This window comes from Rhododendron vialii, chromosome 5a (assembly GCF_030253575.1).
Source record: "Rhododendron vialii isolate Sample 1 chromosome 5a, ASM3025357v1".
NCBI classification, from domain to species: Eukaryota; Viridiplantae; Streptophyta; class Magnoliopsida; order Ericales; family Ericaceae; genus Rhododendron; species Rhododendron vialii.
This window is the reverse complement of record NC_080561.1, coordinates 30,502,436-30,646,184: the sequence shown is the minus strand read 5'-3', so window position 1 is coordinate 30,646,184 and position 143,749 is coordinate 30,502,436. Positions and strand designations below refer to the sequence as shown.

The following is a 143,749-nucleotide window of genomic DNA, read 5'->3' as shown; positions in this document are numbered from 1 at the left end:
TTTTCTAAATGATACTAACAATCCATTTTTGTATAACTAATGCTGTCAGACCATAGTAATAATGATATCTGATCATTTTTTTTTTCCTGGATGTTATACTTAGTGTACTCTTTAAAGTGAACGGTTCAGATCACGATTAAAATATTTCAATTGAGCACGCTGAGCCGCCCTGCACCAGTAGTGCATTGTCCTTTGCATATCTTTATTTGAAGGAGTGGGGAAAGGGAAACAAAACAATAACCTGCATCTTGCTACAGTAAAAAACCGAGCGTTGAGCATGTACATCAACCATAGCAAAATTACCACCCAAAAAGGTATAGTACTTTTTATGTTTTCCCGATTCCTTTTCTCCTCCAACTTGCACTAGACTCTCTATCACCCTCACTCTATCCATCAAATATTCATAAAATATGGTTAGGAGGTGCTTTTTTTTTTTTTTTTTTGATCTGCTGGTTAGGAGGTGTTTAAGAGCTTACTTTTTGACTTTTCATTTTCAGTTTTTTGGCATTTTAGATTATGTTCAGAATGTATTTTGAATCTGATAGGAGTGTTTGGATAATATGTGCAGAATGCATTTTGCAACCAGAGTAGTGTTTGGAAGATATTAGATGAAAATGAATTATGGGTTATTTTTTACCATCTTGCCCCTGCCCATGTCATAAAGCTGTTGAGTAGGATGAGGAGTAAGGCTATTTTAGTAATTGATCGGAGAATGCAAATATCCAATAATGCAAAAAGTAACTCTTGGCCTCTTTCTTACTTCAATTTTAGAATTGCAAAATCAGTGAATGAGTTTTGTGGAATGAGTTTTTAGAATGAACTAACCAAATAGCTAAAATACAATAATGTGAACGTGAAAATGCAATAATGAAGTAACCAAACTGAGATAGAGAAATCAAACCCAGATGAGGGAGGAGAGAGAAAAAAAAGTCTCCCTCTGTCCCTAAATAAGTGTCAAGCACTAAGCCTTACAAAAGATGCATATTTTTCGTTAAAAAATCTAATTTTTTTTTCACAATCTAATAGAACTCATTGTTATATATTCATTTGTGAAAAATATTATTTTTTTTAACGAAACAAATGTATTTTTTTAAATGCCTAGGTTTACGCATCGAACACTTATTTATGGACGATGGAGTAATACTTTACTGGATACCTTGTAAATACTCCCTCTCTCCCGGTTTGTTTGTCCATTTTTTGACTTTTTGAGGGTGTTTAACTTCTCAAAGAATTGTCTATAATTTTCAATTCGTAATATTTTTAATATCCAATATAGGTCTTGTTTGCTAGATCTCAATTAGTTTTATTATACAAAATCTTAAAAATCATAATTTCTTTTATAAAATGTAAGATATAATTATATTTTTGAAAGATACGAATTTTAATAATTGGATAAACAAATTGGGACAGATGGAGTAATAGCTCGGGAAAAGTGGAGAGGTTTTTTCGTTGAGGTAGAATACCTTCTTGTTTGCCTAAGCTGCTGTGCCCTGTTTTAGAAATGTTAATTAGGTAAAATGGCTACAAATGCCTATTTGGCTATTCTTGTGTACATGCTTATACCTTGGTCCATTTTGCTCTGAATTTCGGCTTGTTTTGGCTAAAGAAGTTAGTAATTTTTTTTTTGTCTTTATTTTATTTTTTGCACGTGCTTGTTTTGCTTCAAAATTTTATCTTTTTGACATTTTTTTATTTTTAAAAAAAAATTATGAGTTTCGATCAAAAATATTTTATTTTTTCGATTCTTCTTGATGAGACAAATCAATAAATCACAAAAGTTTAACGCAAAATTAATAAATACGAAAAAAATTTAAATAAAAACAAAAAAATTAGTCATTTTGACTTATTGAGCCAAGACTGACGATGGATACTTTAATAAAATAGACGACGACAGCAACACTATTCTGTAACACTATTAAAAAATAATTCCCTCTTTATGTCTATTTATTGTAGAAGGTCCACCAAATTCGTTGCGGTGGCGCGTTTTCATCACTACTTTAACGTATGGAAGGGTCCAGGACATCACCGTAATTAAAATTCCGCGTCAATGTCAAAGACATCAATCAATTGGAGGAAGATTTGTATTTTTTTTTTTCATCCACAGGAAGATTTGTAATTTATTCTCATTTTTTGCACTTCGTAAGAGAATATAGGAGCGACTCATCTACTTTTTAGATATTTGGGTCTTCAAATTGCCTTTGATTCTCCAAATATGGAGACTTTACTTTCATTTTGGAGACAAAATCTCTAACAAGTTCGATTGATCCCTCCTAAATCTTCTCATAAAGTGTAAAAAATGAGAATAAATTACAAAATTTTCCTCCAATATTTCATATTCATTCTCCATTTTGGACTTTTAGAGTTGGGTTAGAAATGCTCTAATAAAAAATTGATAACCAAAAATTATCACATCAGCTTTTGATTATTCATTTAAGATATTGTTAAGGTTAACAATGTATATATCTACAATGGCAAAATCAAAGTTGGATAACCAAAATTTGTTAAATCATCTTTTTAAACTACAAAAAACTAAAAACTGTGAACAGTAGAAAATAGTTTTTTCTAAAAATAGTTTTGAAACTTATAAAAACTATTTACTAGAAATATATCTGAAACTTTTTTTTTGGAAAAAAACTATTTTTAAAAAATTGTTTTCTAAAAAAAATATGCAGGGTCTATCAAATTTTGTTATTGCCAAAAGGTTATTAGTTTTGATTATCTAAAGTTCAAAATTTGATTATTTCTAAGAAGGTTGTTAAGTTTGATTATAGCATTCTGAGCCATATTTTCGTACCAACATTGTTAACGTTAAAAACCTTTTACTTTTGATTATAGCATCGTGAATACCCTATGGTGTTTCTGGTAGGTAATAACTTAAGGATCACTTTGTTGTTGTTGAAAAAATGATAAGTTATTTCTACTAACCAATAAATTATTGAAAAATATCAAGTTATTTTCACTAATCAATAAGTTAGTTGAGAGAGAGAGTTGTTGAAAAATATCAATTTGTTTCCACTAGCTAATAAGTTGTAAATGTGATGCAAAACTTATTGCTTAGTGTGCATAACAAGCTAAAATGCCACAACTTATTAGCCAAAATTGTTGGTGGAAATATGGCCTATGTTTCATTAGGCTCAGTGTGACGGTATCCGAGACCATTTTTTATGGTACATGTTGTGACGGGGTTCATATAACTTGTGCGGATCTCAAGCCAATGTTTTGTGGAAAAGGAGCTTGTTCTATAAACTCACCATACTGTACGAGAAATAATGTGGAACTCTACGTGACAGCGTCAAGAAACCGGGGATGGGGTATTGGAGGTCCCTTTGGCCTAACTTCTTTGTGATTTGGGGACACCTTTTTTTTATTGTTTTCTCTTGAATTTTAGTATTAGAGATTTGAGTAAATTTTTTACACCACATAGTTTGGCTCGACGAGAAAAATTCAAAAAATATTAAAACGTAATTAGAAAATTTCATATAAGATGACAAAAAATCATAAGAATCAGTATATAAAAAAATGATTCTCTTAATTTTTTCCTCCGCCGCATATGATTTTTCTCAACTTTAGTCTGTATTTGTATACGTCTTTTATTTCTTTCGTTGAAATGAATAAGGAATGTAAATTTAATCTAAATTCAATAAAAAAAAAAAAAACCGTGTCAAAAAATCGCAAAAGAAGGGAGGCTGAATAATCCCTCCCTTAGAGCATCTCCAATCGATACAAAATAGAGGATGGATGTAACACATTGAGGGGAGATTTTGTAATTTATTCCACTTTTTCTTCACTTTTTCTACTTTTTGGGAGAATCTTTGAGGGACCCACCGTCCTTTTTAGAGTTTGGTCCTCCAAAAGTAAATTTGGTCCTCTAAAAATGGAGGACCAAAAGTAAATTTGGAGTACAAATTTCCTCCAAACTCTAAAAAGGACGGTGGGTCCCTCAAAAATTCTCCCAAAAAAGTACAAAAAGTGAAGAAAAAGTGGAATAAATTACAAAATCTTCCCTCAATGTGTTACATCCATCCTCTATTTTGTATGGATTGGAGATGCTCTTGCATGTTCAAAAATAACCCCTCCTTTCCTTCTCACCTTCCTCCGACCCCTCAAAAGTAGAAAGAGAATGAGAAGACCATATAGACACAAGAGTCTAGAGTGAGAAACAAACAAAGTGGTCACACGTATACATACATACATACATATAGAGACAAAACATATAAACAGAGACGAACAACACAGAGAAGAGAGAGAGGGAGAGAGAGAGAGAGACGCGGAGGGCACGATGAAGCACATTTTCAAGAAGCTTCACATAGGCAGCAACCACGACCCCACCCGATCCAACGACCCCTCTCCTCCCCTTCCTTCTGTTTCCCCCACCTGCGCCGCCGCTGCCGTCCAGTCTCCGGTCAGCCCTCCGCCCTCGACTTCTCCCCCCTCTTCCGCGGAAACCGCCGCGACGACGCCGGTATCGGCGGCGGTCAACAGGCAGCAGGACTACTACTCGTCGGAGGAGGAGTACCAGGTGCAGCTAGCCCTAGCCCTCAGCGTATCGGGCCCCGACTCGGACGGTAATAGTAATCGGGATAAGGATCAGATCCGAGTCGCCACGTGGCAGGGGCGGGACGCCGCCGCGGACTTGTTGTCGCGCCAGTACTGGGTCAGTTGGTTTAATTTGATTGGAATCTCAATTTTGACTGTAGTCTATTATAGTTATGTACTTTGTTTAGTGGTTTCGCTTCGTTAGTTTGATCGGGCGAAAGTTGTTATTGTTGTTAGATTAACGCCTTGGAATAGGGGTCAAACTTCCGACCTTCTTTCTGCTGGCACCTAAGTGCATGCCGCCCTGATGCCGTTATTTGTTTAATTTGATTGGAATCTGATTATTGATGTGAGATTTATTTCGTGGTTTCACTTCGTTTTTTTTATCGGGTGAAAGTCACTATTGTTAGAATAGTTAGATTAGTGCCTTGGAATTGGGGTTGGAACTACTGACCTTCTGCTGGTACCTAAGTGCATGCCGCCCCCGATGCCGTTCGTTGTGTAATTTGATTGAAATCTGATTATTGGCTGTGCTCTATTATAGTGCATCAACTTTTTTTAGTGGTTTCATTTCATTTTTTTATCGGTGAAAGTCAGTATGGGTAGAATTGTTAGATTAGCTAGTTGGAAACAGAGTCGACATCTGTCTCCTTTCTCCGGGCACCTAAGTGCATGCCGCCCCCAATGCCGTTAGTTGTTTGATTTGATTGGAATCTGATTAATGACTGTTCTCTATTATAGTGTGTGAACTTTATTTAGTGGTTTCAATAGGTTTTTGGTGGCTTATTCGGATTTAGATCGGGCAATTAACATATTTAAGTAGTCTATTATACCGGAGTATATGAGTTTATTTAAGGGAAAATGACGGCCCAGGACGTGTTTGGATAATTAATAACTACCAAGGACATTTTCAGCATTAACAAATGTTCTTAGCTTGTCCTTGGCGGGTATTAATTATCTAAACATGTCCTTGGCCGTCATTTTCCCTTTATTTAATGGTTTCACTTTGTTTTTTTATTTGCGAAAGTTAGTATTGTTAGAACAGTTAGATTAGCACATTGGAAGGGGGCCACCCTCGATGCCGTTAGTTGTGTAATTTGATTGGAAATCTGATTATTGACTGTCCTCTATTATAGTATGAGCTTTATTTAGTGGTTTCACTTCGTTTTTGGTGGTTAATTCGGATTTAGATCGGGCAATTAACATATTTTAGTAGTCTATTGTACTGGAGTATGTGAACTTATTTAGTGGCTTCACTTCGTTCTTATTTAGTGAAAGTTAGTATTGTTAGAATAGTTAGATTAGCGCCTTGGAACTTTGGAAAAGGAGTCCTCCTTTCTCCTGTCATCTAAGTGCATGTCACCCTTGATGCCATTAGTTGTTTAATTTGATTGGAATCTGATTATTGACTGTGCCCTATTATAGTATATAAACTTTATTTAGTGGTTAATTCGGATTTAGATGGGGCAATTAACGCATGTAAGTAGTGCAGATTAAATAGAGAAGTCTTGACTTTTCTTTGGTAAGTGGAGAAATTCGGTAACCTTAGGGATTAAGAAAGATCAGTCATGTCAAGAAATTGATCAAGGCAGGGAGTGCCAACCCCCAAGTCCCAAGTATATAGACTACTGATTAACTAACTCTTTATCGTATACAATGGTCTCTAGAAACCATCGAAATTTTGGCCAATCCCTCTCCCTCCAAAGTATTCACATCAAAGAAAGAGGAACCACTTGAGTTTACTTCTAATTGAGCAAAGTCGGCAGATACGCAAAAATGCAAAGTTTGGCGATTGAGATTAGCTGTTATGAACTTGAGTTAGTACTGTTCATTTACTCAGAAGTTGTTAATGGAGATCATAGATTATGAAAACAGCTTATTTAGTAACTGAACTTGGCTTCTCTATAAGCTTTCTCATGTCACCCATGTACTGACATTCCCTGAATAGTGGAATTCTTTGAGAAAAAGTCCTTATTGTGCTGCAATGAAACGTTCACTGTGCCTTACATGTGCTAAATCCAACTTCTCAGCCTTACATCAAACCCAGTTTCTACCTATTACAACAGGACGAGCTCCCTCTTGTAATCATTTTTAGTATTCAGCTTACAGTGGAATACCAAGCTCGTGGCCTAGAGTTTTCAGTATGTCAATTCCCATCCATAAGAAATAAGGATTTGTCTTCATCAAGAAATGCATATTGTGTTTCAACTCTATATTGTTCCAGTTTTTCCTAGAGCTTCATGTGCTTTCTGAGGTGTGTTGGTGGCAATGTTTCTGCTGCTACCGTAGAAGTTGGCATAGCAACTTCCCCTCAAAAGCAAGCAAATGCACATAACACTGCACCCGCAAGAAACAGAGTGCAGAGAAATTTAGGCTTGCTGATCGTTCTGATTTTAGCCTGAGTGATGTAAAATTTTAGTAGTTACTAGTGTAGGGATTTAAAGTAGAGATGTCGAACGTCCGGGAGAATGGAAAAATTACTTCTATTTTAGACATTGATTTCTAAATGGATTCAAGAAAAATGGTTTCGGAGTATGGGGGCCCAAGTGTCTTTGATGCTTTTCAGTGTTCATTGTAAGGGCAAGAATATAGTTTGCTGAATTTTCTGTGGCACTTATTTTTTCTTTTCCTTGTGGTGTTTGTCTCATCAGGATTACAGTGTCCTTGACTATGGGGAGAAAGTAGTTGATGGTTTCTATGATGTATATGGGCTCTCCACAGATCCAGCAATCCAAGGAAAAATGCCATCTCTCACAGACCTTGAAACAGACCCTGGTAGTTCAGGATTGGAAGTTATTGTAGTTAACCGAACAATAGACCCTTCCCTGGAGGAGTTGTTGCAGATAGCACACTGCATTGCATTAGACTGCTCAGCTGGTGAGGTTAGTATTCTGGTACAGAGGCTTGCTGAGCTTGTCACAGAACACATGGGTGGGCCGGTAAAGGATGCTAGTATCATGGTAGCAAGGTGGACAGAAAGAAGCACAGAGTTGAGAACATCTCTTCACACTACCGTTTTGCCTATTGGGTCCTTAAAGATTGGGTTGTCACGTCACCGCGCTTTACTTTTTAAGGTAAGCCGTATGATTGTCGCTTCACTGCTATTTCTTGGCGCTTGAGCTTATAAAGTGTATTGATCAATATACTGATTTTCAGAATTTAAACACAATGGGTACGTGCCATTTGGGAGCTTATGACATGAGTAATGTCTGCAAGCACATACATCCTTTATTCTTGGTGGTTTGGTGCAAACTTTAGTAGGATAAATATTTGCCTCTTGTTTCTACTTTTTTAATTAAATGATTTTTTTTCAATTCATAATGAGTCATCCTTGTTCTCGTATAGCAGTTGCCTCAACGGGAAGGAAGCTACTAGAGTTTCTCTCTCTCTCTCTCTCTCTCTCTATATATATATATATATATATATATATATATATATATATAGACACACACGCACACACACACTTCTGTTAGGGTTTTTCTAGAGGGGGTGGGGCTGCTGCCCCTTGCTCCACCTCCTCCTTAGCCAGCCACCCCCCTTCACCACACAGCCGGTCAAACCCATCCCTACCAGATCCCTCTCCTCTTGCCTCTACCTTTATCCCTTCACCTCCTCCTCTACCACCACCCCGTCTCCGATACCTACCCCCCCTCTCTCCGCCTCCCTTCTGCCACCGCCACCATCTCCTTCCCGCTGTCACTGCCTCCTCTCTGCTTCCCCCTGGTTCGGGTTTGTGCTAGATCTGGCCATATGATGAAGTTGGGTGGTTCGGCTCCCTCCAGTGAATAAGTTTCCAAATAAGGTGGTGGCGTTTTCCAGTGATTGCTCCAAGACCGGAGGGTTCTCTGCCGGTTGGTTTCCCCAATATGGTGTCTATACCGGTATGGTTTTCCCAGATTTGGTGAATGTGGTTGGTGGGCGAATAAGAGTATTAGTTTCTGTTTTGTTTGGTTTTTGTTTGTTTTTTGGTTTTTCACCGGCAGGTGCTGGTTTCATGTCCGTATTGCCGTCCAAATTTCATATGTGCTTTCTTGGGTTTGACCGTTTGAGCTGGGGGTCCGTTTGGGATTCTCTACGATTTGGACCTAGATTGGTTCTCATCTGGCATTCGTCGGTGTTGCTTCGGTAGGGGGTGCCTGTGTCGACGTCTTGGTAGTTTTGGTTCGTTCTTCTATCTTTTGATGAAATCTGTAATGCCTTCGGGCTTTGATATGAAATGAATTGATTCAAAAATCCTTGTTCTCGTATTGTAAGCAGTTTTCTCAGAGCTGTACACATGAGGGTTGGCTATTTGTAGCATTACATGATATGCATATGGGACTCTTGAAAGCAGTGTTTTTTCTCCTTAATTTTCTGTGATGCAGGTATTAGCTGACAATGTTGGATTACCTTGTAGACTGGTTAAAGGTAGTCATTACACAGGTGTTGAGGATGATGCTATCAACATCATAAAGTTGGCAAATGAAAGGTAAGGAGCTCGTTTCTTTGTGTTGGTTATATGTACATGCGGTGAGTTGTCTCCAATGAAGCACAGGTGCGGGTGCGGGTATACATTTAACAGCCTTCCATGGGTTATCTAAGAAAATAGAAAAGCCAAATATGTTAATGTCATCTCAAAGCAGCTAAATAGAAATTTACCTCAGCATTTAGGTTTTGGTTTGATAATTTTTTCTGCTACATTTTACACCACTGGTGGCATATTTTGTGTTTTAGTCATTATGCTTGTGAGTTAAAAGTTCTATGTTGGAGTTCAGTACAGAAGTTCTAAGGTAAAGCTATACTACATCTTATCGATTATGAAGTATGAGAAAGTGTCTCCAAATAAATAATGGCCATTAAGACTTGTTCTCTAAACCAAACCGAACCGAACCGAGCCTTAAGTCCCAATCAATTGGAGTTGGCTACATGAATCCTTTTTCTCCATTGAGCTCTGTCAAGGGCCACTTGTTCACTCAAACCCATTAGATTTAAGACTTGTTCTCTACAGAATCATAACTTGTTACCTTTGATTTTTTTTTTGAAACCTATAATATGGTTCATATGGTAAAAGGCCTGAGAGGCAGCAACACTACCATGGCCTTCTCCAGCCACCCGAAAATCGACACCCACCTAGTCGGATGCCTCTTCTAGATCTTTCCTGACCTTGCTTTTGTGCTAGCTGTGATCACCTTGAGCCCCTTGTATAGAAGTGAGGAAATTAGCTTTAGGCTTCGATGCTCTTAGAAATGGCTCAATTTAAGAAAGTCACCAGGTATTGGAAAACCTATGAACCACAAAGGCTAAGTGTCAGGCGAATGTTGGACACTTATGCTTGTCGTACCTAATACTATCTGGATACATGTCCAACACTCGATCAAAAGTGTCCTATTTTTTCTCAGCTTATATCCCATTTTGGACACTCTTGGGGCACTCTAAAACATGGTTTAAAAGATGCTCTGGATGCCCTAGCACACTCTCTAGATTCGCCTTGGGTGGCAGACAGAATATTGGGCTCTTGTCAAAGCCTAGGAAAGTCTTTTTTCTGTTACTGTTATAGTTCATTGTTTATTTATGGCAAAGTCACGTGTAAATGATGAAACATTTTTTGTTAGAAGACATTTGTGAATCTTGTAATGATAAATGTCAAGTGGTTTCAACAGAGCTCAATGGAGATCACGGATGCATGTAGCCCACCCCATTTGGCTTGGACTTAAGGCTAGGCTGGGCTTGGTTTGGTTTGTGTGGTGATAAATATGATTGAAGGCATATACTCCTACATTATTATAACTCTTATTAGAGCCCTATTTTCAATATTTTTTAATGATAAATGCAAATATACTTTTTTCAACGTGTCCCCAAGTGTCGGGTTGTCCAATTTAAATTTGTGAGTTTCGGCGTCCCCCTTGTGTCGCATGTCCGTGTTAGTGCTCATGGACCAAAAACCAAATGCATTTTGCATCCTTGTAACTTGGTGTAGCTCTGTCATTTTCACTGGATTAATTGAAGTACACATATATTTTTTTTGATAACTCGGTATCCAGCCCAATGGATTGATTATCCAGGGACCAATCACACAGTCCACTAGCGGGGCCTCATTTGAACTGAAACACAAATTGTTTCTCTGTTTTTTTGGTAGATAGCAATATAGCATAACTTAAGCTGTACGTATATGCTCAGAATTTACTTCGTGCACTTATATAATATGACATTATGACCATTCTTATCTCTTCATCTGTTTCGGCTGTTAGGTATATCTGTATGGAATCCCTCTCCATCAGCATTTCTGAATCTGATGTATTGTTTTGCTTTCAGTGAATGTTTGGTTGATCTCATGGGTGCCCCTGGGACACTTATACCAGCCGACGTACTGAGTATTAAGGATACATCATTCGGTTCGTATCCTCCAAACTTCAGCAAAATTCCAAGTCTTCAGACAACTAACGACTCTGGATTAGTTTACCCAATACTGGGTGAATTTGAAGGCAGCAGTCAAAGCTCTGGGGTTGAAAACAGTTTCCCATTGGGTAAAAGGTCAAGTTCAGAAATGACTGAAACTTTCCCTTCACTCCCAAGTGCCCAAAGCTCTGGGGTTGGTTCTTCTGGAACTAATAGAGCGAATCCTGCTAAACAGTTAGCAATTGGGCCTTCTCAGCGTAAAGGAGGTCGGGGGCCCAATGCAGCTGGTGATGTTTCGAGGATGAATGTTAACATAGTTCCTTATCCCCAGAGTAGCACAGAGGAGTCCAAAAATCTTTTTGCTGATCTCAATCCATTCCAGATTAAAGGATCTGGCAAGGCTACTGTACAGAACAATGTTGATTGGAATAGAAATGAGGAGTTTCGAAGGCCAAAGAATGACCTTTCCTCTGGTCGACCGCCTGTTCCATTGCTGTGGAAGAATCGACAGCCTTGCAATGAGGAACTCTTTCCAAGAAACAATTGTGATGCTAACGATTATAATATGCCATCAGCAGCTTCCACCAGCTCTTCTGCATCAGAGAAAGTCTACCCTGATGATCTCAAATTACAGAACAATCCATACCCTAATGGCGACACAAATTCTTCAATTAGTGGCAATTCAATGTTTCCACCAATTGAGAGTCAATTTAATAGGTCGTCTTTTGAGGACAATTTGGGTACTAATCGTAAGCAGGTATATCACACTGAACATGGAAAAAATGCCATTGGAGTTCAGGATCGTAGGAAGGGCCCACTCGGTTCCAATCTAAAGTTAAAGGACCCTGAAAGCCCAAGCTCATCAGTCAATTCTAGTGCTGTTCAAGCTGATCCATTTATGGATGATGTTGGGGAATGTGAAATTCCATGGGAAGATCTGGTAATGGGTGAAAGAATCGGACTAGGTAAATATCACTCGCAACTATTAATTTATGGATCTTGCATATGGTGTGTTTGAAAGTTGGTGGTTCCTCATACTCTAGTGTCTCTTCCAATGATTTGTGTTTGTTTAGTACTTGTAGAACTGATATAATGCTTTAATGCGAGGATGACCATCTTATTATACCAAATTATTTTCCGTCAGATGTGACATCCCAATTGGCAGCGACGCAAATGGGCTTGTAAAGAAAATGTCCTCTGCCGAGCAGAAAAAATAAAAAGGCCTTTCTTTTCTCATGACACCCAACTACTCTCTCTTTTTCTCCACGATCCACCGGCACCACAATTGAGCACCACCACTGAAAAATGACATTGAATGAGTGCATGAGCCTTTGATTGGGAAGGCAGGGAGAAAGGGGGAGGTGGGTGGTGATGCTAGGTGGCGGGATGGGAAGAGGTGGCAGTGATGGAGAGGGTTGGTGGTGGATTGTGGTGCTCGGTATTGATGGTGGAGGAGGGTGGGGGAGAGAATAGAGAGGAGTTGGGTGTTGAGAGAGGGGAAATATAAAAGAGATGCCATTGTTTTGGTGTGGCTCACTTGTTGACATGTCAATCCCGATTGGGATGCCCCATCAGAGGGTAGAATAATTTGGTGGAATAAAGAGGTCATCCTACCCTTATTGATGAAACTGTAAAGAATCATAATTATGTAGCCCTATGCCTTTAATGATTGACCCCGTAATAGCATACCCAAATGATTAGAAAGTCTATAGAAGCCATAGTGGAATATGGATTGTGTATGCTAGGAACTTGCGTATACTGTGCAAGTAAGAGTCACCCAAACTTTCCTTTGGGTCCCAGTTCCAATAAATCTGCATGCTTCATTATTCCAACTGCTGCTGAAGGAAAAGCTCTGGTTAAAAACTATGTCCGTGGTTGGAGACCTCTTTTTTCGAGAATAAAAATATATTGTTCCACTGACAGGCTCTTGTTTGCTTGCGGGTGTGTGGATTAACTAATGCAATAAATGAAAGTTGGTTCTCAATCTGGTTGCGCTGCATTTTATGACTCTTTTATTTTCAGTCTCCTAAGATGACCTATTTAATCAGCGTAAGATTGTTATCATAGGGAGGTTAGCATTCATGTATACTGCTTCAGTCTTTTATATGATGGTGAATCCTTACATCTTATGCTCCCCATGTAGGTTCGTATGGAGAGGTCTACCGTGCTGATTGGAATGGCACAGTGAGTATTGTTACCACTGCTACTGCTACTACTTATCAATCGTTATATTTTTGCTGTTAGTATTATTTGACTATTGTTGTTATATTCAGCTTAACCATATGCTGTTCTGTTAAGAGAACCGGAAGTGTTTGCTTGATTATTTTGCACTTTGTTTTGTCTTCATTTTTAAGTCTCAAAATTAAAGTAGTTCCTCAGGGTAGAAGAACTCAAATATATTTTTTGGAGTCTAAATACGAAGAGCACATGTTATACTCATTTGTGTTGAATTATCGTCATTGATCTCGACTAATCCTGAGTTACCAGAATTTCAACTGCCTAGAAAAAGCAAAGTAGCCTCCTGTTTTCAAATTACCCCCATTAGATAACAAGAGAGGTAATTTGGCCCATGGTTCTGATTGTCCATTGTTTGGAAAAGTAAAATGTCTACACTTTATCCTGCTGTATGTATGCAACTGAGTATGCAACTGAATGGTATAAATACTTGATCTGTTATGGCACATTCATCCTAGTTCTCCCATTCTGGTACGAATTCATTAGTTTTGAATTATCTTATGGGTATTTCAATTTGATCAATCAATGTTGGGGCCAGTTCTTATTTCTACTTGAGTGTTTTGTTAAGTAACATCAAAATATTTGTGATAGATCTTATTCTGAGTAGCAGTGACGTAGTTCTTTGATGGGAATTATGTGTTTCTAGAGGTCGTTCTTGCAGGCTGTTAAGGAATAGAATTTAGTATCAGTCTATTCAGTCTAGTTGTGGTGGACTGTGACTATTGATTATTTATGAATTTATTATAATTGGCAGAGAGCATTATATAATGCTTGTTCGATCTCCAGCATTCTAGTCCATGATTTTCTTGTGAAATCTTGCATCATTCCATAACGGTCATGACTGCCCCTTTTGGGAGTAATTGTAGTTTGACAATGCTACAGTTTTGGGGGCAATGTTGACAGCTGTAGAACCTTGTACAATAGTGATTCTTTTTATGGATCATGTTTACTCAGAACTTTACAATTTTTGATTATGTAGCCATTTGCTGACATAGGTTTACCACTAGTTTTTGTCATAATTGCTGCATCACAACATTTCTGTCTTTTGCAAGGGGTACGAACACCCCAAATATAAATGAGATGTAAATGATCCAGTGCCATTCGCTAAATGTCCCCTGTTCTCTATAATGAAAAGCATGCGTAACAAGTGACACATGTCACGTGAATACTACTTTTCCCTGAAAATCAGGACACTGACACTTTGGGGCACATCAAATTTCATATATACATGTACCAACTTATTTTTACAGTTTATGATTTAAAAATGTACGCATAGAGATTAGATTATCAGGATATTGGATGACAAAGCCAAGAAATGAATATTCAAGAACTAAGCTTCCATGAATTTTTGTTGATCATTCCACAGCCGACCATTTTACGGATGAAATCTGAAGATTGCCCATTAGACTGACACTAGCGCCATTCGATGGCATCAAATGGACATCTATTTGAAAAATTCTGATTTTCCCCCCAAGTGGTAGAAATTTGAAAAAGAGTATGTAGAAAAACATTAAGCATAGGATAAGAACAGTTAATTCTGATTTTTGTTGATTTTTGTAGCAATATCAACTCTCTCTCCCTCTCTCTCTCGGGGCGGTTCCGGGGATCCTTAAACAAACCTCTTAAAAAACCCCCCAAGTTCCTGATCGAGTTTTGATGATTCGAGCCGCTCAATGTAATCAGAACGTGATTTTAAGGGTACCAGCGAGAAATCAGCAAAAAAAATGAACGGAAAGGACTTCATCCGAACAGTTTTTTATTGAACTTTATTGAACGGTTCAATAAAAAACTGCTCAAATCAAGCCCTTCCCGGTTATTTGTTTTGGCAATTCCTCGTGGGCACCTTTTAAATCACATTCTGAACACATTGAACGGCTCGGATCATCAAAATTTGATCGGGAACTATGAGATTAAAATTTGGGGGGTTTTTTTAAGGGTCCCTGGAACCGCCCCGATCTATATATATATAGTCCGTCTCCCGTAGGATCACCTCATTTTAATAAAATGCGGACTTCCCATTTCCCGACCGAATTTCGATGATCCAAGTCGCTCTATGTGTTCAGAACGTGATTTTAAAGGTACTCGTGAGTAGGGCTGCAAACGATCCGAGCCGCTCGCGAGCGGCTCGGAGCTCGGCTCGATAACGGCTCGGCTCGGCTCGGTTCAAGACAAAAACGAGCCGAGCTCGAGCTCGAGTCCTGGGCTCGTTTCATAAACGAGCCGAGCTCGAGCTAGTCGAAACTCGGCTCGAATTGGCTCGCGAGCTCGATTATATAATAGATTTATATATATTTTTATATATATATATATATTTTTACATATTTATATTTATTTATATATATATTTATATATATTTGTTTCATAAACGAGCCGAACGAGCCGAGCTCGAGCTCCGTAAATACCTATCGAGCCGAGCTCGAGCTCGAGTTCTGCAGCTCGTCACGAGCTCGAGCCGAGCTCGAGCCAACTAAATTTTTGCCGAGCCGAGCTCGAACACTCTAAAACTCGGCTCGGCTCGGCTCGTTTGCAGCCCTACTCGTGAGAAATCAGCAAAAAAAAAAGAAGACTGGGAAGGGCTTCATCTGAGCAGTTTTTGTTTATTTTTTATCGAACGGTTCAAATAAAAACTGCTCGGATGAAGCTCTTCTGGCGAGTACCCTTAAAATCACGTTCTGAACACATTCAGCGGCTCGGATCATCGAAATTCGATCGGAAAATGGAGAAATGAGGAGGTCCGCAATTTAACTAAAATGAGAACCCCCGCATGGGAGACTGACTGATATGTGTATGTGTGTGTGTATATATATCCATATATACATCACCATATTTATTTGGCAAAGGCTTTGTCCCATAAGTTAATTCTTTTGCTAGCTGTATAATGCTTGCCACAAAAGCAAAATTCAGTAGTTTCTAATTCTCAGGAAACTGGATGTTATTGACACAGGAGGTGGCTGTGAAGAAGTTCCTAGACCAGGATTTCTCAGGTGCTGCTTTGGCTGAATTTAGAAGAGAAGTAAGTAATTGCCAGTGCTTTGAATATCAGTTATCAATTAACTGCTTAGAAAGCCACAACATGTTAGTGTCTATCACTTGGAGAGTTAGGGAACTGTGGAGAATGAAAATTTCCCTGTTCTGCTTCATATTGTGTATTTGTGTGCAAGTTAAACAGACTGAGTGAATGTTTCTTTGCACTGAGGCTTTTCTTTTTTTAACCCGGGGCCAAATGATTGACCAAGCACCATTGTTTCTGCATGTCAGGTGCGCATAATGCGTAGATTGCGTCATCCAAATGTTGTTCTTTTCATGGGTGCTGTCACTCGACCTCCAAACCTCTCTATCGTTACAGAGTTTCTCCCCAGGTATAATGGTTGGCTTACATACAGATATGTATTGTCTTGGTGAAGTCTCTTTGAAATGAAGCATTATTAGTTCTGTCATTTAAGGGAATTTCATATTCTTCACTTCTAGCTATGGAGGGCGTTGTTGCTATGTAGAGCAAATCTTTGGTTATTTCGTCTTTGTGTTGTCTACAGTGGACTGCTTGTCCTCCTTTTTCTTTCCTTTTATTGTAACTTATAAAAACTCAGTCCAGTTCTTCTCCAATATTTATGCGGACTTTTGTACATGTATTTGGTGCTTGCCCTTTCTTTTGTTCTTTTTTGCTGGTAGTTGTCCTTTCTTATGAGTACTATTTGGTGTCATGACCTCATGATATCAAGATAATTCATGATGATAATCTTCACAATGTAGCTTCCAAAATGGCATGTTAGATCGTAGAGATATCTTGACTCAAGTCTACCTTTCTTCATGAAGATCAAGTGATTATGCATTTGCTCTAAATGATTTCTTGAATGGATCTTTAAATTGTGAGATTGAGGATTCTGTCGTGATCAGCCTATATGGTGTTAAAGGTTATGACTAATCATCATCCAGTGAGTGAGCGACTGATGAGACTATGAATACACTGTACACTCTGCAACCCTGTATCACTGTGTTCCGATCACTGGGGTTGCCCACCAATCACTATTGCACTTTTTCCCTTAGTTGCAGGGAGCTTCCAAAGTGCTCCCGAGATGGGAGCTCAAATTGGCGCTCCCAAGTAAGGAGCACACTTCCGTCTCGCACACATCGAGACGGGAGCGCGGTCCTATATAGGGACTTAGTAGTAGGGAGCTCCTAAAGTGGTGCCGCTCCCACCTTGGGAGCTCACTTCTGCGCTCTCAACTAAGGAGCTTGATAGGGGTCCGCTCCCATCGAGATGGGAGCTCGCTCCATACGAAGATGGGAGCTTTTGTATGATCTTCGTATAGAAAAATGGAGATTTATCACTTGCCTTTATTAATTGGTCTCTGAAAAGAAAACCATATATTGCAACACTAACCCATTTCTTACGCTTATGATCGACTTGGCCCATATTTTTACTTCCTAAACTGATTGTACTTTTAAAGTGAATACTCTATGCTACATTGTTTTCATATTTTACGTATACACTCCTTCCGCACTCCCAACCTTGGGAGCTTCTATATTCTTCCACACTAATCTCAAGGAAGAAGAAAAAGAGAAGATGTAAGAGAGATTTAGGACTCTAGTCTCGTATTTGACTTTTTTATGTGTTTAGTCCATAAATTTGATATAAAACCTCTATTGGGCTGTCTTTTTTCACTCATGCTTATACATAATAAATACTTATATACACTTTTGACGCTTTTGGCGCTCCCAACGTAGGATCTTCTATTTTCTCCCGCTCCCACTCTGTGCAACTAAGCTTTTTCCTACTTTTCTTCTTTATGTTTCAACTAGTGTGAGATGATTCACGTATCATTTTATTTTTGGATATTCAGAGGAAGCTTATACCGGATTATTCATCGTCCTAATTGTCAGATTGATGAGAAGCGTAGAATTAGAATGGCTCTCGATGTGGTATGACGCAATTAACTGAACAATTTTCTTGAAATATTGATATTCTTTGAGTTGGTAAGTAATTGTGATAGCCCTATTCTACAGGCAAAGGGTATGAATTGCTTGCATACGAGCATACCAACAATTGTTCACCGGGATTTGAAGTCTCCAAATCTGTTGGTTGACAATAATTGGAATGTCAAGGTACTGTTCTTCCAAGTTTTGGCATTTGCTTGCCTGGTTAGAGTATTCACTGCCTTAAACTCAACCTAGAAGTTGGCTTGTTAATACTTGGAAACAATCTTGTTTAAGCTGGTTTATGGGATGGCTTAAGTGTTGATGGAGTAGATTTTTTGGTTTCCTGCTGAGACATGCGGTGGATGTCAAGATAAAAATGTTACTCCCTCTGTCCCAATTTGTTGTGCCTATATTGACTTTTCCTAAATTTAAGAGAACATCATAATTACATCGACTTGTGGTCAATTTTACCATTTTACTCCTTTTGACAGAAAAGTAAAATTTAAAAAAAAAAAAAAAACCCAAATAATGGTATTGGAGTCAAATCCAAAATTAGTAGTCTAGTCTTGTCATGTCAAGTTTAACATTTGAATTTGGGAGGGAGAAAATGGGGGGTAAAATTGTAATATGGATATCCAAAAATGGAAAGTTTTGAAACAAGCACATCATTTTGGGACATCCTCACATCCCAAAAAGGAACAAGGGCATAACAAAGTGGGACGGAGGGAGTATAAGATAAACAAAAAATTATGACATGTACAAGTGGGTGGTTGTGTGGCTCATATTTCTAAGGATGGCGTATTGTTACTTTTTAACTTTGCAGGTAGGTGATTTTGGGTTGTCACGCTTGAAGCATAATACGTTTTTGTCCTCCAAATCAACAGCTGGAACAGTAAGAATCTCGAATCTGCATTTAACCATCATTTCTAAGATGCAAAGCCCACAAGTCTGCTTCATATAGTTGCATGCCTTTTTTCCCTCTGTTTCTGATGAAGTGCTCTGTGCCTCTATGTTTCCTTAGCCCGAGTGGATGGCCCCAGAAGTTCTCCGAAACGAGCCTTCAAATGAGAAGTGAGTTAAAAATTCTTCATTATAATGATGAAAATTAACACCAACTTTCTGTTTTGCATTCATATTTTTTCACTGTCTTTCATTGTGCTTTGGGTGTTCTGATGCCAATTGCTTTGTCATATGCTCATAGCATAATTACGTTTTGCTTGACTGCTCAGCCTTCCATGTTTACGGCCAAGTTTTTTTTTTTCCTTTGTTGCTTTATAAAATAATTCTGATGCTGTCTCCTGTACTTTAAGTTAGTTTTGGAAACTTAGTTTCTCTCATGATTGTTCTGCAGGTGCGATGTATATAGCTTTGGTATCATTCTATGGGAGCTTGCAACGTTGAGATTGCCTTGGAGTGGGATGAACCCAATGCAAGTTGTTGGTGCTGTAGGTTTCCAAAATCGCCGGCTTGACATCCCCAAGGAAGTTGATCCCTTGGTCGCTAGGATTATTTGGGAGTGCTGGCAAACGTAAGTATCAATATTATGGGCATTTATTTATTTTGGCTTATCTACTTCTTCGGTCCCTATAGATATGTTCAGGTTTCAGTTTAGTCCTCGAAATTAATTTGTTTTAATTGCATCCTTGATGTTTCAATTCTGTTGCACTCTAGTATTGCCATCAACTCCTTGACGGGTTTCAAGTATGTGGCAGACAGATGACGTGGAGCCTATGTGGATAGCCACCCTCATTATTCTCTCATCATTCTCTCACATGACCCTCTAGCTCACTCCTCCATAATTATCTAATATTTTGATCCATATAAAAGATAATCAGTTTCATTTTCGTCCTTTCAAATCTACCTGTCAAATTTATCCTCTAACTCATAATTAGCTCACTACCTCCACACCTGGCCCTCATCCTCTTCTCCACCTCCTCCAAATGGTAAACCCACCACACCCACTACCCTTCCTTTTTATTCTTCAACTTTCTCTTTCTCTTCAACTCTCTCTTTCTCCCCCATAGATCACAGCCCACCCAAAGCTAAAACCTCCAACATAAGATCTATCTTCATCAACATGTTTGACATTTCGAGCTTGGGCGACTCGTTTTTGGGTTCGATGCCGAAATTGTACTCAAAGGAAGGGCTTTCTTCAATATCTGCTTGGTCATCTACTGTGTTGGATGATTCACCTTCTTCCACACTATCAGGTCACCAGAAAAATACACCCGAACCACGTGTGAAGCGTTGTCCCGCAAAATACACTGAAAATCAAAGACACAAATGCCCTGACATGGAAAACTATCTCAAATGTAAATTGCTGAACAACAAAAGAAGTCCAAAATGCAAATGCACGACAAAGCAAATGAATTGGAACATCACAGAACATGTATGAGTATTGAATTAAAAATTAGGATTATGTTTTTAGCTTAATATGTACCTTTTTGTTTCCCTAGCCTGATAATGCTTCAACTGATTCATGAAGATTCAAAACCCTTGAGACCAAAAATAAAAATCAACCTTCAACTGTCAAGCTTGGAGTTCCATTATAAGTGTGGGTATTTCCTTCTAGAGTAAATTAGGGAGCTTGTTCCTAGCGCAATATATATTCGGATTATAAAGAGAGATGTCTGATTCATGTTGAAGACATCACCTAATTCCACTAATTAGTTGATGGCAAAAATGATATTCATATATCATTCTTTAACGAGGATCAAATTTGTATCATTAGAAATACAAGGATGTAATTTGCTGAAACTGGGGAACTAACACAACTTTGTGTGAGGATGAGTGTGAATAATGAGGGCGTGTTGGCACCATGCAGATTCCGCATAATCTCCGTCTTCCACGTACTTAATTACCATCAAGGAGTTGACAGCAAGGATAACATTGGATTGGAATTGATGAATCAAGGATGCAATTGAAACATCAGAGGACGAAATTGAAACCTGAACATATTTACAGGATCAAAATATTAGATAAGCTTCTAATCTTTTTCTTTCTTTTTGTTTCGTTTTTGGCTTAGTATTACTTTGGCCCTTAAACTTGAATTGACATTTGACACCAATTTTGTCCTACAATTGGATTCCGTCATGTCTACTCGGTGACTGTTGTCCAATTCTGATGGGAAATACCATGTCCCACTGAAAATCTTCCGACTTTGGCCCTTCAAGTAATATATAGGTTTTCTCTTCGGCCCTCAAATATATTGCTCACTATGGCCCTTTGGGTTGGTGCCATGTGGCATATCTGTCAGTAATGACGTGAAGGACTTTATCACTTTGGCCACATTTACCAAAAATTTTCCATTAGTTGAAGGACCAAATCAAAAACTTTCCAGTTTAAGGACCAGATTGAATACTATACTTGTTGTGATGTGCAATGTACAACATAATCTTTTGGTATGAGCCTATGATGATATCTTTTATTCCAATGATGTCCAGAGATCCGAACTTGCGGCCTTCATTTGCACAGCTCGCGGTGGCTCTAAAGCCATTGCAGCGTCTTGCCATACCTTCACAGTTTGAACAACAAAGTTCACCCCTTCCGCAAGAGATCTCGGTGAATACTACTCCTTGAGATGTGTAACAGTTCCAAAGTGTGAATAAGGTGACAATTTGTTTGCCTTAGGTGAGTTCAGTATGTGAACTCTTTGCGCGGGGTAAAGAAAGCTTTCGGAGTTATATTATTGGCAAATTAAATGAAGCCAGTGGTATTGCTATTGCTGCCCGAAGACTGTGCAGCCTGTTTTGTATAGTGCAGTTACATAGTTTTGATACTGAAGATGACAATTTCATATGGATTTGTAAATACCTTTCTTGAAATAGATTGTTAAAGCTGGTAGAAAAGAAATAGTACATAACATCAAGGTATCCATCTTTGCAGAAATCTTTGTAATTTTGCAGAAATGAATTCACGCAGCTAAATGGGGTAAGTGATCTAAATGGGGGACCTTGCGTAGATAAGGGGGAGAGGCCTATTTTTTGTTTTTTTTTTCCCCTATGTTTTTCTTTTTTGGAAATGAAAGAGGTATTAAAATTTCAATGCGCTCATCGTTTTATCTTGCTTTCATTTTTGTGCACAGACAGTTACTAGAAATTTGAAATGTTTCTCTTTCGTTTTATCTTCTTAGACTGGCCCATCTTGACGGCCTCTTCAAAGTTCCAATGCCTCTCTCTCTTCTGGCAATCTCTCTCTTCCGGTGATCCTTCACCTCGCCTGGAATCACATGCATCAGTGAGGAAATCCAAAGCTCCATGGCATGCCCATCCCATGAAGTGGTCTGAGAGTGATCTTTTTTGAGAATTTTTCATGGTCTTCCTCTTAAGAATAAACTGGCAGATCTAACAAGCTAAGAACCATATTGTAGTTTAACACTCGCATGCGCATACACATACACACTAACAAAAGCAATATGTAGCATCAGCCTTGTCCTTCCAAGCCTTAAACGTGCCAACTACAAACACAGATGTGATAACAAACCTACAAGACTCCCAACTCATACAAACGGACTTGTACGCCTTATAAGACTCGAGTACAACCTATACCACTGCTACCACAACATATCATGGGACAATACCTTCCTTGATGAAGGTGACGGAATACCATACATGCACTTTCATTTTACGCCTCCCTCCCTCCCCCCACCCACCCCCCCCCCCAAAAAAAAAAAAAAAAAAAAAAAAAGAGGAAATAAAAAGAAGAAGAGGTATTTTATATGCATCATAAATCTGCAGGAGGAATAGCATCGGTAGATAGAAAGCTGTAGACAAACAAATCCTTGAGATTGCCCTTAACATAGGTGTACTTCCTCAGATGACCCTCCTTGAGAAACCCAACTTTTTCCAACACCCTCTGGGAGCCCTTATTCTCTACGTCAGCAAAAGCTTGCAACCTTACTATATCAGGAAACTCCTCAAACACCTGAGGGAGTGCCATCTTCACCGCCTTGGTGGTGATCCCCTGCCCCCAGTAGTCCACAGACAGGCCGTACCCAATCATCGCCGAGCACCGATCGTCGCCCGATCCGGGGAAGACCGATATGTATCCGATCGAACGGTCATCGATGCATATCGACCGTCGCCAAGGGTGGGGGATGCATACCTCCTTAATGAAGGTCAAAGCTTCTTCTTTGGAGGTGATTGTTTTCCATCGGGTCGATCGAGTCACCCGATCGTCACCTGCCCATAATACGAAATCCTCAACGTCCGTTGTTTTAAATGGGCGGAGAGTGATGGTGGATGACGGTGAATTCATCGTTGGTTTTGGAGGAATTGGTGGTGGGTATTGTAACCAAGGTGACTGATTGATTGTGTTGTTCAAATTAAATAGCACAAAAGTCGTTTAATTCCGTAGACTTAACCATTGTTTATTATCCACTTGGTAATTGTTTAAGGAAAAGTTCAAGCGACTATGAGCAATGATACGCACCTTTAAAACACAAGTACTTTATCCGTTTCTAAATAAGTGTCCGGCGCGTAAATTGAAGCCTTACAAAAGATGTATATTTTTCGTTAAAAAATTTAATTTTTTTCACAATCTAATAGAATTCATTGCTATCTATTCATTTGTGAAAAAAAATTAATTTTTTTAACAAAATAAATGCATCTTTTTAAAGGCCGAGGTTTGCGCGTCGGACAATTATTTAGGGACGAAGGGAGTAAGATTTAGGGACACAACTGTGTTCGGAGGCGTTTGATTCACATGGTTCATTCCAGACACAGTTGTGTCCGGAGTTGTGTTTTAAAGATGTGTGCGTAGACTTTTCGCCTAATTACAATGTCGAATCCTTTCTTTTCAATATTTCAATTTTGCCCCAAATTTATTTCATCAGCCTTTTTATAACAACACGACTACCGCACCATGTTTTTCACTGCAGCAACAAACTACCGCACCATGTTTTTCAGCATGTTTCTTCTCAATGACGAGTTTTTTCATTCTAGTAACAGATCGTGGACCATTGCTCAAAAAAAAAATTCCAGGAGTTTTTGCTTGCATATTACGAATTCATATGCCTCATCATAAGATTCAAAGTCTATACCAAACGCAGGATTTGTATATACCGGGAGCCCAAACCGCGTATATTTTATGCTGAGATAACAAAAAGTATATTACATTAATATATTTTGGTACTTTTTTTGATCGGCAATACATTTTGGTACTTGCTTGGTCTGAAAAAGAGAAGAAATTGTGTATATACACATAGCCGCCATTTAATTTATTGGCTTAGAATTAAGAGGGAGGAAAGGAAGGGTGGGAAATCCACACATATATGGATATTTTAAGATTTTTTTTCCACCCAAGAGACTTGCAGGGGCCAACCGCATATAATTTTTCAACTTAACCTGAAAAACTAGTACAATTAATGAGAATACGTGAAGTTGTGCACTTTAACACGATATAAATGGGGAGTCTATCTATGAGGCCAACCCTTCGATGAATAGTAACTACTTGAAATTTTGATTCTTGGAACATTTGTAAGCGGGCTAAGATTTTGAAGTCTATCATGTACTTCTATTTCTATGTCACGTCACTTGCTCCGATTTTGTTACGGACTTCCAGGTTCATCGCTTACCAACCTCTGTATCTGTTTTTGTCCCTGGAGCCGTGAGCGGCATATGATTATTGATGATTAGGATGTCAATCTTGTTGGGATGTTAATTTTTCATTGTGATGTTGTATGCTCCAGCCCTTTTATCGTTATATGTCATTCGGCTGTAACTCTATCTTGCTCGGTTTTTATTAATAATATGATCGTTTTTCGTTGTTCAAAAAAATAAATGGTGCCTCTAAATCCACGACAACTTACTTTAATGCCACGACTTCTTCACCCGGGGTGACTTTTTTACGCTCTACTCGGATGTTCTTCCCTTCAGTTCTCCACACTTTACGCACTCCACTCTCTCCATGGAACCCTCTCTCTCTCCCCCCAATTGATCCACCTGCTTGGTGACACAAACTACTTTTTTCTCCTGTTCTAATCCATTCCAATGCTTTCTCATCTATACCCATTTTGTGGAGACTATCAGTAAAAGCAAGGACCGGATCTATTCTTAGGGGCCAATTCGACCGATTCAACCGATTCATTCGACAAAGACAGAATTGTCACTAATATTCATCCCAACAAAGATCAATGTTATAATCCCTAAAAATCCCTGACCTAATCACTCGATCTCCTGAATGTCCCTCACACGAAAATGGGAATCTTGCAAAGGAAAAAGAAAAAGTCGGCAGGAAGGTGTAGTGGTGGTGATGTTGGATTTGTTGAACTCTTATTATTGGAAGAGGCCTGTTATTTTCAGGAAAAAAAACAAGAGAGGATATCCATGGGTACATATATGTATATGTATGTGTGCGTGTGGATGGATGGATGGATGTAATGGCATGTCCTTTTTTAAGTGGGACGATGATGACATATTGCAGAGAGAGAGATGCAATCAGATAGGAGGAAATGGGTCTCCTCTGTACTCGGTTGTACCAGATTTTGCGGAGCATGAGGGTACTATAGTCAGATTGCATAACCTGTCGTGGCAGAAGAAAAATGCTTCGTGGCTTTATCATTTTCCAAAAATTAAACTTTAAATTTTGAACTATTTAATCCGAATTTTCTTCCCGGACCGATAGTGTCCCTTATTCGTCTGCAATTGTACTTTGTTTTCATCTATATATGATATGTTTCAGTTCCTCAAAAAAATAAAAAATATTGGAAGCGGCAGAAAACTCAAAGTTGGACCGGTTGAGACTACAATCAAAGTTGGACCGGTTGAGACTACAATCGCCATATATTTAATGGGACTATTTGTTCAACAAGACTAATAGTGAAGGAATTTGTAATTTGACGAGACTATTAGTGAAGGAATAGACAATTTCAAAAGACATCTTATGCCATTTGTCACTCTCTCGATTTTCAACATAATTAAATAAAGCTTTCAAAAATAAAATGCTCACATTGGTTAGCATAATATCCCAAAAGAGTCCATAGTTACAATTCCAACTTCGAAGATTTCAAAAGATTACATCAGTGGCTCTCCGGCCCAAATAAACTTAAGTACAATGTACGAATAAGTCGAGAGATTACATACGTTTCAGTCAAAAAGAAATTGTGGAATTTAGTTACAAACACATCTTTAGTCAAAAGGAAGTCACTACAAAGATGACTAAGTAACTACTTGGTGTTGGCTTCCAAAAAGAGATCTCTCACATCCAAACATTCAATGCATGCAAGCTATCGCCTGGAGTTTGTACCTAAAAATGATGAAGGATTGAGCTACACTAGCCCAGTAGAAAAATCTTCTGCCAACTCTATATGCAAACGTAAATACTAGCGTAGAGGAATGAAAGGCTTAGTGAATACAGTTCAATCTAAGGTAACGCAACCAACTCCCAACTCATTTAAGATAGCGCGGAAAATACATTCAACGTAGTCATGCAATTCCCAAGATCTCATGTAAACATAGAATTTAAGAAACAACAAGTGACACCAACATCCATTACGTTTCAATCTGTCGCATGCCACAATCAACTATATTTCCACCTTTTGTATTACAGTACATCCCACTCCTTGTGTTACTGTATTTTCACCTCTTGTATCACAGTGAATTCTACTCACGTGAGTCTCCGAATTTCCACCTGTTGCATTACGGGGCTCCTCTACCCCATTTCTCATACTGACACGCATACAAGTATACAACCAATTCAACATTCAAGGTAGATACATTCCTTGGTTCACAATATCATAGTATCATTATAAACATGTTGCAATTATCCGCGCACACACAATCAAGTGCATAAGAGCCATTTCGGTATAATTTCTAGTAAGTTAACCATGAAATCTTACAATAATATGAGCCTAAAGAAACAAGGTGGTTCGATTAATCATGGGGACAAGAACAACCATGCTAGGAGGTGATTCGGAGGTATTAAGAAGGTGTTAGAAGTGATCGGGGTTCAAAACAATCAAGGTAGCATCGACACGGCCCAAAATTGTCCAGAGAGCAAAGAGGTATCGATACCCCAAAGGGTGAAGATCAAAGCTCGATTGGCACATCAAATCAACACATTAACACATAGAGAAGGAGAAAGAATCACTACCTTGAAGTCAACGATCGAAATTCACGCGATTCGAGCAAGCCCTAACTCCAAGAACTTCGAAATCAATCGAAAGCTTTTCTCCGAGCTCAACCCAACGAGATACAAGTCCAAGGTCGAGCATAAAAGGTGAAATGAAGATGGATCTATGTGGGTTTTGAGTTATGTAGCAAGGACACGGATACTGACACGTGACACGATAATTCTAAAAAAATGGAGATATGGACACGATGAGGTGTGTATATATCAGTACATATAAATATATTTTTATTTTTATAATTTTGGTATAAAAAATTCTGTTTTTCCTTGTATGGAGTACGTATGTCTATATATATATTTCTGTTTTTTCTTGTAAGACTCGTAGCTTTGCATATGCAGACATACATATAGACTACGTACATATTTGATCATACATACGTATATATCTATACGACAGAGAGTGACACGCAAGAAACATACGTGTGAGAGAGAGAGAGAGACAGAGGGAGAGGGAGACGAGAGAGCTCTGTTGTCGACTGACCAAGTGCTTCAAACGAGAGTAATCGACTGATCTATCTATGTCGATCTAGTAGTAGTTTAGGTTATAATCGTTATGAGAATAAATTTTACACGGACCCTCCGTGTACACGGGAGGGTCCGCCCAACCAATTAAAAGTAAACAACTCAACTCACTGAGTTGAGTAGTGAGTTGAGTTGTTTACTTTTAATTGATTGGGCGGACCCTCCCGTGTACACGGAGGAAGGTCCGTGTGAAATTTATTCTCTTAATGCTACTCGTAAATACGGAGTAAAGTTGCAGGCATTTTGACAATCGGAGGTAAGAGAGAGAGAGAGAGAGAGAGAGAGAGAAGATGGCTGCTGAAGTCGAGATCCCGAAAGTGAATCTGGGAGCCCAGGGACTTCAGGTAACATACAAGTTTTTATTTTCTTTTATAAAACTCTGGTTCCGCGCATTTCGACTAATCAATTCCACCGTCGAATTGGATCCATTTAAAGTCGAACGATGAACAAAATTTTGTATGGATTGACTCTAAAGGAATTGATAGACGTTTCGAATATAAGATTCCAAAGTATTAGGCCAACCCATTTGGGGTAGGTAAAAGTTTTATCTTAAATCCAGTAGAATTTTGCGCCGTTTGGCACGGAGAAATTTTAAGCCCCAAACGTTGACGGCGGACGCACGTCCCACATCGACTAAGTACGCGAAAGAAATGATGTGTTTAATAACGGAAAACAGAGAAAGAGAGCACGACCTTACATGAATAAGGTCTGTTTTGTAGGCTCGTACATCTGTATTCTTGATTACTAAGTCTGGTGGATGAATCACGGCTCTCAGAGCAGTAGAGGATCGTTCTCCACCACCGTTCTGGTGGCAGGAGATGGTCATGCGGGTTTCTAACAGACCCTATCTTTTGGGCGGGCGCCGCTATTCGCAGCCATTTATTTTCTCTTATAGCCAGTTAAAAATTTTCAATTATACTCGACAGTTAGTTACCGAAATTGAGATATATTTTCAGCATCCAATTACCGAAATATAATATTTTTTTCAACATCTATTTACCGAAAATGTATGTTCAGCAGTTGTTTACCGAAAGTTGAACATATTTTCGACATGTAGTTACCAAAATATAATCTTGTTTTCAACAGCTATTTACCGAAATGTTGTTTATGATTTTCAACAACCATTTACCGAAATGTAGTGGGCTATGGGAGAAAATAAAGGACTGCGAATAGCAGCGCTCTATCTTTTTGCCCTCCTGTTCCGGCACGATAGGGCATTTTATGACTTTAGTGGAGTTTTTCGGGGCAATTTACAAATTTGCTGGGGTGTTTGGGCAAGTTTGTAACTTTTGTGGGCTTAAATTCGACATATAATTTGTACCTTAAAAAGATAGTTACAAATTTAACAAAAGTGAGTGAGGTCAATTGACCCTGCTTGTTACCTCCCTCCGGCCATGAAATTCAGAATTTAAAGTTGGGTGCAGTTTATGGGCGATTTTTAGAAAATGGTTTACCGACTGTGCAATGTGTTTTTGTATTCTCAGGTCTCAAAATTGGGTTATGGCTGTATGGGGCTCACCGGAAGCTACAATTCTCCAGTCCCTGAAGAAGATGGCATTGCCATCCTTAAGCATGCCTTCAGCAAAGGAATCACTTTCTTTGATACATCAGATATTTACGGGGCTGACCACGCAAATGAAAAACTAGTGGGGAAGGTAGTTGCATTTATATGATAGTTGATACCTATGCATTTGGCCTGGTTGCGAAATCTTGCTTATAGCTTTTTTGGACACTTAATGCACTCTATTCGGTGAGCAAAATAAAGAATTGAACTCAGTATGGTTAAGGGAATATGGTAGACTATGTTGAAATCGTGCTTTTGAAGTATTCTCCCGAAAGGCTGAAATGCTAAGCATGTGTTGTTCTGTGCATTTGTGCATTGAGACGATGAACCGTTGCCGTTACACTAATCTCTGATCTTTTTGAAGGGTTTATACTATGCTCATTTCTGGAACTCAGCCAAACTGAGAACTGGACAGTGATAGTACAAATTCATAGCAATAACACTTTTAGCATCACATCCTCATTTTTTTGATCAAAGAGAAATTATTGATTGATGCAATGTAGTAAAAGGATTAGAAATTCAATCAAGTCTATAGAATGTGATTAGACTTAATTTTCTATTTGCTATCAGTTTAGGGAAGCAAATTGTACTCACAATTTTTGACATAGAACAGCAGCTACCAGTTAGGGCGGGGTAGCCGACTGTCCCTTAACTGCCATAACACTTCTTTCTGCATTTTCTGGACAACTATCTTTTTGTTATAGCGATTTTTAATTTGCTTTTTGCCAGTTGGGTATATGACATTCATCTCATTTCGAGATCCTTAATCTTGCAGGCATTGAAGCAGTTACCACGAGAAAAGATCCAGTTAGCGACAAAATTTGGAGTCGTGAAAATTGACCAGACCGGGATGGTTGTGAAGGGTACAGCTGAATATGTGCGTTCCTGTTGTGAGGCTAGCTTGAAGCGCCTTGACGTGGACTACATCGATCTCTACTATGTACACCGGATTGATAAATCAGTACCGATTGAGGAAACAGTAAGCATCTTGTTTATTATTCCATGTATTATTGCACCCCCAAGTGGTTTGGAAGTTTGTAAGTTTAAAATATGCTACCTTCAGTTTTGAATTAAAAGACACGACTCTATGTAATAAGGTGTTTAGAGTCCCATATATACAAGGCCTCTCTAGTACGTTTCTATACATTATGGGCCATCCGAGATTCAGACTTGGCACCCATCCCTCGTGCAACGTGAGACACTCTTGAGATCTGTGGGTTGTATCTTGGAGTCATATTCAACCATTAGAACCCACACGAAGGGAGAAAACCTTGATTTTAGGACAGGGAATGACATGCCTCTCATCGATCTCTCATGCAATTTTTGTAACTCTTAACTATCTCATATCTTCAGTTATCTGCGTTCATATTTAACGATTTGTGACACTCATAATAGTTTAGTGCTTTGTGATAATTGTGCCATAAATCCCAACAATAAGTGCCATAGGCCTCTTTCTCTTCTCAACAAGACGCCAGACCGTGTCAACCTTTCTAGTTCTTCGTTCTTTCTTCTAAGAAATAAAGACGTTTCCCTTCAGCTAAGCAGTCCTTGAATTTATTACTGAGGTTGAATTTCCTTCTTAACGGACAGATGGGGGAACTTAAGAAATTAGTGGAGGAGGGTAAAATAAGATACATTGGATTATCAGAAGCGAGCCCAAATACAATAAGGAGGGCGCACGCTGTTCATCCTATCACTGCAGTACAAATGGAGTACTCCCTTTTGACACGCGACATTGAGGAGGAAATAATCCCAGTTTGCAGGTATTTCAAATTGTGCCTAAATTTCTGGAGAAAGTTCATCTGAATTTGAAGGCATTATCTTCAACAAATTGGAGATATGAGTTTTAATTTTGTTCTCCCTGACTCCATCGTATTTTGCAATTTCTTCTTCCTTGGAACTTGCATTTAATGTTTTAGCCGTTTACTTATGCAGTTACGCTGGGATACTGCATCCCATGTTTTTGTTTACTTCAATTGACTTCGTTTTTTTTAATCTTTTGAAACATGCTTCCTTGCTTATCAGGGAACTTGGAATTGGGATAGTTCTGTATTCCCCCACTGGTCGTGGTTTTTTTGGTGGCAAGGCTATTGTAGAGTCTCTCCCTGCAAATAGCTCCTTGGTATGGAACTACGTCCATCAACTCTTATTTTTTGGTTCAGCTTCGTTAGGGGTTGATGAAAAGCTTCATCGGGACCTAAATTCATTCGGAAATTACCTTTGTTTGGTTAGTCCAATGAATTAGATGAATGAATAACTAACGTGTTTTCTTTCTATCAGCAATCACATCCTAGGTTTACTGGGCAGAATTTAGAGAACAATAAGATCTTCTATACTCGTATAGAAGAGTTGGCTAAAAAGCATGGCTGCAGCCCTGTTCAACTCGCTCTTGCATGGGTTCTTCAAGGGGACGATATGGTTCCTATTCCTGGTGGGTGCCAAATTTCGAGTTGTTGGCTTTAAAGTATATATGAAAAGCTGTCAAAACTGCTTGAAGCGAAAATGAAACCTAGAACATACCTCAGAAGTCAGAGCTTTACCTTGCATCAGAGCTCTTGACCTTTTTGGAGTCCCTACAGTAGACAATAAATCGGTGCTATCATGCATGATACCATTCTTCTTCTGTTCTTCCAAGCTCCTACAGCCAACTAGCATGCCCCTTAATATCTGGCGTTGGAAATTTTGGCTTTGAATTTGAATGTTTTTTTTTATCAAATAGCCTACTGGCTACCAGCCCAATATGAACTTGAATGAAGTACTTGTAAACATGAAAAAATACTTAATCCCAAGTTACTAGCAGTAGTCTACGTAGTTAATAATATCAAGACTAATACCTCTTTCCATCAATGTGGGATATCATAGTATTCCTATTTCTCTGCGTGACGAAGCTGAATCTGAGCTTTTATCTTTTATCAAGCTCTTGAACTTTTCGGAGGCACTACAGAAGTCAATGAATACTGTACTACTCCCTCTGTTCCAAAATGAGTGACCTTTTTGGGAAAGTGTGTCATTTTTAATTGCTTATATATTTCAAAGTGAATATCAAAAAATATGCAATATTGATCTTGTTTGATAGATTATAATTAGTTCTATTAAACAAAGTTTTCAAAATCACATAAAACTTCGTAAATCGAAAGATATAAGCATTTGAAAATGACACGGAGTCCCAAAAAGGTCAGTCATTTTGGAACGGAGGGAGTATCATTTTTTATGGTGTTAGTTCAAGATATAGTATGAAAATAACAAAGAAAACAAAATGCAGCATAGCTTCTTTTTTTTGCAGGGGCCTGAAAATGTAACTCTTCAAGTGTTCTCTACACCTTCACATCTTTTTTTTTTTCCTTCACTGGTTTCGTTTTTGACCTCTCCTTGTACATATGTAGGAACAACAAAGATTAAAAACCTTGACGAGAATATTGGTGCTCTGGGAGTGAAGCTGAATAAAGATGATGCACAACAGATTTCCGATGCAGTGCCGATTCTTGAGGTGGCAGGGCCGAGAATAAAAGAAAGTTCCCTCCATGTCTCGTATCATTTTGCAGACACTCCGTTGCCAAAGGATGTGAAGTGATCTCTGCTTTGCGTGTTAGCTGCCTGATCAACTTAGTGTGTTTCCTTTTCTCAGAAGTACTAAAATAAAATATCTGTAAACTCCAAATAAGATTTCTGATGCGATTCATGCGAATGCGTCAACTCAGACTCCCGTGTTTAAAAATGCGATGAACAACTCTGTGAAGGTGCTACTTACCTGTAGCTGCTCAGGTTAAGAGACAGAGTAAGAGGAGACATGAAGTTTTTAGTACTGTAAAACTAGTTTGTTTCCATTACCTATTCAGTTCCTACAGGGATTAATTGCTTTGTAGAAAGCCCTTCTGGACGCATTGATGCGAACTCTACAACAAAATGTGGCTCCCAAACTTAATGTGTGATGGAAAAATGACCTAGAGCACTGCGTGACAGTGCTCGATAAGAATTGAATAAGCACTCCACCGTTGATAGCTTTCACTGGTGCCAAAGTCATACATGCACTTGCATTGCTTAATAGTAGGTGCAAATTCTATAAGCAGATTTATTTTCAGATATTTCAAGTTTTCGATTTACCAATAGAATTAGTTTTTATAGTTGGAATCTGTTATCAAGAACTCTAGAACCCTGGGTTTTTTTTTCCCAAGCCTAAAAACCCAGAATTGAGCTCTGCTCCCCCTTCGCTTGACAAAATCTGCACCTTTGTATTTGTGTCGTACTGGTTCTTCGCTCAAAGAACTGCTGCTGCCTTGGGTTTAGCAGTGAAAGAAAGAGCCCGACGTTCATTTCTTCATTTTTCTTCATAGCTGAATCAGGGTAGTTTCGGAGTTCGAGATGTCTAAGCTTGAAGGTTCCCCTTCTCTAATCTCAAAACAAAGCTGCCCGGACCTTGCGTCTTCCTTTGCTGGTGTGATGCCAAACATTACTAGTAGTTGTTGCATATCCGTTTTAACTTAACCGCGGACTAAATGCAATTATCTTCATCAACATCATAACAAAAAATAAACTGGTCATTCAAATCCGTTGGACAAATAACAGAAAATAAAATTCTATGGAAACAAATCGACGAACTTGACCGAAAACAAATGAAATCAGTGAAATTCAGCAACCGAATGGATCATCATCTTTTTCCGTTCATTAGCATAGTTGGGTCCAAGTCCAATACTGCTTCGTCCTTGCACAGCTTAGCAATCTGATCCACTGGCAGTGTCACTGTCACGGTCCGACCTAGACCTCCTTTCGGTGAGGGCATGACTGTAATTAACCCTTCCCCTTCCACATTGCCAACATGATACGACACGTGGACCGCCTTCTCGTCCTTCCTAAACATCGCGACTCGCACGTAGTAGTACTCCCCTTGGGACCGCCTGGAATGATCATGTGTTCCAGGCTAACGCATGTTAGTTCAGGGCCATACATCACAAACGGTTGCTCGTATCGCTCCAGCTCCTCTACTTTCTCCCGTTCGAAACAATCCATAACCGAGCACAGCTCTTCTTCTTCGACGCTCGCCACATGGTTATGCACTATCCCCACCACGCATTCCAACCCCCAACTCTGTAATGCTTCTGTATCCAACGACAGTCGTGAGATATGTAATGCATTGCCAAAATACCCGATAGGCAGAGGCAGATGGATGAGCTTCCTAGAGTCTCTGCAAATAGTGAGATAATGACTATGGTTTTGTTCAACAGGGGGATTCAATCTCACCACCCGCGTCCAAAACAACGCTAAGAGCGCATTGACCGCGTAGTTCCGTGTCAAAAATATATTTATAAAAACTTGAAGTTAACTACTACTCCGTAGAATAGTGGTCAAGACCGAATGTCGATCCCCAGGGACAAATTGGCTAAGTTACTATAATTTCGATCAACTTCTAGATTAATTTGGAAAAGTAAAGATTGATTGATTGATTTTGAAGAGCTAATTGAACTAAAGAGCAATTTAATTAAAAGGTTTAGAAACAATGGAGGAAAATATCTAAGGTTTCGAATCCACCCCGACCGCGTAACAACAATATGCATAGACTAGATTTATTTATTCGAATCAAAAGAGATTATCGCAAGGGCTTGCAAACATATTCGATAATTGTCAGGGAAATAATCGGGTTGTTAAAAGGCAAAGACTATTCCATAGCATGGAACGTCTCTCAGTAGCATGGTCTAGCCACCTAACGATACGATCCGTCTTACGAGCATGATAAGTAGGATAGACGTGAGGAGCTCAGCAGTACGAGAACTATAGACCTAGGGAGTATAAGCTAACCTCTCTAGGAACCTACCTGGATCAAAGTCAGGATTTGTCAGCCCCGTCCTTCAGATGAAGCTGGCAAAAGGTCCAAGGACCAGCTCCGGCCCCTAGCTATAACGAGGAGGATAATATCCATAATATTATCCACAGAATATATTTATTCCAATAAAGATACCATGCCGAGAAACCTAAATCCTAAGGGATAAAGGAATACTGATGGTAAGATAAGCATAAAATGCCAATGATATACATGATCAAAGACGGGTAAAGATTCCTAGCTAAGGAAGGACGCCCATGGATTCCTATCTAAGGCAGGACTCCACATTCCTCAAAGAGGTAATCTGAAATCTACGAGATACAGTCCTACAAGGACTCAACCTCCTATCAAAATGCCTATAAATATGACAACAGAATTCCAATAAAAGGTATGCAACCCATAATCGAGAATCTAAATTCTCTCGCCATATAGCAAATACTCTACTGATTTAGGCATCGGAGGGTGGTTGGCACGCCACCACACTGGTGACTCGAGCTCTTGCTTTGTTTTGCAGGTTCAGGTCGAAGCTAACGACAAAGCTGATTTATTAGCTAGCGCCGTGTGTGGGAAACGACTTTTTCCTTATGGTGAACAGTTTTGTATGGTAGAGACCTGGATAAGTAGAACAACAATGGCTTCAGACCCCCCACAAATGGGTGTCGACGACGCCACGAAGGCCGCCGCTGCAGCCAAGGCTGCCAAGGCCGCTGAGATGGCCAAGGCAGCAAAGGCTACAAGGGCTGTTGCCACCGCTGAAAAGGCCGCTAAGGCGGCAGAAGCGGCCAAGGCTGCCACAACAAACAAAACTGGAGGTGATCAGATGACCCCAGAAGCGTTTGCTTAGATGCAGGAGCAGATAAAAACATTAACCCAAGGGTTACAAACAGTGATGCAGGAAAACGCAAATTTGCGAAAGCAAATCTCCGAGCCAAGCATCCTAAACTTACGTCACAGTCGACATGAAAAAGATGATGATAGGGAAGAAGGCGAATCCAGGGAGAAGGAAAGCCAAAATTGAAGAAAGCATGGCAAACCACCCCAGAAAAGCCGCCCCACAAACAAGAGGCATTGCTCAAGATGCAAGACTAGATTGAAGGGCTAATGAAACATATCAAAGCACAAACTCTAGCTATGGTAGAAGAGTTGGTACAGAATACGAATTCACATTTTATGCCCGAATTCATGGGGTGGTCTCTTCCAAGGAAGTTTAAGATGCCCCAGTTAGAGACGTTCAATGGCTCCACAGACCAATTGGATCATTTGGAAACGTATAAATCTTTGATGCATCTGCAAGCAGCACCGGACGAGGTAATGCGCCGGGCATTCCCTGTTACCCTCAAGGGAAGTGCCTGAGCTTGGTTTAATCAGCTCCCACCGGGAAGCATATGTAGTTTTAAAGAGCTTAGCACAAGCTTTGTAAGCTACTTCATTGCTGGCCAATGATATGGCAAACCAGCGACACATCTCTTGACGGTGAAACAAGGAAGATATGAGTCATTAAGAGAGTACACCACCAGGTTTAACAAAGAGGTGGTTCAGATAGATGAAGCCGACGGTAGTGTGAGCATAACCGCGTATATAGCTTGACTGTACTCAGGACAGTTTATATACCTCTTATCTCAAGAACTGTCCAAAACTCTGGCAGAGCTTATGCTCAGAGCTCATAAACACATGAATGCAGAGGAAGCTATCTATGTAAGACGTTCACGTAATGGCTTTGATCCCCAAGCAGGGTCGCCACAGGTTGACGAATTTTCCCCATCTGACAAGAAAATAAGAGAATCCACCCGCAAAACGGGAGGCGAACCAAAGAAAAAGAAGGTGGACTCAAGATCTTCCCCAAAATGGGGAGGAACTAGAGGCCCTCCCCAAGGCAGGTATAAGAAGTTCACCCTGCTCATAGCTACGACAAAATAAATCCTTAGCAACCTACAAGATGACTCGGACCTCAAGTGGCCCGGGAAGTTGAGAACTGATCCTAATAGGAGAGCCAAGGACAAATACTGCAGATTCCACAAGGACCATGGTCATAACATGGATGATTGTATTGACCTAAAGCAGCAGATCGAGGATCTGATCCAAAGAGGGAGACTTCAACGTTTTGTAACGAAGAAGTATCAAAAACAATCCAGGAGGGAAGATACAAGCGAGGAAGGTAGAGATGGCACGACGCCCTGGTCAGGTCCCATTGGAGAGATCAAGGTCATCCATGGAGGATTTGCTGGGGGTGGAGAGTCTACCAATGCTAGGAAAGCTCACCTGAGGAAGTTGAGAGCAGAAGAACATTTGGAAGTCAACATAGTTGGTCGTCCAATCAAATTTCAGAAAAAGGAGGAAATACCCATTATTTTCTCTAAAGAAGACATCATGGGAGTTCAGATCCGTCATGATGACCCCCTGGTTATAACCATTGTTGTGGCAAACAATAGTTGGATTCCTGGAAAAAGCTACCTAACTCAAACAGTGTTGTGCTAATCTCTTTGTCCACAAAACCCCGCATTCCAATAGGAAGAATTCATTGTATGAGAACATGGTAGTCGTGACTTTTCAAACCCGTTAATCTGCCATTTCACATATTTACTGACCTTGATATATTTGCAGCATAGCCATCCGGATACTTGACTGATTTCAAGAATTCAAAGAACTCCTCTTTTTGTTGAGGTGTTAATGAAAAACTAGCGCGAGGCTTGATATATGAACCATCGGGACATTGTGTCAACCACAACTCTTTTTGTATGCCCCTATCTTCCAAGTTGTTTTGAGCCTTGTCTGTATCCTTATTCTTCACTTCAATGCCCAACATAGTTCCACAAAGTGCCTCGCCAAAATTTTTCTCCACATGCATGACATCAATGTTATGTAGAAGCTTTCGATTCTTACAACATGGCATATCATACAAGATGCTAACCTTTGTCCAATTTGGTTCATAACGAGGCCTTTTTCTGTTGTTCGGATCTTTTCCGAATGAGATCTTTGGTACATTTTTCAATTGCTCTTCTATCCTATGCACTGGCAACTCCAAAGATCTCTTTCATTCTTCACACTTACCATTGTAGGCTACCTTCTTTCGCCATTCAGGGTGGTTGTCAGGCAAATAGGCTCGATGGCTAAGGTACGCAGTCTTACTTCTCAAAGATTCATAAAAGGGTTCATCATTGCAAGGATACCAAGCATAGTGACTCTTTGTTCTCCACCCAGATATGTCACCAAATGCAGGCCAATCATGTACTGTCCACCACATAGTTGCACGCATCTGGAAACTCTCACCACTTGAGGCATCATACGTTAATGCCCCATTATTCCATAACTCCTTAAACTCATCTTTCAAAGGTTGCATATAAACATCGATGTCAATTCCAGGTTGCTTATCTCTAGGAATTAATAATGATAACATGAGAAATGGCTCTTTCATAATCAACCAAGGTGGTAAGTTGTAGGGAATGAGAATGACAGGCCATATGCTATAGGAATTATCCATGTTCTCGAATGGGTTGAACCCATCAATGGCTATCCCTAACCTCACGTTGTGAGGCTCCAATGCGAACTCAGGATGTTGTGTGTCAAACTCCTTCCACTCATCACCATCAGCTGGATGCACCCATTCGTCATCATCCACACGCTTGTCCTTATGCCACCTCATGTCCTTAGCTATCTTCTTATTCATGTATAGTTTTTTCAACCTTGGAGTCACGAGGAGGTAACGCAAAATCTTACGAGGGATTTTTTTCCCCCTTCTACCATTGATTTTGTACCTAGATACCGTACACTTTGGACATTTATCCAAGTTTGCATTCTCTTTCCAAAAAAGCACACAATCATTTATACATGCATCAATGAGCTCGTATGACAAACCTAAGTCACGGAGTATCTTTTTAGCTTCACGGGTGGACTTGGGAACTAAGTTCCCCTCTGGTAAAAGTCTTCACAAAAAATGCAACCACAAGTCAATTGCTTTATTGCTCATGTGGTTTGTTACCTTCAAATTAAACAACTCAATAACAAAACTCAACAAAGTAAAACTTGAGCAATTTGGGTACACCTCCTTCCTGGAATCATTTAAAAGTTTTTCAAAGCTTTGCACTTCCTCGTTCGGGTTTGTATTGGTTGAGTCCCCTCTTATTTGGTCTTTTACCAGTGCATCAATACCACCAAATTCTCTATACTCATTGCTATTCATTTCGTAATGATGCTGAGCCTCATCTAACATACGAGGTTCCCCATGCTTATGCCAAATAGTGTAACTTTGCATAATCCCATATTGGAGCAAGTGTATTTGCACATGTCTAGTCAACTGCTGACAATAGTTTACACACTTCATGCACGAGCACATAATATAGCCTTCTTGGTCCACAACTTTCATAGCAAAATGAAGAAATGACATTACACCGTCACGATGCGGTTGACTCATTCTCCCATCTGGAGTCTTACCTAATGACATCCAACCCTTGTCCATGCCTGATGACAAACATAATCAATTCATGATAGCTTAATAAAAAAAATAACTTAGCCTCTATCAATTCAAATCGGTATCAAAGAGAAATATGCAACTCCAAAATTTTACATCAAACATATTTATTCATATTGGGCAACATAATATTTTATCAATCTCTCCTCCCTTCTAAATCAAACCAAATTACTTATTAGCCTAGCACTACTAAAAAAATCCATGCTAAATGATGGCGACCATATTGTATTGTCTAAATTTCTTTTTCCTAACTCATTGCATCATTTCATGTTCCAAAAGTAATATGACCCTCAATACCAAATCTTAAACTTAATAAGCAATAACAAATTATGTTTTGTACATATGGCAATGAAGCACAATACCAAGCCCACATCGAAAAGAACTTTGGTGTCCTAGAAATGTTAACAGTTATCAAGTCCCTAGTCGTAGAAACCTCATACCCACATATTGCATAGATTAAAACATTTTGGAGTGATTTACTTATATATCCCTTCGACTTTGCGCAAAAGTTCAGTTTGGTCCTTCAAGTTCCAATTTCAACAAATAAAACCTTTAATTTGCAAATTTGTTCCAATGTCATCCATCCGTTGGATGCTGTTACTAATTTGGACGGAAAATGAGCATGTGCCCATCACGTGATCTTTCTCAGGGGCATATTTGCTCATTCTTCTCCCTTCCTAACCCTATCTCCATTGAGAATCATCTTAGAGCTACAACATCCAAAAAAAAAAAAAAGTTGCTTGATGGGATTTCAGAGAGCTCTCAAAGGCAGAGAGCTCTACCTCATCTCAATGATCGGTGCCACTACACTTGGAATAGAAATTGGCCTCATGATTTTCAGAAATTGGCCTCATGATTTTCATCATTATATTTCTCCTCCTCCGCACTGTTTTTTCTTTTTTGATAAGTGCAGAAATTTATTAAGCTCCAACAAAGAAAACAAGGTCAGGGATAAAATCCCTTTACAATAACACAAGCTATACAACAGCTATCATGAGACTCATGACAGAAGCAAGAGCAAAAGGAAAAAAAAAAAACTATCTTTACGACTTTCATGATTCTTTAAGACAACCCCCAATCTGCACAGATGTGTTTATTCTGAATGGAATGCTTCACATTTCATGATAGTTGTTATTACTTTGACTCTCATTTGTTTCTGAATCAGTCGACACAACCGGTAACTGTGTATCCAACAAAGAACTCCAGACGCTGAGGTGGGATTTTAATTGAAGAATATTCTTGTATTTTACATCGAATTTGAACAATCCCCTTTACCAAATTCTTCTTGCTCTGTTAAAGAAACAGAGCAACCACCTCCGCCACAAGTTTTCTTAAACCTAACACTTCATTTCCTTCAAGAATTAAATTGTCCTCACCCTTTTTCTCTATCCCATTGTAATCTTTGTATTGTTCTATCACGAAAAATTCTCCATTTCCAGCTTCTATCTCTCAATCTACAATTAGGTACAGAAACAGAGCAATCCATCTCTGCCTCATCTTCTTTACCCACCTCAAAATTTGATCTGATTTGATTGGGGCTTGATTCCCTCTTGGTTGTCTCAGTCTTACTCAATTTGAGGTGTTGATGAATTCTCAGATTTTGGGTTAGATCATGGAGTGTGAGGGAGTGGAGTGTGGAGGATTGAAGGAGCAGGAAACCCATAAGGAAGTCAGGGGAAGGAAGGGAATGGGCAAATATGCCTTGGGAAAGATCACGTGATGGGCACATACTGATTTTCCGTCCAAATTCTTAACGGCACCCAACGGATGGATGACATTGGAACAAATTTGCAAATTAAAGGTTTTCTTTGTTGAAATTGGAACTTGAAGGACCAAATTGAACTTTCGGATAAAGTCGAAGGGATATATAAGTAAATCACTCAACATTTGATATGAAATAAAAGTTTCCAACATGGCCATAAAGTATATATGATTTTCCTTGCAAGAAAGAACAAAACAAGAAATACAACTTTCATCAATAATATGAACTAGCAAGGCAGATAACAAGACTTATGACAACATTAATTTTTCATATAGCTTGCACAATCAGTTATCAACAATGATTAACCACTGCCAAGTGCAAATCATAATAATTTTTGTATAGCTTACAACATGAAATGGGGAGATAAAGGTAGAGAAAGCTCACTCAAAGTATATCAAATTTGGTAGTAGAGGGCGAATGCATGGTAGTTGATGACGTAGTCTGCTAATGTGTCGTAATCTCTGTAAAAATACAAATGAAGTGAATATGTCTGCTTGAAACACACACACAAAAAAAACATTTGGTTGCAAATATTTTTTTTAGGAGTTGTAGAAAATTGATTTTGAAGCGAATATGGCATGAACTTTTTAGCCTTGTATCATTATCACACAAGCACAACTAAAATCTGAATCATATACATACATTAGAAATTCAAACATGCAGCTGCCCGAAAACATGAAAAAGAGAAAGAGGCTTTGCTAGAGCAAAAAGAGAAAAACCACTTCAGGGTGTCTTTACAAATACTCCTCCAACACAAGACAGACGCACCGCCTAAAGATCCTACAATGTTGCCGGCACAACACTGAAGCACTTCGAAATGTATTAGTGCAAGCAGATGATTGGGTTAGAAAAATAAAAAGAAGTCCGTTAAAAAAAATAAAAAGGAGACCTTCAACATTTCTAACCTAAAATGCGATTAAAGATTTGTGTTTCCAGCCTAAGAATTAGAGATACCTTTTGAAAAATCATAACCCCCACTAACCTTAAATGGAACCCAATAGAAGTAATATTGAGAACTTAAAATTTAGACATAGGCATAAGTGACCAGAAATGGATTCTCTCCAAAAAAATTGCCCAGGAACTTCAAAAATATGTAAGAGGAAATCCACCGTGCCTTATCCCAACTCTAAGCTCTATGGCACACTAGTTGAGAGTGTCAACCCATGACATTTATTATGTACTTAGTGACCACAAGGACTTTATCAGTTCTTTAGTTTCAACCAATCGTCCAACATGCATCTTGGATTTTATTTCCATGTTTCATTCCATTATGAAGAAATCACTTGTTGCTTGTCAGCGTTAGTATTTAGTTTCTCATGTGATTCTTGATCATTTCCCAGCTTCCTATTCCCCCTATATCATTCGCATTGTTTTTCCTCGTCCACCTGATGATTCGAGGCCTGACATCTACCATAAGCTATCAAGGAAAAAGAAAGCTCTCCCCGTAGAGCAACCAGATCATATTTTTTAATGAGCAAAGCTACAGAAATTATAATGAAGAAAGATAGGAAAACAAAAGGGAAAAACATCTATAATCCAAATTATTACATGGGAAGCCACAACCACATTAGCATCTATATACGGGTAATATACAAAAATCCCACTCAGATCACTTCAGCAATGCAAATGTTGAAGTAAATGACATAAAGAACGTAGTCAAACCCTACCGAACATCATCTGATCTTGTCTTTACATTCTAACCAATCCGATTACTACGGTAGAGTGAATTGTCCGTGGTCTAAACTGCTAGAAACTCGGTGAGTGAATCATACAAAACCACTTGTACAAAATCCTACCTGTAGCTTTCCTCAGCATATGGACAAAGTTTATGAGATCGTTCATTCTCGAGAAGAACTAAAACTAATAAGCCACAGGCCTATACAAAACCAAATTATACATGAATATGCCACATGCCTGTACGACCTGGATAGCATCAAAAGAACACAAACTAGGCCTTTCAAACTGGACAGCAACACTTGGATTTTACAATATTTTCTAAAGTCACAAAAGAACACAAGGCTGAATAAGGCAGCTTGATTGCTGCCTGAGTTAACAACCAAGAACAACAGCAACCAGCTGCATAATAAGGCAGTAAAACAACATCCTAACTAGTCAGTAGTAACAAAACAACAGCAGAACAGCAACAACAATTTGCTGCCATAGGCTATACAATCTAGAGCAGTTGGACGAATTTCCATCCACCTGATGCAGCTAATGATCATATCATAGTTCCAGATCATATGAAATGTGTTCAAGTCAATTTTGGCAACTCTAAAAACAACCACTACACTGTATCCAAATTATCATGTACTCTCTAACACTATAGCTGTCCATGGAATATATGCTGGTAAACCTCAAATATGTCTCATCTAATTAGGACATCACACCACAATAATTATTTTTTCTACCACTGAACATTACCCCAACTGTTGAACATCTGCATCTATGGTTTGTCACATTTGACTTGATCACTCCATCCTAGTAGGTTCGCAAGAATGTGTTCATTTGTATCCAACTCTTTTAGTGGAATGACTAACCTCCTTAGGAAGAAGGCCCAGACGACTTACAACTCAAATCACAATGTACATATAGATATCGAGACAACCACATAAGAAAGGAAAAGATGGAAACGGTAAAAATCATGACAGTAGAAGTTTGGAAACAAGTAGTGACCTCCATAACTAAGCCAAGCCAAGCCAAACCTTGAGTCCCAATCAATCTACATGAATTTGCTGTCACCATTGTCTATCGAGGGCATCTTGTTGCATGATATCCAAGAAAACCTAGTTCTAAGTAATGACGTCGACTATTTACACACACACACTCAATGAATTAGTTGACAACGTCCAGCCTTTTACAACCAATACAAACATCGTAAGCATTAGGTCAAACACCATTTTGTCCAAGACAGTATCCTCATTGCCCATGAAGCTTTTCATTTTCTTAAACGCAAAAAGCAAGGGAAGGAAGGTTTTATGGCAATCAAGTTGGATTTTCACAAAGCCTATGACAGGGTAGAATGAGACTTCTTAGAAGCTGTGATGTTAAAGATGGGTTTCCACAAAAAATGGGTACAATGGACAATTGAATGTGTTGCTACAGTTAAGTTTGAGGTGCAGGCCAATGGGGAATCGAGAACCAAAGTCTCTCCAGAAAGGGGTCTTCGGCAAGGAGATCCTCTCTCCTTATTTGTTCCTTTTGGTCAAAGATGTGTTGTCAAAGCTTTTTTTTTTTTTTTTTTTTTTTGGGGGGGGGGGGGGGGGGGGGGGTGTAAAATAGCTTGAAATAGAAAAAGAGGCTAAGCAAATGTACAGCCTACAAGGGCATACCCCAGGAGGAATAAAAAAAGAAAAACAATGATTGAGAAAAATGAGCTAAGCCAAGTGGCTACATTGATCTAAGTCAAAGGCTAAAAGGAAAATGAACCAATTGGACCAAAGGGGCAAGCAACCATCAAACCCAAGTAATACCAACTACACTATATAGCTAGGCCAATTTAAATCCACGTGTTTCAATTCCATCTTAGAGATGGGACGGAAACACATGCCAAAAGAAGGAATACACAGAAAGGACAGCCATAAAGTTACAACAGCAGACGAGGGAACGCAGTCATAACAGTTAGCTACATTCAGTACAGGCAGCAACCATTTGAAGTAGCTACACCAAGCAAAACAACAGCAGTAGAGGACGACAAGCAACCATAGAACAGCAGTTGTCTGCTGCCAGCGGCAGCAGCAAACAGCATCAAACAGAATCAACAGCAAGCAGAATCAGCAGCAAGCATCAATTGCCAAGGATTCAGCTCATTTACAAGAAGCTAGAACTAGCAAAGTTGTCAAGCTACTAAACATCAGCAGTAATAGACCTGTTCAGCTGCTGGACCATAGATATAGCAACTGAACACCATATGAGCAATGATAACAGGCAGCTATACTCAGGCAACTAGCATTAGTAATAGGGGCTTCAAAAGATAGCTAGGGACATGATTATGGAAGAGATCTCTGCTGGACAGTTGGCAGGTATGAGTATAAATTGTCATTGTCCTGTTCTTTCTCATATATGCCTGGCTTTTCAAAACTAGCTATTTTACAATACAACCATATGTTTTTAACTAAATGTAAATTGACCTCAATAAGCTCCCATTGCTTATTTAACCTTTTCCTGCCTCCCCTGCCGTCGCCATCCTACCTTACACACCTATAACCTTCACAAGCATATTTCAAAACTACCCAAAAACCAAATATTAGTCCCAATGTGCAAAAATTTGTACTTTCTAACCTTTGAAACCGACTGTTTTTCTATGTACTTGTACCTATCCTTAAATAAATATAAAAAAGACATGGATGTGGGTATGCATGTCTCCCTAAATCCTTTTTCTAAATACATGTCCTTCGAAGTAATAGGCGGAATCATGATCTTTTTGATTGGTGAATTTCCAAATCATTTTAAAGTACCATGCTACCCATGTGTATAAGAAAAATCATCTCCTCAGTTATCAAGTTATACCATCCATAAGGAGGGCTCTTCTAAGCTAAAGACCACAAATTAGTGAAAGAGAAGATCATTGTAAATATTTTTTAAGAAGCAATACTTGTTAGGTTTGCGTAGTTTTTTCTTAACTCTTTTCTTTTTGCGCCCCTTTCTTTTTATATTATCCGTATTTTCATTTACAAAACACGCATATCAAACTTATAGTTAATAACTATGAAAAGAAGGAGGGTGACAAAGAGTGGGAGTTGTATTACCTTGGTTAGCTTTTCTTCGACAAATATAAAGAGGTCACTTTTTAGTTACATATCGAAAGCCTACCAACGTATACAAAGGTTCCGATTAGAACGACAACCAAAATGGCTAGGGAGGGTGCAGAACGTGGCAGGGGCATTGGTGAGTCCAAAAGTCATAACCAAATCACCCCCTCTTCTTTTTTTCTTTGGCTAAAGATGAATAGAATACGAAACAAGAGTGAAAAGTTGAAAGGCAATAAACTAAACATGTAATATATTATAACTTATGGTGGACAACAAGGGCCGATTTTCTAACATAATATTACTACCGGTACTTGTTTATACTCTAGTGGTCCCTCCTTTGAAGATTCCTTAGCCGCAGAGTTGTGAGAATGACACAAACAAAACAATAGCACAAACATATCTAATAAAATACTCATTTCTAGAAGTGTTCAATTTTATAGTTCCCTGACGGTGTGTTCTGACCCCCAGTAGTTGAGATTGAAGCAAAGCGAAGCGATTGGCCCCATTTTTTTTGGGATTTGAGTTTTAAACTAAAAAAAAATTGTTTCTTCACTACCCAAATCGGCCTAAACTTCTTTGCAGCTAGTTCCGACTCCCTCGAGAACAATAACAGAGAGCTGTCGGCACCCTTTTTTGGGAATTTAGGTTTTAAAGAAAAAATATTGTTTCTTCAGTACCCAAATCAGCCAAAACTTCTTCTTTGAAACTAGTTCCAACTCCGATCTATCAAGAACAACGAAGACCAATTTTTAAAAAAGAAAAAAACCCACTACCCATATCATCGACTTCGGTATCATCGTCCAACAAAACGATTTCTACAAAAGAAAAAACTTGATCACCTTGGCACAGGATAAGAGAGGGAGAACAACGAAGACCAATTTTTAAAAAAGAAAAAAACCCACTACCCATATCGTCAACTTCAGAATCATTGGCCAACAAAACGATTTCTACAAAAGAAAAAACCCAACTTGGCATAGGATAAGAGAGGGAGTGGATTATACCTGTATTCCTGAGATTCTCTGGCGAGTGGAGCTCAGAACGTCGACTTCAGAATCATCGTCGACTTTGGAGAGAGAGAGGGACAGTGTCATGCCCCCGATTTTTAACATAAATAAAGATAGTTTTTCACAAATAAAACTCCTAACAATATCTTACATGATACCCCAAAAGAGTTCACCATGTCCTAATCATTGAATTACAATTCCAACTCCATGAATTTGAATATATTACATCATAAAAAGAAATAGAGTTAAGATTGTATTACATTCCCAAAATATATTTTATCAAAAAGTCCATGAGTCTCTTTTACCGTTTCTTTCAAAATTATGCACTTGAATGCAAGCACTCTGCTCCATGCTACTGCTCCAGGTTCACACCTGAAAAATGATAGGTTGAGCTACAAGAGCCCAGTAGAGAAATCTACACCACTATTATATTCAAATGGGATGACAGGTAGAATGAATAACAAAAGTAGATACTGTGTCTTTAATGGCAACAGAACGTGTATACTAAATGTCCCACCGTCGACTACAGAAGGAAATCTCTCTGTCAACACCCCAATATTTAAGTACACCTCGAAGATCTAATACCCATATGATTTACTCATGACTACCAATGCCTCTCAACCTATTCCGATCTAACCTATCCGATATTCCAACGTCGCAATATATGTGACAACTCACATTAAACGGTAACAAGTACATCTCTACAGTATCGTGTCCGAACAACCAACCATTTCTTTCAGGGATTCATTCCGTTAACCCTTTATTTGCTTCCATATCATAATCGCAAACCAATGCCACACGTCACGTGCGGTTGCTCTTTTCGGGCTATTCATGGAGTCCCATCATTCCCACAAATACCTCTCACACAGATGGAACGAATTCAATCCACATAATATAGGTCATAATACCACCAGTCATTGCTACACTTCATAACTCTAGTATTTATCTCAATCACATAAAATGGATTCATAGGTGAGACTCGTTCATGTAGAAAGTATAAGGCAACCCCATTGTCAACTACTCGCAACTATAACACTATTAGTTTCTTATATTATCATCCGCATATCCACACATCTCACATCAAAGTAACTCATTCTCAACGATTCGTAGATTTCTACCTTGCCACTCATAAAACCATAGAAGTTATGCAAGAAATGTGTCACATATCAAACATAAGGAAAATGTCACATGTATTCGCGCCTAGCGTTGTTTAACTCAAAAGAGTAATCTACGAGTTTGTTTCTCGCATCGCATGTCACACATACAACCTTCGCCCACCTATGTTCCTTTCGTTCTCTAAACCCTCGTTTCGGTGTCAAAGGACTCACACGGAACCCAACAACCACTACAAAGCCTAGTGTACCACTAGCCTCATCAAACCACTCAACTAAGTACTTAGGCGAACCTAAGAACATCCATGTTTCACTCCACGATTCCAAGGAAAAAGGATTACCCAACGTATACGAACATATCTATCTTATTTTGGCTACCAAACCTTATCGGCTAAGAAATTGGAGATGAGACCACCACCATTTGAAAGTACATTTCCGGTACATGAATTTCGATATAAAATTTGCCCAAAACGGAGTTCGGATGAAAAAGTTATGCCCGTTCGAAGTTTTGCCAAAATGCTGAATTTTTCATTTCCTACCGGTAGGACACATTTTCCTACCGGTAGGAGACCACAATTTCACGAAAATGACATTACTGGACAACTTTTCTACCGGTAGGGCCAAAACTCCTACCGGTAGGACTTGGGTTTTCAGTCCACGACTTTCAACTTTCACCAAAACAATTCCAACAACGAAACTAACGATCTAGGGCACGATTCAAACACCAAATCAACACATAAACATATAATAGAAGTGAGAAATCCCTACCTCATGGGTTTTGAGCAAAATCCGAGCCTTTGACCGAGTCAACCAAGCTCTAACGAGGTCCGATCATGAATTTTCTTGGATATTCGGAAAGCCCGTGCTCCGTATAACAACTTTAATTCTCCGGCCTTGTCCGGAATCACACCTTAAGTAGATGAAATTGAAGAGAGAAGAGAAGAGGAGGGTTTTCGGAGGAGAGGAGGAGAGAGAGATAGCCGAGAGAGAAAAAGAGAGAAAAAATGGGAGAAATGATTCTCCTGGGGAAATTATTGGCATGGGGAGTAATCCCATTCTCCCACCCCACACACACACATGTGCACCTCTCGCACAATTACCCTTATATCCTCCCACGAAGACGTCCCACCGAATATCCGCACCGTCAATCTCGACGAGCCGTACGATTGCAAAAGAAAAAATATAGTCTCAAAAATACGGGTCTCTACAGACAGAGATGTGCGAAGAGGGGAAGAGAGTAATTGTGAGTTGGAATTTCCCAAGGGAGTTTATAAATGCAACTGCGAATTTACTGCATGTAACCTTTTACTAACTTAAACCACAAATCTTATAAAAATTTGTTACCATACAACCCCAAAATAGGCGTGAACTCCCAAAATTATCCCTCCCCAATCCATCGGCCAATTTTTTTTGAAAACCCTCCATTCCCCTCTCGGCCTCTCTCTGTTTTCTGAAAAACCCACTTGAACCCAACCTAGATTTCAGATTCTAGAAATTGAACCCAACCCAGTCTTTATCAACATACTATGCAAACGTTTCAATATCTAGAACTAGAAATATTACAAAAATTTCATACATTAGAATATGAAAATCCTCAAAAATTTGGAACTCTAGAGTATGAAATTATAGCAACATTTCATATTCTAGAAATTGAACCCAACCCAGTCCTTACCAACATACTATGCAAATGTTTCAATATCTAGAACTAGAAATATTACAAAAATTTCATATATTAGAATATGAAAATTCTCAAAAATTTGGAACTCTTGAGTATGAAATTTTACAACATTTCAGATTCTAGAAATTGAACCCAACCTAGTCCTTAACAACATACTATCCAAACATTTCAATATCTAGAACGAGAAATATTACATAAACTTCATAATTTAGAATATGAAAATCCTAAAAAGTTTGGAACTCTAGAGTATGAACTTTTACCAACATTTCAGATTCTAAAAATTGAACTACGTTATCCGAAACACATAAATTAAATTATACCAACCTAGTCTGTGCATTACATCAATATCATACATTACAATATGAAAATCCTTATAAATTTCAAACTCTAGAGTATGAAATAATGCCAGTATGTAGCCGAGCCATTAGATGTTGCATTTGAGTTCTCTCCGCTTTCTCTATCACTCCGTACTTATGTCGTGCATTGTACACATGTCTGATTGTCGTGACGTTCGAAGGATCATTGCCCTTTAACTGACTTAGAATTTGTTTGGGTTTAACCATAGAGACTGACAAATCCACCAACATGGCAGTTTGATCCACTGACAACCTTCCAGGATACGAATGCCCCTCCAAGTACACTGCTGGGGGATGATTGTGAGTGCCATTGTGGACAGAGACAGTCCAACCATCATTGTCCTTTACACCTTTCAATAGAAATGGGCATTCAATTTTCTTTGTGCCCGTGGAACGCGTTGCCCTTTTCTTCACAGCTACCTCCTCCCTCAAAGACTTCTTCACAAACTTCCTATACTTCCCGCTCCTTTCGCATGAAAACCTCATCCTTGGTTTGCGATTCTTAATAAACTTCTCCGAGGCCTTAATGATAATGACAAAGCTGTATCGTTTATCCGTAGATCTTGTCCACTCTACCAATTCTTTCTCGGACAAAAATACCTGTAGAAAAGTAAAAAAAAATAATCATAACCCGCACCATAAGGCTGCACATGAAAAAAAACTTCATGGTTTGAAACACTCACCTTGTCCGTTGTGAAATACTCTGTGTAATCATATAGTGTAGGAGTGGGTGTAGGATTAGCTGCGGGTCCTACATGACTACCAAATGTTGAAGTGTCACCCTAGAACACCAAAAGAAAAATCAATTAAACACACTCTGCACAATATTCGAACTCTAAAGTTTAAAAGTTTGACAACATTTCAAGTTTTAGAATATGTTATCAGCAAGTCTCGAACTCTAGTGTTTGAAATTTTGTGATAAGTTCAAGATTTAGAATATGATATAAGTATCAAACTTTAGAGTTTGCAAATTTAGCATAATTTTGAATTTTAGAATCTGAACACATCGGGAGAGAACCAGCTTAAAAATGGGAGAGTGATTATTGTCTTCAAATTCAAACTCTAGAGTTTGAAATTTAGGCAACATTTCGTGTTTTAGAATATGATATATCTGCAATTTTCAAACTCTTGAGTTTGAAATGTTGGCTTAATTTCAAGTTTTATAATCTGACAATGTCGTGCCAGAACCAGATTTAAAATGGAGGAGTGATTATTGTCGACAAGTTTCGAACTCTAGAGTTTGAAAGTTTGGCATAATTTTGAGTTTTAGAATATGATATTGTTTCCAATTTTCAAACTCTAGAGTTTGAAATTGTGGCGTAATTTCAATTTTTAGAATATGACAATGTCGGGACAGAACCAGGCTAAAAATGGAGGAGTGATGAGTTACCTCGTGCTGTGATTTTGGCTCTGCAACTACAACATCCATGGCTCCCTCTTCCTTGTCAACTTTCATTTCCATTGCACAACCTCCAATCCCCAATCAAAATGCACATTGCTCTCATATGTTAGGTTCAAGACTTCTTCTTTACCAATGGAGGGAGAGGAAGCAATGGAGGTTTCCATTGAGAGTTTGAAGGTGTGAGGCGAGAGTTCGAAGGCAGATGTCGACTGGGTTTATGGTGGGAGCTCAACAATGTTGGTTTGAAATGGAACCAGAGAACCAGACGGTTTCCCTTGGAAGGAGATGGAAAAAAATGGATGGAAACGTGGGTGGGTTATGGATTTATGGGGTGTATGTTTTTTTGACATGGTTATATGTTTGTGGTTGTATGTAATAAAAGTAGGGGTATTTTTGTCCATTTTTATAAGGGCATTTTTGTCCGAATATTATTTACTTAAAAACAAGTTACATGCAGTAAATTCGCAATTGTATTTATAAACTCCCTTTCCCATTTCATTGAACTTAACCCCTCCCAAACGACGTCGTTTAACCCTATTTTAATTTTAGAGGCAATTTTTCCCTTGTAAGGAAATTCAGAATCCCGCCAACCCATCAGGTTTTTTCCCCTAAGTGGCGCCAAAAAGTTGGGAAAAATTGGAGACAAAATTTTTTCGTCGCCGTAAACGATCTTTGGGCGACAAAAACTATTTTCCTCGCCTATTATTACCTTGTCAAATGGATTCTGTGAGGAAATTTGATTTTCCTCACAAATAGTCATTCTTTAGTGACAAAATAAAATTTCCCTCACTAATTTTCCTCGCAAAAGGTTGTTCGTGTTGTAGTGGCTCTAGTTTTTTTGACTTAATCGTCTCAGGGTAAGATCCATGGCAACTCCTTATGGCACCTTCCTTCCCAAGGGCCAATCGACCAATAGAACTCTCTTTTTTAGCGGGCTAACTACAATTATTGGAAGGCTAGAATGCGCATTTATATTCAAACTGACTACAAGTTGTGGAAAGTTATTGTAGATGGGCTGCACCGTCCTACCAAAACCGTTAATGGAGTAGTAGTTCCTAAAGAAGAAAAAGAATGGAATGCGAATGATAATACTGGAATTGAATTGAATGCTAAGGCTATGAATCTTTTATATTGTGCTTTAGATTCTAACGAGTTTAATAGAGTCTCTGCATGTGAATCGGCAAAAGAAATTTGGGATAAGTTAGAAGTTATGCATGAAGGTACTAGTCAGGTTAAGGAATCAAAAATTGACATGCTTGTTCATAAGTATGAGTTGTTTAAAATGATGCCTAATGGTTCCATCTCTAACATGTTTACTCACTTCACTGATATTGTTAATGGCTTGAAGTCTCTTGGAAAATCTTACCCTAATGTTGATCTTTTGAGAAAGATTCTTAGGTCATTACCAAAGCAATGGGAGCCAAAAGTGATGGCAATAATTGAGGCCAAACAAGACCTCACAAATTACAGCTTGGATGAGCTTTTGAGTTCTCTTGTGACTCATGAAATCACGATGAACTTGGAGGATAATGAAAGCCGTAAGAAAAAAGACATTTCTTTTAAAATTTCTACTTCAAGTACATCAAGTGAAAGTGAAGATGACTCCGAATCAAGGGGTGATGAAATCTAGCAGTAATCACAAGAAAGCTCAAAAAGTTCATGAAAAGAAAAATGCGAATGGCAAAAATAATTTTTGAAAAAGATGGTTTCAAAGGAGAGAATAGCAAGAAAAGCGACAACATATGCCATGAGTGTAAGAGGCCGGGCCATTTGAAGACACAATGTCCCAAAGTCAAAAAATCAATGGAAAAAGCAAAAAGAAGAGCAATGCTTGCAGCATTGAGAGAAATTGATGTGAATCGTTCCGAAGAAAATAGTGACCAAGAAATCGCTAACCTATGCTTGATGGCAAATCATGGTGATGAGGTAAATTCTAGTGATGCTTTTGATGATCAATTTGATTTTGATGAACTGTTAGATGCATTTGAAGAATTGCACTCTGAGTTTAAGAAGTTGAGTTCCAAATATAAGTCTCTCAAAAAGAATAGTTTTTCCCTTTCAGCTGAAAATGATTGTTTGAAAAATGAGAATGATGCCTTAAAAGGAAAGAGTGAAGAAGTTTGTTCTCCAAAAGTGATCGCAAATGATTTAGTATTGGAAAATAATTTGAGACTTGAAAATGATGTTTTGAAAAATGAAGTTGAGGATTTAAAAACATCTCTTTCTAAGCTTGTTCAAGGAAAAGAAAATTTAGATATGCTTCTTGGAAAACAAAGATGTGTTTCGGACAAAGTGGGCATCGGTTTTAATCCAACCAAAAAGCAAAAGTTTTATCAAACTTTGTTTGTGAAATCAACTCCTTCTAGTCATGCTTATACTGCTTGCAACTATTGTGAAATGATTGGTCATTTATCATATTCTTGTCCTATTCGTAAAATATTTGTGTTGGAATGAAAAAGACATGGGTACGTTCCCAAGCATCTTGTTACTAACCCTTCCGGACCCAAAAAAATGTGGGTACCAAAGAACTACATATGATTTATTTTTGTAGATTGACATGCACTCAAAGGTGAATGTTTGAAGTTAGTTTCTAGATAGCGAGAAATGTGAGTTACTGCAATGGAGTAAGCTCAACGTATTGATAAAGTCACTCAGATTCGAATGGTATGATTATTAACTGTTAATTTTAGTTGGCCAGGGTTCTAATCCATTTGAAGGTATTGATTTTGATGAATTCTCTACAGTTTATATTTAATCTTGCATATGTGAAGAGTTTTTTAGACTTTCATAAAGCTTATGTGAAAATAACTTTTTCAAATGATTATGGCTAATGGATAAATATTTTGCAGAAAATTAACATCATCAATCCTCGTCGAGTTTATAGAAATCATATTTGATGTTATGCTAACAAGTGAAGCACGAAGTTTCAATTCTCCGAAAATGCCTCAACAATTGTACATCTATTATTTCGGTCTGCAATGCAATTACAAGTGTGCAAAGTTGACAGTAGAGCATCAAGAAAATCGAATTGGTGGGGATATCATGAACAGAGTTTCCCGCGCTCTTTTTGTTGATGACAAAGGGGGAGAAATATCGCGAAAGCTCAATCAAACAATGACCAAATTGAGGGGGAGTATCTCTATTCTTTTGTTATAATTATATTTCTGAATTTATTTGAATAAAATCATTAATGGTTTGTCATCATCAAAAAGGGGGAGATTGTTAGCCCAAAGATTTCTATGAATACCTTATTGATTTTGATGATAACAAAATATATTTTATTGAAGAAGAAATATAATTAATTAATATTGTGATATTTGGTACTCATTTTAGTTAAAATTTATTTTGTAGGATTTGGTTGAAGTACACATGGACACATTGCTACAAATCACTATCTCAATAGTCAAGATAAATAAAAATGAGGAAGATTAAGGAAAAATATTCTTCTTACTTAATTGGCTAGAGAATGCTTCAAATGAAAGGAATTATTGGTTGCACGATTTGTGAGATTTAACTCCAACGGGTATTGGAAATTCTCATATTAAATGAGTTGCAGATTAGTGGCAAAGAAAAGGAAACCAAATAATTGATTGGCTACTAGAAGACATACTAACGACTAGTGGATGGAGAAATGGAATATTGGTTTCAAAGTTGAAGAAGGAAACAATTCAAAGCAAGATTTATTGGCTACACAAATTACTCCAACGGCTAGTGGAGCTGCCTTCAATTATCTCGTCACTCCAAGCATAAATAGAATAAAAAAGAAAAGAGCGTGACAAAAAAGCTAGAAGAACAAAATCAGCATTTACCATTTTTTATCTGTCAACTCCGCGCTTACGTCTTGAATATTAGTTTGGGTGTTCTTCGATCCTGAGCCAAAAATGTTAAAAATGGATTGCACACTCTTATATATGCTCTTGTGAGTGATTACTTTTTATGAGTGATTTTGGAGAGAAAATTACTTGAAATTAGGTGTTACTAGCACCGGAGTCAAAACTAGTTGGGTTAGGCGTGACTAGCACTGGAGTCAAAATTAGTCGGAACGATTGGGGATAGATTGCTCGTTGTAAAGGTTGTCTAGCACCCGCAAAGCTAGAAAATTGTAATTATTGGAAATAGTGTAGCAAATCCCAAGTTAGACACTTGAGAAGTGGACTAGGCCGTAAAGTTGCGGATCAAACCACTACCTCAACAGGAGACCTGTTGGGGCAGTTTGTCTATTGAGGCACTATGCTTTAGTGCCGCATGTATCGATGTAGCTATAGGTGTAATGCGGCACTTTTTATGAGGCACTTTAAGAAGCCTCAAGAGTTCTTTCTCGCTGCACTTGTAAGTGCCTCATAGATTACTTATCAAGGCATTTTTCGGTGCCGCCACAGAGTTTTAAATTAATCAACTTAACCACGGTTAACAGCTATTGACGCATTTATAAGTGCCCCAATAGCTTATTGGCAAGGCAATTGCAAATGCCTTAACATGTTGCGTATTGTGGCACTTAAAACTGCCCCAAAAGGGTTTCAGGTTGCAAAAAAAAAAATTAACGACCTGCCAAATTACCCATTCAAGCATCCACCAAATAGTGCTAAATTACACATTCAAGCATCCAACAATTGCACACCAAATAATGACGGTATATTTTAGTATTCTGTAAGATCTCATTACAAGAAAGAGCCAATGTGCAGACACAACATTAATTCAATATTCCTAGGCCTAGCCAGAACAAAAGAAAAAACAGACCCTAGCACTAGCATTGAGATTAACTAAGAAGCTTTAATATAGACTATACAGTCAACCGAAAGGAGATTAACTAGGAACTTGTCATAAGGAACATCTCACCACTGTGACAGCTCCTTTGAAGATCATTAAAGGCCAAATCTGAATCTTCATTCTCCAGTAGCTGATTTGTTGCAGAAAGTAAATAGTTCTAGTTTCACTTGTGGTTGTTCCTAAACACAACCCATTACAAAACTCATCTCTTTATATACAAATGCAAAGGAAGATAGATACATTCATGCATCAAAAATGAAGTTTTTATGAGCACGCAATTAGAACAATCTCACTAGATAGTGCAATCATCTATTCAAATGACAAACTAAATAAACTATTTGCTCTTCGTACTCTCTCACCAATTCAATTGATTAGAGAAACAGACATTTGAGTTCATAATCTGGGTTTTAGTCTAAAACAGTCGAACCAAAACCTAGAAAATCACTCATAATGCTCTTAATTATCTTTTCAGTTTGTTTTTCTTTTTTAAATGACTGCATCCACACAATGACCAGGCGCGTGAGAATAATCTTCAAGCATGTGTTTTGGTTTGGCTAGATAACTTATAAAATTCAGGTGCTCATGAATACTCTGTAACAAATATCAACAAGAACATCCACAGTTTCCATGCCACCAAATCAGAAAATTTTCATTTTTATTTCTACCAAAGTAAATAAGCATATCCTTCAAACTAAAACTAGGAGGAAGGGAACAATGATAATGATTCAAGTTAGAGTGGAATTACCTCACCATGGCTCTTGGGAATCACGGTAGCCTTGCAATTTTACCTGGTCATTAGTATTAGTAGAAGTTCTTTTTACCTTGTATTTCTAGTCCAGCGATATCAATCAATGAATCTAAACAAAGCTAGAAAACTGAAATTCTAATCAACCATTCCAAACAAAGAAAATTAAAAATTTAATCAATTGCTCGAGTTATGAACTGAAGCAATTACAAAAAGTAGATCACCTACGTAAGAGATTAGATGTTTTGGAAAAGAAACAATTACAATTATGAACTGAGGCAGTTACCATTTTGTTCACAAAACATAGATGGTTTGAAAATTGAAGTTTAGTCTTATAGTTTCGAAAAGCAATTGCTCTATGAAAGATTACATTACAATTTCTATTAGACAGAGTTGGAATAGAAAAATATACACAATCTCAAAAAAAGAGGGCACCAAAAAGGGTTCCCCCTTTCCATATTAGAAAATATGTGCTATGTTAAAAAGGGGATATGTCAAATAGTACAATACCTGGTAAACTGCAAAAATGGAACCAACCTTAAGCCCTATTTTGATCTGAAAAATGCACAAATAGTCATTGCCATAAATAACCAATGTAAACCTAGTTTATATTCCAAACATATTGAACACGTATAGAAGCACAATATTCTCTCAACTATTAAAGCTAAAACTGAAGCTTCTTCTCCAATATGGTAATTTGCTTATCTCCGGTTTGCTTAAAATCAAGGTGATGATTCGCAAGATTCTTGGACTACGTCAACATAAACAAGAGAACTCTTGCCACACAAATATGTGAAGTTTAAACCCCAAATAAATTTCTGGAACGAAGAATCATAAACCCCAAATTCCAACGCACAAATCAAAACCCTAGAACAAGAAATTAATAAGGTACATCGATTGTTTCTTACCCAACTAAAGAAAACAAGAGTGGCGAGCTCTTTCCGATGAAGTCTTTAGATCGGCATACAGCCAGACCTGTTTCGGCAAAATCTCTTGTGGAGCCATCGATCCCATGGATGAAACTAGTGAGGCGCTGAGAAATTACATCATGCAGGAAATTTTGAACCGAAATTGCAGATATTAGGGGAACAAATTTCAATCGAGCGGGAGTTCGAAAAAAATTCAGCGCCCTTTTGATGGCGGCGACTGGTTTTGATGGCGTCGTTCTCGGTAGTCTGAGAGAGAGAGAGAGAGGGAGAGAGAGAGGGGGATATGGAGACTGGTTTGCTAGGGCGAGAACGGAATGGAAGTTGGGGAAAATAATTGGGAAAGTTGTGAGAGAGGGGAATGAAAGTCGAGTGAGAAAGATAGCGCTAGAAAATTTTCAGGTTCAAATTTTTCACTACTATTGGCGCGCCGGCAGTTTTTACGAGTTAACCAGATGTGGCACTTGCTTGATGAGGCAGTTTTGTAAAAATGCCCTTTAAAAAGTACTCCAAAATTCCCGAGTTCACTTTAAAAAAAAGGGTCGATTACAAAAACGTGTTGTAGTTTTGTATCTCTAAGTAAGTGTCCTATTAAATACAGCTTTTCGAGGCACTTTTCACTGCCCTATCAAATTACCATAAATAAATTAAATATATTAAATTTGAGGTCAAGACTGAGTGCCGCAATAGAGAAAATAAAATGAGGCATTTTGAAGGATGGTGCCTCGTTAACAACTTGATAAGGCATTTTTTGAAAATTGTCCTTTCAAAAGTGCCCCTAAATCCCCATTTTGTTGTAGTTTCCCTACTCTCTTTATTTTATTATTGCAATTAGTTTTTAAATTACGCATTATATTTGAGTTTCCCAATTCACCCCTCTTGGGTTGTTATTTGGACCAACACCACCAATTAATTATCACATTCTCCTGGAATCCCTCCCTCGCTTCTCTCTCTCTCTCTCTCATGCACTCTCTCTGCAGTTATGCATACTAAAACAACAAAAAATGCTCTTATAAACTACTCCAATAAAACGTCTTTTAAAAATTACTCCTATAAACTAGTTCTCCCTCCGTCCCTTATTTAGAGTCTAGTATTTCATTTTGGGCTGTCCTTTAATAAGTATCAATTTTGTAAAGTTAATGGGTAAAAGTTGGTGTATTGTCTATTTTGTCCCTATAGTAGATTTCATTTTGAAAAGTTAGTGAGTAAAAGTGTAATGATGATGGGTAAGTATGGAAAATGGAAAAAAAAGTTGATGTGAGAGGTATAATGATGATATTTTTTAATAAGTTGGAGTTACGAAGTAAGACACTTAAAAATGGACGGAGGGAGTATTTTTTTAGAACTGGAATTGATTAGAAGTGTAACTGCTACATAATATTAGAAAATATTATGTTAATTCACTTTCTCAACATCGTATCAGAATCATAAGATTTAGGTCATGTGGGATACTCGCTCTTTTGCAGGTGGCTAAGCCTCGCTACCGTCTGCCAGACACTCGAATTTCACCTTAAATCTCTACTATGATGGCTTATCTCACTCATGGTTGTTTTTGGTTTTCTTTAAGTTTTTTCCTGGCTTCTCATGGCTCTTGATTCTCGCTCTTGGCTTCTCCTGGATTTGTCCTAGCTAGCTCTTGGTTTCTCTCTGTTCTCGCTCTTGGCTTCTCTTGGCTTTCGCCTGACTCTTAGTTAGTTTTGGTTGTCTTCCTGGCCTCTCCTGGCTCCCGTTTTCTGATTGTTCTTGGTTTCTGTTAGGATTGTCACACATACACACACGATTTACGAGTATAAAACAGTAAAGAATCAACACAGAGATATATGTGGTTCCCTAAAACCAGGTACGTCCACAGGAGCAAGAGCGGCTGCTGTTATTTTATTATCACAGTATGGAGCTTCACTCGTTTCGCTCCGACATCTAGCCTTCTTTCTAGAACTTCTTAGTATCTCTATTCATACTTAACATATAAGCCATAGTTCTAACAATTTCTCTTGGCTACTTGAATTTAAGAAGAGATGTTAACATAATAGAAAATGTTATGTTACCATATTCTGTAGGTTGATGTTTCTTAGCAAGTTAGTCTTAGTTTCAATTAGTACTTTATTTTCTAACCGTGACATTAAACGGGAGTGAAAAATTCTTCTGGAAATTATATATTTCTCTAAGCTAGGACCAGTACATGCATGTACCACGGTCCACGGTGGTTACGAGTCTTTGGACAACTCAGTACGTAATGGAGCCCAGCTGGAAAACATTGGCTGGACCGGCGTACGTGAAGATGACTGGTTTTCTCCTCCTCTTGCAAGCTTCCTCAGCAGTGGAGCAATGATATAATTAACGCCCGCTATGTAGCTTAATTATCGGCTGTTACCAAGCAGTTTTTTCCCTCGTTCTCTGAAAATAAAAATAGCTCAAAAAATGCAGTCAAATTCTGGCACGGGCTCCGGTTGATGTTTTTAAAGGCCACTTGGGCGGTTGTTGAAAGTTGTTGAATTTAGGAAAACGAAATATTAAGAGAATATTGGTTTATTTCTGAATGAATTCTTTACAAAGATACAAACCCTTTTATATACAAAGAAGCTAAACTAGAAAGAAAGTTAAACTATGAAAGAATAAATATACAATATTCCTATGCTACAATCACGGATCCTCAATCAATCAATTAGGCAACTGATTAGAAAACTGGATTTTCCTCTAACATATAATTTCCAAACATGTTGCAGCCATGGCTCGATATTAGGCTTCAGCAGAAGAACAAGCCACATTGGTTTGTAATTGAACGTCGAGTTGTCTCACAACCCGCCCAATCTGAATCACAATAAGCCTTTAACGTAGGATCATTGAATGAAGGAAAGAATAATCCTTGACCAGGATTCCGTTTAATGAAATGCAAAACTCTTAGAGCAGCTTGCCAATGTGGTTTCCGAGGATTCTACATAAATTGACATAGGATTTTCACAGAGTATACTAAGTCTGGCCTTGTTACTGTTAGGTAAATCAATCTCCCAACCAATCTTCTGTATTTGTTTGGATCATGTAATGGATTGCCATCGTCGGGATTCAGTTTCAAATACACCTCCATTGGAAAAGAATTGGGACGAGATCCTAATAATTTCACATCGTTCAGAATATTCAATGCCTATTTTCGTTGAGAAATGAAAATTCCCGTTTCGGACCGAGAGACTGCAATGCCAAGAAAAATATTTGAGATTGCCAAGATCTTTAATGTGAAATTGTTGCAAGAGAAAGTCTTTGGGAGACTTGATTGCCTGTTCATTATTGCCGGTGACAATAATATCGTCCACATAAATAAGTACTGCAGTAAATGTGTTGCTCTCGGACTTGGTAAATAGAGAGTAATCGGGCTTTGATTGAGTGAAACCTGCCTTTTGAATAACACAAGAAAATTTGGCAAATCAGTTGCAGGAAGCTTGCTTTAAACCATATAATGATTTATTGAGCCGACATGCCATAGTCTCCCCCTGTCGGCGAAGACCAGAGGGAAGGTCCATATAGACAACCTCATCAAGATCGCCTTGCAAAAAGGCGCTGTGAACATCCATCTGATGGAGGATCCAATTGCGGGAAGCAGCCACCACTAAGAGACAGCGCACAGTGTTCAATTTGGCAGTGGGAGAGAAAGTCTCCAAATAATCAACTCCTTCAATTTGAGTGTAACCTTTAGCAACGAGGCGAGCCTTGTAACGTTCAATAGACCCGTTAGAATTGAATTTGATTTTGTAGACCCATTTGCAACCAATGGGTTTGTGACCAGCAGGTAGAGGAACAAAAGACCAAGTATTATTGCGAGCAAGGACATCAAGTTCAACTTGCATAACATTTCTCCATTTTGGGTCAAGAATTGCCTGATCATAGTTAGTGGGCTCACAAAGACCAGAAATAGAAGCAAGAAAAGAATAATGGACAGGAAAAATACGAGAATAAGTGAGAATTAGAGAAAAGGTGCCTTGTACCTCGAGTTGGACATGGCGACAGGATGGATGATTGTGGGAAAGTAGTATGGGAAAAGTTCATTTGATAATCGGCATGCCACGCAGGATGGGCGCCAGGTCAGGTGGAATGATGAGAACCATTGGGTGGGGTGGTGGTTCTAGTGGACGGTGGTGGATCTGGTAAAGTAATCGGTTGAGTGAGTGGTGGTAGTGGGTTTGGTGGGAAAGTGTTGGTAGACTGATTAGGTGAGGAATCGGTTGGTAAAGTAATCAGTTGAGTGAGTAGTGGTATGGGTCTAGTGGGGAAGTGTTGGTAGACTGATTAGGTGGGGAATCAGTTGGTGAGTCGATTAAGGCTGGTGGAGTAAGTAGGGCAGGTGAATTGGTGGGGTAATCGGTTGGTATATCGTGGGTAGGTGGGGTAGTAGATTCGGGAAAAGGTGTGGTGTAGGTGAGGTCGGGTACAGAAGCGGGGGGAAAAGCAAGAGAAGACATCCCTTTATAAGAGAAGATATGCTCATGAAAACAGATATCCCTACTAACAAAATTTTTGTGAGAATCTAAATCTAACAATTTGTAACCCTTTTGACCTGTAGGATAACCCAAAAAAATGCAATGCGTAGCACGAGGAGTAAACTTAGAAACAGGTTTGGCAATTGTAGTGTAACATAAACTTTCAAAAATCTGAAGGTGGTCATAAAGGGGTGAATGACCATGCAAGCGCTCAAAAGGTGTAAGGGAAGAAAGGAGTCGAGTAGGTAATCGATTGATTAGATAAACTGCGGTGGTAACATACTCACCCCAAAAATGAATGGGCACATTAGATTGGAAAAGGAGAGAACGAGCAACTCGCAATATATGACCATACTTACGTTCTACAATTCCATTTTGTTGTGGAGTGGAGACGCAAGAGGTCTGAAATTTAATGCCTTTAGTTATAAAAAACAATTGGAGAGAAAGAAATTTACTACCATTGTCACTCCGAAAGATTTTAATGTGTGTGTTAAATTAGTTATGAACAAAGGTAAAAAATGATTTAAGTAAAGAAGAAACATCATACTTATGAGACATAAGAAATAACTATGTACAACGAGTAAAGCCATCCACAATGGTTAAAAAATAACGAGCACCAAAATGTGTTTGATGTCTATGTGGACCTCAAATATCACAATGGATTAATTGAAAAGGCATAGTAGAAGAAATAGAACTTGTCAAAAATGGTAATCTAATCTGTTTGGCCAAAGGACAAACATTACAAAAATTATCAAAAGAAACTGAAACGAAAGAATTGGACTTAGAGATGATACGTAGATCGGTAGGTGATGGGTGGCCAAAGCGATGGTGCCAGGTAGAATCGGGATGGATAGTATGGCAAGCAGTTGGCGAGGTGCGATTTGGTGACATGTAATAGAGGCCGCCACTTTGCTTACCCCAGCCAATCATCTTCCCCGTAGCCAAGTCCTGCAAAACACAAAAATTCAGGAATAAGATCACACAACAGTTTAAGGATTGAGTAACTTTACTGGCAGACAAAAGATTTAATCGAACGGAAGGCACACGAAGAACATCTTTTAAAACAACATCTTTGTTGAAGAGGAGTGTGCTAGTAGAGTTAATAGGTACGGCGGAGCCATTGGGTATATTAACACAAGGTGCGTGGGGCGGATGAGAGCGAGAAATAAAGAAGAATCAGAAGCAATATGGTCCGTAGCACCACTATCTAAAATCCAACAATTTGAGGAGGTAGAATTAACAGAGGGATGATTATACAAACCTGCGACATTTACATAAACATCATTATTACCCTTGGATAAGTGTGGCGCATTTGCCACGGCAGTGGTCAATTGTTGATACTGCTCGACATTTGCGGCATGTGCAGCAGCAGGATTGGATCGAGCACCATATTGCTAATCTTGCTGTCCCGGACAGTTGCTTGGTGGTTTAAAATTGGGATCATATTTTGGTTTAAAGTTGGGATCATGCCGTGGGTGTCCGACTGGAAAGCCATGCAACTTATAACAACTTTCAATAGTATGTGTATCCTTTTTGCAATATTTGCAAAATAATCCTTCAGTATTTGAAGTGGGAGATGAAAAAGACGAGTTACCAGAGAACTTGTTGTTTGGGTTGAAGCCTTTATGAAATCGCACAGCCGCTGCAATTGAGAAATTTTTGGCGAGCAAATTATTCCCAATCTCTCGTTGTTTCTCATCCAATAGTTGTGAGCAAAGCTTTGTGGCCGAAGTGTCTGAGTAATGTACGGATCAAGCCCTTTTTTGGATTTGAGATTAGAACTAGAAATACTACTATCTCCCATGGTTGGCTGGTATAGAAGATGAAAGGCGTCAGAAAAATCAAAAACTGAATCCAATTTTGATTCGAAATTTCGAACTGATTGTTTAATCGTTTGTTGATAAAATGATTGGATGATACGAAAGTGGTGATTTAATGGTTATTACAGAAAGCTAAAAAGGGATTGATGGAGAAAAAATAACCACGGTGAGCAAAGAAAAAATAGCTAGGTATAGAACCCTAACTCTGATACCATGTTGAATTTAGGATAATGAAATATCGAGAGAATACAAACCCCTTTATATACAAAGAAGCTAAACTAGGAAGGAAGTTAAACTAGGAAAGAATAAATATATAATATTCCTATGTTACAATCATGGATCCTTAATCAATCAATTAGATAACTGATTAGGAAACCGGATTTTCCTATAACAAAAGTTGAGTTTCAAATGGGCTAATTTTCCTTTCACATCCCTTCGATTTGTCGGCAACCAAAGAGGAAGAGCAGATCGAGTGTAGCTTCATTAGCGAAAATGATTGGGATTTCATCAGTTAGATTGTTGTTGTTGCTGTTATTGTTATGGTGGACGTGCACTGCAATGGGATCAGTGGCAACGGCCAGTGATCAGTACGGTGCCGTCAAGTACAAAAACCCGAAGCAGCCGGCAGCGGTTCGTGTGGAGGATCTTCCTGGTCGGATGACTTTGGAAGAGAAGATTGTTCAGATGGTGCAGATTGAAAGGGGTCACTGCCGAAATCAGGAGAAACTATTCCATAGGTATACAACAAATGAAAATCCCTGCGAATCCAACTCCGAAATGCTAGCCTGTTTCCTTTCGGTTCAAGAAAGTGAAATATATTTGCAATCTTATTTTTTGATCTTTCGCTGTGGTGTAGATTTCGTGTTTGAAATCTAGAGATTTGAATATCGACCGTTGCGCAGCAGTTTTTCGGCGCCCAATACCACTACCCCAGTATACTGGTGCTACAAATATTCACATCCGTATCGCCTGATTCCCAATAACGCAACGCTTTACAGATCTGAATTTTTGCGTGCTTCACCATGGCTACTGCGCCGCTGCAGCCTGCAGTTCAAGTGCTTTGGCACCAAAACTAATTTGAAAAAAATAACCACGACCGCTACAATAGATTCCCACTATTATCATCCGATAGTCCTGCTACAAATATAATCATTCACTCCCTCTATTTAAAACCATGGTATGAATGCAATTGGCTTGTGTAAACTGTATTCCGTAATCCACTAACTATCATTTCGGTAGTATTGGTACTCACTGGTGAAAGATCATATCCCTCGCCCGTTTAGTTTGGGCAATCAAACATACATGTCCGGTGTCCCCATACAATTACTTGGTAACTTATTGTAGGTTATGGTAACTAATTCAATAATTTGATGCATCACCTATCTAGGGATACGGGGATGCTGCCAAGCAGTCCCTGCCAAGCGCCCCACTTGGTAGTGTCCCTGGATCCATCTGGTCCGGACCCAGCAATTCCAAAGGTCAAACAACGCTACTATCCAAGGCCGAAATCCATGTGAATTTTATTTTGGGCTGTTGTGCAGGCAGTGTACTGAGTGGAGGGGGGAAGTACACCTCTTCTAAATGCTAGTGCAGAGGATTGGGTTAATATGGTTAATGGGTTTCAGAAGGGATCGTTAGCCAGCCGTTTGGGGATTCCAATGATATATGGAATCGATGCTGTTCATGGACACAATTCCGTCTACAATGCTACGATATTTCCTCGTAACATTGGACTTGGAGCCACCAGGCAAGTAGAAAACTATGGTTTCTATTCTTGAATGCTTTCCTTATCGCAGGTTTTTGAATTTCACTATGCCCTAGGCATATTCTGAGTAAGTTATGCTTTTGAAAAAAAACTCCTATGCTTCCAGCCTTCCATGCTCCTCAATGTTCTAGGATAACCGTGCCCAACTCAATATTGTTTGGTGGAAGTTGACAAAATTCATTCCTTCCTAAGTTCGTTGTTACTTTTGTGTCTGTTGGGTTTGTGAAACCTGATTCAGTCTTGTTTTGCCACTTCGCTCACTATGTCGGGGTTGGGACAGGGCCAGGCTAGCCCCAATTGCCCAATTGGGGAACCACCTAAAATCTCTATGTTGTGCTTTTCTGTTTCTGTCATTGAACTTGATTTATTATTCATGCAATTGTACGTATGTTTGAACGATTTCACAACAAGTTGAAGTACCAGTGTCAGTTTAATCGAGAGTTGTAATAATTATCCACCACACTCTTGCAAAATATTGGAAATTAATTAGGCATTATCTTGAGTCCTTGATAGTTATAACTCATTCATACACAAATTAGTTTGCATACATTAATTGTAACTCAAATAAAAGCAATGGCACGGATACAACTTTAAAACACAACTCTGGACAGAACTGTGTCCAGAGCCGGATGCACATGGGCCTACACCCAACAGCTCCGGACACAGTTGTATTCATACACTTTTTGTATAAAAATAGACTGATTAAACTTCTTATTGATGCACAGTTTCTGCTGCTTGTTTATTGGTCTTTAGATTGTTGTAACGGCCGGTCATGAGTAGACTATTATCGAAATACTAAATTGCAGTCTTCTAATATACTTGACTGCTCCAGGGATCCTGAACTTGTGCGTAGAATCGGCAATGCAACTGCTCTTGAAGTCAGGGCTACTTGAAGTCACTCCGGCATCTATCTGATTTCTCCTATGACTCTGCCCCGAAAAGGAATGAGGCGGGGACAAGGGACTGTAAATCCAACTCGACCTACCCATTGCCATCCCTATTCGTAACTCGCTGCGTACAAGTGGTTATATAGCCTTATGATCTTGTTCATAATTTAAGTATCTTTTTTCGTTCTTCTCATTTACCTAATAATCTTGCCAATCAAAAAATAAAATAAAAATTATCCTACAATCCCATATCATAGAATTAAACACTTTATATGCCTTTCAAAAAAAAAAAAAAAACACTTTATAGGTGTATCAACGATCATGGTATTAATGAAAACAACATGGTGATCGACAGAAACTGTTTGCTAAGCATTCACATGTATGCCTGCCTATTTTGACTCGATCTCTAAAGGTGCATCAACGATCATGGTTTCCTACTCTAGTTGGAATGGCAGAAAGATGAATGCCAACCACGATCTAATTACTGGATATCTCAAGGGCACACCCAAGTTTAAGGTAAAATAACATAATGCCATGGTGTTAGGCTTGGTCTATTTACCCTTTGTGCAGTTATGTGAGTAATTCCGTAGAGGAGATATGCTGCTTAGACTGTTGAAACTGAACTTGTCCATTTCTATGGATCCTTGTGTTAACAGACCCGTAGACATGTAACTCTGATGGTGAATAATAAAAAAAAATCCTATTCTAATAGTGACATGATAACAATCGGAGCTACCTCAACCGAAACCAATGACTCCCGCTATATGAAAGCAATACAGAAGGAAAGAGTGGGTGAGAAAATGCACGTGTAAGAGAGATTCCCCAAATAAAGGGGTGGGCAATGTTTTTGGCAATAAGAAAAGAGAAAGCTACAAGAAAGAGAAAAGAGACATGAAGAGAGATTTAGGAATCATGTGAGGGACCTAGTGGGGCATTGCTTAATTATATAGGCAAAGGACTTGGTGGACTCTGAAATTGAAAAGCAGAACCGGCCCAGCGTTAATTTTCTCGCCCACTTTCGGGAAATTTCTAGCGGGTCCTATTTTTTTGTTTGGATTCCATGCAGACCCCCTTTTGTAAGTGTTATTCGATCTAGACCCTTTTTAAAAGTACTTTAACAATTTTGCCCTTTTGCACAATTTTTATTTTGCGTTTTTATAGAATTCTTGGGGGTGTGGATTCTTGGTGTGAATTTTGGAAGCTAGAGTGAATTCTTGGAGGTGTGAATTTTTCAGGGTGAGAATTCTTAGAGGTCTGAATTCTTGGTGTGAATTTTGGAGGTGTGAATTTTGAAAGTGCAAATTTTTGAAAGTGTAAATTCTTGGGGGTGTTGATAAGCACCCAAGAGTTTACAATCTTGGTGCTCAAATCCTCCAAATTGTGGCGTTTATATATTTAAATGGTTGTTTATGTTAAATATTGCGCATAACGTATTTTTGTAAGCGTTTCCGGCTAAATGCAAGAATAAGACATAGTTTGACGCCAAGGATAGCCCTTGAGGGTAACCGAGCACCCGAGGCCATGAGGTGTCATGCCACCATGTCCCTAAAGCGAAGTGACGATGGCCCGGAGGATACCCCGGAGGTGCTAAGGCAAGGAAGGCAGAGCATCAGTCTGGAACCTGCAATCTTGTAGGTTGTTATTGATAGCATTCCACTTGTTATCGATACCATTGGTCCCATTTTGGTCTAGAAGTTGTCTAGAAGCAAGCGTAGCAATACCTCCCCTATTTTGTTATTGATAACTCTTTTCTCGACTAGAACAAAAATCAGTTTTTATAGCGTGCAAAAAACGCTATGAAAAGTAATAGATAGCGTTCCGACAAACGCTGTATTAGCCCATGTTATTAAAAAGTCCAAACATTTTATAGCGTTCCATGAATGCTATCAAAACTATACATACCATAGCGTTCATAGAACGCTGTAAAAAACTAGACATTCTATGGCGTCCTATCAAATTGGGAAGCTATTATATCTTGTCTATTACAATAGAGTGTTCTTCTATAGCATTCTTTGCCTGCTATAATATGGGAATCCTACCATAGCGTTGGATGCCTGCTACAATTGCTGGCAAAATTTTAAAAAAAAAATTACAATTTTTTTAGCATTTCCTGAATGCTACAATGCACTCTTTTGTTACATTACAATGTTGCATAATGTATCAATATAAATTTAAATAAAAACAAACTTTTAATACCTAAAAGTTGTCCATGTATCATTGAACTTTTAAGCCAATATCATAAAACCGAGAAATTAACAATTCGTCCAACATAAATGTCAAAAACTTGATGTAACAAAGTCAAGATACAAATGTCAATATCCGAAAAAAATATATCCAAAGAAAGAAAATAATTCACTACATATGCTAGTTTTAAAAAACCTATACAGATGTCGACTAATAAACAATTTACGCGACGCTACTGTGCAACCCAATCAAAATTTGTCCTCTACAATCAGCATTGCTTTTCTTATTCATTTTGTACACTACAAAAATAAGAGTCTTAATCAGTACAACTAAAAAAGACAGACATCAATAAGACAAGACAACATTTAAAAAAAGAAAAAAGAAAAGATAAGACTAAAGGACTAAGTGTTTGGGTTTGTTTTTTCCCAAGTACATATGAGCAGGGCCAAGAATAATCTTAGAAGCAGCCATACCATGACCAATTGATGTGTAGAAGCTGCGGCAAGACCAGCAAGAAACAAAGGGTAGGGGCACCTTGACCAATAGGATTAGCAGCAGTAAGGACACACCAAAAAACCACAACAAATAACTCAACAGAACCAATAGAGATCCCATATAAGCAACACCATGATGAAGGAGTGTGCAACTGAGTGACCAAACCAAAAGAGCCACATCAAATAAATAGAAACTGCAAAAACACTAAAGAAAAAAAGAAAAAAGACACCCCCAAAAGTCACAAACCCCAAAAAACAAAGCAAAAGAAGACCAAAGCTTCATGAGTCAAACGTTGCCGAACCATCAGCTAGCTCGATAGCCACACTACTGTCACCGCATATCTTTTTCCAGTAGTGAAAGGTCATATTTACCAGGACATACAGATACCCAAACCTGATTAAGTTCTTTGGTAAGAATTGATTCAAAAGCTTTTAGGTTCCAAAGTGATAGCTTCCCTAAACTACTACATTTCTATATGAGATTAGATACCTACCTAATCCACAGCAAGATGTTGGAATCCTTCTGTTATATACTGCATAGTTTTAAAACGTAGAGAAAAGAAGACAAGAAGGAAAAATGATACTGTGTTTGGCTCTCTCCCATGTGAATGTACATGTTAAGTCGAACGTATGCATCACAACACAGAAAAATCATTGATCGTCCTGCCTTCCTCAAGTCAACGCTCGTCCTGCCTTCCTACGTCCCATTGCTTCAGTACTTCATCTTTGGCTTGCAAAGCCCATGTTGGTTTCAACTTTCTTAAAAACTTAACTGGCTTGGATTCGGGCTTGAGGGGAAGGTAGTGTTCTACAATATCTGTGCATATCTCGATACAACCAAGCGAAAATGTCGTGATATTCCTTTAGGAGTTCTGTTATTGCTTGGCTCTGTTCAGTAGACAGTGTTGCCCCAATTTGGACTTCCCTAGGAATCCCAACTGTCATGGCCTCCTCTATGTTAGGTTTAATACTGTTCTCGTCTTTCAACCATATCCTGGATCTCATTTGGAATTTCAGTTTCGATATCGCTTTCCATTTCGAGCTTGCGCGGCTCATTTTTGGGTTTGATGTCGAAATTGTACTCAAAGGAAGGGCTTTCCTCAATATCTGCTTGGTCATCTACTGTGTTGGATATAAGATTTTATCTTATTTCCATTTTATTTATTATCTTTGATCTGGAAGTCACCTTTTTCTTTCCTCGGGCAGTCTCTCTCAACTAGATTGATCTGTTTGGATTTTGGTCCATGATGGCCTTTTTATTGATTTTGACGATTGGATTTCTCTAGAATTCCTTCCTGCCCTGGTAGTTTCATAAGGCTAGCTCCGCCAAGGCCTGAGGTCAAGTCTTCCCTCCTATTATCTATTAGTACGAGCTCTGCCCCGTCTATAGGACAAGCTCCTAGGACCCGAGAAAGAGAAGATTTGGTGAGTATTGAGCTAAGCTGAGCTCCAAAGTGTTGGTTTGAATATTTCACATGGAGTATGCATCTGTATGTTGGGTGTTCTTCTGTCGTGCGACCCGGCGGCTTATGTGCGACCTGTGGCCCACGCCTCCTGTTTGCTCAGGGCGGGCGGCATGAACACTGATTCGATCCGGGTATTCAATTTTTTATTTCCTTCCAATTCTTGACAAGTTTGATCTTACTTTCTATGCAAGAAAATCCTATTTTGATTTTGAAATGCAAGAAAATGCCAACTATCTTGTGTATTGGGGCGATATTCTGAGTTTATTAGGGTTACTAGCATAATCTTCAGTCTTCTGCTAACTTATTAGAGCAACAAAGGAAAGGTAAAGCAATGGGGTTGCCTAGGCACTAGAACTTCTTGCCTTTCACAAATTTATTTCTAGAACGTGAACCCCTAAATGCTATCAATCTAAATTGACTCTATCAACAAAGTACATGTTTGAAACAGTAAATGAATTGGCCATCAAGCTAATTACAAAGCAGAGTTACCAAGAGCAGCACAGAGATCAAGGATGTGATCTCCCGAGGAGATATTCAAAGCTAAAACAACAGCTCCAGATGCTGCATCAATCCCATAAATCTGATTGACAAAAGCAAAGGAAATTAAAGGATGCCTATTCAAAGCTGAAATTGATAATTCAACATATCTAAAACCGCTACTGGGATTTACAAGAAGAAAATAAGTAACACTGCACGCAAATATCCACCGGTGAATTTTTGGATGTATTAATGTACTTGAGTACTGAAAGCTCTAGACAACCGGTTGACCCTTTCACTTTCAAACATGTTTCTTTACACCTTCCTTACACATAAATCAAGCACTCTGCAATAGAGTGAACCGTTAATATAGGTGCATGTTGTGATGCTGAAAAAAGTAATGTGAACATTATCAGTACTATGTGATGTTGTGTATATGAGACTGAGGTACCTACAGTTCCTAGTCTATTACTAGATTGGTATCCAACAAAATGGCAAAAATGATCAAATACAAGGAGTTAATCGAAGAGAATATTGGAAGACACCATAACCAAGAGTCGTGTGAGGAAAAACACAGGTAACACCAAAAATCGATAAGATCTTGGTCCTTTCAGCCATAGCCACCTTCTTTTCATAGTTGTTATTCCAAAGATCATGTGGCGATATGCCAAAGCCTTAGCAGTCTCAACAGAGCCTTTCACTTGGACTTCATTTATTGGTTAATATTTTTGTGCCAAAGCCTTAGCAGTCTCAACAGAGCCTTTCACTTGGACTTCATTTATTGGTTAATATTTTTATAAGCAACTAAACATTCCTTTGGAACAGAAGTCAAACCACTAAGAAGGAATTTAAAAGATGAGCTCCCAGATAGAGCATTACTACCTCAACAAAGGGGACACTAACATTCAAGTTAAGCTGCAAACTGGACTTCAGCATGTATGCCCTTCTTAGACAAAGTTAAAAGATGGCAAATATGTCTGGTAATCTATGGAGCACGGGTACCGATACGCGGTACGGGTACGGTACGGGTACGGGTACGGGTACAGGAAACGGCAAAACCCCAAAAAAGTAGGGTACGGGTACGGCGGGGGAACGGCATATATATATATAATGTTTTTCTATTTTTTATTGCATAAAATGAAATATAAACCCATTTTACCAACAAAAAGCAAAATCAGTACAAATATGCATATCTACTGCATATCTATTAGTATTCAGAATTTCAGATACACATATATATATATATATACATATATATATATATATAGACACACACACACATTACACATGCATACATTTGTACATATATACAAAGAGAGAGACTATTCCGATCGATAAAAAAAATATACAGAGAGAGACGAAGAGAGAGATGGACAAAGAGAGAGAGGGGTGTTTATAAATGACAAATAAATTACACAATAAGCCCACATTTTATAATTATTTACAAAAAAAATCCCAGAAATTTTGAAAAAATTTCATTTTGGGCTAAAACGTACCCTTGCCGTACCCACGCCGTACCAGTACCCGGTACGGGTACGGGTACGAGTACGGCGACATTTTCGAAGTACCCGTGCTTCATAGCTGGTAATATGTCTGGTAAGTAAAAGTAACACACACAGAGAGAGAGAGAAGTAAACTACATAGAACTTAGTTTTTCTAATCTATAAGACATCTACACAACTCAAACATATACAAAAATACCTTAAAAAAACTGCTCATTACTTACATACAAGCTGTCAAACAGAAGTTCAAAACAAAAAATCTCACAAAGGTGTGTAACTAAGAAAGCAAATTTTAACATTCCAATCTTAGACCAATAATAGGCAAACTACAAATTGCATTTGTGTGACTTAAAACAACAAACAACATATTGCATTTGTGTGACTTGAAACAACAATGTATGGCATCCAAAGCACATGCTAGCATAGGAAAACTTGATGAGCAACGCTAGGGTGACCATATTTAGGTATCACATTTTGGATACCATGCGATGTGTCCCCATTGCATTGGTCGAATATGCTCCAATAAATGACAAATGGGGCACATTCTACAAATATATTGATAACACATTACATGGTACCCAAAATGTAGTCCCCAAAGTACTAGTCAAACTAAATTTTGGCAATGAATCAACCAAAGAAAACAACCCATTTGTAAGTATAGTTCATATTATTAGTTTCCACTAATCTTTGTATCATTTGATAAATATGAAGGCACTCAAGGCAGATTAGATTTCAAGTAAACCTCAACTCACTCCTCAATACTAATCTTTGCAAGAGTAATTGTCCTTTGACCTGCGATTTTTATGAACTACAAAGGTCATCAAAATGTAAAAGTACGCATATAACCAAGGCCACATACTTTGCATCTCATAACATTTCAAGGCACGACTACAATCAAGATAAGGGGATGATAAACTAATACAATTGGCTGCTTTAGGTGCATGACATCTAAGAAGAACTAGAAATCAGACATAGTAAAGATTATCACTAACTATTTATATAAACAAATAAGCTATAACATGGAAACAGGAATAAAACATTATTTTCGGCCATCCTCACACCTGTAAAAGTTCATTAATGTTTTTACTTTCAACAATATGAGAGAGAACTTTAGCATTAGTTATACCGTCCCTGTATAAGGTATAAGAATAAATAATAGAGAAAATCGTAAGATAAATGTAGTATCAAATATTGGAAATCTGACCTCCCAGGTGTAGAGTTTGAGACTTACTCGACACTGAGATCAAGATCTGCAATTTAGAGGACAACAATCTCCAGCAATTTCAAGAACAGAATGAAGGGATGATGATTAGCAAGTAAAGAGATGAAATTCCTCCAATAACGAGAATAAAGGTTTCATGAAATCGGTTCAAATTTACTCAGCGAAAAACAATTTGGTTAGGGTTCAACGCTGTCACGCCCCAAATTCGGGAGCATGACCAGCCGTGTACCATGAAGCAATCGTGGGACACAAAGCCTAATTAAAAAAATAGTTTTAGCAACTTAAACCAAATAAAGTAAAAATTGGATATTTTATTAAAGCAAAATGTGCAAACCCAAAATCAATATTTTTCCATAACAAGATGGCCACAATATCCGATATTCTCTAACTCCAAATTCCCCAAGAATTGCCAATAAATAAAAGTGCGGAAGCTAATAAATAAACGTTCGAAAGCATTTTGACACGATAAAAGAAATAAAAATGCAAACGCCCTAGAGGTCCAATCACAAGGTCCCGACAACACCGCAGAGTTCACTACAATGCTCCATGAACTAACCTGGAAAAAAAATGTCGAATAAATCCGTCAGCTGACGAGCTCAGTGAGTAGTTAAGCATGCTAAGGGTGATAATACTAAGTGGCATACTTTTGAACGAACGATAACTGAGGGTTCCAAAGAAGTGGTTTCAAATTAATGATAGAGGTCGATGGTTCAGCGAATACTATCAACAAATCGAATATTGAACAAAGACATCAACAGCTCAACAAATAGTATCCACAAGATGAATAACGGATTAACGAATAGCAACAACAATAATCGAATCACCACAATATACCAAACAATGAGTCCAATAATATCCAAAAGATGAACAACAATAAACGGGAGTCTAGACCAAAGTCGGAACCATAATCACCAATTACCAAATCATCAACCGCCAAATATTTTCTCAGGGCTTAGCCCATTGGATTCAACACCGCACTTAGAGTCACCACAGGATGGGGCCTGGGACCTTTTCCCTAAGCCGATCCGGAATAGGGTCACAGGGTATTCCACAAATCTTTTTCCTATCCGTTGAGCACGAGAGTCACATGGTATTTCACAAGTCTTTTCCCTAGCGGCCAAAGTCACAACGATATCTCACGGGTCTTTTCCTTGAACTTTAATAAATACAAATATAGTCCATGGTCCCTAACACAAATAGAACAACGGCGAGCCAGAGGCACCTGCACCAGGATTATTCCCTGTGCCGTTGCAGAGTCACAATAATATTATGGAGTCAACGAATAGATGACAATAAAAGTACGGACAATCGATCAATCACAAATATTCTCAATTAACCTTGTATGCCAAAGGGTACGTCAATTGTCAATAATTATGAGAGCAACGAATAAGAATAATAATCATCGGATCACAACAAATAGAGAATTGTCAAGAATAGAATGGCTCAAGAGAATTCCAAAGAAAGGGATCACATGCTTAACCACTCACCTTAATCGGAAGGATTGCAACCAAAAGCGACGTTGATAACAATCCACTAGTCTGTATTGCAAATAAAAGAAACACGTAGAATTATAAGTGCTTGAATGATCCCCTATGCCGTTACTAGTTAATATTTAACGAGTATATATACTACTGGTAATTGAATTCATAAACCTAAAACTAGACTAACTTATCAGGTCCTTTACCAATCAAACTCCATTACTTGATCTAACACCACGTTAAAATACCACCCATCACCTCTCACCTTCACACACGGCACCACATGCACGAACCCCTCGGTCTCTCTCTCTACAAACAAAACTCTAATTTTCTAATAAATGAAGAGGAGAGCCATAAGGGTAATAGAATAAAATACTTATAAGAGAAGTGATCAAAGTCTTACCGAAGAACAAAACTTCTCGAAGGATCCTCCTAATGCCGATGGTTAACTTGACGACTACTGCTCTATCTCGAAGAACTCTCAACTGCCGCTCCTCTCTTCCTCCCTCTCGTTCTCAACTTTTTGGAATAAAATAACCCTACTTCTCAAACGTTTCCTCATCCTAACAAACTGCCCACGTTCAAACTTAAAACTTATCTTGTTTATTTACACAATCAACCCAACATTATTCTTTAAATTAACTAATCACTTGCGGGGACCCATTCCCAGATTAACCAAACTTAGGATTTTAAGCGCTACATGAAACTAATGCCAAAAATAAGCAGCCCAACATGTTTTTTTTTTTTTTTTTTGTAGCAAGAAGTTTGAAAAGAAAAATGAAAGATTTAATTATTTTCGTCAAAAATATTATTAATTTTTTTTTTAAACTGAAAAAGTGGGACGTCACAAACGCAGAGAGAGAGAGAACTTTGTCAAATCAAGATTGGGACAACGGTGGCAGTGCTGGTGTTCGTCGATTGGCAGCAGCAAAATAGAGGTCAAAATGGCTTGAATGAAATGGAACTGTTACTCCCTTGTATACATCCTTCCCGAACTCACCACACAAGCCCTAGCTAACAAAGGCAACAATTCCTAATACGAAACCCTAGATGGGAAACGAGAAAATTAGGGACTGTAAATGGGGGATCGGCAAATCAAGTATAAGCATACACTAATACACATGCGTACAAAGGAGGGGGGAGAGAGGATAATACCTGGTGGGGGAAACTACGAGAGATGCGCGTCTAGAGGCCGGAGCACCAGGAGCTGTCACAACTTGGTGGTGCTAGTGGTGGTGGAAGATGTCGATGTGCTGCTAGCTATGCTACCCATGGTAGTTGTTGGTCGCCGGGGATCCAAGATCAGAGAGAGAGAGAGAGAGAGAGAGAGAGAGAGAGAGAGAGAGAGAGAGAGAGAGAGAGAGAGAGAGAGGAGATGTGCCTCCATCTCGATCTGAATTTTTTTGTAAGAGCATCTCCAATTCAATACTCTATTTGAGAGTATCAAAATACTCTATTTTATTCATAAAGTGATTTTAGAGGAAATCACTGTTTCTATTTACTTCAACCACAAATCCTCTATTTTTTCCTCTAAAATTTTCCTCCAAAATTAACCTCTACCAATTCCCTCCAAAATCACCCTCCAAAAATTCCCTCCAAAATTAACCTTTGCCACAGCAAAACAAGTTCCCCTCCTGTTTTTACTCCAGTTTTGTAGACCCCATGGCTTCCACTACATTTCCCCCTCCCTCCCATTTGTAGAAGTTAATGTTGCTGTAGAAGTTAATGTTGTAGAACCTGTGAAATGTACTAGAAGTTAAGCACAAGTCCTGTGGAATTAAGTTGATGTTGTAGAAGTGTAGACAGTGTTAAAAGGTTGACATAAACGTGCAAGGGTGAAAGGATATGGTTGACATAAACAAAAGCTCATAAGGATACAAATGCCATTTTAAAAGGTGAATAATGTTATAGAGGGGATCCTCCATATTTTCTTCCATCCTCTAAATATGAAGGATCAAAATCCAATTCTCTCAAATAGAAGAGGCTTGAGAGGATGGGTTGGAGGAATTCAATACTCTCAAATGGAGGAATAGAGCATGGGTAGGAGATGCTCTAAAGGGGTATGGGATTAGGGCGTAGAGGAATGGCGCTACTTATTTTTTGGTGGAACGCTATTTTTGAGTTAATGAAACGCTATTGTAGAGAGGGCACGAGGTTTCCTTCTTATTCTCTTCCTGAACGCTATAAATATATCCCTACAATAACATTCCTGAAAGAACGTTGTAATCTAATGCTATAAAAACACATATTTGTTGTAGATCTGAGGGAGTATTTAAAGGATGTTATCGATACCCTTTTGATAGGTATCAATAACCTTGGGCTTCTGCAGATATTTTTGTTGCTTTTCAGACTTTTCACTTATAAAACTTTCTTTTAATAGGTAGCTTTTTGAAATATTTTCTGACTTTTGTAGTGAGAGAAAACCCTTGTGTATAAATAGAGCTCTCATTTACATTGTTTAAAACCTAGCATATTATATCACTTTTAAGTCTTTTACTTTTTAGAGCTCCATTAATGGCTTTCAAGCTTTCCTAGCAATTTTCTTCAAGAACACTTCAAGGTATTAGTTGTTTGTTAATTTTCCAAGTATTAATGTTGTAGCTACTAGTTGGATTTTCATATAAATCAAGTTTATTTTCATTTTTATCTGTTAATCATGTTTTCATTTCCAAGCATGTTTTTTGTCTTTTAGCCATGTGTGAGTAGTTTTTTGGCTAAGTCTCGGAATAATATTTTCCAATGACTTAGGTAGTTATTTGGTTCTCAACCTTCGGGCTTAGAATCATGGTTTTCGGAATCAAATTAACTTAGCCATTTTGGTCTAAGCAAGGGGTGTTAACTCTTTGGTATGTTGTTTAGTCAAACAGTCTTGGCAAGCAACATGCCAAGGGCTCGTGGTCTCCTACGTGTTAGATGCATTAGCAAAAATAGGTTGGATTAATTCCGTTTAATCACATTTTCGGATAAACGTAGTCATTAAAGTTAAATCTTCCGGGCGTGAGCATGGGGTCGCGACTCTCGCTTGAGTTATATTGAGAACTGGTAACAGCCTTTGTCAAGGGATAGATGATCCCTAGACTTGCCTGTTTGTTTATAAAGCTCATTTCTAATCTTTCGTTTGAGCATTTCCACCGTTTAAAGCAAAATCAAGTTGGCCGTCTTAAACGCCGGAATCCCACCTTATAATATCTACAATCTGATTAAGTTATCTTTGAATCCCTGTGGTACGATCCCGGTTTTACCGGGTTATTATGCTTCGACGATCTAGCCCTACGCTTGGAGTTTTTCCAACCTTATATTTGAAGATGAGGTTTTGGTGCTAAGCATGTGTGAATTTTTCGGGGTGTGAATTATTGGAGGGCTGAATTCTTGGTGTGAATTGACACCCTAAATGTAGACCACTTTCAAGAATTCACACCCAAAGAATTCAAGAATTCACACCTAAAAAAAGAAGAAGAAGCATGGGTGTGAAACCGAACACCTTCCACAAATTTAAACCAAATTCAAAGATTTCACACAGTTTTATTTTTGCTTTTTTGTGTCTTTTTATATGAACTTTTTCTACTTCATTCTATACTATTATACGTTTATGATTCCTCTCGTTGATCTCGTCGAGAAAAATGTTAAATCTTAATAATTAGGACAAAAAGCTGAACATAAAATTACGCAATGTAAATAATATCGAAAAAATACCAGAGCAATAATTTAGAAAGAATGGGGAGCTGAGAACAACACAACATGTTTATTTGTCCTTATAAGCGAAGCAACAAAACATAGCTTCTTTTATTAATTTCAACCAACGACAGAAACATAGGCTCGACCAATTGCAAATTCAATAATAATAATGATGCTAATATTAATTAAGATAAAAGGCTTGTGGAGAGTAACAATTCAGTAATCACGGAAGACAGCCACGTAGTGCCACTTGGTTGTACTCCAGGAGCACGGACTAATTAGACCTCGAGGAGACAGAGAGGTGGCCTCCATTATTCAGAACTAAAATGACCCAAAGTTTTCCAAACCCACAAATAGATTTGTGGTGGATTTAGCTAAATATTGCCTTTGCGTTTTAGAAGGGCAAAATGGTAAACATCTTGTCTGACCACCTTGTCATAGAGCAGTCGATTCTTTTGCAGATTTTTGCCGAAAGAGATGAAAGAGTTGGTCCATGTTTTCACTTCCGAAATGATCCTGCATGGGGTTCTCCAGGATAGCTCTTACGTCTGCACAAGTCCTTTCAATATCCAAGGGCCTCGGGTCGTAGTTGGAGGGGTGACTCAAAGAACAAATTTTCTCAATGGTAAAACACTCGTTCATTTCGACGACTATCTTCACCTCCTCAATGCTTGGCGAATACCGAGGCAAGTTGAACGAGTCCACTTTTTCTTCAGTTATGACTCCCTATTTATCAAAAACACCGAGCTAAATATACTTGCCCAAAAAAAAAAAAAAAACGAGCTAGATATATACTCTCTCCATAGGGACGAAGCTAAGACAAAAATATAAACATCATACACAAACTAGTTTGCATTTTGTCTCAATTTCGTCCTTCTAGAAGCGAGATGTTGATTTTGTCCATAAGTTCTGTTGGTTCTAATAACACCATTAGCGAGAGGGACCAAAGTGATCATGAGATGTGATATAAACTATAGGGCCACAAATGGCACAATAAATACTAGAGAGACGAAATTTAGATTTCATAAACTTTACCCATATTCTTACCATCTTCACCATGTCAGCCAAGCTATCTCCCAAGAGTTCGCAATTTAGGCCACCACCAATCTGAGATGGAAGGACATTAGAGTTGGGAACACCAGGGATTTGAACCACCAACAACCCTCCCTCAACAAGCTCTTGAGCCCTAGCTTTTAGAAAGGCATCCATGTCTGCCTTAAACTGAGCAAAGTAAACCTTGGTGACCTCTTTCTCGTTCCCTGCACAGTAAATCTTACCCTTGTTCCATGCTGGAGAGCCTTTGTCCATAATTTCCGGGGGAACCTTGGAGAGCCACTGAAGAGCGTAAGACGAGTGCACGATGTGGAGATAGGCTTCCGGAAGCTACCCGCAACAAAATTCTCATGATTTGTGTGACCGTACAACCCGCAACAAAATTTGCAAGGGTGTAGTAAACGTGTGGCTATATGTGCGTCATAACACTGAAAAGACACCAAATTAAGATGTGGAAACTACCCACCTCTCTGATCGGAAGCTCAAGAAAATGGTTTCCGGTACGATGGGAAATTGGGGAGAACTCGGAGAGAGAGAGAGAGAGAGACCCAAGCTGTATAGAAAGAGTAAAGAATAAGCTCTGTTTGAAACTTAAGGAAAGAAAAGGAAAAAAAAGAAAAATTAAAAAAATTTCCTTTCTATTGTTCGGTTGAGGGAAAAAAAGAGAAGAAAACAACAATTTTAATTTTTGAGAATAATAAATTTTCTCTTCATTTTTCCTTTCGTTTTCCTCCTATTTTCTTTTCTTTTCCACATGTTCCAAACAGAGCCTAAAGATAGATAAACCCATTTTCTTTTCTTTTCCACATGTTCCAAACAGAGCCTAAAGATAGATAAACCCAAGCTGTGAAGTTAAGACAAGAGTCAAAAGTTTATGGGAAAAGTTGTATATATGGATTGGTTTGACAACGAACGAAAATGAGTGAGTGAATATGTATTTATAATGTATGTCTCTTACCGATCACTCTTCTAACATGATCTGTTACATTCCCGGCTAGACACAAATTTTGTGAACACCTAACAAATAATTAATTTTGGTGCCAAAAAAACAACTAGGGAATAATTTGTAAAGTGGTCTAGATTGGTGCGGAAAGTTGAGTGACCAATTTAATCCATAAAATTTTGATATGTTTTATTTTGGCATTTTTGTTCGACGTTTTTTAATTTTTGTTTCATTCAAGTTTTATTTATTGGATTAATCATCCGTCTCGACAAGAGGAATCTAAAACATTAAAGATTATGACAATTTAAGAAAAAGTTCATTAAAAACGAAAAAATACCAAATATATTTTCGGTATTTTTGTCTCATTCTTCGACTTGGGTCCACATTTCCATATTTTTCCGGTTCCTTTTGTCAAGACGAATAGTTAATTCCAAAAATTACAACGAAAAGCTAAACAAGAAATTACGTAAAGTAAAATAACTACCAAAAAAATATTAGACCAAAATTTTTTAAAAACTCACCGTAAATCAATGATTTGTATTGGTTTACAAGATTTTTGGTTTTCCAGAACACCCTTAGACGAGATTCATGTGGCACTCCAAACCAATGATGTACAGGGCCGGCTAAAGGGGTAGGCCAGGGAAGCACGTGCTTCGGGCCCCCAAAAAATGATAAAAACGGGAGCCCCCAAAATTCTAGAATCCCTATATATATGTGTGTATATGGCCCAAATTTTTTATTTTGCATTGAGCCTCCTTTACACAAAATAGGCCCAATTGAAATTGGGAAATTTTTAGGCCGGTCCTAAATATTAGGTTCGGACTTAATTTAGTCCTGCACAATTATTTATATTTTTTATTTCAACTATGCCCCTTCACGTGCAGCAGCGCACTGAACTAGAGAGCATTTAGTATAGAAAAATTATCCAATGCTCCATGAGTATTGGTGCACCATTAAAACATTGTTTAAATTTCAAAAAGTCATATCTTTTGTTGTAGCTATTCATTTTTTAAAAAAATTATACTTTTGGAACCTATTCGACGATATCTACCAAATAAGATCCATATTGAATATGAAATTATATAAGATTAAAAAAAATATCATTTTCTATGAGAACTCTCTATGAGAACTGTTTCTATGATAATTGTCTCCATGAGAACTGTCTATGAGAATTATTTCTATGAGAACCGTTCCTATGAAAACTATCTTTATGAAAATTGTTTCGGACAAAAATACCCTTGGCCATGTGAACTGGCTATAAGAACTGTCAATTCTCATAATCAGTTCTATGAGAATTATGTGAAATAACTATGTGAACTGAAAAATACACAGTTCAAATAGTCTTACCACACACTTAAATAGACAGTTGTTATAAAAAATACACAGTTTTCATGTATAATACTCAATTCTCATAGAAAATACACAGTTCTCATAAATAGTTGTCATGAATAATATATAGTTCTCATAAAAAATATACAATTCTCTTAGAAAAATACACAATTCTCATAGAAAAATACACAGTTCTCATAGAAAAATACAATGTTTCCATAGAAAATACTAGGGGTGTTATTCGGTCGGGGTCGGTCGGTTCGGTCCAAAAATGTTGGAGACCGAATCGGTTCGGGGATGAAAATGCCAGGACCGATCCCGACCGTTCTTAAGTTCGGTCCAATTCGGTTCGGGGTGGATTCGGTCCGGTCGGGGAATTCGGGGAATTCGGTCTGACCGAATTGGGCCTAGTTGGGCCAAACATAAAAATTTGAAAATGGGCCAAACATAAAAATTTGAAAGTAGGCCAATTAAAAAAAACTTGATAGTGGGCCAGGAGAGTTTTCGGTCCAATACACTTGTTTTTTTTTTTATCAAACACCGATTCAAAATTTTGACAGTGGGCCACCTGTTGAGGATTTTTTATTTTTTTTAGTGAAAACCTGTTGAGGATTTGATTCTCTCCATTTCTCTAACATATACAAAGCTCAATTCAAAAAAAAAAAGATATACATCACTACCAAATTTTCACTATCAATTCTCTACCAAATTTTCACCGATCCAATACATATATACACCTGTTGAGGAATTTTTCACTACCAAATTTTTCACTATCAATTCTCTCCATTTCAATTGAAAACCTGCATTCCAGTAAGTGATAGCATCCAAAAAAAAAAGCAAGTGATAGCATAAAAAAAAAGTAGTTCAAGACTAGCAGTTCAAGCCTCCAACAGCTTCGGTCCGTTTGCGGTTAAGATTTATGCAAATTATATAATTATATAAATTATTTATACTCGGTTCGGTTCGGTCCATTTCGGTTCGGTCCGTTTCGGTTCGGTTCGGTTCGGTTCGGTCTTGTTCGGTTCGGTTCGGTCCAATCGGTCTACAATTTCAGAAAATCGAGACCGAACCGAACCAAGTTCGGTCCACCCCGAACGGAAAAATCCCGCCAGCACCCCGACCGAAAACCGAACCGAATGATCGGTTTTTTCGATTTTTTTCGGTCCGGTCGGTTTTGTATCAGCCCTAGAAAATACACAGTTCTCATAGACAGTTCTCATATATAATACACATTTCTCATAGAAAAATACAATGTTCTCATATAAAATACACAGTTCTCATAGACAGTTCTTATCCTTATCTATGTGAACTGGTTATGAGAATTGTCAATTCTCATAGTCAGTTTGAAAACTATGTGAAAATGGCTATATGAACTGAAAATATACAGTTCAAATAGTGTCACCATACACTTAATACACAGTTCTCATAGATAGTTGTTATGGACAATACACAGTTCTCATAAAAAATATACAGTTCTCATAGAAAAATACACAGTTCTCATAAAAAATACAATGTTCCAATAGAAAATACACGGTTCTTATAGACAGTTCTCATATATAATACACAGTTCTCATAGAAAAATACAATGCTCTCATATAAAATACACAGTTCTCATAAATAGTTCTTGTAGAAAATACACAATTCTCATAGAAAATATACAGTTCCTATAAAAAATGCATAATTCTTATAGACAGTTCTTATAGACAAATACACAAATTTCATAAAAAAAACATAATTCTCATAGAAAATACACAGTTCTCATAGATACGTCTCATAGAAAAATACATAGTTCTCATAGAAAATACACAATTTTCATAAAAAAATACACAGTTCTCATAAAAAAATACACAGTTCTCATAGACAGTTTGCATAATTTTTATAGAAAAATACACAATTTTCAGAGACAATCATCACGGATAATAACAGTTCTTATAAAAAAAAACACAGTTGTCATAAAAAATATACAGTTCTCATAGAAAATACACACACGAACAAAAATTGAAAAAAACTGTAATCAAAATCAAATCTGAGAGAAAGAGAGTCAACAGAATGAATGAAAAAACTAGAAAAGACGAAGTACAAATCCCAACGAAAACATCACTTCTATTGGATCAATTCATGCAAGGGAAAGAAAATCTTAGTTAAAAGCAAGGTGCAACTACTGGATCTACTCCCAGTTCTTTTCTTCTTTCTTTTTGAATCTGGACCACTTGCAAAAGTTGCTCTGCTGTCGAGAGAAAATCTCGGTGCTTCTTTGCACAGTTTCCACAAGGATCTGGCTCCCTCATTCGATTGAAAAACCGGAAGCGGAAGCGGTGATCTGGTGCAAGAGATCTCGGTGCTTCTTAGTCGGAGTAGTAACGATCTCCGGTGCAAGAGATCCAAGCTCCACCACCGGAGATGCTTTTAAATAGTCTGGAATAGGTGACTCCGGTTTCGGCGTGGTTATAGCAGAGAGAGAGGGAGGGAGGGAGGAAGAACCGACTTGGGAGATCTGGAGTCGTCTACTCACTTTTCAGCTTTTACGTGGAGTGGATGGGCAAAAAAGTCATTAAACAAAATAAACGAGCCTGTCTAGGTTCGGAAATATTACTCAGGGTTGGGATGAAAACGAATCTAAAAAGGAGGACCGGCCTCTAATTTACTAATTGAAATTTAGTAGCCACAAAATAGGCCCAAACGGTAGAATTACTCATTAGAAACACTGGGGCGATCAAAAAAAAAAAAAAAGAGAAAAGAAACGCCTGAGGAGTTGAGGACTATGGAGGCTTAGTTAGTACGTTTACAGCAAAAAGTGCGAGAAGACTAATTTTCAAATGATGAATTTTAAAGTATTGTAATAGTTGCATTTTTTTTTTTGGATAATATGCCTCTATTTCGTAATGGTAAATTTTTTGTAATGGTTTTTTTATGAGACTTTTTGTAAATCACTTTTGTATGAAAAATATAGGAAGGTCTCATTCAAGAGATTCGCTTCCGGCCTTCAAAACTTATGAGCCGACCCTGATGATGTACCAATATAACAAAAAAAATCTCCTTACGCAAACAATTTAAGCACACGCACTCACGATTTGGGTGACCGTACCACCCGCACGTGCGATCACAAAACGTGTGGCTATATGTGTAAGTCGTAACACTCACAACAAAATTTGCTAGTGTGATGCGGAGTATGATGAAACGCATAAGTTGGGTAATAGGGAGATAATAGGCGATCATAAAATACGTATTATTGTTAGCGTAGCTACGTGAAGGCACCCTTTTTAATAGTTTTTTTTTTTTTAGTATATAATTTCCATCTAAAGGGAGAAAAAAATGCAATGCCGATAACCCAAAAAAAAAAGTGAGAAATGATAAAACTCCGTTCTTCCCAAAATATTTGTTCAAAGTAGTGTAATTTTCGGATAAAAAATGAAGTAATTATGTGCATATTTTATTTTATTTTTTTTGCATCAATTTAAAGAACTATGCAATCTTTACTTTCATGCACACAAGTAAAATTTTCTGCACGGAAGTAATTTACTTTTAAAAAGTGCAAAATCTTTCATAGGGATGCAAACGTTTTTTGATGGAGAGAATACATAATTAGGCATGGCATGATGTCGCATTGCGAGCCAATTGTTTCGCCTATGAAATCAGGGACCATATAATGTAAGGGTGTAGCGCAGCATCCTAGTCATCTATACATCTGTAACGTCTTCTTGTGAATACTACCGGGGGTTCTACTGAGTGTCGAAACATAACTGATTGAACTGTTGCTCCAAATTGAAAACTGATTCATGTTAATTTTTAACACCAAAAAAAAAAAAGAAAAACCCAAAAAATATGCTTTATAATTTTTGGTAACTATAGAAAACAAAAACAACATAAAACATGTTTGGTAATACTTTTTCACCTATCATCAGAAAAGGTAATTTTCACCTACAAAAGAATAACATAATTTTCACCTACAAATCAATAGCACTTTTTTTAAACACCTGATAAGCCTTCAGGTTTTCTTCTTCTTCTTTTTTTTTTTTTGGAAAATTAGTTCATCATTTAACTCATCAACATGAATTTCACTCCTAATCAACCTTCTACACCGATTAACTGAAAAATGTAACCCAGTGGCATAGACACCCATCAAGTAAAAAGCTTGTCATGCATGTGGACACTTACACCAAATATACGAGGTAGGATTCTCTATACCGAAAACTCCTCTGCCTCTGTGCCGAGCGGGTTTTCCAGCCATTAAATTTAAAATATTAAAAAAAATTACTCAATTCAACGACCGAAAAATCTCTCGGTACAGAGGCACATGGGTTTTGGGGACAAAAGAGATCAGACCCCAAAGATACACTCAGTTCTAATCAATCAACTCAAATTCATTAACCATAAAAAGATGGATACTATATGTTACAACAATCGAGAGATTGGGTCTCGGATTAGGCACATAATTGTTCTTTGCTTAGTTTATGAATATGATGCCATCCTCCTTGTTTCTTTTATTCTTTGTAACAATTTCAAATGTTAATAAAAAAAAATTCACCGTTCAAAAATTTAAAAAAAAAATTGTTAGTATAACAATATGGAACCTTCGGATCGGTTACGAACCAGAATCGTTGTCAAATGTCAATCCATCAGCCAAACTACTTTACTCTTTTTTTTCAATTTCTGACAAATGAGACCAAACCACGCTACTGAAAAACCAAATCAGAATCGTTGTCAAATGTCAATCCATCAACCAAACTACTTTACTCCTTTTTTTCAATTTCTGACAAATGAGACCAAACCATGTAAAACCAAATCAAACCAATCGGTTTGGACCGGATTCGCAATTTGACAATTTATTCTCTTCTCTCCCCTATATTTACCACAGACAAGCTTTATGGATGGGAAGGAAACCTTATAAAGCGCAAGGAATTCAGACCATAAAAAGAAATGAATCTCCGAAAACAGTGCATTTTTTACTTGGTTGGTTCACATGCTTTGATTATGGTACATTCCTGGAATGCTAGTGAACCTAAATCAACCAAAATAATGTCCACATTCATACCACCCAGTTTTACTATTTAAACCAAATGATTTTGACTCTCATAATTCTGAGAGGGATCACAGGGAAAAAATCCACCTTTCGTTCAACCAGTTCCTGATATCCCCTGAGCCGAAAAAAAATAAAGAGGTAAGCCTCAGTATGCTTTCTTTCTGTTCTTTTTGCTGATTTTTCCACATTCTCTTAGTTATTTTTTTCGTAGTGAAACCGATCCCGGCCTCTTTTCTCAGATGCCTTGCTTGTGTGTAATTCGACAGAATCGTCTGTATTTTGTTCGAGCGTTTTTTTTTTTTTTTTTTTGAGGAATGTATTTTGTTAGTTTGACATCACTTTTTGGTAGTGCAATTTGATTGATGCTAATCCTATTACTACAACTTTCTTTTCCTTGGCGCACACCCCCCCCCCCCCCCCCCCCCCCCCCCGGCCCGTTTTGGAACCAAAAGTGAATTAAGATCGTTAACTCTACCAGGATATATCTATGTAGGCCTGTTAATGGACTGGATCCGATCTGAATCCGATAATCCGAATATGAATCGGATCAGATTAAATCCGTTATCAATCCAAATCCGAAATTTTATTTTTAAAATTTAAAAAAAAAAACTGTAAATTTTTTGTTTTGAAAAAAAAATGTTTAAGAAGTTGTATTTTTATTTCTAATTTTTTTAATTTTTTTGGGGAAATTTTTTATTTTTTTTGCTAAAATTTTTGAAGTAAAAAAGTTTTCGGATCGGATCCAAATTTTTCGGATTCGGATTACCACTATCAGATTTGAGTCTATGCCTAGATCAATGCACGAATACCCAAGATAGCTTATTTGGGCAAGTTCCATGTGTATAAGGCCCAAAAAAAAAGCCTCTTTGAGCACCATTACCAGCAAATTGCGATCACCAAACTTGTGCTCATCCAAAAGACCCCAATTTCATTGTTTTTCTTCTAATCTCCTTTCTCCTCGTACCATTTCAGAGAAAGATATGGCGCAGATAGCACGTGCGTATCATAGTAATGTGATTTTTTTTTTGGGTCCTAGGTATATGTATTTCTATTTATGCTACATATTTTCTTAGTGTAGCTACGATAGTTGTACCGTAAAAAGTGAAATTATGCAAACTCATGGATAAGTCACATATGTTAAGGTTAGTTGCGAATTTTATCGTTCACGTATGATGCATATTCTTTGGTTCGATTTGTTACGTATTTTTTTGGTTCGTTAATTTGTGATGACTTTTCCGATGCTTGCTACATATTATCTGACCACCGCGCACCAAATTAATGTTACTAATTATTTTGGCAAGTTCGTATATATTCAGCGTTAGTTACGAATCATTTTGGTATCGTAACGCAAAAATATTGTTCAAATTGTAGCATAAGCTTCTCCCTGCTATTTACATTTCTTTTTGTCTTGTAATTTATCTCACGCAAATTCGTACCTTTCAGGGGTATCGGAACTTTACGGGTTGAAAATGGCAGTTACTACCAAACAGCTAGCTGCTATCGTTGCCGTCTTGGGCGTCATCTCGTTCATATTCGGAGTCGCTGCTGAACGTAACAAGGTATTACCGCATAGCCAAGGCCGGCCCTATACTTTTCGGGGCCCTAGGCCGGCTTAGATTTTGGGGCCCTTTATAATTTTGTTGTAATTTTTTTAAGAGGTATTACGTATAGAATTTTGAAAATAATTATACAATCTTTTTTCCAATTTATGAAAGGGGACAATTTTAAACAATGATAGCTTGCCGTGTTTTTTGATTTAATTTATCATGGTGGAAAAATATAAACCCATCACATGAAATATATCTGACAAAGAGGTTGTCATCTCTGTTATTTAACTGAAAATTACTAATTAAATGGGTAATCAAACTAATCAAATATCTATTGTACTCTCAAATAAATAACATACTTACCAACAAAAAGTATTGTTTGAAAGCTCCAAAAAAAATATAATTGTTCTTGCCAACGAAAAGAATTTTTTGAAAGCTCAAAAAATTAATTTTCTTGATGTAATTCAAGTTAACAGTAGGACTAAGGGAAACTTTTGTAGAGTAAGAAGGAAAAATAATTAAGGTTTGAAATAAAAAAAAATTTACTATGACGCGAGAGAAACCAATTCACATTCACAAGAAAAAAAAGTTTGGGCGAAGTATGCACATACGGAGGTTTGAACCATGGACCACAAACACTTAATGATGAAAGAATTGCCACTAGACCATTCAGATTGTGCTATACAAATCTCACTAACTATATTTATATATACAAACTTAATCCTAAAAGAGGCCCCCATTTTTGACATTTTTTTGGAGGCCCAAGGCCCGGGCCTCTTGGGCCTTGCCCAAGGGCCGGCCCTGCGCATAGCTAGCCAACGTTTCGCGTCCTCCAATTTTCGGAGATTTTAGGTGTTGTCGTGTTGAAGTGTCTGATTACGCTCAGTGTTCTAAAATAATGGATTGATCGGCAATTAATCGCTGGCAGAGCCTATCCGATTAGGTCCAACTAACAAGTAATCGCCGATTGCTCACTCACTAATATGCAGCGCACTCGAAGGTGGCCGACTGGCGCCTAGGGACTTTTACAACATTGATCATTACTAATTGCTGGATTCTTGGGTTGACATGCAGCCTCCAGCTGGGGAACCAATTCAAGGGAAAGGAGTGGTGATATGCAAATACCCATCAGATCCATCAATACCCTATGGGTATCTCTCTGCTGTATTCCTGGTTGCATGCACAGGAGTTGGCTACTTCTCCCTGTTCTACCCTTACCAGGGGAAATCTGTTCCACAATCTGCTTTCTTTAGCAGCCACAAGTTCACCATATTCTTCAACATCGCTATGTAAGCATATAAACTTCATCCCCCAGTTTTAGTGTTCTAAAAATCAGCAATTAATCGTTGGCAGGGCGGCCTATCCTACTAATTGCTTTGCGCCGATTACTACTTGATATGGGCCGATCAATCGCCGATTTCTATCCCTCGAAGCTCGAAGGTGGCCGACCGTCCGACTAGCGCCTAGCGACTTTTAGAACATTGCCCAGTTTACAAAACAATTGGAAAAAGGGAAAGAAAAAAAAAACACTTATATTGAACGAAGAATTAAAGACAAAGAATTAAATCATGCAAGAACAGAGAGAAATGACATAGAATAATGTGTAATTCCTAGTTATGTAAGTACGTACATCAACGACTCAAGCTAATTTTAATTTTACTGTATATTGAACGAAAAAAGTTCACAGATTATTTTTTTTTCTAATCTATTTCTGTAAATTCGAAGTCAATCAAGCCGAGCTCTACTAGGCTCGTTTACTAAACAAGCCGAGTTCGCGATCATTTAAACAATAGTATCATACGATAATGCTTTTTAACGATTTACCAAGTTAACGTACACTTATTCATCACTTTTAGGGTAACAGCAGGATTTGCAACAGCATTGCTTCTGTACACTACGATCTCGGAGCACTTTCTACTGACGCACAACGTTCATCACGATCTTGATACGCAATGTCCTACGGCTAAAACCGGTCTACTTGGTGGAGCGGCCTTTGCATCGCTTGACTCGGCATTATTCTGGTTGGTCGCGCTGATGATGGGGTCTAATGTCAGGGAAGACTACTTCGGTGAAACAGAATCTGGTGATGACTACGGTGATGCTAATAGCGTCGTCGTGATTGGTTAGAACTCTGCATGCTTGTACAGATGGGAATTCATGTAAATCTATAGTCAAAAACTATTATGCAATATTTATTTACTTGTAATATTTCTACTGTTATCTGTTTAATTAGGAAGGTTTCTAATTGGCAGCAACTGATTGTCTACACCTTTTTTAGCCATCCGTTGTACTAGTTCAATAAAAGAGTTCTCTGTCTGCAATGGCGGACGAGTGCTAGATCTCTAACGGGAGTGTGACCTCAGTTTTTGATTTCGTTCGATGATAGTTTGGATGAACTGTATAAATTTGGTAGAGATAAGGCATGCGTGTTTGTATCTTTTAAATGCGCCGTTTGAAAATTGGACTAAAATACACTTTGGGTCAACAAGATGTGTTCCGATGCTGCAGAGTCTTTTGATAATTGGATACGGATATGAGAGGCGCGGCACTTGCCTTACTGATGAACCAAATGCTTGAAAAGAGAGCTCTTACTGCTATGATGTAGAGTTCTTACATCTGTCCGACTATCGATAAGAGATTGGTACGTAGATAATTTGAACAAAGGAAGGACGTGGAATGTTCGTTGATCGGATGACAATATGCCGGATATGTCAGTTGACCTTGGTCGGAGGGTTTTTTCATGCCGGAAGTGACAAATAAATGGCTTCCCGTGTCCTCATGCATTGAGGGCGATTCAAAAAGATCGGGTAGAGATTCAACAGCTAATATAGATTCATTTAATTCCGTTGACGCTTATTGCAGTGCATATGCTGAGAAAATACGTCATATTCTACCAACTGATGTTCCTGTTCTCGAAAATATTATGGAAGTTATTGTGGCTCCTACAACTAGAAGGATTCATGGTCAAAATTAGCGTTTCGCAATAATGCTGAAAACGCGACACCACACTCCACTCCAACACCAACCACACCCGTTACAATGGCAGTCTCCAGGAAGGCCCTAGGTTACAGTACAAGATTTGCATTTCATTCATAACACACTTAAAACTCTGAGCAACTCCAATAGGAATAGGCCCAAAGCCAACATATACTTTCCAAAAAAAATTCCCTCGTACTCTTGCTGCATCGTCGGACTGCAATTTTATCCGGTCAACAGTGGTGCAGTCCAGTCATTTCTTTCGCAAGGTATGGTTGCTTTGTCAAACCAACCAAATCAAAATGTTGAGGACACGTCAGCTACAAGAGAAGTTAAGTCCAACTGATTTGTGGTTAACTCTGTTTAGTAAAGCTAACTAGAGTTGGGCGATTAGTTTCAAGATCAGTTAGAAGTTTGTTGTAACCGTTTTAGGGCTCTTAGTCTTGTATAAATAGCTCTTAGTCGAACATAATCTGTATGTAATTCTGTGATTACTAAAATGAAATTGAGATGAAAGTTATGATTCTCAAAAGTTCTTATGGTATCAGAGCCAGGTTGACGGCAGTCTTGTGCTTGTGATTCACTTTCATTTCTCGCCTAATTTCAGAGCTTCGAACCGTCATCAATGGCGTCGTCCGCATCTACTGCAGTAACATCTTCTCTTCCTTCGTCTCTAGCCTTTCTCATTGCGAATTTTTCTTCCTTTATTTCTGTTAAACTTGATACTTCGAACTATTTTGCGTGGAAGACACAAGTCGAAACCGCCTTAAAGGCTAATTCCTTATTTGAATATCTTGATGGATCTCTGGTCATACCTCCTTCTCATATTGAGGATGCTTCAGGCACTAGAAACCCTAATTCTGCGTTTAAGACTTGGAAAACTGTTGATCAAATGCTTTTGTCATGTCTTATTGCCATGCTTACACCATCTGTGCTGCCTCATATTGTTGGATCTGAATATACGTTTCAATTGTGGCATAAACTTGAAGAAAAGTTCAGTGTTCTTTCTCGGTCTCACGTTCATGTTTTGCGACAACGTCTGTATAGCCTCAACAAAATAGGTTCTATGGAACAGTACCTTGATTCTATCAAGGAATTAGTTCAAAAACTTGAAGCTTCTGGCTCTCATGTCGATGAAGAAGAGCTTGCTTTTCATACTCTAAATGGTTTGAAAAAGGGGTATAAGTCTCTCAAGCAAGCCATTCGTACACGTCTAGATTCAATGCCGTTGACATTTAGCAACTTATCTACTATTCTTATGGCCGAGGATCTTCATATTACTCAAGATTAGGATGAAGACTCTTCTCCAATCTTGCTTGCCCAACATCAAACATCAAACCCTCGTTCATCTGTTTCCTTTTCTCCTTCTCCAACAGGCCCAACATAACCTAATGGGTCTAATCCTTCTCCACCTATTCAGATTCCTCATTTGTCATCTCCTGCTCCACCGCCATCCTTTCAATACCCCTTTCCTCCACCACCACCACAAAATTTCTTTCCTAATTTTCCCTCCCCAAGTCATACTGGCCCAAGGTTTCATAGAAATTCAAATCGATTCAAAGGAAATATCTTTCCCTCTCAATTTCAGAAAGGATACCCCACTGGTTTTTACAATGGTCCTCCTTATCAAGGCCAGTCTGGTTTTTCTCCTAGTTCTTACGCCTCTCCTGCTGGTGGTTTTCCTGGAAATTTTTCTGTGTCAAACAGTGAATGTCAGATATGTGGCAAGACTAATCATCAAGCATTCTCCTGTTATTATCGTTTGAATTTGGGATATAGACCAATGAGCAGACTAACTGGTCAGTTTGGAGCTTCCAGCTCACAGTTTGGGACAGGTCCACCCATGCCTATGTACTCTCAAGGCCCTTCATCACCGTACTCTCAAGGCCCTTCATCACAGTACTCTCAAGGCCCTTCATCACAGTACTCTCAAGGCCCTTCCTCACCTGCTCATGCTCTCTTTACCAATGCTGATTGTATGGGGTATTATGGCACACCATCTCCAAGTGCATTTCCAGATTCACATCCTAATGTTCTTGGTTCTTATGGCTTACCATCCATGGGTACCTTTTCCTATGGAATGTCTCAGAATACAGCTGGATTTCCTTTTTCTGGCTATGCTACTCCTCAGATTAATTCTGTTGCTTCTACATCAGGCCATAACAGCTCTGCTCCATCTGGTCCTTGGTACTTTGACTCCGGAGCTACATCTCATGTTACACCTGATGCTACTCAGATTTCTATTCCTACTACAGGTTTAGGTGCTGATCATGTTACAGTTGGTAATGGGCAACATGTTGCTGTGTCTAACGCAGGTAATGGTATACTTCCTACACCTTCCTATACATTCCATCTTCATAATCTACTGCATGTCCCTCAAATCTCTCATAATCTTCTCTCAGTTCATCAGTTTGCTATTGATAACAACTGTACAATCACTTTTGATTCATGTGGATATGTGGTTCATGACAAGGACACTCATCAAATTCTACACAGGGGGTCCTGCCACAAGGGGCTTTACCCCCTTCTTCCTTCTTCTAAGTCAGCTCAAGCCTTCTTAAGCATGAGCTCATCAGCTTCTCTTTGGCATCAGAGGCTAGGCCATCCTCATGCTGGTTTGCTTCCAATACTGTCCAAAGCTTACAACTTAGCTATTCCTCCTGCTTCCTCTTTAGCATGCTACTCTTGTAATAAGGCTAAAAGTCACAAACTTCCATTTCCTGTTTCTACCTCACAAACTACTGCACCTTTTGAACTTCTCCACATGGATGTATGGGGTCCTTCCCCAGTTCTATCTTTTTCTGGCTACAAATACTATCTTCTTCTTGTTGATGACTTTACCAAATATTGTTGGATGTTTCCTTTGCATGCTAAGTCTGATGTTGCTTCTCATGTTCAAGCATTCAAAGTATTTGTTTCAAATCAGTTTTCTCTGTCCATTAAAAAGTTCAGATCTGGTAATGGAGGTGAATTTCTTAACAAGTTAATGAATGCTTTCTTTGCTTTGTTTGGCATTGTTCATGAAACCTCTTGTCCCCATACTCCAGAACAGAATGGAGTGGCAGAGAGGAAACATGGACATATCATAGAAACTGCTATTACTTTACTTCAACAAGCTCAGTTACCTATTACTTTCTGGTTGGAAGCTATTACTACAGCTATATATCTTATCAATCGTCTTCCTAATTCTTCTATACATTTCCAAGTTCCTTTTCATGTTTTGTACAAGACTAGTCCTGATTACTCCATCCTCAAACCTTTTAGATGTTGTTGCTTTCCTTGGCTTAGACCCTATGCTTCTAATAAACTAGTTCCTAGATCATCTCCTTGTATCTTTTTAGGCTACTGCTCTGCCACTAAGGGCTACAGATGTTTGGATCCTAAGACTAATAGGGTGTACATTTCCAAACATGTGAAGTTCTTCGAGACTGATTTTCCATATCCTACTCTTTGTCCTTCTCCTTCTTCTGCTATTCCTGCAGCATCTCCTTCTCTTTCCTCTTTCAAGTTCAATTTTTCCTTTCCTTCTATATCTCCTACTTGGTCTCCATCCATTTCTGGTTCTCTTCCCATAGTTTCTCCTCTCACTCCTCCATCTCATATTCCATTCTCTCCTACTCAATTATCTGTTTCTCCTTCTCTTCCATCTCATTCTCCACATACCTCTTTAATATCTCCGAGCCCTGTTTCTACTCCTGTTCCTATAACTTCTACTTCAGATGTAGCAGTTCCTTCTTCTTCTCTTCCCTCTTCTTCTACTCCTGCCCGTATCCCACCTCTTCATTCTATGACTACTAGAGCCAAAGATGGAATTTTTGTTCCAAAAATACCTTTTACTTTGCTTCTTCATACTCCTCCTCTCACTGAACCTACTTCATTCAAGGAAGCTATGCAATATCCTGAGTGGCAACAAGCAATGTCAGAAGAATATAGTGCCTTAATCCAACAAGGAACATGGTCTTTGGAACCTTTACCTGTTCATGCTTCACCTATTGGTTGCAAGTGGATTTTCAGAATCAAACGACATTCTGATGGTAGCATAGCTCGATATAAAGCTCGTTTAGTTGCTCAGGGTTTTCAACAAACTGAAGGGCTAGACTATACAGAAACCTTTAGTCCTGTAGTAAAACAACAGACCATCAGACTTATTCTTTCTTTGGCTGTTCATTTTGGCTGGTCCATCAAACAATTAGATGTTTCCAATGCTTTTCTGCATGGCACTATTCAAGAAAATGTTTATCTTAAACAACCACAGGGATATGTGAGTGCAGAATTTCCTCATCATGTGTGTAAGCTTCATAAGGCTCTTTATGGGCTTAAACAAGCTCCTAGAGCTTGGTATGATATGCTCTCTAATAGTCTTCTTAATCAAGGGTTCATCAACAGCTTGGCAGATTCCTCTCTGTTTATTTACTCTCAAGGACATTTGGTTTATGTTCTGGTATATGTTGATGACATCCTTATAACTGGAAATAGTTCCACTATTATCTCTAGCTTTGTTCAAAGGTTGGGTGCAGATTTTGCCCTTAAGGACCTTGGTTCTTTGCATTACTTCTTGGGCATAGAAGTTGTCCCAGTTTCTCATGGGTTCGTGTTATCTCAGACCACGTATGCCTTGGATTTATTAAAGAAAGCAGGCATGACTGACTGCAGACCAAGTGGTTCCCCCTCTTCTCTTAAGCCTCTTTCTGCTACTCCAGATCCTCTTTATCCTTATCCAGAGTTTTATAGAACTTTAGTTGGCTCTTTACAGTATCTAACTCTGACAAGACCAGAGATTTCTTTTGCGGTAAATTCCGTGTGTCAGCACATGCATTCGCCTCTGGAAAGCCATTTTACTTCTGTCAAACGTATACTGAGGTATATCAAAGGCACAATCACTCAGGGTCTATTGTTCACTAAAGGGGATTTACAGTTGCAAGCATTTTCTGATGCTGACTGGGCGGGTAATGCTCTGGACAGAAGGTCTACTGGAGGCTATTGTGTTTACTTGGGGCCTAACCTTATCTCATGGTCTGCTAAGAAACAAGCTACGGTTGCTCGTTCTTCTACTGAAGCAGAGTACAAGGCTTTAGCAAACACCACTGCAGAACTTTTGTGGATCACTCAACTCATTAAAGACCTTCGTGTGTCCTCCTTTGATTCTCCCATTCTATGGTGTGACAACGTTTCAGCAATTTCCTTGGCCTCGAATCCCGTGTTCCACGCACGCACCAAACATGTTGAAGTTGATTTCCATTTTGTTCGAGAAAAAGTGGTCAAGAAACAGTTGCTTATTCAATATGTCCCTTCTGCTTACCAAATAGCTGACATTTTTACTAAACCTCTTACTATCTCCCGTTTTAACTTTCTAAAGGCCAAACTGAAGCTGTCAGAGCTTCCAGCATCAGTTTGTGGGGGTGTGTCAAACCAACCAAATCAAAATGTTGAGGACACGTCAGCTACAAGAGAAGTTAAGTCCAACTGATTTGTGGTTAACTTTGTTTAGTAAAGCTAACTAGAGTTGGGCGATTAGTTTCAAGATCAGTTAGAAGTTTGTTGTAACCGTTTTAGGGCTCTTAGTCTTGTATAAATAGTTCTTAGTCGAACATAATCTGTATGTAATTCTGTGATTACTAAAATGAAATTGAGATGAAAGTTATGATTCTCAAAAGTTCTTATGCTTGGCCAGCAAAATGCAGAATGAGGGCTAGCATTAGAGCATTCCACGGTGGAATAAGCAAAACAAAAAAATTGTTAAACTTAACAATATTGGATCAAAAAAGTGCTCACATTGGAATAACCAAACCTAGCAACCTCTTAACAACTCATCAAATTTTGGCTCTTCAATAATCAAAGCTAGCAATATTTTGTCAATAATCAAATTTTATCTTTCAATCAAGTACACTAACATTACACAAAAATCTTCTCTCTTTCATTCTATTCTCTCTCTCTCTCTCTCTCTCTCTCTCTCTCTCTCTCTCTCTCTCTCTCTCAACAATGTTTTCAAAAAATAATTTTAAAAAACTGAAACTTTCAGATTTTTTTTTCTTTTTTTTCAGATTTTTCTTTTACAAAAAACAATTTTTTCAAAAATTTTGAAAACTATAAGTAAATAAAGTTTGTTTTTCAAAAATCTGTTTTTGAAATTTCAAAACTCTTTTAAAGAAAACTGTTTTTTACACAAAATCTGTTTTTAAAAAATTGTATTTATAATTTTTAAATTTTCAAAACTATTTTTGTAAATATAATTCTTTCAAAATTTCTCAAAATTGTATTTACAGGTTTTTAAGTGAACAAAGTGTATTTTTTGGAAAACTTTTTTTTTTAACTGTTTCTAACATAAACTGTTTTTTTTCCCCTTGAAAAACCACTTTTTTCAAAAAATATGCATGAAATGAAAAAATTAAGTTTGGAGGGCCCCTTGGTTTTGATTATGGACAAAAAATAACCAATATGAGATTTGACATTACTAACTTTAGCAACTTCTAAATGGATAATCAAAATTTGTTGTGGTATGTTTTGATTAGTCATATTTGTTTATTCCACTGCTGATGCTCTTATGCTATAGTACAGAAAAATGTTACTACGTTGCCCTCTTTTCAAGGGACCGTAGCATCTTCTGATATGTGCAGAAAAATCTATCAACTACAGAGATATTCATTAAGTCTAACCAAAAATTAAACAAAACCATTCATCTGAGGCATATCAGCAACCTTGCAAGAACATTCATCAGATTGAAATATTACAACTGCAATCATGAATATCTTGTCTAACCTCGAGAGAGACATCAGAAACTCCAATGAAAACGCAAAAAGGCCACAATCTCTAAACACAGACACATTTTAAGACCCAAAAAAAAAAAGTCCAACTGACAGTGCAAGGTACTTAGCACTATAAAATAAGACTGCAAGTCCTGTTTTCCACAGATTGCCATTTAGAAAAGAGAAGTCCCCTTCCCTTTCTTATCTCCACCAATCTCAAAGTGTTTGCACCTCTGCGAAAACAATGGCATTTCGGTGAGCATTTTGGCCAATAACAAAAACGTAAGACAAAGGTCTGTAAGTTAAGGAATTAACCTTGATTGGGTGCTGGGATACATGTTTGCAGCCCTGGCATTGCAGCCTCAGCACAATCTTTTTCGTAGTTTTCGCCTATTAGGAAAAACAGAGTCAAGGGGCAACATTTTCGAACTCAATTTCTAGTTTAACACGGCAAGATAAAACACTTATACATGATAGGGCTCTTCCTGGAGTAAATATAAACACAACTCTAAAGTATATACTGCCACGCGAAATAATAAACAGAATGCAAGGAAAGGGTAATTACCTTCTTGTGGAAAACAGGTTTAGTTTGCCCACCATACCCTGATTGTTTGCGATCATAACGGCGCTTGCCTTGTGCAGCCAAGCTATCCTTTCCCTTTTTGTATTGTGTTACCTTATGCAAGGTGTGCTTTCGGCAATCCTTCGACTTGCAGTATGTCTTCTTCGTCTTTGGAACATTCACCTGCACCAACATATTACACCTGGTGAGATCACATTTTTCATATTCTACTACAAAACTTCCATCTGTAGGAAATAGAGTATACTTCAGCCTACAAGGAATCAATACAGGGGAAAATTTTTGAAAAGCCAATCTGATAAGAGCATGCTTTTCCTGTTTCTTTTTCTTTTACAAGAATATATAGTTTCAATTTGCGCTTCTACCAAAAGGCTTCATGATCTTAAAGATCAGAGAAGGGATACGAGATGATACTTCACAATTTGCACTGCACAGGCATTTCTAGATAAATAAAGCAAAGGATGCACTAAGTTTTTTAGAACATTAACATCTTTATAATTATGACTGCCGACAACTGTGTTTATACCCTCATTTGATCACTTGGGGAGTAAGTTTCAATCGGCTGACTTTTTATCCATGTTGCATTGAAGAAAGAGCCTTAACGAAAGATGCATAACAAAATCATCATTTTCTGAATCAGATGACTTCATCATATCTTGTGAAAGCAACATTCCAACGCAAACAAAAGATGGCACATTGGCACCCAATGATGCTACGATCAACGTACTCTTGATTACTCTTTCAATGTGGCCTTTAATACTACAACTTATAGAGGCAAAAGGGGGCAAAAAAGAATATTAAGGAAAGAGTAGATGGCTCAATATTATTATCTATCTAAGACAAGATTACATGCACAGATAATGTAACAAATAGGTAGGGGCCAATCCTTATTGGAACGTCACTGGGAATTTATCACATACCATCAAAGAATCAAATTGCCTAGACGCTCGAATTCTTCTGCCTTATAATAATTTGAACCAGCAAAAATAATTCAAAATCACAATAATCATCTGAGGCTAAAATAATGGAACGTCCCATAGTCCAACGCTCCAACCAGCAATTTTCAAGTTTTTGTGAAAAATAAACCAATACACTATCACTTAATACACAGAATTTACTATCTAAGCCCAGCCATGGGTCATCACTCATCATAGTAATGCAGAAACTATGCGGGATTTTTTCTCGTTATCGTTCGGGTGATCTAGAAAAAAAATAACTTGAGCAAAATGTATTCATCTATAAAACTCAAATCGGCACAAGACCTATTGATCTATCAAACTCTAAGCAACAGATAGAGAAGATAAAAAAATAGTCAAAGCACAAAAAATACAACTCCGAAAAATGACAGAACTACTTCCACTATTAATTTCTTGGACAGCAGCCATAAAACATTCAAAATGTACCAAGAACTACACCAAAGAATACCAGCTAAATTTCAGAGAGGGAAGGAGTGAGGGAGAGAAGAGAAGGTGGCTCAGCACTTCTGCGCTCACCAGTCACCCTTTATGACCACATTTCAATGAGGTTTTCAATGTCATGATTCACAAATACAATTAAAGTCCATTGGTCTAAAACAGACCCCCTAAGTCCTTAACCCTACCAGGAGCAAAAAGCAAAGAACGAAAGGAATAAAAAGTCTCAAGGATAATCCACCCAAGAAGAGTTAGATGCTAACACATGATCTGTACTTCTATTCATCACAGAGCAGAAAAGGTTCAAAGGGAATCGAAACTGCATTGTGTTGGTTATCAGTAGAAGGGCACTTTAAGAATCACTGTCAATGGAAGATACAAATAGTAGTACATGATTTCTATAAACAAATCAACTGTGAATTAGAAGACATCGTCCTTGACCAGTAGCATAAACTGATTCACGAAACCACTTAGCTGGGTGCCAATCATCACTGGAAAGTGGAAACATTGCTGAGGAGTTCTATCAAAAGCCTGAATAATACATACCCAACTTAGCTCCCCAGTTACTTTCTAGTAGATTTAAAGCACCGTGTCAACTAAAGAATCAAGCTGATTAAAAGCTAGAATTTCATCTCCTACATCAATTTTAACCCATAATAAGATTATCCACCAAGAGCCCCAACGAATAGAATATCCCATTGTCCAACCACCAATTTTGTAGATCCCACATACAAGACTCAAATAATCTACAACCACAGTGTACACAAAACGTAATAGCTAGGCCCAACCATGGATCATCATAGGTACAGTTACTCATAAGTTAGGTGGTAGTTTTCTAACGTACATCGAGAATAACAATAAAGCGAGATAAAGGGCATTCCTCTACTATAAACCTCAAATAAACACGAGAAACCCTCGTAATCTCCAAAATCCTAACTAATACAGGTCAATAACAAAAATAACACCACCAAAACAGCTTGAAGACAGTCTACAAGTTCAAGAACATTTGAACCACTACATAAACGCAGGAAATGAAAGACGCAATCGTTGCAAAAACACGTAATAATACGCAAGTTCAAATTCGAGCTTTCCTCAAAAAAGAACACCGTAGTAAACCCAACACGAATTGCGTAGGCGTCAGAAAATTAGGCTTCAGAGAGAGAGAGAGAGAGAGAGAGAGAGAGAGAGATCTGAGGTAGCTCACCATTGCTGCGTTGGCCGAACGACGCCGAAGAGATTAGGGTTTCTGAAATGTGCCGCAAGCCCTTTCCAACTACTGAAAATGCCAGTAGTAGATTTTATAGTAACCCGTTTTTGGTGTAAGGGCTTTGTTTGTATAAATTCAAGAAAAATGGGCTTTGTTGTCACCGTGAACAAGCCCAAGCCAAGCCCATTTTCAATGATAGCCCACAAATTGGTTTCTTTCTATAGAAAAATTAATAGAAAATTAGAAGCCGGTTCCCTTTTTTAAGTTCAGTTTGATCCCAACCTTGAATATTTTTGCCAATGCTAAATAGCCTCGGTTATGTTGCTTAATGTCTTTTTTGCCCACAAAGATCTAACACGAGTAAAAGCTGAACTCCTTCCCCCATCTCTTCCTCTCCCCCCCAAACCAGACCCAGCACGGCAGCACCTCTCTTTGTCACTCTCCCTCCATGACGGAGCAGAGCCGACGACCACCGCTGCTGTCATCTCCTCTCCGACAATATCACTGTTGCGCTGCCACCACCACGGTCCTCCTCTGCCACATCACCGGTGAACATCATAGGCGGCGATTACCGGGCGAGGCCCACTACATCAAGCAGCGCCAGCTCCTCTCCTTCACCGAGGATGACACCGATGACTGCATGAGTGGCGACATCTTGAGAATCGTCAACGATGTTCGCCAGGAGTAGCACCGGCGACGGCTTCCACTCGATGGAGCTACTCCTATAAATAAGACGACGAACGCATGAGTGGCAACGAGTTAGAGAATTGAGGCCAATGGTGGATTCAATTTGCTGAGAGTTGTTAATTCATTAATTAATTCAGTCTTTACCGTCTTTAATTAATTTCGAGATATGATCGAATTCACACTGGTGCGAGGAGATCGAAGATGGAACATCTCATCATCTCCATAATCATGTCTTTCCTAGCTATTACTGGTCCGTATCACGTGTTTGGAAGACATGGTTCTAATTTTCATAATGATGTAGAAAGTTAAGCTCTAAATTTTGAGAAATATGTATTTTCAATGAGAACTGTATATTTTTCTATAAGAATTATCTATGAGAATTGTGTATTTTCTATGAGAACTTCCTAAGAGAACTGTATATTTTATATAAGAACGGTATATTTTTTATAAGAACTGTGTTTTTTTTTATGAGAACTGTTATTGTCCGTGATGATTGTCTATGAGAACCGAATTTTAGAACACAAATTTTTTGAGATCCACGCTGGAGACGCCGGAGCAAGGGTAGAAATCTTTGTTGATTAAATATTTTATTGAATGTCAATCGATTTTTTTGTTGAATGCTGGACCATCCATCAATAGCACTCAATTTTTTGTAGATGTTTTTTTTGTTAAATGTCAAATTTATGTATTTTCAACCTCTCATATTTGATTTTGATTTTTTTTTTTGGTTCAATTTTTCTTTGTTTGTATTTTTTATGAGGACTGTATATTTTTTATGAGAACTGTGTATTTTTTATGAGAACTGTGTATTTGTCTTTGAGAATAGTCTATGAGAACTGTGTATTTTCTATGAGAACTATATATTATCCACAAGAATTGTGTATTTGTCTATGAGAATTATGTATTTTTCTATGAGAATTGTGTATTGTCTATGAGAACTGTGTATTTTCTTTGAAAATTGTTTATAAGAATTATGTATTTTCTATGAGAACTGTGTATTATTTATGAGAACTGTCTATGAGAATTGTATATTTTTCAATGAGAACTATGTATTTTCTATGAAAAGTATTTATTTTAGTGTGTGGTGAGACTATGTAAATAAGTGTATTTTCTATGAAAACTGTGTATTTTTCTATGAGACTTGACAATTAAAAATTCAATTCTAAATCAATTTATTTCCTATGTGAACTATTACTTTTTTTTACTTTGATTACTTTTTTGAAGACATGACGGTGAGAACATTTATAACTATATTTTTGATTTGATTACCTTTTTATTTTTGTTCAATTTTTATTCGTGTGTATATTTTTTATGAGAACTGTGCATTTTTCTATGAGAACTGTGTGTTGTTCATGAAAACTGACAATAAAAATTGCGTATTTTTCTATGAGAACTGTGTATTGTCCATGAAAATTGTCTATTAGAACCGTATGTTTTCTATGAGAACTATATATTTTTTATGAGAATTGTGTATTTTAGTGTATCGTAAAACTATGTGAAATATATATTTTTTAGTTCATATAGTCAGTTCACATAGTCTAATTTTCATAACCAGTTTACAAAGCCTCTCTATGAGAACAATTACTTTTCATATGAGAATTGACTATGAAAACTAGCAGTTTTCATAGAATTGACTATGAGAATTGGCAATTTATATAGCCAGTTCTCATATCTCAGCTCACAAGACCAGTTCTCTATGAGAACTGAGTAGTTCTCATAGAACTGACTATGAGACTTGGCAGTTTTTATAGCCAGTTCACATATCCAATGGTACTTTTGTCCGAAATAATATGATTTAGGAATTGATTCTAAAAATATAGCTCTCATAGTCTCAGTTCTCGTAACCATAGTTCATGAGTACTTTCTAGGAGATTTGTGTATTTATCCATGAGAACTGTGTATTTTTTATGAGAATTGTGTATTTTTTTATGAGAACTGTGTATTTTCTATGAGAACTGTGTATTATATATGAGAACTGTGTATTTTCTATGGGAACCATGTATTTTTCTATGAGAATTGCATATTTTCTATGAGAACTGTCTATAAGAACCATGTATTTTTTTAAGAGAATTGTGTATTTTTTATGAGAACTGTGTATTGTCCACGACAACTATCTATGAAAACTATGTATTTTCTTTGAAAATTGAGTATTGTCTATTAGAACTGTGTATTTTCTATGACAACTACTTATTTTCTATGAGAACTGTGTATTTAGTGTGTATTGAGATTATTTGAACTGTGTATTTTTCATTCACATAGCCATTTCACATAGTTCTCATAGAACTAACTATGAGAATTGACAGTTCTCATAACTAGCTCACAGAGTCAAGGATATTTTTGTCCGAAATAGTTCTCATAAAGATAATTCTCATAGGAATAATTATCATAAACACTTCTCATAGAGACAATTCTCATAAAAACAATTCTCATAAAAACAGTTCTCATAGAGAGTTCTCATAGTAAGTGATATTTTTTTAATCTTCCATAATTTCATATTCAATGTGGATCTTGTTTAGTAGATATCGTCAAATAGGTTCCAAAAATATAATTTTTTTTAAAAATGAATATCTACAATAAAAGATATGACTTTTTGAAATTTAAACAATGTTTTAATGGTACACCAATGTTCATGGAGCATTGGATAATTTTTCTATACTGGATGCTCTCTAGTTCCGTGCGCTGATGCGCATGAAGGGGCATGATTGGAATAAAAAATATAAATAATTGTGCAGGACTAAATTAAGTCCGAACCTAATTTTTTGGGCCGGCCTAAAAATTCCCCAAAAATTAATCTTATGTCTATTATGTGAACTTCATAAGCCCACAAGTCTATCTATTAATTTTGTAAGGTCTTAAGTCCATTTTAAGGTATCCTAACGTAGGGTAGGGTGCCCTAGTGTTTAGACACTTTCATAAGATTTTAGGTTGCACTTTTTTATTAGAGGATAGAGTACTCTAAGGAAAGGTAGATTACCCCAGCGTAGGGTACCCTAGGGTTTAGACACTTTTATAAAGTTTTAGAGTGCACTTTCCTATTATAGGATTTTAGTGGTTTAGGCACTTTCATAAGATTTAGGGTTTTAGGCACTTTCATACGGTACCTCAGGGTTTAAATTGTGTGGACTTGTGGCTTTACAAAACTATTAGGTGGGCTTATGAAATGTCTATAATGAACCTATCACTAAATCTCCCTTTTTCTATTGACTTTTTCTAATTTAGAAATGAGAATTGGTTTTCACACTTTCCTTTTATCCAAATGCACTCATCTTTTTGGTTTGTAGTGATGTGAAATTACATGATTATCTTTTTCATGTGTGAAGGAAAAAAATGTATGAAGGGTAGTTTTGTAATTCTACATAAATAAAGACAAAAAATGGAACGCACTTGGATAAAAGGGGAGTATGAAATACAAAATAAGCGATATTTGACAATAGATTGAATTTTTCTCTAACCTGTGTTTGGATTTTCTTATCAATCATATTGGCCCAAAGTTGGACGTTTGGGTTGGGGGGGGGGGCATGATCCTCACTCTTACCCTTAGCCCTTGTTCGGTTAGGTAGTTGTATCCCAGATTATGAACCAAATCCAAAACTCTTGTTCGGTTATAACTTTTATCCCCCAGGAAACTAGAAATATCATTTATCCCAGTCTTATCGTTGACAGCCTTTTTTACAGCTGGCTTCCCCAACGTAAACCTGTGCAAAGTTGCCTCCCCCTCTCTCTCAACAGAAGTAACGTGCTCTTTCTCTCACCGAACAGTCTCATTGATCTCTTTCTGATCTCTCCATCTCTCTCTGAACTCACACTCTCCCTCTCCCTCCCTCACACACACACACACACACCGAACAACTCTAAATCTTACATGCGCCTAGGTCCTCTCTCTCTCTCTCTCTCTCTCTTCCCAGTCTTATCGTTTCACTATGTGGATTTAATTTGGAACCATAAGTTTGGAATCCTAGGCCTGCGATCTTGACCTATTCAAGTGTTACTGTTCAATTCAAGACCCTACTTTAGGATTTATAATCAAAGAATGCCCAAAGAGAAGCTCCACCCAAACCAACCCTCACAGTCTCTCGACACCGACACAACGGAGGACCCCTGCAAATACGGTGTGAGGTGCGGTAAATGGATCCTTCGTTCTACCAAGGTTTCAAGAGGTAGAGGTATTTCACCCCATACCCTTTCTGTTTCCGATTCATGGTTTAAAAACCTACATATGTGTACCAACTATTTGAGAAAATGTTTGTGACAAACGTACTTGTTTATGAGAAACCTACTCTTATTTGTGAGAACATTTCTTGTTTGGAACATTTTTTGATTTGTTGTTGGAGTAATTGTATTTCAATTGTCACATAGAATTTGCATAAGATCCACATTGCAAATTGGTTTTGGGTTGGTTGTAAAGCTTCCACAAGAGTTACATCTAAAAGCAAATATAAGTGTTGCACTCCAAAACACTGCACCGCTTTCATTTGAGAGCTTTTGTCAGTCATAAATTATGAAATCACATCGCCCAATTAGGTAGTTGCATCTCTAGTGTTCCATATAGCTTTACTTCGGATTGTTCCACATATAATTGCCAAACATTGTGCCCCCAAAATGAGAAAAATACAATATTAGACGACCATGTAAGATACAAACAAAAAGGTTAGCTGTCAGATGTTGGACCTCCACTATGCATAACAAAAGATAAAAGAACACAAATTTTACCAATCTAGGTAGCCCATGTAAGCAACCACGTTCATGTCCCCCAACTCGAAGAGGGCAAATCCATTCACAGGCATCCTTGAAAGCCTTTTTACAGAGCTCTAATGAGATGTTTACCTGAACTAAAGTTATGGTTGTATACTCGTCCATGATGTTGTACCAAACCAGTGTCAGAAACATACTTGTATGCTCATTCATGATGTTGCTATTGTTGGTTTACAGTCCTTGAAATGCCAGATCTATGTGAGGCGCAGTCAAGCTATATCCATGTCCATAGGCCCAAGATTTAAACCATATTAGAGGTGATCTACGATGATGTATTTTATTCACTGCTGAAGTCTATATTATATAACACATGTTCTTGAAATTGTGCTATTTGCTTACTTTTGAATGTCCTAATCCATATCATTTCTGTTAAGGCAATCATACTCAATTAATGTATGGACTCAATCTGTTTTGCTTATATAAGGTTGCTATATTTCCCAAAATTAAAACCAATAAAATCCACAAATTTCCCTCAAGCAGTTCCCATTTTCTGTCTGCATAGTGGATACCACTTATCTGCATGATAGTGTATTGTAATCCAAACTCTCCCAATATCTCCATCATAAAAGAGACAAAAAGACATTCTTTTACAAATTAAGGATGCGTAAAGTAACTTGTAAGTTTGGAAAAGGCATAATGCCTACTATGGTGATTTGTTTGTTAAGAATGCACTTTTATTATATTGCTAGTTTATGTACCTTGCTAAGTGTCTATGAGGTTGATTTTATATGGTTTTGTTGTTGTTGTGTTGTTTCTCTTCTAACTCTTGTGTCTGAAGTAATTTTTGGGTGTCATTTTTTCTGCTAATGGACTTTCGTATGGTGTCATTTTCTGCTGCTATGGGGCTCTTCTATGGTCATTTTTACTGCTGCTATTGCCTTGTTTGGTGGCAAGTTCTAATGCTATTTGCTATTTGGGTATTTTTCTCATTTTTAGGTCAACACCAATCACTGAAGTTTGAACCTACAACTCCACTTTCACAAAACAAGAAACGTTTGGCTCCATTCATCGGCGAGAATAGCATCCCACTGGTACATGAACTATTACTTGTTAGCATCCCCTTCGTACATGCACTTGTTACAGTCCTCCACTTTCTTTTTCATCATCCACTTAATCTATTATAACTTCTGGTCACTAATTTCATATATCCTAATTACTTCTCTCCCACATGTAAGCCTACAATGGACCGCACACAAAATGACATTGACATGTGGAGTTATGTGTACATGAAAAAATTCATTCACATAATGGTTGAGGTGGCTAAGAGGGAGGAAGCGACCAGCTCAAAAAAGTCACGACAATTTAATGACTTACAATGGCATGAGATATTGAGAGAGTTGGGAGTGAGGACGGGAGAATAGGGTACACTATTCCTAAGATCCGAGAAAAGTTTACTCGCATTAAGAAAGAGTATAAGATGTTTAAGAATATAAAAGACCAAACTAGGCATCACAAACTGTCACAACAACATATGACATGTGGCAAACATACCTCCAGGTATGTGAACTTTAGGATCTCACTTTTTTTAACTTCATCCCCTAACATCAGAAAGAATACAATAACAATAATGTGCCCCCAATAACTTCCTTGTAGGCAAATCCAAAGGCTGCCAAATTCCGTAACCAAGGCCATGACCACTTCGAGGAATTGGACGAGCTCCTTTCTAGCTCATTGGCAAATGATGCATTGGAAAGTCCATGTACACTACCGCCCCCCACACGTGATGAGGAAGTTGTCATGTACGAAAAAGGAAAGTCCATAAAAAGGGGGGACAGCGTGTCAATGGGGTCAAAGGGTAAAAGAAAATTGGATGGTAGTGGCGGAAGCACCGCGAAGGCAACAAAGTTTGAACGGTGAGATGAAGTATACGAAAAATTTGTGTTCTCCTAGCAAACGAAGGGCGAGTACTATCAGTTGAAGGCCCAAAAACAAAGTGCCCAAAATTATCTAGAAATGAGGGAATGTCATGCCTTCTTGAAAAGTATAAAGCACATCATCGGTGAAGCTAAATATCTTAACACTTACAGTCATCTTGTTGACCAACCACGGTGGTAAACTGAATTTCTCAACCTAGATGAGGACGAGAGGACAACGTGGGTCCAACGTTTTTAGAATTTGGAGTATAAAGTGCATGTTTCTTTAGTATGATGAACTATGTCTGTTTATTTTTCACCTTTTCTTAGACAATCGTATGTTATTTCTGTTGTTATGGAACAATTGTCTGTTATTTTTGCTGTTATGAAACAATTTGGCTCATTATGAAATTCATCTTCTGCTTTGCTTGTAATTATGCTCTCCAATCTGTTTCGCTATTATTCATGTCTTTCTCCCTTATCTGATTTTGACGAAACTCATTCTAAGCATGTGGAGGATAGGAAGAAAGCTCGAGTTTGTGAGAGAATTTAAAATTTGAATAGCTCATGACAACCATGCAGAATTTTAACTCTGTTTTTGGCTTCTCTTTTCTTGTCTTCGTCTGATATCTCGTGGGTCATAAATAGAGAATTGATTGACTGTAATGTGGTGATTAATCACTAGATGGGTAATTTTAATATAGATGCTTGCCTCTATTTTTTTTTTGAAATTAAGATACATAGCAGTGGAGTCTATAGTCAAAAATATTGACCCTTTATTAAACACACATTTATCATCTGACTTGTAACAGTTACGTACCCTAATTATCATGTCGACAAGTGGAAACTAGGAGCACGAAGATTCAAGCAGTGATGACGACGAGTTAATGGACCTAGATTTTTTGGAAAATATGTCAGAATCCGATGAGGAGGATGCGAGAATTCCTCAACTAGTGGCCCCTTTTAGTGGTCAATCCTATACTTGGTTTTTGATGACAAAACACCCCACAACCATTAAAGATGTTTTACGTGTCGACAAATAGACTTTTAAATCATTGGTTGCATTATTGGTGGATAAGGGTCAGTTAAATTGGGATCATATGAGATTGTCCGTAAAGGAATCATTGGCAATATTCTTGTTTATATGTGGACAAAGCGGACAAATGCGACTTGCTGCTGACCAATTCCAACATTCCCTTGATACCATAAGCAGACACTTCAACCTTATGCATCGTGCTCTTTGTTATATTGATATATCCATAATCCGACCATCTAATCTTAACGATACGCCTCCTCAAATTCTCAATGACGGAAGATATTACCTAAGGTTTAAGGTAAATTTTTCAGTTACATTTAAAAATATATTGGCTTGTGTTTGGAGATATGTAACACAGACCAATACTAATTTAAATTTATATAGGACTGCATTGGCGCAATAAATGGAACCCACATTGAGGCTTGGATACCGGCGTCCATGCAAATCGCATTTCGTGGCAGGAAGTCCATCAAACCTCAAAATGTAATGGCAATATGCTCATTTGACATAAAGTTCACTTTCGTTTACCCCGATTGGGAATGGAGTGCCCACGATGGCCGTGTTTTCTTGGCTGCAATGTCGAACCCAGCCTACAACTTCCCATACCTTCCACTGAGTGAGTAAACATTACAATTAATTAATGAATTTAAAATACATTGTCTCTGAAAGTAAAAATTAAACTAATCAAATTGACTTATCGTGTAGATAAATATTATGTGGTGGATTCTGGATACACAAACATGCCTAAGTATCTAGCTCCTTATCGAGGACGCAGATACCATAGGGACCAGTGGAATGGAGTTGATACAGTGTTTCGCTCGCTGCAAAAGCTGTTCAACTATAAGCATTCATCGTTGAGAAATGTTATAGAACGTTATTTCCGTGTTTTGAAAGTACGGTTTCCAATACTAAAAAGTATGCCTAGGTACTCATGTGCTCATCAACTAACAATCGTTACTACATATTGTGTGGTCCACAATTGAATCATAATGCGGTGCGGAAGAGATGAATTTTTCGATGGATATAACCAACATGACTAGGAGGGAAATGAGGAGGACAATGACGGGAATAGCGTGGGGGAACGTGTCGGTAATGTAGGCGAGATTGAGCCTCTGAACATGTCCCGTCAAAATCTTCAATTGATGTCTGTTAGGTGGGATGAAATGGTGCAACAAATTTGGGTGGACTATTGATGTGTTATTTTTTTCACGTACTAGTATTTTATCTTTAAAATCTATCGTATCTGTGATTCCCCATGTATGTTTTTTTATGTATTACTGTATTATTTAAACTGTGACTTTCATGTATGTTTTATCATGTACTAAATTTTATTAGCACCTTGTGTTTGTTATTTTTCATGTACTCAAGTACAATATCTATGATTTATAGGAATGGTATGAAACAAGTATTACTACGTTGTCTTTGTGGGGATGAACTCGGGTATATACGATAGTTGGGCCTCATGTAGCAAACAAGTCATCAAGTTTAAAGGTGTTGTGCATAAAAAATACTCATCATGGGATGAGGCCTACACCGCTTGGGTGAAGGTACCAATTGGTGCCACATTCCCTTATCCCTTTGTTGGATGATGCGGCTGGATCATCAACAGAATTCACTCCGAAAGACAGAGATGGGCTTCCATTCACTCTTATCATCGCTCTTAGTTTATGCTTGTGTGTGATTGTTGCTACTGTTATGTTTTATCTAGTTTGATATTCGACCGGAAACTCGATGCATTTAGTTCGGTAATTTGTTGTTGACATTTGGCTATATTTTTAATATCATTTGGCTTTAAGCTATATAAAAATCCCTTACTCTATGTCCACTGCACATAAATCCTTTCTCTATTAGTAGGGAATGAGTTACTGCCCATTATGTAACTGATATTGTTAATCTAAATTACGTACCTCATACAGATACATAACATGCAAATCTTATTTCTATAAAAACAAATAACTGCAAGTGATTTGCTTTTATATCCCTTCGAGTTATCCGAAAAGTTCAATTTAGTCCTTCTGATTTCAATTTCACCCAGTAAACCTTCGATTTACAAATTTATTTCAATGTCGTCCTTCCGTTGGCTCCCGTCAATAATTTGGACGGAAAAGGATCATGTGCCCATCACGTGAGCCTCCCCCAGAGGCATATTTGCCCATTCCTCTCCCTCCCCTAACCCTTATCGATTTCCCACTTATTTTTCAGTCTTTTTCACTCCACCCAAAAAGCAGAGATGACAAAAGGAAAACTGAGATAACGAAGAGGGAATCGTGGTCGATTTCCCAAACAATCAAGAAGCATGCCATTACGGAACAGAGAAAAAACCCTAGGTGAGTCCGTGAGTTCATTCAGTTCTCTATAGAATAAACGACATAATTTTGGGAAGAAATCAATACAATTTGTCCTTTTCAGTGAAGAAAAATGACTTTTTGAACTAATATGCTTTATTGGGTTCTAGATTGGGTTTATTGCTTGTGTCGATTGGCTTTCTTTTTTTTTTTGAAAAGCTATGGTTTTTTTGTTTGTTGTAGTACTTCTTTCTGATTGTGGTTGTTTATTTAATGCTGCCCTTGTATATTTAATTTCATCTTGTAATGTTTCACTTTGTAGGGCCTGGTTCCAGCATTACAAACAGTGGTGCCAAATGCAGAGATGAGATTCTGCACCAGACACTTGTATACAAATTTCAGAGATTCGCACAAGGGGATGGAGTTGAGGAAACAATTATGGGCAGCTGCTAGAGCTACAACCGTTCCAGATTTTCATAAAGCAATGGAAATAATGAGGAGTACTGATGTGGAGGCATACAAGTGGCTAGCAAAAAAACCAACCACGCAATGGTCTAGGTCTCACTTCTCCACTTTTAATAATTGTGACATTTTTGTTAACAACCTATGTAAGGGTTTCAGCAAAGACATAAGGAATGCTAGAGATAAACCAATTATAACTATGTTGGAAGGAATCAGGTGCTACTTAATGAAAAGATTGGCCAAAATGAGAGACAAAATAACCAAGTGGGAACACAACATAAGCCCCAATGTTATAAAAAAAAATAGAGAAGTATAACAAAAGAGTTGGTGGTTGTAACCCAATATGGTGTGGTGAGGGACATTTCTAAATACATTGCCCTCCACCAGAGCAGTATAGCCTGAATTTGGTGGACCACACATGTAGTTGTAGAAGATGAGATTTGAAAGGTATCCCATGTGTTCATGCTATTGTTGTCATTACTTTCAATCATGAAAATGTATTAGATTACTGCCACCCTTGCTATGTGAAGGAGACAAATGCCAGTACCTACAAGGGTATCATTTACCCCATCAATGGATGGACCATGTGGCCTTTAAGTGGATGTGTTCCAGTTCGCCCTCCCAACTATGGCAGATCTGCTGGCAAACCTAAGAAATCTAGAAGGAAGGAAAGAGAAGAATTGGAGAATCCTGATGCAGATAAGCTGAAGAGATAGAATACTTCATTGAGGTGTGGTCAATGGGGCCATAATATCAAGAGCTGCAAAAATGAAGTTAATCCTGAAATTATGAGGAGGCCTAATGGAGGGTTAGTATTCAGTAGACCAACTGGAAAGCCAAGAGGAAGGCCAACGCAAGAAGGAAGCCAAGCATCTAGTAACAGAGGAAGGGAACTTGTTACTACAGCAACTGAAGGAGGCCAAGCATTAACTAGTAGGGGAAGGGGTGGTGGTGGAAAGGGAAGAGGAAGGGGAAGGAGTGATGGTGGAAGGGGAAGGGGTGATGGTGGAAGGGGCAGGGGTTTTGGAAATACTTCACAACCACCAGCACCAGTACCTGCTCAAGCTTTACAACCACCAACACCAGCTCACTAAATTAGAACTTGTTTCTCATTTTGATTCCTTGGCATTAAATATGACAGACTTCGGTCATTGTGCATAATTGGTTTATTTTGTTTGCCAAGTAGGTTTTTGTAATATCTAGAAATTGAATGGTTGGTTGGCAGGAAGGTTTTTGTGTTGACTGGATATTAAATTGTTGGTTGCCAAGGTTTTTGTGTTAACTGGATATTGAATGGTTGGTTGGCAAGTTGGTGTTTGGTTTATGTATTGACTGATGTTGAATGGTTGTATTGCACTGATTTTGGCAGGTACCAATTTTTGGTTACTTGAATATTATAGTCAATGCAACTATCTTCTTCTTCAATGAATTGTTTTATTCATCAACCGTCATATGGTTTGGCAATTAGGTGTATTATTGAACTGCCTTTTGTCCATTGTCCATTGTAATGGCATGTAAATAAGTTTTCAAATACACAAAAGTGGCATAAATATAGGTTTCCAAAGCCACAAATGCTGATTCATTTCACTTAGGTTCAGATTGCATTATATTCTTGAACTTGCATTACATTCATTTCAGTAGGATAACAAAAAAACACAAGACAATGGTGATGAGGCACATGGCCATCATCATCTTCAGAGTTCCTAGCGGCTCTTCAAGCACTTGCATCCAAGTTGCCATTGCATTATCAACCCCACGTCTTGCATTTTCATCCCCAGTTGTTGCATTTTCTGTCTCATCTTCATGGAAGAACCTCCTCTGGGTTGGCACACTTGGGATTGTGTTAATTGGCTTGCACCAATCCCATATCTCACAGACTCCATTTGGACATGAATAATATAATTTTCCTCTGTTTGGATCTGAATTAGTCATTCTGATGGCTGCTTGGAGCTTGTAATGGCAATATTTAGTTCTGTAACTAGGAATCATTGCATTTGTGCTAGTTGAAAATGAAGAATCCAGGGTGGGAGATAACTTGTAAAACGAGAGAGAGAGAGAGAGAGAGAGAGAGAGAGAGAGAGAGATGAAAGATGGGAGATGGAATAACCTACAAAATGAGAGAGAGATGCTAACCTGTGAAGAGAGAGATAGAGGTTTGAATAATGGTGTGCAGGGGTGAAAATGGCGGAATAAATGGACGCATTTCCCTCCAATGGATATAGGGTTAAGGGAGGGTTGGGAAGGGGCAAATATGCCCCTGGGGGAGACTCACGTGATGGGCACGTGGCCCTTTTCCATCCAAATTACTGACGGGAGCCAATGGAAGGAAGACATTGAAATAAATTTGCAAATTGAAGGTTTAGTTGGGTGAAATTGAAACCGGAAGGACTAAGTTGAACTTTTCGGATAAGTCAAAGGGATATAAAAGCAAATCACTCAATAACTGCTCTACAAAGTTCATGAGCTAATTTGTAGTACAAAGGCACTACATTTCAAAATACACCATTATAACGAAAATAAACAACATAAATCACAGGAAATAGCTTGCTCAGACTTGCAGACACCGTGGCTGGTGCTCAATGTGTTCCGCCATATCCACTTACTCCTCTAAGGGTTGGGGTGAGTGAAGCAAAGGCACCAATCATTGAACTGTGAAAATTGCACACCTCTTGCCATCTTAGCTTGTGGATGATCCTAATAAGTGCAAACACATGCAAATATAAATTTCCTTTTGACAGTTTCATATTGTAAGTATATTTGAAAAAAAAAATTTAACATAATAATTATGGCTTATTTGGATATATGCAATCTACACGTCATCTTCAGCCACCACCTCGTGTCGGGTCAGATCCCAATCAAATATGGGACCATGAATTAGGATCATAATTAACTTACAAGTCCGCTTCCACCTCATAATCTTGTCTTGAATATGGAATGCCTCCTCTATAGGAGCGTCGGGAAATTCAACGGCCAGGAGACCTTGTAGATAATTCAAGTAATCGGGATAAAAGGTTCTCTGCTCAGCATTCCACATCGTCGATTGTATGTGCTCGTAAGGGCCGAAAGCAATAGACTCTCCTCCACCTCACTCCAAATTTTTCGAGCCATCAAACAAATAAGGGGAATTATGAAATTGTTATATTTTTTATAAGGAATAATTTGTTGGACTTGGAATGAATGAAGAATGGAGCTATACCTCCTATTTATAAGAAAATTGAAAAAAATAAGAAGCTTACTAACTATTCATAACAAGAAATTTGGTTATACCAACAATTCAACAAAACAAAAAAAAAAAATGCTTACTAACCATTCATAACAAGAAAATTGGATACTCACTATTCAAGAAAAAAAAGAAGCTATAAAACAAAATAAAAAACTAAACTTAACATTTTACATTTCATAACAAAAAAACTTTAAAATATAATAAAACATATATTTAAAAAACGAATGGGGTCAAATAATTTATTAATTTTTAATTAGTGAGGGAAAGGAGTGGTGGAGAGGGGAGAGAGAGAGAGAGAGAGAGAGAGAGAGAGAGTAATGACAGACACAATAATGATTTGGATAAAAAATTCAAATATCAAGTGGAGGGAAATGGCAATTTTGGAGGGAGTCTCAGGATCAAATTTTTACTTTTTCTCCCAAAGGACAAACGAACAAGGGCTTAGTGATATTCGGTCTTTAGAACCTATCGTTACCTGAATAAAATACATCAGCTTTCCCACGTAAAAAAAAAAAGATTTTGAAGTTTTCAAGGTAGTAGAAAATGGAAAGGAAGGTGGTATTCAAACATTACTCTTCCCACTATTAAAACTTTATACTCACTCAGTTCGAAAAGAAAAATATCCGAGTTTTCGATATTGGCTCTTCTAATTTTCCTTTGAATTCTTTCACAAATTCAGGTTCTAGTTAGTTATCCCTATACCTATAAGCTAATGCTCAGATTCAAGCATACGATACGATACAAAACTTGAGCGATGGGCCGTGAGTTTTTCAAACAAAACATAGGCTCCATTTGTTTCGATGTAAAATATTTTACAATGTAAAATGTTTTCAACGTAAGATGTTTTTCAGAAAACAAACTTCAAAATTTTATTTTTCGATATTTGGTTGACACTTGAAAAATATTTTCAGAAATCGACAAAATAGTATAAAGATGGGGAGTTTAAACGGTAGAGAGATATGAGAATATTATAATTAAACATGAGTCAAAACTGACGATCGAGGAAACTAAGCAGAATTGCAGTAGAATACAGCAGGTTCATTTTGAAAAATAACTTACGGAAGATTTAAGGGTAAATCATTTTCATCCAATTAAAGGAAAATGTTTTTCTCATTTTTTACACAACCAAACACTAGAAAATATTTTAGGCCCAAACAAACGGAGACATAATGTCACCTGCTCATATTAAAGGTGAAATGAAAAAGAGTGCAGTCAATTTGCCATAAGACTCACAAAAATTGACACCTTCAAATTAGAAGCCAATGTTGGAGATGAACGGAGGCAATCACATTTGCAAAGTGTTATATCTACCACGCATCTCCTGTAAGGACCGAGACAGAAAAAGCATGCTATTACTTTTATGTGCAGAGATAGGGGAGTAGAAAAAGATCCAAAAATGTCAAATATAGGTAACGAAGTCACAGATAACGATTTTTCAATTATTTTTTTTGCTTGGGACACGAAAGAGAGTTTTATTTCCCAATCATTATCCTTTCCTTCAACAAATCTAATAAGCTTAACATAGCATAAATTGATGAACACAAGGAAAATAACAACGGATATTCTTTATGCACATTGAGTAGTTGAATCTGTTCCATCTCCGAATCAGAGCAGTAACAATGAACAGATTACAAGCAGCTGTTTAAGTTGAACCGTCCACAATGAGAACATTTGGCCATGGCGAGCAAAATTTAACATTCTCCAGAACTCTTTCCGGACTGCAAAATACAACCAACAACCACATTGAGCTTTCTCAATAGCGATTTCCCCATCACTTCTGATTTCTTCAGGAACCTCTCTACTATTAAGAATTGCACTTCGGGTTTCTATCCTATTCCATTCAGTATGCGATTTTTATTCTCTTTCATTCACAGTCGGCTTCTTCAATCCTTCCCACAGCACCTGGAAAACAAATAAAGATTATGGAAAAGTCTAGTAACACAACCTTTTGCACAACATGGTGATGTGGCACTGCCTCATTGAATTGTTGTAAAGTAACATCCTATTTGACTATCATTGAATTGTTGTGGAGCACAATGTTGTGTAAGTACCATACCTCCAAAATTATGTAAAACAAACAAATCAGTTAGTTTTCAAAAGGGAATACATGGATACAGAACATAAATACAACAGAATTTTTTTTGTTTTTTTTGGCAAAAAGAAGAGTATCAGTCGGTTTAACGATCACTTTGCTTCTATCAGAGAGGTTTAACAACATTTCGCTTATCATTCCACACTACACTACATAATAGTTGAATTGTGAAAATGCGTCAAAAATGTTAAAACATCACGATTGCTTAGGGATTAAAATTCTACATAGCTCTTTGCACTGTTTTGAATCTTTTGATGGCGCGGCTCCAATTTCTGCCACGTGAGATAAAAACAACGCTCACATGGTTTCCTAAGTCCACTGATCATCTACTTCTTCTAACATTGGCCTTGTTATCTGATAGTTTCCTTTTCACTACCTGTTTACACCATAATTTAACAAACAGCAAACACTCCCCCACGCACATTGTCACCCCAACACTTAAGTCGTATCCTTAACAGCCACTACAGTCCTTTAGTGCGCCTATAAAACTCCCATATCCATATATCTTCCCTATCCAATATACCCTTGGAGATGTAATTCATAACCCTTTCTATCCAAAAGTCCTAGAAATATTTCCCCTGATTCTTGACCAACACTAGTTACACTAGCCTCCTCAGCATAATGGCCTAATTCCATCAACAAACCTTAATCTTCACACGTACCCTCAACCCTTGAGTGGTCCAAATCTAATTAAAATGTGTAACTCTTACCTACACCTACGTTTTGTAACCATGCTCCATTCACAAACTGATCAAACCCCAAAATCAAAGTCTAGGTTTCTAGTCCACCTACAAGTAATTGTTTCTAGTATTAGATCCTTTACTTGCAACCTAGGAATCTTTCCGTGTGGTCAGATTTCCCATAGCTAAGGTTCTGTCCAAGAACTCATAACTTGAAAGGAAATAGGTATTCCAAGAACAATAAGGCTGTATGTATAACTAAAACAGCTGATAACTAAGAATCCACATCAAAGATAGAAATATGCATGTTGGCAGAGAAACTTAAGAGCATCTCCAACCCATGGCTTCATATTGGAGATGTCAAACGTTTTTTGAAGGCTGACGTGACATTTTGGCATCTCCAATTTGACATCAAAGCCTTCCTTTCCAACCCTTGATGTCAAATTCTACTTATTTGACATCAAATTATCCCTCTCCAACCCTTATGTCAAAATACAAATAGTCATTTTTTGAAATTTGGCATGGAGGAGGGATGTTGTCAAAGTTGGCATGAGAAGGCTTGCCTTCAAATCCACGTAGGAATTGGCATCAAAGAAGGCTGTTGGGTTGGATTGAATTTTGGTGTCAAATTTTACCGTTAACATGTCCACGTAGGATTTGACATCTCCCGTTGGAGATGCTCAGCAGCTTTCATAATAACTTTGCACAGGAATATACAGTCAATAAAACCATGGTTATCAATGGTCAATATCCCAAAATTTACTATTAGACATTCATCACGAAAAACTCCTTGCTGAATGACAATTCCATGTATTCCAAACGTAATCCAGCAAAAGAAGTGACTGGGGACTAGATGGGTTCTGTTATTGTCATTGTAATCCAGCTAAAGAAGGTTGAGATGTCCAGTATGACAAACTGGTGGCAGGATTGGCAGTTCATAACACTAATTGTAATGACATGACGCAGTGGGTAACAATGGTGTAATTTGAAATAAAAATAACCAGAATGGATGATAACATTGATGTAAATAGATAAACATTTTGTAGCATGCTTTGTGGTCAAAGAAATAAATAAGTACATCAATGTGAAAGAAGAGATGAAGCCAGGGTTTCCTCTTAATATAGAACTCTCAAGAAGCATTATATTTCAAGATTAACAAAGGAGCAACACTAATGCCCAGCATGTGGAAGTCCACATGCATTTATCGTTAATCTTAGCTTAACGCAAGTAGATTGTTTCAAGAGCATATTTTTCAAATTTTCATGAGAAGCAAAAGTACCGCTTGTATCGCTTTTTAGAACCACATGGACAGAGTGCATTCCTACTTATTTGCCCACTCTTAGCCAAGTTTGACCGGGCAAGATCCATCGGTGTTGATCCCATCAGCTTTTGGACCTATGGAAAATAAATGCCAAATTGATAAGCGAATTAGTTAGCTTTGATATTTCTATCAGGACAAAACGGAAAAAAGAAAATACGATTACGAAGATGAATGATTTCTTTATCTGCTTTACAATTTCAGCGAGAAAGACAACGTATGATCTAATCAGTTGACAATCAACTGCAGTCCAAAAAGTAAAACTAACCAAAGTGACAGGACAAAACTGAAAATATCAAGAAAACCACCGCCCAGAGCATGGACCATACTAGTCCACGATACACCACCTTATCCAACTAAGTAAATCCCATCTAGATATAAACTGCGCCCCTGGTGGTCTTGTCAGAAAAATCACATTATATTGAAACCTTTTCTATGAACTTTTGCACAATTTGTAAGTATTTTAGTATTTTGAGCAAGATGCTGCAGATCTTGGCGCTTAAACCATGGTCATCCTTAATCCATGGCAGGCCGGCCTTAACTTTTAGAGAAAAGTTCATTTCAGTGTAAGTAAATCCCAATTAATTTAAACAGGAGCTAACTAAAACCACAAAAGACCAGAGTCGATAAAAGAAAGAGAGTAAAGTACCAGAGCTGAGGACATACAGCAAGCGTGTTTTACATTTTTGAATAATTACTCCAATGGGGTTTTTGCTTATATTCTTCAAATAAGTACCCACTAGAAGGAAAAGGAATTTAGAAGCAGGAAAAGAAGAGAAAAGAATCAGAAGAGAAAAAAAAAAACAGCAGCGATGAACAAAGATATAGATAATTGATTTAAAGACGGTGCTTGAAAGTAATATCACTTGGGATCGATATGGGTAGGAAGAAAGGGTAAGGAAAGAGAGGATGGAAGGAGGTTGCTTCCCCATAACAAAGATTGGTGTGGTTGGTTTCAGGTGCAGGATGCCCAATCTGCTGGACCTGACCCACCCATTTCAAAGATGATTAGAGGACGAACTAACCTCAAAGTTCTTTAAAAGCCATAATGTTTTACTATCTCCCTCCAAAAGTTCAAAGACTTATGCTGTGTTTGGATGGGTTTTTGAAAACTTTTGGGTTTGGTTTTTGGGGTAATGAGTGGAAAGAGAAATTAGGGTAATAATAGGAGAAAGAGGAAATGAGTGGAGGGGGATAGAGAGAAAAACGAGAATAATGATTGGAGATAAGGGTAATGAGTGGAGAGAGAAATGAGAGTAATGATTGAAAGTAGGGGTAATGAGTACTTTTTGAGTTGGAAATTTTTTTCCAAGTTGTGATCCGAACAAAAAGGCCAAAGTTGTAGAATAACATCAGAACTACTTCCCTCTTCTCTTCCATCTAAAGAAAGATAGAAACTCTTAATCGCTTCCCTAGGGTATCCCCTTTTTGTCCGTCCTACCCTCCTACTTTCTATCCCTCTTGCGGCTATGAGATAGTACAACAATGCATTCCAAGGATGAAATACAATCCTTTTTTCCTTTTGTTTCTTATTTTTTTCCCAGCAACGAGGAAAGTGTACAAAAAAGTGCAAAGAGAAGATACAATAAAGCAAGACAACTCCTCTACCAAAGAAGGAGAAAATGGTAAAGAAACAAAAAAGGAGAATACAATAACACCCAAAAAGATGGGATACCAAACTCTATTCCATGATTTCCATCTCCCTTGTAATACATCTAACTTACACTGCAAGTTTCTATGTCATTTACTTCTAGCCATACCACCCTAAGGACTGCATACAAATCGGCCAGATTTTTTAAATTACCGCAATTGAATTACACACAAATGTAAACGCCAAGTGTATTTAATCAATGACCAATGAAGCACTGATAACTCTAATCAAATACAGCTAGCATTCTTCTACTATCATCCAAGTTATCTCGTCTCTTGACAAAGAAGGAAAGATGAGAACAGTATTCAAATTATCTATATGTTAAACCTTTTTCATCAAATCTACTAACAATTCAGCAAAAAATCTCAAAGAATCAAAGTCATATGCAGAAAACTCAAAATCAAAGTCAAATAATCACCCCACAGGGTTCCTAATGTCCTCTCATACACATAACAACCATCACAACTCTATGTGCATGGCAAAAAGAAGATTCATCTGAAACATACCTCGGCCAAGCTCTTTGGCATCGGCTTCCCTTCTTCCTTTAACTTCTCAACTTTTTTATGTGCTTCTTTAGCCCAAGTAAACTTCGATAAGGCATTCTCAACGTCAGCTATTGTGCAATTACATTGCTTAGCTGCTTCTTGCTTTTGACTGGTTTGGAGATTCTACAGCAATAAATGAAGAAAGTGAAACAAACTGGTGAACAAAAGGAAATAACTACTAACACACAAACAGCCTCCAGCAGAATTGTAAGTTGTAACAAAGAAAGAAACAACTATTTACGCAGTAATAATGTAAACTTGTCTTGGTTTTGGAATGACATATGTACACATATTTCTATTCAGGATACAGGCTTCCAAACATAGCTGACTAGTAAAGAGAGGTAGGGAATCAACCTCCCCAGTGGGATCGAACCCTCCAAGGTACCGAATAATAGCTTCCTGCTTCTCGAAAGCTTCAGCGAAAGTGGCTTCGCTGCTTCGCCCAACTATGTACTGCTTCAATGTCCCTAATTTTCTCGCACTCCTCATCTCCTCCGCAAACCCTTCGCCCAAAAAAAAGAAACCACAATTAACGTTACATACAAATATGAATTTATGTAATTGGGTTTGCTTTGCCCTTTGGCCCAAGGCCAAAAACATGATCTGAACCGTTAATTTTGTTCCTAAAACAGTCAATGGCAAGTATGATTTTGAGAATAAACTTACAAACGTGTTTCGCTGACATTAAGTCCGATTTCTGCTTAACTTCATTTTTTTCAATCATTAGAGCGGATAAATGAAACAAGAGACTGGAGTTCAAGCTCATGTTCGTGTTTGATCAAGATCGATTTATTACATAACGTAAGTACGTAACCAATTGGAACAATTTTTTGGATCCCGTTAAGCTTTCAAAGAAAGCTCGAACAAGATACTACTCTACTCATTCAGTATATGATGTACTATAAAGCATTCAAGTTTCTTGAGATCGGCTCATCTCAAAAACAAGTTAAGCTTGAATACATTTTGAATTTTCAAACCAAGCTTGAACAACTAAATACTGAACTCGTAATGCTGGCTTATCTCACAAGTAACTTAGGGCAAAGATAAGAAATCTGATATCAACTAGTAGGAATAGCCAATTCAATAATTTATGATGAACTCTTTCTGTATAATTCTGTAGTGGGCCAAACTAAATGGTCCGGACATTTGCTGCATGCTCAGCAACTCGACTGCCCCTTGAATCCAGACATGATTGAGCTCGCCTGCCTTTAAAGAGTCCAGCAAATTATGGACGGACGAATCAGAACTTGGACAGATGGCAGGAGGCTGCGGGCCCAAAGACGACCGATTAACGGTCGATCCTTGTGCTCGGCAATAAGGGTCAGGCAGGAGAAAGATGCCAGCTCACCCACATGGAGATAACCGCCTTATTCGTGATGACAAGAGTGACGTCATCCGAGCGGTTACACGAACAGGTAATCATGAACGCAAATGGGCGTGCCAGCTCACAATTGAGGCTGTTGCTACATTCCTATTGGCTATGTCAGGTGACGTCAACCGACGCGTGTTGTGCACATGTGTGAACTTGGAGAGCAAGAATGCCCTATATAAAGGAAGCTAAGCAACCCTAAAGAGGTACATTCTCACCCACACTCAAAACCCTAGTGCTTTGCCTTTCCTCTGCGTTATCTTACCCTCTCGCTGGAGGGCCTTGCCGGAGCACCTCCGGTCAGGTCTTTTAGTCATGGGCTACTTGTGCAGGCTAGGTCGAAGAGCTAGGATCCCAGCAGCCCCACAAATTCTATCCTTTTTCCTGATTTAATCAACTCTCCAAGTACTTCGAAATACTTTTTTTGAAGAGCAAGAACTTCGAAATATTGCAATTCCTCTCTCACAGACTATTATTCCCTTTTCTTTCTACGGTTGAGTCATCTTCATCTATAATCCCGTAATATACGCATATATACAGTCCACCTCCTATGAGGACCTCCATTTACCCAAACCATTCAACTTGTTTAAAACATGTTTATATAATTGGAGAATGCTGGCGATGTAATTGGGAGGGGGAACTTACGAAGGAGGGTGAAGTTAGCCTGAGAAGGAAGGTCTGGTTCAGGGGCGGACTTTTTACAGGTGATGACGCCTTTGATCTTGTCCATCCATGAGGCCGCCGCATCGAGCTGTGTCGTGGAGGAAATCCAGCGGTGCTGCTGTGATGGATTGAATTGGACATTGTGACGGATATTCGATTGTCGCGCACAGGTTGTGGTGGCGAAGAACAGGATCCGTCGACGAGCCATCGAGTTTGGACCGAAGGGAGAGGGGTTTAAAGTAGGGTTTTGAGGTAGGTTTGTGGTACGGCGTCGTTTTTTCCGGGTCCCCCCGAAGAAGGATGCTGGACTGCGTCTGTTTTTTCGTTTTTTTACTTTGTTTTTGTTGTTTTGGAGGAAATTTATATTCTCGCACACTCTATATGGTTTTCAAAGTACAAGACAAATGCATTTACAGAAAAAGCGGAGTGCAACACCCGTTTTATAAGACTAAAAGCCTTGTGTAGAATCCGTACAGAATGAAGATGCTGCATAAATAGATCGATCTCATCATGTCATGTCCCCAGTGAATCAAAATCTTCTCATGTGTTCCTTACATATTGTGATGCAAAATAAGACGAATCGCAATCTCATTAACCCATCCGAGCCATTCATTTTATAAGTTTGTGTTTTTTGTCCATGAAGAAATTCAAGTTGATAAAACATTGACATCCGTTTGAACGAAGTGTATCTGTAACAAGAGTATTTCACAGGGGAATCAAATTGTTCATTTCTGTTCAAATTGTAATGATGTCCGATCATACTAATTTTTGGCATCAACAATAAACACAACGAGGCCTATAAAATAAAGGGCTATGATCATCGAATAAATTATGACGACTGTATATTGCATCACATGAGAGACCACAAGAGTGGTCGCATGAGATGATCCTTCCTCATCCCGGATATGTTGCGTCTTCCATTTTTCAGAAATCTGCATGCATGAGTGTCCATCTTCGTGTGGTGTTGCATATCCATGCTACTTAGCAACCTAATAATAATAGTTCATAGGGAATGGAGCAAGTTCAAGACCAAGTACTGTATTTGGGAAAGGAAACAAGTTCAACCAGCAGATGGACAGTATGTGCTTCAGCCAACAACTTGGACACTGTTCTACTCAGAATTGAGCAACTATTCATGTTCCAACAGTAGTTCAAGCTGATAGACCACAGCGCAAAAAACAGTCAGAAACTCCTTTACTTAATTCGCATTCTTTCCAACATTTTGTATACCAGATTGAGGTTGCTTCCTCATGGTCACAACTCACAAGTAATAGCAAATCGAGAACATATAAATCGAAATTTATCTCAGTTCTAACTTGTATATTTTGGGGTAAATATAGCCCAATAGCATCAGTTGCCATTTTACATGACAATAGAGGGAAAGGGAAAAGGGCCAAAGATAAATAGCCACATAATATTGTCCTTGTACCATTTTTAACTACCAGAGAAATCAAGACCCCAGATTGGCACATCAGACAGTGTCGTTCCAAAGGGACGAAAAGCGTCGGTGATAATTACAACAATTTCAACATACAGAATTCAAGTTTTCCCATCCAGCACTTTCGGGCAGAATAGCCAAATAATGAACTGTCAACAGCATTTTTTTCACAACAAAATACCCATGATGCCACTTGCTTTTCTAACATGGATTACCACGGTCAATTTTCTAATAATCAGTAAAATGCCTAAAGATCTACATGAGCAGCACTTCTTTTTCAAGAATAGAAAGAAGATCCCAGCATCAAATCAATATCCATATATTGGCCATCATCTCTCTTCCACCAGCAATATCATATTAAATTGAAACAGAACCTCTCAAAAACGTTAAAGAAAAGCCAACTGTCCAGTTTGCTGCTTCATCAGTTCCATCTATCTGATCACAAATAACCAAACCCCGCAATTAAGATTGTTTGCCAGATCTTATGCCTTAGATCTCCTAAACTCAAACCAAATCTCATAATGATTAAAGAGTAAACTATCATGAGTGTGCTTCGCAAGATATTCAAGCCCCAAATCGTTCAATCTCTTTGTGCATTCATCTCCTCCTAAGCGTGAACAGAATTTAATGTTATGCGACACAAAGATTCGACCTTCGAAAGGTATCAATTTGTTCACTAAACTCTCTAGTCCAGTCCAAACAAGCTTATCAGGCATATGCAGGAAAACGGCACTCGCATATATCAAATCATACATTCCAGACCCAAACTTACTGAAATCCATGTCTTCACCTTTCACAATCAAAGGGCGTTTATGCAGTAATCCTTGGGATGGAAGCTCATACCTAAATGCAGCCATTAAAGAAAGTTCATCTCTCTCTAGACAATGGAAGTGCCCTGGAATCAGGTACCGGATGAAATGCAAGCCTACTCGAAGGGTGCCACATCCAATCTCAAGAACACGAGCATCTGGAGAGAGGTGGACAGAATCTGCAAGGAACTCAAACACGTCTCGTCCTCCAGCCCAGGGCTCCCCATAATTGCTGTGATGCTCCTCTACAAGGAGCTCACCAGGGCATGGTAAAGCCGTGTGATTGCTTGATTCCTCTCCTTCATAATGAGATATGCCCTTGAATCTGAAAATTGTAGGAGATCTAATCACATGTCTGAATGAAGTACTTGAAGACCAAAATTGGACATAAAGCCTTAAAACTGAACAAGGGACACACAAAGACATAAAGGGGTATAGATATGTAGGTAAATGGAAAAGTATCTACACAAATGTGAGAGATGCGTGGATATTTAACTAAATACAATAGTGGCAGACAGACGCGCACACAAACCAACGCTGTATCTAAGAAATATATGGTACACTCCCCGCACCTTAATCATCATGAGACTTAGGGCCTTAGGGGTGAATATTGAGAAAAGATGTAATCAGGAAAGAAAAGTCTTAGTTACGGGAATTTGTGATGTTGCCATCAACATTATGGTCTTTTATTATGAGATTCTGAGGTGAGAAAAATTGAGGATTTGGGGTGCATTTGATATGATCTTTCGTAGTGATATATACGAGCCATTGTTGTGTAGCTATGAACCACTGTGGTGTGGTATCTGGTATGCACATTTTGGGGCTGTCACAAAAATTTAACACTGGAAGCTAATACGTACAAAAATATGCATAGATGAACAAATGTATATAGACTAGATTTCCCCATTCACCCAAAAGATATAGACATGTTGAGTAATTATCGAAAGATTTAGAATGGTAATCACATCCACAGATACACCAAATTATGATGTAAAATGGCAAGAAACTGAGGTCACATATACTTAATGTAGAACCACCAAGTCAGAGACTGAATGCGTGACTGAATTAGTTAGCGAGTTCACTGAAATATATTTAGCCCTTAGATTTAAAATAAATAAATAAATTAACTAGACACAGAAAGGACAAAATTTCAACATTTTTTGACTTTTGAATCCATATCCCAAAGAAAACAAGATATGCTTGACCTTAAAATCTGTAAACCATAGAGTACTGGCATTAAGGCACCCTACCAAACCAAACAAGACATAGGACAGCAAAAACAGAACGGAAAGCCCTAAACAGGAAATCTAAGAAAACTGGTTCACTAAATCTTTAACCTCTGTAGTAACAGGACAGACCTAGAGGTTGCTATACCGGCCAAGGTGTGGAATTGTTTTGTAAATTTCGGTTTCCTTTCTCGAATAAATAGCATCTCCTAACAGAGCGATCGCTCCAGTCTTTCCCACTCCAAATACTGCAATTCTCTTTGCAGTTCTTAATTTCTCTACATTTCCACTTGGGTTCTCATCAATTTGATACCGATACATAGTTGAACTAATGAATCAAGAAAAATAACTTGTTCCTTTTTCAATGTCTACGTTTTTTGGGACTGAAGAAAATCTTTTAATGTTGGAAATCTTTGTTCCTTTTCTAATCTTCAATTGGACTAATGTATCATGAAATTACTCATTCCTTTTATAATGGCTGTGTTTTTCTACTGTGAAATTCTCCACAATCTCAATCACATGTATTAAATAAATTAATAGTACATCCAATTAGACACTCTTTAATCTTTTGGGACTGAATAAAATCTAGAATGTGGAAATTATTGGCGTTCATGTTCCGACTTTAGTCACACAATGTGCGAGCGCAAGCGGGAAAGTGACTATGTATAAAATCCAAAACTACTAAAATTCACGAGAGCAAGATTGAGAGAGGGAGCAAAGGGTCCCCACGTATCGAATGCAAAATCCTGGTTTAACTTCCACCCTACTGGTAGAGGTTCAAAACTACATACTTCTACTAACAAAACAAACATAAATTATTCTGCAATCCATACATATATACAATAGCCATATATATTCAGAGAGAGATAACCCCAAGGGGTTGGTTTAGTGGTCTAGACTTAGGACTTCAAGGTTAGCTCACTCCTAAGATCTCACGTTCAAAACCTCTCAAGTGCTACCAACCCACCAGTCATCCAGAGCAAAGCTCTGGCTTTAATTGGGACGCTGCAAGTGGGCGGTGGAATCGGTCGAGGTGCGCGAAAGCTGGACCTGACACCTGAGTTATCAGAGAGAGAGAGAGAGAAAGAGAGAGATGTTACGAACTGAACGAGATCTTGGAGCTGCTGAGCGCGAGTACGGGGGTTAATCCCCTTTCGGAGGACATTATCCTGCATACGGAGCCCGTTCGCCTCGATCTGATCCTTAACCCACTTCACATCCTCCGCGGTAGGCGAGATCCGCTCGCCAAACCTCCCGTAGGCTTCAGCCCCATCAGCGGTGGTTGTGGTGGTGCTGGCGGTGGGAACGGGGCAAGTGCAAGTGGAGGGAGAGGAAGAGAGAGAGGACAGCAGGAAGAAGAGGAAGATCGCCGCCGCAGAAACCGACAGAACCAACACCGGCACCGTCACGACCACTCCCTTCGCCGGCGCCGACGACGAGGAGGAGGATAAAGCCATTGCGTGAGAACTCAAAGAGGGTTTCGCCGACTACGGAATAATGGATATAACCGCATGTTGATCCCTTCCTTCCTCCGCTTTCCTTTGTGGGGATATACTCTTTCCATTTATTACAGTTAAACTGTCTGATGAGTGGGTGTTAGATTGATTTATTATTTGGGCTCCTTGTTTATAAGGACATACTATAGGGTTTAACAAGCAATTAGTCCATCTAAAGAATTTATAGCGGCTCCAGTCCTTTTTATCACACGCGTTCTAAAATTACCCATATTACACGCGTTTTCAAAAACATTTCAGAGACGAAAAAACCTAATCGCGGTCTTTCTCGTCGATCCTTTCACGGTCGTCATCGTCGATCTTTTCATCGTCGCTGCCATCATCGTTATTGTAGGCGTTCCTTTCACCATCCCTGTCGTCATCTTCGCTGGTTTTCGACCATTTCAACAGGTAATTTAACTTTTGTATTCGTTGCTATTGTCATCGTGAACAGCGTCATTCCGATCGTCGTCACTTTCCTAGGGTTTTAGCGTCATTTACTGGTTTTGTCACTTTCTTTATGTTAGGGCTCATCAATATGTTAAATATTGTGTAATGGAGTATTTGCATGTGTTTACATTGTGATATTCGTATCTCCTACTTTATCCCTTGTTGTAAAATACAACCAGAAAACGTTTTCGATGAGATAACATTATCTCTTTATTAAGTTTGTGAGATACCAACACTATTTAGGGCACTATTTATCTGAGATACTATTATCTCTTGCTCATTTTTGCCAATACACTATATTTCTGGCAGATAGAGTTATTTGTGATATTAATATCTCCTACTTTATCCCTTGTTGTAAAATACAACCAGAAAACGTTTTCGATGAGATAACATAATCTCTTTATTAAGTTTATGAGATACCAACACTATTTATCTGAAATACTGTTATCTCTTGCTCATTTTTGCTAAGATACTGTTTTCTCATCTGTTTTAACAGGAAAAAGATTCAAAATGAAACAAAACCCTGAAAATCCTCCTGAAAACCCTGAAAACCCTCCTGAAAACCCTGAAAACCCTCTTGAAAATCCTGAAAAACCTAGAACATATAAAAGATTCAAAATGATAGCCCGGAAGAAGACTACAAAGAAACCACAACATCAAGAAGAAAAAAGCATAAAAACAAGGAGTCAAACAACAAAGAAAATGAAAGAGGAAGAGACAGAACCACAACTTGAAGAGGAAGAGAGATAAGATAAATCCAAGAGCAAAACAAAAAGACAAAAAAGACAAGAAAAAAAGGAGGAACCAGACATAGAAGAGGTGAAGGAAGAGGAGGTTAAACTAAAACGTTTGCAATACAGGTAACTACTTGGCGTGCCATTCTATACAATAACCTGAAGGTGTTATTTTTTTGAGATACTGTTATCTCTTGCCTCATTTTTGCTGATATACTGCTATTGTCTTGTTACTTTTATTATAGGTCGAATCTTTACAGCATTGTAAGCCTTCTACATGATGTAAAGTTCAATGAAGTACAATCCGAACAGATTCAGAAATCACCTTTTGCGAACATGTTGTTTGCAATTACTCAATGCAGTATTGATGAGCAAATGGTGAAGAAATCTGATCCTGTCCTTATCAAGTTGATAGAGACATATAAGAGAGGTCAAGCAAAGTTTTCCCTAGCAAGAAAAGATATTCCTCTGACTGATCATGACATTGGTGTCATTTTTGGAATAACATCTGGACCGGTGAAGATCCACATCGCAACCCACGGGCGAAGGCCAGACACAGAATTTGCCAATCGAGTCTTTGCTGGGGCAAGCACCGTGCACCTTTCAACAATGAGGGTGACAATTGAAAATATTTTGAAACCTCCCGTCAAGAAGAAGCAGAAGAAGAAGCAAAAGCAAGTATCAGAGATAGAAGCTGCAAAAGATTTGGCACGTCTTCTGACATTGTACACCATTGGAACACTATTTTTCCCAACAACAGGTCCAAACCTGAATTGGTCCTACCTGAAGCTTGTTGAGGATTTGGAAAATAGTGCAAATTACAATTGGTCAATGTTCATCACCAATAATCTTGTTAACGAACTCAACTCCAAGAATCCGGCGATTGTTGGTGGTTGCACCACTGCACTCCTGGTAAAAATCTTCTACCCTTTCTTGTAGTAAAATATCAACAACATCTGACACATATTTTCATTGAAAACAGTACTGGCTCTGTGAACATACCCACATTATGGAACCAGCTCAACAAACTTTTCCAAAATTTATGAAATGGAAAATGAATGAGCTTGCTGCTAAACTGTTGGAGGCACCACTGAGCAGCCTTCCAGAGGGAATGGTAAGCATCATTACCTATTGGATTTTATTATGTATTATGGTCAAAACTAGATAACGGTATCTCATCAAAAATAGTGTATCTACCAGAATAAATCAAGAGATAATGCTATCTCAAACAATAAACTCTATATAAACACACAAAAAGAAAGAGATACCAGTATCTCAATCAAATACAGTTTGCAAATAAAATGAGACATAACTCTATCTTAGTTGAAACATTAAATCTCATGAATCTATAATCTGAATTTACCTCTTTTAATTCATTGTTCCCTTCTACTCTCAAAGGTCAAACAGGAAGAATTGGAGCTAACTGAACGGGAGAGAGGGTTGTTTGCAGCTCTAGTCTTGCACGAACAAAAAGGTACACACAAAAAACCCGAAGCCAAAGAGAAAAACCTTACGGACCAAGAGCCTTTAACCCAAGAAGAAAACCCTCAAGAAGAGAACCAGGATGTTAAGAATTTGATTTTAGAGCTTGAACAACGAATTAAGGTGCTTGAAGAAGAGAACAATGTCATGAAAGTTGAAATTGAAGATAGGGACAAGAAGATCCAAGAAAGGGATCTGTTGATTGTTGAGTTACGCCAGAATGTAGAATCCCTTCAACATGAGCTTTCAGGTTATAGAAAACAAAATGCAGATTATACAGATATTGAAAAAAAAACTTGTAGTCTGCATGTTGAGGTGGAGATGTTGAAGGAAGACATAATCGAAAATGAGGTTGAAATAGGCGGGTTGTATGTTGAGAAGGACATAGCGGAAGAAAAAATTGAAGAGGTGACAGAAGAGTTGCATGACATTGCAGCACATTGTGTTTCCCAACATTACAAAGATCAGAAGATAATTGAAGAGTTGCAGAAACAAAAAAACAGCTTGTCTGAACAAAAACAAAGCGAGAATGTGCACCATCATGAATCTCCAATTCATGATAAAGAAGTGACTGAGGAAGAAATAGACCAAATGATCAAGTCCACAATCTCAAGCATTCAAGCAGAACCACAACAAACAACGAAGAAGAGATTGAGGAAAGGTCATACTGTGGACCCATCATCGTTGACAAAGAGAGTGAGTAAGAGGGAAGATAGGAAAGAGAAGAACATGGAGGATTTTCAAGTCTATGGGAAGAAGAAAAGCACAGAGAAACAAGCAGAGAAAGCAGCTCCAGAACTACCATATATGGGTGTTGAAACAACAAAGCTGGCACATCTTGTCCCAGAAAATGACAAGATCTTCTTAAATCACATATTTGAGTGTGAGAAAGACATCAGGTTAGTAAAAATGCACCAATTTGCTTGCTCAAATAGATGTTATTTGTCTGAAATACTGTTATCTCTTGATTCATATTCATTGCTGATGTACTGTTGTTGTCTTATAACTTTGCAGAATCCCTATCTAGGATAACAACCTCTTTGATGGTACAGAAAGCTTGCAAGAAGTCATAGAAATCTTGAATGAAAAAGATGTACAAAACACGGTAAGAAAGGCTCCTTGTCTTTCTCAAACCGTACCCCTCCGGTACTCTTTATCAATCCCTCGCTTTCCATTAATTCTTAGCTCTTAGTTTATTCGGTTTATTTGGGAATTGAATTGGCTGACATTTACATTGTGATATTACTATCTCTTGCTTTATCCACATTCGCATGTGTATACATTGTACTACCAGTAAATTCTTTGGATGAGATAACATTATCTCTTTATTAAGTTTGTGAGATACCAACACTTTTTATCTGAGATACTGTTATCTCTCACTTCATTTTTGCCAATACTTTATATTTCTTCAGGACTGTTACCAATCTTTTGTGCATTTAAGTCTCACATGAAATAATGTGTGCAGCTCATCGATTCGTTTACATTCATATTGGAAAGAGAGCAAGGAGATGAAAGTAAAATACTATTTTTCAAATCCATATTGTGGGTAAGTAAAGCACTAGTCTCGCATGACTACTTGATCTCTGTATCTATTGCTTAAATACATGTTATTTTTCTGTAATACTGTTATCTCTTGTTCACATGCACTGTTTTTTCTCACAAAGAACAACAGATAAGAATATCAAAAACATATTATGTGTCTGAGATACTGTTATCTCTTGCTTCTCATATACTGTTTTTGCGCACAAAGAACAAGAGATAAGAATACCTCACGAATTCTATGTTCTGAATTATCCATTAGAAACCATGAGATATGGTTATCTCAACTGGTATATGGTATGTATTTTGTTGCATGTAATTTGTAAAACACTTCCTTCTGACAGAGCCTACTGAAGGACCAGAAAAATGAGGTCAGAAAGATGTTCCTTGATGACAAGCTGCTAGAACTCATTCAAAAACAGCATGCCTATCGCTACTTGGTTTTCCCCATGAATTCCTCAGGAGGTAATAAAGAGAACGACAACGATCCATACCATTGGACTGTCCTGGTTTATGACATTGAGGATGGGCAATGGAGGCATTACAACTCCATCAGACCAACTGGAAGAAAGGCAGATGCATACCTTAAAGATGCTCGTTTAATGGTAAAAATACTGAGACTTCTTGTAATCCATACTTAAATGACGCAAAAATAATAATAAACAAATATTTAACCTTGCAAATGCAGAAAAGGTATGTTGAAGGATTCGTGAAGAAAAATCATACCCCAACATTCATCCTCTCATCACAAAACGAAACAATCTTTGAAAAGCAAAAGTTTGATGCTCCAATAATCTCACCTGCATCTCCGCAACAAAGACCTGGAACGTAAGCCAATTAATCATGTTCAGCATCTTATTTCGATACTACTATGCACTGTGTTATTTCCTGTGCACTCTATTTCTATCCTTCTAAACTCTGATTATGACAACTTTTGCAGTGTTGACTGTGGAATTATAGTTTGCTACATCATTGACAAGCTTGCACACGGAGAAAGCATCCCTGAGTCATTGACAACTGATGAAATCAGAGAATACAGAGTGTTATTGTTGATGAGGTTCCTGTATGATGAACCAAGAACATGGACAGAAGCTCTTTGGAAAGACCGAAACTTGAAGACTGACTAGGTGTTGGAAAGTTGAATAGGACTAGGTGTTGGAAAGTTGAATAGGTATTCTTTTGCTGAATAGGTGTTCTTTTGTTAAAAACTGACACATATGAATGGTCGACTCCGAACAATTGGAATTCGCCATACCAGGGTTGTACATGAAATGTCTTGGCTGCTCTGTTAGAAGTACGATAGGTGTTCTCTTTTGTTAAAACTGACACATATGAATGGTCGGCTCAAAACAATTGGAATTCGCCGTACCAAGGCTTGTATATGAAATGTCTTGCCTGCTCTGTTTTGAATTACAGTAATTGTTCTTTTGTTTAAAACGATACCTATGCATAGTCGGCTCCGAACAATGGGAATAGCAGGTCATCGTTTTGTTATGATAACAATTCTGAATCTTTTCATTTGATATATAACTGATGCTGCGAAATAGACTATCTACTAGAATACAGCTAGAGATAATGCTATCTCAGAGAGAAAAATCTGTATCAACACAAAATTTAAAAGACATAAAAGTATCTCAGCCAATACATTTCGCAAAATAGAATGACAGATAAAGCTATCTCATACAAAACATTCTTTGTGAACCTTTCATTCAATAGTTGTTCTTTTGTTAAAATTGACACATATGAATGGTCGGCTCAGAACAATTGGAATTCGCCGTACCAAGGCTTGTATATGAAATGTCTTGCCTGCTCTGTTTTGAATTACAGTAATTGTTCTTTTGTTTAAAACGATACATATGCATAGTTGGCTCCGAACAATGGGAATAGCAGGTCATCGTTTTGTTATGATAACAACTCTATATCTTTTCACTTGACACACAACTGATGCTGCGAAATAGTCTATCTACCAGAATAAAGTTAGAGATAATGATATCTCAGCCAATAAAATCTGTATCAACACAAAAATTAAAAGAGATAACAGTATCTCAGCCAATACATTTCGCAAAATAGAATGACAGATAAAGCTATCTTATACAAAACATTCTTTGTGAACCCTAAACCCATAAACTGTAAAACCTAAACATGCTCTGTAAAAACAAAATAAAATATATATCAATATCTCAGCCAACGTTCAACCTTTCATTCAATGTCCAATGAATATGAATCAACAATAGAACACAATGAATCAATCACAAGCTTCCTTACATCTCTTCCTATTATGATTTCCTAACTTCTTGCACCTGCCACACCTTATTTGCCTCACCTTCTCACCCCTTGACCGGATTCTTGCAACCTTGGGTCTACCACGTGGCCTCCTAGTCTTAGGAGGAAGAATAAGAGGAAGAATAACAGCAGAATTTTCAGACACTGGTGCAACTCCAAGAGTAGAAATAGGAACAGGATGTATAGGACAATCGTAGCAGAATCGGAAAGCATCAGCAGTGTATAATGGATCAATATAATTGGATACATCTATGTCATTCTTCTGAAGAGCTGTGAATGCATGCACACAAGGGAAACCATAAAGCTGCCAACGACAACATGTGCATGTCCTGTTTCTTATGTCAACCACAACAGCTGGTAATGAAGACACTTCAAAAACCTCATCACTTGATCCAAACACAGTCCATGTCCGTCCTTTATTAAAGAACTCTCTCAATTTTGCATCATATTCAGGACACAAAACACTGTTCAATTTTCTTGATAACTGTTTCCTTTCACACATTTGAGTCATGATTTGAACCCTGATCGTATCAACACATTTAAGGACTGGCAACTTACGAGCTTCAACAATCCAGTTGTTGAAAGACTCCACAGCATTTGAGGTCATTTCCCCATATCGTTTACTTGGGAAATATGCATTTGCCCAATTATACACTGGAATGGAAGCAACAAACTCCTTAGCTCTGTCTCCACCGACCTCAAACAATTCGTTTACACAGTTTTTAAAATCTAATACTGTAGGTGCAAGAGCACAATCATTGAAGAGACTCACTACTCGTTCCCGGAAACCATTAGGTGCTCTTCCTGACATCCTATCCCTCAAGTTATTCTTCAAATGCTGCAGACAATAAGAATGATATCCGTTTGAGAAAACCTCTGGCACATGCTTCACAAGACCAGTATGGCGATTTGTTATGAAAGTAAGTTCACGAGCTGACAGAATAGATCTCAACTTCAACAAAAACCAAAGCCAATTATCGTCGGTCTCGGAATCAACAACACCATAAGCAACCGGAAACAAGCCTGCCCAAAAAAACAACAGATAACAGTATCTCAGCTATAACAGTCTCTGTATCTACCAGAATGAAGCAAGAGAAAATGACATCTCAATAAAAACAGTCTCTACAAACCAGAATAAAGCAAGAGATAACGGTATCTCAGGAAAAATAGTCTCTGTATCTACCATAATAAAGCAATAGATAACGCTATCTCAGCCAATAATCACAAAACTAGAAAGAGAGATAACTCTATCTCAGTATAAGCATTCTCTGAATTTGAAAAAAAAAAAAAAAAACTAACCGTTATCAGCATCCTTCCCAACGGCTGCGAGCACAGTTCCCTTATATCTCCCTGTCAAAAAAGTACCATCAAGACACAAAAAAGGCCGACAGTAGTTGAATCCTTTGATGCATGCATCGAATGCCACCAATAACCTTCGAAACCGATTATCTTCACAGCATTCAACGTCCACAACACTACCGGGATTTTTCTCCTTCGCTACCTCCGCATACAATCGAAGTTTGTTAAATGACAATGCATAATCACCTTGAGTATCATTGTTCGCCATCTAAATACCTAACCATGCATGGTGATAACCGATTGTAGTACCGTATCGTTGTCTGAAGAATCTAACAGCATCTATAGGCTTATACGACGCCTTTGAACGAACTTCATCAAGAACTTCTTCTGCAACAAGCTTTGAAGACATCCGAGAATTTTTTGAATTACAAATTGTAGCACCACATCTGTGTTCTTTTTCAAGCTCCTTAATGCAAAAAAATTGATTTGATTTGTCTAGAATTGCATGAACAAACCATTTACACCCATCTGCCTTAAAAGCACACTCAGCTGTCACTCTTGATTGGTCATTCTTCAAATACTTGAACCTAAATCCAACTTCAATTGCATACTTACACAAAGATAACCTAAAATCCTTAACACCACCTCTAAATTCTTGACCAACATGACTAATCAAATACGCCCAATCAGCAGAAAGTCTTTTTGTCTCATGATGAGGACAAAATTTTTCAAGAGGATCCTCAACAATTTCAGAATGTGAACTACTAGTTACTCCACCATTTCCATTGCTACTACTGCTTTCACCGATTTCAAAACGGCTACTAACTCTACAATTACCATCTTCAACTGATACCTCGACACAACGAGCACCATATGCAGCAGCTAAATCCATCATATTACAAAAATCATCATCACTCTCAAGGAGTATATTACGATGATCACAAACAGAATACAACAACCTCATTGATACCAAACCATTCCACTTGTTAGAAATACTTCCAATAAAATTCTCAAATTGATAACCTTCTGTCACCTTAACAACAAGACTATAGGATCCATATTTGCACAATAGAAGAATAGAAGAATCCATTTCAACTTCAAAAACCAGTTCAGTCTGCAAACAGATAACATTATATCAGAATAAACAAATCAGATACACATATCTCAAAAAAGTAGTCTATCTATGAGAACAAAGCAATAGATAATGTTATTTCAACAAAAACAGTCTCAGTATCTACCAGAACAAAGAAATAGATATAATGCTATCTCAGCAAATAAACAAAAATAGAAAGAGATAACAGTATCTCAGAAAATACAGTTCACTGTGATACACATATCTCAGCAACAATAATTTCTGTATCTACCAGAATAAATCAATAGATAATGTTATCTCAACAAAAAAACAATCTCAGTATCTACATAACAGTATCTCAGAAAATACAGTTCACTGTGATACACATATCTCAGCAACAATAATTTCTGTATCTACCAGAATAAATCAATAGATAATGTTATCTCAACAAAAAAACAATCTCAGTATCTACCAGAATAGAACAATAGATAACGCTATCTCAGCAAATAAACTCCATAAAACACAAAATAGAAGAACACAGCAAAAATCAAAACAAATACTGAGATAGTGAAGAACACAGCGACAGAGAAACATCAGCACAGAGATCGCGAACAGAAAACACTCCGAAGACAAAAGATCGTGATCCTGATCGGGAGAGATCGTCACAAAGCGAAACGAGATCGTGATCGCAATACAGAAACGAAATCGTGAAAGTGATCGTGATCCAGAAAAGAGCTGTGATCGCAGGAAGAGAGAGAGAGAACTGAGCTGTGATTGCGGGAAGAGAGATAAATAGAGAGAGAGAGAGAGAGAGAGAGAGAGAGAGAGAGAGAGAGAGAGGCGCACCAGAAACGAGCTCGATCTCGTGATTGTGCTGCTCGAGATCCAGAAATGGTGCCCTATCCAGTAATGACGCGTTGGGTTGAAAGCAGCAGGGAACAAAATTTAAACATAACACATTATATATACACACCAGTCAGGGCATTTTGGTCTAGAAACGGACTGTAGACCTAATAAATGTTACAGTAATGGACCTTCACCACTATTACACATTGGGCTGGACTAAACACCCAAAAACACCTTTAAAACGGACTCTAGCCCAATTTACCGTTATTATTTTTCTAATCATATTTTGAAGTTATAGAGAGTAGAGACCAACATTCTTTCTATTCCCTTTTTTTTTTCTCCCAAAAATGCGAGAAGCTTTTCAGTGCCTGGTGGGCACGACAATGTGGTGCCGGGCACGTATCTCGATCGCTCAAACGTATTTTAGATGGTTCAAATCTGTTTGGGCTTAAGAGGGTGTTTTGCTAATTATATACTTACAATTACCCAAACAGATTTGGGCCGTCCAAACGAGATGGTGGTCGGCACCACGTGGCCCGTGTACATCCGGCACTGAAAAATTTCTTTGAAAATGCTAAGGGTACCGAACACAGGGATACCGAAAATGTAAATACATCAAGCGAAACTCACTTTTGGGTCTTACACGAATAATCCGAACCATTCATTAATTTCAATATAATTTTTCAAAGTGACTGGTAAAAAATCAACTAAACTGAATATGTGTAAGTGGATAATCCAATCCTCTAAGTTTCATTCAGAATTTGGTATTCTAAATTTTGAATAAAAGGTTTGAAGATTGGATCAATAACTTACATATTCAATTAAGTTTAATTCGGATAAAAAAAATAAGTTGAATTTAAGCAGGGCCACTGGAAAAATTATTTTAATGAATGATTTCGATTATTTGTGTGGGATTCCAAGGTGGATCCGCGTGCCGTATGTATCATTTTGGTACCCTTATTTTCGGTACCACAACAGCCGGGTTTTTTGTTTTTTGAGATAGTTTCCCTGCAGTTTTATGCTCCATTTGTGAGAAATGAGGGAAAATAATTAAGAAGAAAAATAAGAGAAAATAATGGGAAAATTTTTATAATATACATCCAACTACATGATTTGAAATCATCTCTATTGGTTCTGATCCAGCGCGGGTGGAACCCCATTGTTTCACAAAAATATCTTCGGAACAATTAATAAATGATATTCGAAAATATAATTTTCATTCCGGTCGGGTGTTTTGATGAAATTGACAAAATGAACGATTCCAATTGGTGAGGTGGGCCCAAAAAAGGCTCTGAAATGAGTGAACTGCACCCCCGAAGTTGGAACGAAAATTGCAAGTCATCTCCCTGTTTTTATGTGCTTTGTTCAGAGGCAAACAAATTTTTTTTTTTATCCGCAAAGGCACATAAAAAATTCACTAAAGACAAATATAGGAAGGCAAATGCTACAAAGCGCTATATTGCGCTCCATATGTGGGTCCCTTTCGGCAGAGTTTTCCTTCTTTCCAATGCAAAGTCCAGAATAATGGTACAGTATATCACAAAAGAACTTTTTGGTGATTTTACAAGTTTATCCTTATTTTTGTAAGTAATAACAAATAAACCATTAGAAAACAATTGGCGGGTCCTTTTTGCTACTTTCAGGCGCCATTTCCCCTTTAACCTTTCACAGTTTTCACCGCCATTTTCCCTCCACCCTTTCACAGTGCAGATGAAATTTTAGTGCCGCACGTCTAAACTTTTGGAGTGGATGGGCATGTTTGTGTAGCTTGCTTTTTTTGTGGGGTTTTTGCTTTTTGAAAAGAATTTTTCAAAAAATTCCTTTTAGATTCCTCTTACTTTTAATATTTCTCTCTCTATCTCTCTCCACTTATCACCCCTACTATTTTTCAAAAAACTTTTCAAAACACAAACCAAACACAGCATAAGTTTTTGTTCTGACGCGGGTATATGACTATCATATGTTCTAAACTTGTTTTTTGTTCTTACATTTTGTATAGTCATGTTAATTGCTCATACAATTTGACTTTGTTGATGGGCAACAAAAATAAATCAATGCCCATGTATATTTTTGTAGTTGTGGGTTGTTGAATGATTCTTGATATGAGGTCATGATACCTTGTCTTTTTGAAATTATGTCATGTGAAAATGAAACTTAGCAGAAACATGATGGTTTATGAAATTTTTGGCGTTGTTCGAGTTCTTACTTAATTACACACTTACAAGTTGATTTATTTGTGGCTTCGGGTGTTTAGGCATTTCTATGCACTTTTGGTGTTATTCAAATTCTAAAATACAATATTTGGATTCAGGTGTTCTTTTGATTTGTGTAAATTTGGCTTGGAACCTCTGACTTGGACTTATCAACTACCTCAAAAAGAAAAGCAGCTGTGCTAGCTTACCACATGGTTTTATCGCACATTTGTACTGCATGGCTAGTGAGATCCCATTCTGGGTTTCACAAAAATACAAAAAAATATCCATAAATTTAAAAAAAATTATGGGGCTTTGTAAAAAATCAGTTCGAATGGATATCGGTAAATTTTTTTTTTTCTAGATTCGTAGAAGCAAAATTTTTTATATTACTCTTGTCAATACAAATCAATAATTTAAAAAAATTGACGCAAAACTTTAAAAGAGAAAAAGCGACGAGGTAATAACGTGCTTGAAAAATGTATCTAACGTATAGTAGCAGACTAGCAGGTGAGAATATAAAGAGAAACTAAAAAGAAGGTTAAATTCGTCAATTCAAGTTAGAGTGAGAGACAACAAGAAAATGGTTAGTATTAAGTCTGCCAAATACAGCAAAAGCTGTTGCAGCTGACAGGAAATATCTGACTTTTTCCTCTCTTGTCCGGCGCTATAGTGCGGTTATTAGCAGCACCGATATAGGAATACCAAACAACTGGTATGACTGATCACTTCGTTTTCGTATCAAAAATAATTAATAAAACAAAATAGTTACTACTACATAAATGATAGTGGCAAGTATTTCGAGTATCGTCCTCAGAGATTACGAAGGCTAAATTGCAATTATTCTAATTAATTTCTAACTTAATTCATAAAAAGATTTGATTGTTGATTTCTAAAATATTTAAACCTGAATAAAAATAAGCAATAAAAAGTGAGAGAGAATTTATGAGAGAAAATATTTAGGGTTTCGAATCCACTCGACCCGTTGTAACAATTTCTATTGCTATACTATGATAAAGATCTATTATCCGAATAATCAATATTCCAGATATCGTTAGGGTTCGAGGGCCCTCACAGTATCACCAGATTTCTATGAATCACCGAACAGCATGAGATATCACCGCCTAGCACGAACCGTCTTACTAGTATGATCCATCTCTATGGCACGGATCGTCTAATAACACGGCATGTCTTACGGAACATAACCCATCTTACTCAGTTATCACAAACTAATTAAGAACCGTTGTATGAACGTACATAAAAACCTATGAATTCATACACAAGATGTGATTGAAAAAATTAATATTGCAAATAAATCCTTACGTCGTACAACCATGATTCGAATAATAAAACACTAAATCAAAATATAAATATTATTACTAGGAGTTCGAGCTTCATCTACGCCCTAGAAAATGAATTAGCCGGACATCGGAAAGTTGTCTTCGCAGCCTTTGATGGCCTCCAATTCCGAAACCCCGTTCTCCCCCATACTTACTGCCGACAACATCATTTGATATGACCTTTTTATGTGCTGTTCTTTTGTCAACAACATTGTTTGATATGACCTTTTTCAACTTCAGCTTACGTTTCAATACCTTTTTGGTTCCTCTTGTTGATAGGAACAATAAATCTTAAAAATTGTGACGAAAAACTAAACAAAAAGTACAAAATATAAGTTTTAATAAAAAAATACTGAACAAAAAAAATATTAATGTGAATTCACCCCTTACTTAAATTTGGGAGCATCTAACATTGCCTGCACTCTGTTGTTGGATTTCTACTGCTATTGGGGCTGTTTCTATTGCCCATGTTTTATATGGCCTACTATCATTTCGATGTGCTCAATGCAATGTAGAGTAATTTTAAGTAGGCCTTGTGTTTTTTGATAATTCAAGTGTCTGGGTTAGTTTGCTCGCACCTCAATTCTCGGAGGCCAAATCCACTGCTATCTTACAAGAGTCTCAAGTAAAAC

General features: G+C 37.9%; 11 protein-coding genes and 2 long non-coding RNA genes across 14 annotated transcripts; 4 read left to right on the top strand and 9 right to left on the bottom strand.

Moving 5' to 3' along the window:
- The first annotated feature begins 4,100 nt into the window (after positions 1-4,100).
- LOC131325229 (serine/threonine-protein kinase EDR1) lies at positions 4,101-21,951 on the top strand. 2 transcript variants are annotated; one of them, XM_058357360.1, is made up of 13 exons: positions 4,101-4,654; positions 7,188-7,610; positions 8,901-9,004; positions 10,828-11,876; positions 13,055-13,095; positions 16,091-16,159; positions 16,405-16,505; positions 17,988-18,066; positions 18,151-18,249; positions 18,887-18,955; positions 19,085-19,134; positions 19,415-19,591; positions 20,888-21,951. In XM_058357360.1, exons 1-13 carry the CDS (start codon positions 4,280-4,282, stop codon positions 20,985-20,987), a joined length of 2,736 nt encoding a protein of 911 aa, XP_058213343.1. In that variant the 5' UTR covers positions 4,101-4,279; the 3' UTR covers positions 20,988-21,951. The 2 variants fall into 2 exon arrangements, with proteins under 2 accessions (XP_058213343.1, XP_058213342.1); XM_058357359.1 differs by having other exon boundaries at positions 4,104-4,654; positions 21,507-21,951.
- Positions 21,952-22,746: 795 nt separating this feature from the next.
- LOC131325228 (uncharacterized) lies at positions 22,747-23,427 on the bottom strand. Its single transcript, XM_058357358.1, has one exon. The coding sequence runs from the start codon at positions 23,317-23,319 to the stop codon at positions 22,786-22,788; it is 534 nt and encodes a 177-aa protein (XP_058213341.1). The 5' UTR covers positions 23,320-23,427; the 3' UTR covers positions 22,747-22,785.
- Positions 23,428-27,884: 4,457 nt separating this feature from the next.
- Positions 27,885-33,141, top strand: LOC131325227 (perakine reductase-like). Its single transcript, XM_058357357.1, has 7 exons — positions 27,885-28,055; positions 29,196-29,366; positions 30,051-30,254; positions 30,866-31,038; positions 31,301-31,397; positions 31,556-31,706; positions 32,659-33,141. The coding sequence occupies exons 1-7, from the start codon at positions 28,002-28,004 to the stop codon at positions 32,844-32,846; spliced, it is 1,038 nt and encodes a 345-aa protein (XP_058213340.1). The 5' UTR covers positions 27,885-28,001; the 3' UTR covers positions 32,847-33,141.
- A 779-nt stretch (positions 33,142-33,920) lies between these two features.
- Positions 33,921-35,186, bottom strand: LOC131327804 (uncharacterized). The gene is made up of 3 exons (XM_058360935.1): positions 35,146-35,186; positions 34,227-34,475; positions 33,921-34,167 (listed from the first exon to the last, which is right to left on the bottom strand). Exons 1-3 carry the CDS (start codon positions 35,184-35,186, stop codon positions 33,921-33,923), a joined length of 537 nt encoding a protein of 178 aa, XP_058216918.1.
- A 21,038-nt stretch (positions 35,187-56,224) lies between these two features.
- LOC131325226 (uncharacterized) lies at positions 56,225-58,296 on the bottom strand. The gene is made up of 2 exons (XR_009199612.1): positions 58,035-58,296; positions 56,225-56,560 (listed from the first exon to the last, which is right to left on the bottom strand). It is a non-coding gene; the product is annotated as an uncharacterized LOC131325226 (long non-coding RNA).
- Positions 58,297-73,198: 14,902 nt separating this feature from the next.
- LOC131325225 (uncharacterized) lies at positions 73,199-77,170 on the bottom strand. Its single transcript, XR_009199611.1, has 3 exons — positions 76,969-77,170; positions 75,823-75,873; positions 73,199-74,891 (listed from the first exon to the last, which is right to left on the bottom strand). It is a non-coding gene; the product is annotated as an uncharacterized LOC131325225 (long non-coding RNA).
- Positions 77,171-79,536: 2,366 nt separating this feature from the next.
- On the bottom strand, positions 79,537-88,671 carry LOC131327803 (loganic acid O-methyltransferase-like). The gene is made up of 3 exons (XM_058360934.1): positions 88,600-88,671; positions 80,536-80,871; positions 79,537-80,214 (listed from the first exon to the last, which is right to left on the bottom strand). The coding sequence occupies exons 1-3, from the start codon at positions 88,669-88,671 to the stop codon at positions 79,924-79,926; spliced, it is 699 nt and encodes a 232-aa protein (XP_058216917.1). The 3' UTR covers positions 79,537-79,923.
- On the top strand, positions 87,814-91,719 carry LOC131325224 (uncharacterized). The gene is made up of 4 exons (XM_058357355.1): positions 87,814-87,971; positions 89,277-89,392; positions 90,455-90,669; positions 91,237-91,719. Exons 2-4 carry the CDS (start codon positions 89,303-89,305, stop codon positions 91,505-91,507), a joined length of 576 nt encoding a protein of 191 aa, XP_058213338.1. The 5' UTR covers positions 87,814-87,971; positions 89,277-89,302; the 3' UTR covers positions 91,508-91,719.
- A 7,333-nt stretch (positions 91,720-99,052) lies between these two features.
- Positions 99,053-102,490, bottom strand: LOC131325223 (large ribosomal subunit protein eL42-like). Its single transcript, XM_058357354.1, has 4 exons — positions 102,296-102,490; positions 99,665-99,844; positions 99,415-99,489; positions 99,053-99,332 (listed from the first exon to the last, which is right to left on the bottom strand). Exons 1-4 carry the CDS (start codon positions 102,296-102,298, stop codon positions 99,273-99,275), a joined length of 318 nt encoding a protein of 105 aa, XP_058213337.1. The 5' UTR covers positions 102,299-102,490; the 3' UTR covers positions 99,053-99,272.
- Positions 102,491-117,978: 15,488 nt separating this feature from the next.
- LOC131325222 (uncharacterized) lies at positions 117,979-125,313 on the bottom strand. The gene is made up of 5 exons (XM_058357353.1): positions 124,897-125,313; positions 123,237-123,385; positions 122,844-123,005; positions 120,648-120,763; positions 117,979-118,498 (listed from the first exon to the last, which is right to left on the bottom strand). The coding sequence occupies exons 1-5, from the start codon at positions 125,120-125,122 to the stop codon at positions 118,480-118,482; spliced, it is 672 nt and encodes a 223-aa protein (XP_058213336.1). The 5' UTR covers positions 125,123-125,313; the 3' UTR covers positions 117,979-118,479.
- An 888-nt stretch (positions 125,314-126,201) lies between these two features.
- Positions 126,202-129,967, bottom strand: LOC131325221 (uncharacterized). The gene is made up of 2 exons (XM_058357352.1): positions 129,492-129,967; positions 126,202-127,486 (listed from the first exon to the last, which is right to left on the bottom strand). Exons 1-2 carry the CDS (start codon positions 129,842-129,844, stop codon positions 126,835-126,837), a joined length of 1,005 nt encoding a protein of 334 aa, XP_058213335.1. The 5' UTR covers positions 129,845-129,967; the 3' UTR covers positions 126,202-126,834.
- Positions 129,968-131,315: 1,348 nt separating this feature from the next.
- On the top strand, positions 131,316-135,485 carry LOC131327801 (uncharacterized). The gene is made up of 8 exons (XM_058360932.1): positions 131,316-131,976; positions 132,047-132,178; positions 132,463-133,449; positions 133,574-133,651; positions 134,012-134,092; positions 134,430-134,690; positions 134,774-134,913; positions 135,026-135,485. The coding sequence occupies exons 1-8, from the start codon at positions 131,401-131,403 to the stop codon at positions 135,210-135,212; spliced, it is 2,442 nt and encodes an 813-aa protein (XP_058216915.1). The 5' UTR covers positions 131,316-131,400; the 3' UTR covers positions 135,213-135,485.
- Positions 135,486-136,048: 563 nt separating this feature from the next.
- Positions 136,049-137,935, bottom strand: LOC131327800 (uncharacterized). Its single transcript, XM_058360931.1, has 3 exons — positions 137,668-137,935; positions 136,409-137,391; positions 136,049-136,093 (listed from the first exon to the last, which is right to left on the bottom strand). Exons 1-3 carry the CDS (start codon positions 137,933-137,935, stop codon positions 136,049-136,051), a joined length of 1,296 nt encoding a protein of 431 aa, XP_058216914.1.
- Between the last annotated feature and the right edge of the window lie 5,814 nt (positions 137,936-143,749).

Excerpts from the sequence above, each read along its gene's own strand:
- LOC131325228 (XM_058357358.1), bottom strand. The coding sequence starts at position 23,319 with ATGAATTCACCGTCATCCACCATCACTCTCCGCCCATTTAAAACAACG.
- LOC131327801 (XM_058360932.1), top strand. The coding sequence starts at position 131,401 with ATGTTGTTTGCAATTACTCAATGCAGTATTGATGAGCAAATGGTGAAG. Across the intron at positions 133,652-134,011 it reads AAAAAGATGTACAAAACACG|CTCATCGATTCGTTTACATT; the intron begins GTAAGAAAGGCT and ends TAATGTGTGCAG. Across the intron at positions 134,914-135,025 it reads CCGCAACAAAGACCTGGAAC|TGTTGACTGTGGAATTATAG; the intron begins GTAAGCCAATTA and ends CAACTTTTGCAG.
- LOC131325229 (XM_058357359.1), top strand. The coding sequence starts at position 4,280 with ATGAAGCACATTTTCAAGAAGCTTCACATAGGCAGCAACCACGACCCC. Across the intron at positions 7,611-8,900 it reads ACCGCGCTTTACTTTTTAAG|GTATTAGCTGACAATGTTGG; the intron begins GTAAGCCGTATG and ends TCTGTGATGCAG. Across the intron at positions 9,005-10,827 it reads ATAAAGTTGGCAAATGAAAG|TGAATGTTTGGTTGATCTCA; the intron begins GTAAGGAGCTCG and ends TTTTGCTTTCAG.
- LOC131325223 (XM_058357354.1), bottom strand. Across the intron at positions 99,490-99,664 it reads AACCTGTTTTCCACAAGAAG|GCGAAAACTACGAAAAAGAT; the intron begins GTAATTACCCTT and ends TTTTCCTAATAG. Across the intron at positions 99,333-99,414 it reads TATCCCAGCACCCAATCAAG|AGGTGCAAACACTTTGAGAT; the intron begins GTTAATTCCTTA and ends TTGTTTTCGCAG.
- LOC131325227 (XM_058357357.1), top strand. The coding sequence starts at position 28,002 with ATGGCTGCTGAAGTCGAGATCCCGAAAGTGAATCTGGGAGCCCAGGGA. Across the intron at positions 28,056-29,195 it reads TGGGAGCCCAGGGACTTCAG|GTCTCAAAATTGGGTTATGG; the intron begins GTAACATACAAG and ends TTGTATTCTCAG. Across the intron at positions 31,398-31,555 it reads TCCCTGCAAATAGCTCCTTG|CAATCACATCCTAGGTTTAC; the intron begins GTATGGAACTAC and ends TCTTTCTATCAG.
- LOC131327804 (XM_058360935.1), bottom strand. The coding sequence starts at position 35,186 with ATGGATATTATCCTCCTCGTTATAGCTAGGGGCCGGAGCTG. Across the intron at positions 34,476-35,145 it reads ATAGCTAGGGGCCGGAGCTG|TCATTATCTCACTATTTGCA; the intron begins GTCCTTGGACCT and ends ACAAAACCATAG. Across the intron at positions 34,168-34,226 it reads CTGGAGCGATACGAGCAACC|GCGGTCCCAAGGGGAGTACT; the intron begins GTTTGTGATGTA and ends TGATCATTCCAG.
- LOC131325224 (XM_058357355.1), top strand. The coding sequence starts at position 89,303 with ATGGCAGTTACTACCAAACAGCTAGCTGCTATCGTTGCCGTCTTGGGC. Across the intron at positions 89,393-90,454 it reads TCGCTGCTGAACGTAACAAG|CCTCCAGCTGGGGAACCAAT; the intron begins GTATTACCGCAT and ends GTTGACATGCAG. Across the intron at positions 90,670-91,236 it reads ATATTCTTCAACATCGCTAT|GGTAACAGCAGGATTTGCAA; the intron begins GTAAGCATATAA and ends CATCACTTTTAG.
- LOC131327800 (XM_058360931.1), bottom strand. The coding sequence starts at position 137,935 with ATGGCGAACAATGATACTCAAGGTGATTATGCATTGTCATTTAACAAA. Across the intron at positions 137,392-137,667 it reads TGGGAAGGATGCTGATAACG|GCTTGTTTCCGGTTGCTTAT; the intron begins GTTAGTTTTTTT and ends TTTTTTGGGCAG. Across the intron at positions 136,094-136,408 it reads TCCGGTCAAGGGGTGAGAAG|ATTTTATTGGCTGAGATATC; the intron begins GTGAGGCAAATA and ends GTGTTGATACAG.
- LOC131327803 (XM_058360934.1), bottom strand. The coding sequence starts at position 88,671 with ATGGAACTTGCCCAAATAAGCTATCTTGGGTATTCGTGCATTGATCTA. Across the intron at positions 80,872-88,599 it reads TAGACTCAAATCTGATAGTG|CTTCCGGAAGCCTATCTCCA; the intron begins GTAATCCGAATC and ends TGTTGCGGGTAG. Across the intron at positions 80,215-80,535 it reads TGGCTGACATGGTGAAGATG|GGAGTCATAACTGAAGAAAA; the intron begins GTAAGAATATGG and ends TTTGATAAATAG.
- LOC131325222 (XM_058357353.1), bottom strand. The coding sequence starts at position 125,122 with ATGGCTCGTCGACGGATCCTGTTCTTCGCCACCACAACCTGTGCGCGA. Across the intron at positions 123,386-124,896 it reads GGCTAACTTCACCCTCCTTC|GGTTTGCGGAGGAGATGAGG; the intron begins GTAAGTTCCCCC and ends TTTTGGGCGAAG. Across the intron at positions 123,006-123,236 it reads GGTTCGATCCCACTGGGGAG|AATCTCCAAACCAGTCAAAA; the intron begins GTTGATTCCCTA and ends TTATTGCTGTAG.
- LOC131325221 (XM_058357352.1), bottom strand. The coding sequence starts at position 129,844 with ATGGCTTTATCCTCCTCCTCGTCGTCGGCGCCGGCGAAGGGAGTGGTC. Across the intron at positions 127,487-129,491 it reads CAGCTCCAAGATCTCGTTCA|ATTCAAGGGCATATCTCATT; the intron begins GTTCGTAACATC and ends TACAATTTTCAG.